The following is a 144,179-nucleotide window of genomic DNA, read 5'->3' on the forward strand; positions in this document are numbered from 1 at the left end:
TTTTTAAAAATGACCTTAGAAGCAAGCATATAAGTGAAATACCATTTGCCAATACTTCTAAAATCTTTCAGTAGCCAGTAATTTCTTGAATGGCTATAAAATATTGAGCACGGCCTTGTAGATAAGATAAAAATTGAGATTATACATATGGCAAAGTCCTTGGGAATACATGGAAGACACCCATGTTGGGCAAATGTCAGCCGAGAGGAGAAGAGGCAGAGATGGAGAGACAGGAAATGAGAAATAGACGGATGATTTTTTAAATGGATAAAAAGTGAAAGACAGAAAACAAAGAAAGGAGGAGCATGTGGCAAAAATAAGGACTCCTGAGAGTCTTGGTGTCTTGACCATGAATAATACCCAACAAATATTTACCGAAGAACTGACTTGTATACTGTGATTCCTTCTCAGTGAAAAGCCAAGAAGAGGTTAACGCTATTTAACATACATCTTAGACATGATTAAAGTCTAATTAAAATTTAACATTTTCTAGAATTTCATTTCATATTACAGGACTTTAATAATTTTTTACTAATTCGCAGTATCTACTGGTAAGGAATCTACCCAATCTTCAGAAAGCGATCAGATTCAGAATGTAAATAAATACTTCTAACAATTCTTTCATTCATTATATAAGACTTAGGGGCTTGTAACTGGAGAAAAAATAGAACTACCATATGATCCAGCATTCCACTTCCGAGTATATATCTTAAGGAAATGGAATCACTATCTTGAAGAGCTAATTGCACCCCCATGTTCACTGCAGCATTATATTTATGATAGCCAAGACATGGGAGCAACCTAAGAGTCCACTGAAGGATGAATGGATAAAGAAAATGTGGTATAAATATGTACAATGGAATATTATTCAGCCTACAAAAAAGAAGGAAATCCTGTTGTTTGTGACAACATGGATGCAGCTTTAGGACATTATGCTAAGTGAAATAAGTCAGACAGAGAAAGATAAATACTGTATGATCTCACATATGTAGAATCTGAAAACCTGAACTCATAGAAACAGAGGGCAGATTGGTGGTTGTGGGCAGGGGTCTAGGGGTTAAATGGGAATAAAGGAAGGCAGTCAAAGGGTACAAACTTCCAGTTATACAATGAATAAGTCCTGAGGATGTAATGTACAGAACGGCAACTAAAGTTAACAATACCGTGGGGCTGGGCCCACTATGTGTGGCATAGTGGTTAAGTTCAGCACGCTCCACTTTGGTGGCCCAGGTTGGCAGGTTTGGATCCCAGGTTCAGACCTATATCACTTGTCAGTTATGCTGTGGCAGCGCCCCACATGCAAAATAGAGGAAGATTGGCACAGTTGTTAGCTCAGGGCTAATCTTCCTCAAGCAAAAAGAAGAGGAAAGATTGGCAATGTATGTTAGCTCAAGGCAAATCTTCCTCAGCAAAATAAAATAAAATAAAGTTAACAACACTGTATTGTATATTTGAAAGTTGCTAAGAGAGTAGAACTTAAAAGTTCTCACCACACACACAAAAATTATAACTATGTGATCTGATGGATGTGTTAACTGATGTGTTATTGTGGTAATCATTTTGCAATGTATACATATATTAAATCATTATGTAATCACCTTAAACTTATACAATGTTTTAAGTCAATTATATTTCAATAAAGCTGGGGAAAAAAAAAAACGCAACCAATACTCATTCTGAACATTACTTGGTTGTCAGAAATACTGAGTCAGGGGGCCGGCCCCGTGGCTGAGTGGTTAAGTTCACGTGCTCTGCTTCAGCACTCCAGGGTTTCACCGGTTCAGATCCTGGGTGCAGCCCTAGCACCGCTCATCAGGCCATGCTGAGGCAGCATCCCACACAGCAGAACCGGAAGGACCTACAACTAGAATATACAGCTATGTACCGGGGGGCTTTGGGGAGAAGAAGAAGAAAAACAAAGATTGGCCACAGATGTTAGCTCAGGGCCAATCTTTAAAAAAAAAAAAAAAAAAGAAATACTGAATCAGGATTTATTTTATATGAAATTCAACCCTGATTTATGATTTATGATTAAGTCAGATTTTAAAGTCCTTCTCATCACTGTAGAAGATATAGACAATAGTCAGTCCAACATGTCAGAAATCTAACTTTCAGAAAAGTTGTCACCTTTTCTACTCACTCTCTGCCTTTTTTCAATGCAAATTACCAAGGAAGCGAAGAAGAGTAATCACAGGATGAGAGCTCTGCCACAGACCTGAGAGTAAGCTGAGTAACCTGAGAGATCAAGAGGATTGAAGGCCCCAGGAGGAAGGGCTCCAGGAAAAAGGAGATCTGATAGATAATATGATGAACATTTTGAAAGCATTAAGAACACTTGGACATCAAATTACACAGGTGAAACGACAAGGCAAATATCCAAAGACAAACAAGTGTTTAGAAAAGAAAATGCCACCATACTTCTCTATTTGATTCTATGGTAAATGATATTTACATCATCAACATGATATAAACATTCACTGTTGGTTTATCAAAAATGATGATGTTACCCAACTGGGAGGATGGAGAAAGTTGGCAGGCAGGTGTTTTATAGAGCCATATCTTTATCTATCAAATTGTAAGTCAGCAGATAATGTCTGTAGTTGAAAAAACAAGAAACGACAGTGTAGGCCCATTATTGAGAAAAATGAAGATAAATACTAAAAGAAACGGATACAAAAGCTAAAAACACTAGCCTTGGAGAGAGGGAGTTTCAGTATTATTTGATTTTTATTTGTCTGTGTCAGTTTGGTAATTATTTATTGTGGTAGGCTGAATAATGCTCCCACTCAAACATGCTCGTGTCCTAAATCCTGGGAACCTGTGAATATGCTACTTCACATGGCAAAAAAAGTTGGCAGATGTGATTAATTTAAGGATCTTGTTTTGGGTTTTTTGTGTGTGTGTGAGGAAGATTGGCCCTGAGCTAACAGCTGTGCCAACCTCCCTCTATTTTATGTGGGACACTGCTACAGCATGGCTTGATGAGTGGTGCTAGGTCCACACCCAGGATCCAAACCCACAAACCCTGGGCTGCCAAAGTGGAGGGCGCAAATTTAACAACTACACCACCAGGCCAGCCCCTAAAGATCTTGAGATTAGGAAATTATCCTGGATTTCCTGGTAAACCCAATGTAATCATAAAAGTCCTTGTAAGAGGGAAGCAGGAGGGGCAGAGCCAGAAAGATGTGATGATAGCAGTAGAGGCTGGAGTGATGTGATGGCTTGCTTTGAAGATGGAAGCAGGCCAGGAGCCAAGGAATGTGAGGAACCTCCAGAAGCTGGAAAAGGCAAAGAATAGGATTCTCCCCTGAAGCCTCCAGCAGGAACACAGCCCCGCCAACCCATGTTAGATTTCCAACCTCCAGAACCGTAAAATAATAAATTTGTTTTTGTTTTAAGCCACTAAATGTATGGTAATCTGCTTCAGCAGCAATAGGAAATTAGTACATTTATTTAGAAAAAAAGATGTAAGGTAAAACATGCTCAGACATGAATTATAGAGAACTTGCCATCTACTGACAAAGGTAGTTCAAAATGAAAGAATAAATTTATCGGAATTAAAAAAGAGTTGATAATTTTAATATACGATTATGTGATTACATTTTTTTTTAAAGATTGGCACCTGGGCTAACAACTGTTGCCAATCCGTTTTTTTTTCTTTTTTTCCTGCTTTATCTCCCCAAACCCCCCCGTACACGGTTGTATATCTTAGTTGCAGGTCCTTCCAGTTGTGGGATGTGGGACGCCGCCTCAACGTGGCCTGACGAGCAGTGCTATGTCCGCGCCCAGGATCCGAACCCTGGGCCGCCGCGGCAGAGCGCACAAACTTAACCACTCGGCCACGGAGCCAGCCCTGTGATTACTTCTTATGCATTAGGATGAGGTTAGGTAACTTAAGGCTAGTCATACGTGAGCCAATGCTTAGCCACATTCTAATATTCTCTACCATGTGTACTTTTCGTTATCCCTCCCACTTTTTCCTTCCCATTCCTCTGCTATCTTCTTTCTTCCTGTCACTGATACACCGTTGGGATAGCTGCCTGGCTCCCAGTCCAGTGATTCTATCATATCCTGGAATGCTCCCTGTATCAGTCAGGGTTCTCCAGAGAAACAGAGCCAATTAAGTACAGAGAGACTTATTTAAATGAATTGGCCTACATGACTGTGGGGGCTGCACGTCCAAAATCCATAGATTCCTCAGGCAGCCTGGAAACTCAGGCAGGAGTTGATGCCATAGTCTTGAGTTTGAAATCTGCAGGGCAGGCCAGCAGGCTGGAAACTTAGGAGTTGACATTGCAGTCTTGAGACAGAATTTCCTCTTTTCTAGGAAACCTCAGGTTTTGCTCTTCAGGCCTTTAACTGATTGGATGAAGCCCACCCACATTATTGAGAGTCACCTCTTTTACTTAAAATGAACTCATTGAAGATGTTAACCACATCTACAAAATGCCTTCACAGGCTTTAATTAAATAACTGGTTACTGTAACCTAGCCAAGTCGACGCATAAAATTAACCATCACAGCCCCCAATTCCTGAGCGGTAGGTGGCAGGCACCATGTTTGTGCTCTGTGACTTCTGCTCACAGACGCCTGGTTCAAGAGTGGACCCATGACTCCCACCAGACCATTCAGAGGCCTTACCCAGGACTTCCTAAGGAAACTGGAAAAACAACTTTTGCCCTCTCTGGCTTGGTGAGAGCCATGAGGTGTGAGGATTGGAAGATATCAGTGGCCTTATGAACAGTCAGTCTTTTGGTGCTGGAAGAGACTGAAGTCAACCAATGGAAAGAAATAGACAAGATCTGGACAAAGAGTTCCAATTGTCAATTTTTAGTGGTTGAATTTTTTTCAACTGTATGATCTACTCTCTTAGCATTCCCTTTTTTCCTGAGCTGGAGTGAGCTAGATTTATGTCACGTGCAACCAAGAGTCTTGATTAAGACAGAGGGTATGATGTCATTGGGCTGTACGCAAATGCTCATGTTTCCCTCTTCTCTGGGTGTATGGTGGGATTAACTGCTCTGAATAGGTGTGACTATGTGACTTCGTTTGTCAATGAATTATCAGCGGAAATATGTCATTTTCAGAGCCAGTGCAAGATTTGCCAGCTTCTCTGTGCCTGCAGTGACTGTGGAAACACATGTCACCAGCTGTATCCAACAGCTGAGTTCCTGAGTGACAGTGAGGAGCAGAGACTCCCAGCAAACTGGCACTGCACGTGGAGCATGAACAAGCAATAAGCCTTTGTGATGTTGTGCCACCGAGATTTTGAAGTTTTCTGTTACTGCAGTATAACCTAGCTTATCTTGATTAACACAGAAGGCACTCATCTTCATAATTTTTTCCGTGATTCATTCATTTAAAAAATTGCTATTGATCTAATATAGGGATATAACAGTACACGAAATAGACAGAATTCCTGCCTTATCTAGTGAATAAGAAAGACAAACAAGCAATTCCAATATTGTGTGGTATGTGCCAACTAACATGCAGGACACAAAGGGAGCACACGCCTGTGTAGTCAGGGAAGATGTGGAAAGGCTTCCTAGATGAGTGACACCTAGGGTGTGATGTCAAAGATTAGAAGCGAGTAGTGATGAGTGGTTGATGTGGAAGTTGTGATGCGACGTGAAAGATGTGTGAAGGGGAAGTAGGAGGTCGGAGGGGGAGGGGTGGAGAGATTTTCTCCAGGCACAGAAACAGCAGGGGTAAGAACACAGAGAGAGGCGGTATCCCGCTTTACACATTAACCCCCTCCACCCCACCCTCTACTCTTTCTAGGCTGAAGTGGGATCGCAACATACCCACTGATAAAAATGGGAAGCTGTTATGTAGTGGTGTTAATTGCCAACTCACTGCTTACCTTCAGAGTAATGCCATCTTTGTACAGCAGTGTTTGGGCAATTATTTGAATATTTTACCGCATTTGAACTTGATATTTTATAAAAATCAAGGAAAAAATGAAAGTGCGGCTGTTAACAACAGAATAATTGAGACAAAGGCCAAAACAATCATTAGATTTGCCTACAGTTGTGAATCTTTAGCCTAAATCAGATGCTCACTGGACTTGAAGTGGATTGTCTGTGAGTTCAAATGTGAAAGAAAAGAACTATATTATAGCACATTTAGGAAATACTGGAAATTTATCCTTGACAATTGTGTCTAAAACACAATTCAGTGACAAAGGAAATGGAGAGGCTGTTAATATTATGGATTGATAATTACCACCCATAAATATTCTAATGATTCAAAGAAAGAAAGAACATGGTATCAATGGGAATAGGGATGCAACTTGCTAAAGAATCTGTTAATAAGAGAAAGCTGGAATTCAAATTTCTCTCAGTAATTTTTCAAAGTTCATAAGACATTAACAAAAATGGCATCAATACTTCGCAAAATCTACATCATCAACTTCTTTCCAACATGAAAATAAATTTTGTCTACTAAATATCGCCACAAATGAGTGAGAGAATGAGAATGTGAGTTAAGAAATTAATTTATCATATTTAATGTTTAATCTATGTTTTAAATATATGTGTATACATACGGCAGGGGTTAAAAATGAAAACCTTTATACAATAATTGGGAATTTTACAATACTTATAATATTAAAAAACTGGTACATCCCATATCTTTTGCTCATTTACCTTTCATACTTTTTTTTGAACTGCAGTATGTACAAAACCAAGCAACTACTTATAATCTCGGAGCTAGATCTGTGTTTGTGTATCTGTAGCGAGGGAAACGGTAAGTAACTAGAGATGAGACTAGAGAGTTAAGCAGACATTAGATAGTGCAAGCCTGCATAAGATCCACAAAGGAGTTCAGACAATCCTGAGATTAATGGCAGTACCAAGGAGTTTAGGCAGAGGAGCTACAGTAGCCCCTTATCTGTGGTTTAGCTTTCCATGATGGCCATTACCCGTGGTCAACTGCAGTCCAAAAACACAGTATAATTAGATATTTTGAGGGACCACATTCACATAACTTTTATTATAGTATATTGTCATAATTGTCCTATTTTATTATTGTTGTTAATCTCTTATTGTGCCTAATTTATAACTTGGACTTTATCATAAGTATGTATGTATAGGAAATAACATAGTATATATAGGGTTCCATTCAGGCATCCACTGGGAGTTTTGGAGCATATCCCCCAAGATTAAAGGGGAGGGGCTACTGTACATGATCCTATCTGCCTTCAGAAGATCATGATGGTTGCAGTGTGAAGAGTGGATTTAGGGGAGGAAACAAGTAAACCTATTGAATTTATATTGTAGTAATAGTAAGCAGGTGATAAAGGCTTGGATTAGGGAGGTGGCAGTAGAAATGGAGTGGGATGGGTGATTTTGAAACATAGGAAGAAGGAAGGTTTAACAGAGCCTGGTGATAGAGTAGAAAATTCAAAGTAGACATTTAGATTTCTGGCTTTGGGCATTTCGGTGGCTGATGGCATCCATTCAGTTTGGACAGGCTGTGTGTGAGTCGGGCTCCTATAAAACACCTGAAAGATATCAAATAGGGAATTGAATATATGGGTTTCAAGCTTAGGAGTGAGCTCACGTCTAGAAGTCATCAACATATAGGAAGTAAAACCACGCACATGGATGAGATCATCCAAGAAGAATGTGTAGACTAGACTAGAGTGATCAAAACTTAGAATTCCTTGGAACGGCAATATTTAAGCAAAGACAGAAGTGTCCAAAGGACAATGATGAGTGTCCAGAAAGGAAACAAACAATGAAGTGTGGTATTAGAGAAGCTAAGAGATTGTTTCAAAAAGGAAGGAATGGTCAAGATCTTCAAATGCTGTTGAAACATTAGGAACTAAGAGATTTCATGTAATAGGGATGATATTGGTGACTTTATTTTAATTTTATTTTAATCAAGAGTATTTTCAGAGCAGCATTGGGAATGAAAGCCTGATTACAAATGATTGAGGAATAACTTGGAGGTGAGGAAGTAGAGACAGCAAGCACACAAAATTTTCTCAAAAATTTCCTTTAGTGAAAGGAAGGAGAATTTGGGTAGAAGCTAGAGGAAGACAGGATATGTATGAGGGAGACACTTTAAACAAATGAGAACGCTAATGGCAAGAAACCAGCAGAGTGAGAGGTTGAAGATACAACAAAAAGAGAATAATTGACGGAGAAGGGTCCTCAAGTAGACAGGAGGAGCTGAAATCCAGAATAGACAGAATGATGGCCCTGTATTGGGAAAAGAATAAAGAAAAGGATGGGTATAGTTCAGTTGCAGAAGTTGCAGGTTTGATTATAAGAACTAACATGCACTATCTCAGGAAATTTTTTAACTTTTTTCTTTTTCTTTTTTTCTTTCTTTTGAGGAAGATGAGCCCTGAGCTAACAACTGCCGCCAATCTTCCTCTTTTTGCTTAGGAAGACTGGCCCTAACATCTGTACCCATTTTCCTCTACTTTATATGTGGGATGTCAGCCACAACATGGCTTGACAAGTGGGGTGTAAGTCAGCACCCAGGATCCGAACTGGCAAACGCTTGGCTGCCGAAGCAGAACATGGAACTTAACTGCTGTACCACTGGGCTGGCTCCACATGTAATTTTTAATTCTTATAATAAACAGTAAAAGTATTAAAAAAGAGAGTAATAGAACTTGTTCAAATGTCCTGCTTATTAATACTATTTTCTCTGACCCCCAAGTCTTAAACCACTTAGATATATAGGACCAAACCAGACATTCCTTCTTTTGTAAGGTGCCTGATACAATCTCTGGAATATAGTAAATATTCAATAAATGCTAATTTAATTCCCTTTCCTTGGCAGACTCTGGACTCAAATAGGCAGCTGGTTCACGACTGAGGGCATCTAATTCTTCCTTCTGGCTTCTCAGATCTGTACCTTCTGGTGTAATCCTCTTTACCTACCAGATCCCTGCTGACTACAAATACCTTCTGTTCTGGTTTATCTGTACCTCTACCCTTTTCCAGGACAAATCAATTAGTTTATGATAGCATAATTCATTTTAATGAAGTATATTAAAGACTAAATTCCTATTTTGCATGAAGATATGAAGGTATTCTGTATATGGGCACACACACACACAAGAATATAGGAGCTACTAGAAACTGATGCTAGGTATGTGGTAATTCCTCTGAAAAATAATACAATTTACAAAACCGAACAAAAACTAAAATGGGTATCAATTTTCATAGTGACGGATGCCGAACAGAGGCATATTTTCAGACTTTGTCAAAATGTATCAAAGAGACCTTAAAAATATCACATTGGGGTCTTCATTTACTAGTGATGAAAATGCACAATTTCATTTATATTAACAAGTATTTATTTATTTATTTATTAGTAACAAGTATAAACACTTGCTCAAGGTTGAAACACTATGAAGAAACCTTTAGAGAAGTAGGGAAATTAAATGGAACCAAGCATATCTCTTATCTCGTTCCAGGGAAATATTTCTTTTAGAAAATCAATCCAGGCAGACAATAGCTTCTGAAACATGAATACTTGATTACCTAACAGGAAGAACCAATTTTGGAATTAGTTCAGTGATAGGAGGACAATGTAAAATATCTCATCCCATGTACCTTAACTATATCTTAAATAAAAGAATATAAAAAGACTACACAGCTGCAAATCCAAAACTTTATCTAATAAGTGTATTATTAACATTTCTCTTAATATATCAGAAAAGATTAAAAGAAACAATATAAAAGTATTTTCAGCTATACAATTTCAGGGATTCCATGACAAAAAGGATTTTTGCTGAAGATTCCATTGTTTACATACATTTTTTTCTATATAGAAAATGTTTATATCTACTACAATTTTACCTAATTTAACCCTGGGCTAAGTGAATCATGTAATTAGACAACAGACTTCTTCATTTAAGACTTACATGTACTTGCCACATGCCAGATACTGTTCTAGGCATGCTGCAGATATTAACTCATTTAATCTTAAAACTATGTAATAGAATATGGTAAAAGAATAATTAAAAAATTAAAATTGTTACTTTTCATCTTTCCATCCTACCCCATCATATGTAGTCAGTAAAAGAACAGTAAAGTCCAGTGAAAAGATATTTAACTTGGACTCCTAAGATCTGAGTTAGTTTCAGACTCTATTTAGGGTTCTGTGTGACCTTGGTTAAGTTACCGAAACCAGAACTTCCCAAACCTGCCTGATGATCCGAATTCGAAGGAGGGTGTTATAATTACAAATACAACTACTTATAGTTGTTCTATTTTTATATAACTATATATATAACTTTATATTTTTATATGACAATATATATAAGGTTTCACCCAAGACTTTCTAATTGACTTTGTTTAGAGTGGGTCTTGAGAATCTGAATTTCCTTTAAAGATATACAGGTGACAGGGCTGCCCTGTGGCCGAGTGGTTAAGTTCGCGCACTCCGCTTCGGCAGCCTGGGGTTTCACCAGTTCGGGTCCTGGGCGCGGACCTGGCACCACTCATCAAGCCATGCTGAGGTGGCATCCTACATGACAGAACCACAAGGACCTACAACTAGAATATACAACTATTTACTGGGAGGGCTTTGGGGAGAAAAAAAAAGAAAAAGAAGATTGGCAACAGATGTTAGCTCAGGTGCCCATCTTTAAATAAAAAAGAGAGATACAGGTGCTTCGGATGAGCAGTGACACTTGGGAACCATTGATCTAACAGTCTTATCCTCCAATTGCCTGACAGAAAAAGCATGCAAACACGTGGTCCACAAGGATGGACATGAAGGGGAGAATTATAAAGGCCTAAACTGTCAGACCTCCATTCTTTGTGCATTCTCACAATAGGGGCCACAGCCAAAATGACATCTAGAAGATCTAAGTCCAAACAGAACCATTAGGAAAGTTATCATACAAGTGACTGTCATCTACAGACCTACCCCTCCAAGGCCTGAGATGAATAAAAGTGAAGCAGGAAACTGAGGCAATGGTCTCACTAATTCAGATTATAAAACAAATGATCTTTACCTGAATTTGCAGAAAATGCGCACACACACCTAAAAGTTTCCGAGGTGATTATCTGGATTTTTTGCCTTAAAGGCATCAACTAGTCATCGTAATATACTTCTTATTTTCATCCCTAAAATATTTTGAGTACTCACGCCTGACACCATGAAGGATACAAAGATGAATAAAACAAAGTGCCTGTCTCCAAGGCGGTAAAGACATAGCCATAAACACAATTGCAGTTCAAGTTTGAAAAACTTAAGTTTGGCTGAATTTTAGAGATTCTGCAGGCAATCAATGATAAGCCAGAAATGTCCATATTATAAATATATTCTGGCGTAAGTGTCATATCAAGCTAGTAACCACGGGATAAAGTCTTACGAGGAACAGAGCATTTGAGAGTCTCAACATAAAGCTTGAGTTCAAGTTTGCCTCTGCTCCTTGACGATTCGTAGCAAGTCTTGAACTTCTCTGAGCTTATATTTTTGAACATCTCAAGTCTCACAAAGTTGCTGTGAAAACAAAGTGAAATAATACAAATGTTAAAGTGTCATGAGTATTACAGACAATGTTTCTAACTGTACTAATAACATGTATTTTGAGTTGTTTTTCCACCAATAGTGATAAATCGCTAATAACCAACTACTTTCTAATCTGACCCCCGATACACCTGAGACTTTTGTTGTCACCAGTCGTTACTATATGTAGTTAATGTACATTCATATTTTTATGAATTGGTGTATAATAAGCATGTGTATAAAATATGCATATTATATAGCCATGAATATAGTTAAATGTATGTGTTTATATGTGCATACATCTTTCAAAAAAGAAACATTGAAGCCACCAAGCTAACGGGCAAAATTTCATCTACTTTAGGAATAGACATTGGATAAAAACTCACAGGATTACATATTTTATTCTGTTTCTGATTAAACAATGATGGGAATGACAGAACATTCACAGGAATGCTCACTTTCATGTTTCAGACAAACATGTAATTGCAGGTAAAATTATTATTCTACAGACACATGAGTAATGCTTTAATAGAAAATTCCAGTTAAATGACTGCAGGAGACGAATCATTAATTCTAAAACATGATTTTGACAAAAGCATGCCTACCTCAGACTTGCCCTAAAAGCATCTATTAGCTTAAGTAGCAGCAGAGGTAAGAATTGTAGTTACTAAAACCTCTCTCCTTTTACTTTTTGCTCATACTATATTTGTTGATACATACAGTTGGATCATAAATAATAAAAATTAAACTCACAAGTCAAGAAACCTAAGCGTTATTTTAAAACAGAATCCTTCACGTTGCTCGAGTTCCCCAGGCAGCAAATTTACGAATGCTTACGAGTTCTACCGGATCTTAGTGCTAATTATTAATAATACGCACTTACCATTATGCCCTTTCATCCAAGTACCTCAAAGAGCTTTTAAAAGATTAATTTGCTATTTCTTAGAACATCTCTGAGGGGCGGCCTGGTAGAAAGTTATTATTATCTCTATTTTACAGGCAAAGAAACTAGGGCACGGAGAGGTTAAGTGACTTTGCCAGGGTCATACCGTGAATAAAGAACAAAACAGGGACTCAAGATCATTGTTCTCATTTCTAGTTCAGTATATTATTTATTATATGGTTGTTTAATACACTTCAATGTATTTCAATTCTAGGAAAATTGAGAATAATGTATTTGAATAATCTAAGAACTAAAGGCAAGTGGGAGTCCCTCATGTTTTGTGTTCAAAAACGCTGCTATACAGGAAGATAGAATAAAAACTAATAACTAGTCTTTGGTTGGCAGCTGTAGCTATTATTTATAGGGCTTTTGCTATTTGTGGCTTTCTGAAGCCTCTGCTCAAAATGATCCACTCTCTCTGACTGCTTTAAGCTAAGTTAGCATAGCTGTGAACCACCAAGCAGCAGACGAGACAGGCGGACTAAGGAGCTGAGGTTGTCTTTCATCGTGCTGGCATTGCTCACTTTTCTTGAAGTCATCCTCCTTCTAGTTCTCATTCAACAGATATTTGTGCAATTTATCATCCTCAGTCCTTCGTCTGTGGCCAGTTTAAACGAAGCTGTCTACTGTCAATGATTAAATTTTTAAATTAAAATAATATAATATTTCATTTTACAAGTTTATGATGCTCTACTAGTTACCACTGTCACATTCAGTTTCTTGTAAGCCTGACCTTTACAGCCCTTAGGCGGCCACTAGCATTTGAGTATTAGCCTGTAGATGGGCATATATCACCACATGGGAATTTTTAAAATTTAATATTTCGGCAATTTTCCCAAGAAAAGGGAGGGAGAAAGGAGAAGTGGTTTTGAAAATGTGCTCAATGAAGTGAGACTACCGTTGGCTTAGAGGCGGTAATACAAGCCCGCGGTGTTTCCAACTTCAGCCCAGATCCTCCCCAGAGCTCTAGACCCACCTAGCAACTGCCATTAGACAACACCACTGGTACTCCAAACTCACCAGGTCCAAAATTTTCTGCATCCCCTCCCCGATGCCATCCCAACCCTTCCTTCTCTCATTTGGTAAAATATACCTTTATCCTCCTCAAAAAGCAAAACAGAGCATCATTATTGCCATTTCCATTCTCCTCCCCAGTACCTGTTCCCAGTAATCAATTCTCACAATCAGCTGATTTGGCATCCTGAATACTTTAGGATTCTAGCTTCTTCGGATGCCCACTGCCAATCACATAAAGGTCCTTATCCTTTTCCTTCTGGCTTTCCGTAACGGCGGCCCGTTGTCTACAAGCTGAGGCCCTGCTCCTCCCCTTAACTAATCTGTCCTCCACCAACAGCTTAAATTGCAAACCCGCCCAGGGTCATTCCTCTAGTCACCGCCTCACCGACGCAGGAAAGATAGTTCATGACCTGGCTCCTGTCTGCTTCTCCAGATTCATCTTTTTCAGCAACCCAGAGTTGAAATTTTAAACCCTGTAATTACTATTCACAACTCCCAACACCCATTTTTCGTCCCTGTGCTGCATGTCCTTTTTGTTAGGGTCTGGATTTGCCATCCCACCTATTTTTCTGCCGAAAAAAATCCTTAATTTATCTTTAAAATCTAACGCAGTTTGTAAGGTCATCCGCTCTTTCCTCTGTATACCTTAATATACCATACTTCCAATCACTAGTATTTGCTTTCATGTCTGCCCATTAGGCTGGGCATTTCTTGAATGGGTTGTGCCAAGCACGGAGCTGGTACTCAACGGGGGGCGGCGGGGGGCGGGGGGGAATAGGGAATGAATAAATGTCAAGAGATAAAACTCTGTAGCTGCTATCGGACGGCAGGCAAACGATCTATTTCGAACCTGTGGATTCAATAAAGCAACCGATTTGTGGAACTACTTGTAATTTAAGCTATCAAATCAGAGGATGGGGCCGCAGGATGAGTTCAGCGCCACACGAGGCACCAGACCTGCCGTGTCGTAGGGCGCTGAGCCCCCTCGGAAAAGGACCCCACACCATCCGCGGAGGCCAGCCCTCCAGGGACCAGCAGTTAGAAACGAGGCCCAGGGCAGCCACCGAGACCCTCCAGCCAGGGCGGACGACTGACCCATCTCCGCGGATTCGGCCCGCGATCAGCCACGTCGCCGGCGCCACTCTGGAGAACCCCAGCCACAGGACGGAGCGGCCTCCATCCTAGGACGCCTGGGACAAGGGGCTGCCCCCTGGAAGCAAGATGGCGGCCTCCGCCCTCCCCTTCTTCTCCCAAGAACCCCCTCCCGGTCCCCAGAAGGGAGACAAGGACGTCGCGGCGCCGACGCCGAGATCCGGGATCCTCCGCGAAGCCCGCGGCCACTCCCGAGCCCCCGGGAGGTGACTTCACCTCGCCAGGCGCAGAGGGCCAGGGGTGGGGCCAGCCGCAAGGCAGCGCGGCCCGCCCTCGGCACGCAGAGGGCAGACGCCGGGAGCCCGCGCCCTCCCGGCCATTGTTCTCCAGCCCCGGCCCCCGGCGCCCTCCTCTCCGCCGCGGACAGGAAGTTGCTCCCCAGCCGGCCCCGCCCCGCTCGCAGCGCTCCGGAAGTGATCTGCGGCGGCTGCTGCAGAGCGGCCAGGAGGAGGGTGTATCTCCGGAGAGCCGAGCGTCCCTGGTCCTCCTCCTCCTGCCGCCCAGGCTCCGCCGCCGCCCGTCGGACTCCTCCTCCTGCCGCTCCGGCGCGGAGCCGCCCAGACAAGGGCCGAGCGCTCGCCGGCGGGAACCAGCTCAGCCGCGGCTTCCGGAGCCCGCGGGCGGCGGACCGGCTTGCGGTGCAGGTGAGCGATGCCCGGCCGGGCCGCCCCGCGGGGGGGGTTGGGGCCGCCCGGGCGGCGGCGGGGGTGTGTCCGGGCGGCGGCGGGCCGAGGCCCAGGCGCAGGGCCCGGACGCCGAGATTGCACATCCCGCGTTCGGCCCGGGAACGAGCCCGGGCTGGCATCCGGGGCGCCGTGCTCGCCGCTGTGCGGGCGAGTGCACCGCCGAGAGAGCGGGCGGCAGCGGCGAGGTCCCCCGCGCCGGGCACCCCCTCGAGTTGGCCTCGTCGGAAGGTCACCTCGCATCTCTGGCCCGCCGCGCCGAGGTCCCCGCCTGGGCGGTGCCCGCGACCTGGGGGGACCCGTCGCCGCAGTCCCCGCGCCTCACTGCGCCCCTCTCCCCTTCTTCCCTTTCCTCGAGTCCTTGCCTGTACTAGAGCAGTTGCTTTTTAAGCATCTCCTCCAGGGTGTTGTGCCAGTTAAAGGAATGGTTTTTTCGGACTCAAGTCATTTAGATGCTCCGCGCTGAATAGCTGGTCCTATGCTGTAGCACAGGTTTAGCCCATATTCGGGTAATCCAGCCACTAAAAGGAGGAAGAGAGTATATAGATATTTTGAGTGAGGGGGTTTTTCCTCCGTGGTTCGTTCCTAAAGGTTTTCCAGGTGTGGAAGATGTGATTGGTATGCTTTAGCCTGGGTATATGTAAGTGGGCAGGGGTGACGGCGCAGAGAGGTGGCAGTGTTGTTTCAAGGTTTGAGGAGAATTAGGGAGTTGACTGGCCTTTCCTGGAAACCTGAATGTCCAGACTTGTAAGAGCTCATCCAAGTGTCATTGAGATTGTGTGAGAACTCCCTTGCCACGCCCTAAGTGTCAAGCTGAAGAGCACCTAATTTACAAATTGTGATGGTGTGTGTGTGGGAAACCTTTGTAAAACGTGTGTCATAAGTTAATTCTTGTCTTGAAAGTAAATTACAACTTTAATCATGTTTCAAAAATCGGATAATCAATGTCATTAGTAAACTCACAGCCGAAGACATTCTTTTTAGCTGATGTTTATTAATATATTTAAATATATCTTACTGGTTTGCGTTTTTCTGTCTCCATTAATAAAATATTACTATAAAATTACTCTTGTGACTCTGAAAACATTATTTTTAGACTTTGAATTTCTTCAAGGCAGGAGCCATGTCTTACTCATGTCTGTGTTTCCATGTGGTGTGCCCAGAACATAGAAGTCATTCCTGCATTTCTTCTCTGATGAGTGAATGTGTAGGTGATTTCACCGTTCCCTTCCAGGAGTCATTTGTTTTGTTGGGCTAGGATTTTTTGCTTGTGTTTTTGTTCCAGTTTCTTGGCACATACATGCTGTGTCTTTCTGTTCTTTAGTGTGGTCAAAGGACAATTCAGAAAGAGTTCTTTGCCCTCCTTCCAAAATTCTGTTCTCCTCTGAAAAGGTTAAAATTATGTATGGGGTATTGTGATTGGGCGTTATATTTGTATTCCAGTGTTAGATGTTTTGCTTCCTGAACACGTTTGTCCAGGTTATCAAGAAGCGATTTCCTGGTGATGGTGAGTTTATGTTTGCAGTTGATAACCATAACCTATCTTAATCAAAAAGAGGAAATTGGGAGTTCCCATTGTTTGGAAGACATGGTACCTCACAGAATTGCGTATAGTTGGCTCATTTTTCCCAGGAGTGCATGAAGTGCTCTGACATCCTTAGATGACCTTGGCATCGTTTACCAGTGGCCACTTTCACATTTCTTTTCGGAGATCCAGATGCTGTTCTCTAGTGTGTCTGCTGAGTGTGCTGTTATCTGTATCATTTATTTTGAAGTAGTTCTTCATACAGCAGTTTCTTCACAGGGCTTTCAGGAAGAAAGGGGCTAATTATAGGAAAGAATCTCATCTACCATTTGTGTGGGGGGATAATTTGTGTCTATAGATTGTTGGGTTATCTTCACTTCAGGGAGGTCCACATAAAAAGCTGATATATTCTTTCCTCTCCAACTGTCTGGTGGTGGCCCTGCACTGCTTTTCCAAGCTCAGAACATAGATACATGTGCCAGTATCTCTTGTATATGTGTGGATCAGTGTAATGGTGCACCTGTAATCCTTAGTAGATGGGTGTCAAGGACAGTCACTTTTCAAATACCAGGAGCAGAGGCTGTGAATATTAATGAGGAAAAAGATTAGGATTTTTGAAGAAGTAGGGAGACAGTTTATGATTTTCATTGTTTTATAAAATATTTTAATTCTTAGACACTGAGGAAAGGGAAACCCGCAATTTCTTATTTAAGTGAAATTACCTCCGTACAGAGTTCTCTTTTTTAATTTAACAACTCTCTTGGTAATAACAGCCCTCATACATTGATTGCCTGCCAAGCACTGTGATAAGAGCTTTACGTATGTTATTTCTAATCTCCCCGATATCTCTGCAAGACAGGTAGGTTTTCCATACGTTAGTAAGCTTAAGTGGAGTGTAGTAGAGTCTGGATTTGAAAGTAATGATTTCTGAGAGCTTTGGGTATTGCACTTAATCCTAAAAGGCCGAAGAAAGTTGAGCTGAGCTTCGGGAAAATTAAGATACTGATCTCCTAGCACTCCTGGCCATCAAGTGGGGCGTGAAGTTACCAGCAACCCTGGCCAGATGGCCTTGGGCAATAGGCACTCTTCTGTTTATCTCCAGTATACCTACAAATACAGCGTTGTCACCTCCTATGTATGCCATGATGAGAAGGTGGTTGGACATGTACCTGTGAGTGTCCTGGAAGAGTAGAGCGTTAGGAACTCAACTCTGGTGTTTGATTACTGCTTTTTACCTCTGAAGTAATTGCGTTTTGAGAGGACTGTCGGAAACCTGTTTGTAGTGACCTTTCCTTGAAATCATATTGTTTTTTAGTTCTTTGTTTTACTAAGGAGATGGGGGAGAGGTTTTGGGGGAATGGGAACAATGGTAAAAGAAGCAAAGGTGTTCTGGGTCTGTTTTTAACCATTTTGGACCATATATCTTTTTCTCTTTGAGTTTAGTATGAAGGCTGAAAGGTGACAGAACTCTCATGAGGGTCTGATTGCCATTCAGTGCTAGTAGAATGCTCTTCACTGTTTCCGAGCCTGTGAAGTCTTTTAAAAAAAAAAGCACTTTTCAATGTGCTTACTTTGAAGGGTGTGTTGATCTCTTGGTTTAAAAAAAAAGCGTGTAGCTCTAAGTGAAAAACAGCTCATTCTCTAGCCCCCATTGGTAAGAAGTATTCTTTGTTTTTTGTTTAGCTCTAAGACACCTTCCTTTATGACCTTATTGCACTCATAAGCATTTGGTACAATATAGGAAAATATTAAATTGAAGCCCTGTGGGTTTTTAAAAGACATGTAAGTAAATTTTAGAAGAAAATTTGCATCTTAGATTTAACTATACCTGAAGGCAAAGGCTTAATTCCTCAACGTCAAGAATGTACAAGCGAAACAGCAGGCTTCCCTAAGATAGTATGATACTGTGCTTGAAGGCCTTCCCAGCCAGAGGTGTGTATTAGATGCAGTAGCCATGACGCTCAATACAATCTCCTTGAGGTCGGGGATCCAATTTCATTGCTGAATTCACTTGTTGAAACTAAATGTCAGGGTTTGACAATGTCATCTTGGAGACTAAAACACAGCAAGATTATGAAATGACTTCTACTCCCAGATGCTCTGTGAAGGTGGAGTGAAGTTCCCCACTTTCTACAGAGATCGTGACTGTGGTGGTCTAAGCTGCAGGGTCTCTCCTTTCTTATGCAGTTGAGTAGCTACATAGTAATCCACTGAAAATGGAGGTGCCAGCTACAGAGTGATTGCAGATGCTCAGTTCAGCTGCTCTGTCGGGGTCCGTTCTGGATGACTGCAGCAGCCTTTTACCTGTGGTTGGCCCCCCTCTAATCGTGTCTCCACACTTGATTAGGGCAGTCATGATGCTCCCCTCTTTAAAACCCTTTCTCTGCTCCTTCTTGCCCATTGATAAAATCCAAGCTCCTTTTATCCTTAATCTCATATACAGAACCTCAAGATCTACTCCTTACCTAACTCTCTAGCCTCATCTCTTTTCTTCCGTGGTACTCAGTCCCAGCAGTACCAAACTTCTGGAGTCCTAGCGTCTTCTCAGTCCCCCACTCCTTGTGGAATTCTAGCTGCCACTCCTTCCCCCAATCTAGTATACTCCTACGGGGTCCTTCAGAACTCAGCTTAGGTCATACCTCTCCAAAAATTGTGTCTTGATTAGATTCTTTCTCTGGACCCCATCCCTCAAAAAAAAGCCCAGAAAACTTTCAAGGCTGGGCTAGTTGCCTCTCTTCTATGCTGCCATAAAATCTGTCACAGCACTTACTACGCTATGGGCAGTGCCTTCCTTAGCCTTTTGTAAGTTTTGTTGCCCACAGTCCACAGTAACCTCATAACTACATGTACACATACACTCTTTTTTTTTTTTGAGGAAGATCAGCCCTAAGCTAACATCTGCCAATCCTCCTCTTTTTGCTGAGGAAGACTAGCCCTGAGCTGACATCCGTGCTCATCTTCCTTTACTTTATATGTGGGACGCCTGCCACAGCATGGCTTGATGAGCGGTGCCATGTCTGCACCCGGGATCCGAACTGGCGGAGCCCACGCTGCCCAAGCAGAACGTGTGGACTTAACCGCTGTGCCACCAGGCCGGCCCCCCACATACACTCTTAAAAGCCTTCACCGGCCTTAATCAAAAGTTCCCGAACTTTGTCGGTTAAAGGCAGCAGAGTACAGTGATAAGCATGGTGAGGACTGCTCTGTGGTTTCCCACTTCATACAGCCCATCCTGAGTTTTTTTCCTGCTTCTCCACGTAATTCTTCCCAGCGTCACTGTGGTCTTCACTCAGCCAGTCATGGATGCCACAGGGTGGCGTCTAGGCTAGAGCTGCCATACGTCTATGAAAATCCATGGCTTTCACAGTCTTAGTGGTTTCTGTGCTTTGCAGATGAATGAGGCTCACCTTGTATTGAAGGAGTTGTGGCCTGGGTCCTTGGGTTTGTAGGTCATGTAGTAAGGCAGGTTTGTAAGCAGCTGAGTTCATCCACGGCAGTGGCCTAGAGTACACAGGTGCGGGTGGTTCTAGACAAGTTTGTAAGGCCTGGATCATCTGCCTTTGAGGCAATTCTTTCTCCAGAATTCATTTATAAAGACCTAGTTATAGTCCTTTTTTTTAAAAAAAAATTATTATAGCCATTCTAGTGGGTATAAAATGGTATCTCATTGTGGTTTTAATTTGCATTTCCCTAATGGCTAGTGATGTTGAGCATCTTTTCATGTGCTTATTAGCCATTGATATATTTTCTTTGGTGAAATGCCTACTGAAATCTTTTGCTCTTTTTTTTTAATTGGGTTGTTTATCTTCTCATTATTGAGTTGTAAGAGTTCTTTGTGTGTTCCAGATATAAGTCCTTTATCGGATATGTGATTTGCAAAGATTTTCTCCCAGAGAGTGCTGGTTTTTGTAATGATGTTAACCATGAGCCTTAATTTCCTAATTTGCTGTGAGACTCTTTTTGGAGGGTTGGAATAAAAGCTACATCTTCTGTTGTTAGTTCTTCCACATGGCTAGTACTGAAGCAGAGTCGGTAATTAAAGACGGTGGTAGTCACGTTCATCTTCATGAGAAACTTCCTTCGGAACCACTAGAAGCAGATAGAGGTACTGTAGGGTAAGAGAGCTCTTTGAGTTGCAAGAGCCAGAAAGCCAGTTTAGGCTACCTTAAGCAAAATAGAGTTTTGTGTTTTTCTCTCCCTTCCTCGGTTCTGCTTCTTGTTTCATTCTACTAGCAGACTCTCTTCACGTGGTGGCCACCTTCACCTCTAGATTCACTTCCCAGCTCAGCCAAAAGAGCCAGTCTTCCTCACTAGCCCTACCAGAAAAGTCCAAGGACTGTCATTCTCTGACTGGTCTGGTCTCTTGTCCCGCTTGTGAGGGAGGTGGAGCGTCCTCATTTACAGCCCTGTTGTAATGCGTTAAGGAGAGGGGGGCTCCTGCTAGAGGAAGGGGTGCTGGGCAGACAGGTCATGTATCTGCCTCTTTAGGGGCTTCATGTCTTTTTTGTCCACTTTTATAAAATTAAATCAAAAGTAATGAATAGAAGGTTAATATCTAGAGTATTGGCAAAAATTACGCTTGTCACCTGATTAATTTTAGCTCTAAATTAGCCTTTACTGGTAGCACTTTTTCTTGTTTAAACCAACATGATATTTGGTTTCAGCCGAAGCATTCCACATACCTCTTCCCACCTCCCATGGAGGTGAGGAGACGACCTACCTTTAACAATGATGACAACTTGATAATTATGGCTGACGTTTCTGCGCTTCTCTTGAGCGTTCTTTTATGTAGTTTTCTTTAGCTCCCTGAGTGTGGGTTATATCCAACTGTCTTGGAATTCCTACATTCCTACAGATTGCTGAAATCAATTTTTTATAATTAGTTTCCTTCGTCTCCTCTTTCATTTACTTGGATTCTCAAGCTCTGTCAGTGTGCATATGTTACATGATTCATCTTTGAAGCGATTTTTTTTAAAAAGTAAGGTTAGTTCCCAGTTCTTTGTCATGACATCGGGTGTATGATGTGTGTGGTGATGGTGACGATGCTGTTGATGCAGTTGTGATTTTTCTCCCCAAAAAAGGGAATCATTCTTATCACTTGAAATGTTGATCATCTACACTCTTAAAGACAGAAATAACTGATATGTAAATATTATCATGAAGTTGAACAAATAACTTTGGATGCTGTGTGGCCCTTTTGCTTCTCTACTTTTCCATTAGTCCTCAGGATTTATTTTCAGTGTGAAAATTAAATGCAGAAATGAGAATTTATGGTTTCGGACATAAAATGTTAGAATGGGCCTTCAGAGGTCATCTAGTATATTCTTCCACCCTTTGTGAAAATACCCTCAAAACTACCTACCCTCTAGCCTTTGCTTAAACAGTTGTGGTGATATTGTGGAAATCTCCATCATTTTTGGGTATTTTAATTTAAAAGTCCGTTGTTGTTTTGAACTGAATTTGGTTATCCTGTGACTTGTCTTTGTTCCTGGCTTGCTCTCTGGAGAAGCAGTTAGTACACAAATATATTTTTGAGCCCTTGTTAAACAGTGTGTCCGTTGACAGAACTGAGAATAGTCATTTTACATATATCTTTCTTCAGTAATTGAAGATGGCAGTCATACAGCTCCCTTGCCAGCTGCCCAGGTCTCTGCCCGTTCAGGCCGTACATCCCTCATTTCTTGAGTTAGTTTCCAACCATCCTGAGCACAAGCTTCTAAAAATAATACAGTAACCTTCACTTATTTGGAGGCCAAATTTTTCAACTTAAAATAAGAAACACACTTAAAGAGGGAGGAGAATCTGTAGATTTCATTCTGTGGCCAGGCCTTGACCTAGGCAATTTCAGATTCATTATCTCTGTTTAATCACCCACATACAACCTTATGAGGTAGATGAGGAAACGTAAGGCTGCACCATTAAGAATTAGGAAGTAAAGTTTAAAAACAAACAAGAAAAAACAACATACCTTTGAGCGTCCAGAGTAGAAATGCAAGATCCTAGAGCTATTTTGCATCTGATGCTCAAGAGAATAATTAGGCCACGCTGCAGAACCTACTTACTCCTTATTTCTAATTACAATAAGCCTGGTAATTTGCTCCCGGACAGTTTTTTAGGGGTAAAGGGATGCTGCTGAGGGCCACACGTAGGCAGTGGTCATCAGTGAGGGACAACTGTGAAAGCAAGGCAAGAGACAGAAAGACTGTAAAAGGACAATAGAAGAATTCAGAGTTCCACATTCTAGGGCTGTTGAATCCAGGGGAAAGGGCCCTGACTTCATGATAGCCTCTGAGAATAGGATAATAGTTGATCCTCATGAGTCTGGATTATCAAGAAATTTTTAGAAAAATTATTCAGTTAAGTTGAGGAATTTGTGAGACCCTTAAAATTCTGAACTCAAAATCTTTGTTGAATACAACTTGAAAATTAAAATACTATCCTACCTGGATACTGCATCTGGTGGCTTGTTTCTCATTGATTATCGTCTTGTTGGAAGATTTCCATGATTATTTATTTTTTAATGTGTCTGTGTTACGCATTAAGTGTAATAAGGTACTCAGTAAATAATAGGTATTCACTCACTCATGATTGATTTTGGGAGGTAGTCTATGCAGTTAGAATTTATCATTTCTTCTAACCTTGGCTGAATCACCATGGTTTTCCCGTCTTGTATTTGTTAAGGTTTATCACAACTTGACTTCCCTTTGTCTTGTAGCACATTCTGCTCCGTGTCCGCTGCTATCAGTTGTTAAATATTTAGAGAATGCTGTTATTAGGCTAAGTGAAACATAGTTTAAATTTTCATATAACAAGGTATGTGAATACTTTTTAAATTATCTAGTTAACAGTTGCTTTCTTTTAGATTAGGAAATAAAAGAAGATTGTGTTATTCCAGAAATACTTTAGGTTTCATCCTTCATCTTAGTTTCCTCCAAACCCAGCCGTTCATTTGGTTGCTGTTCTGCTGTAAGTAGTCAAAGAGCAACTGCCCTTTATTCTTATGAGTTTAAACTGCATCTAATTTTATTACATCTTTAAATCTTTGATACAAATATTGACAATTTGTTTTTCAACCAAAAAAGATTAGTTAAAATGTAGTGCCAGAATATTTATGGAGTCTTTTTTTGGTTGTTTGAAACCTAGCAGTAGTCCTTGTCAGAGCATTATTGCCATTGAGAACTGTGAAATAGTAAGCTTATCTATATTTTCAGTGAAATTTTAGTAACTTCATATTAAGAACAGCTTTGTCATGCAGTATAGAATGCATGTTATCACCTAAGAGATTTGTGCAAAATACAGGAAACCCATTTTCTACTTATAAATTACTTTTTTGCTGTTTGCTTACATAGATAGATTAAGAAGTATTATACATCCAGACTTTTTGATGACTTTCCTAAACCTTAAAAATGTTGAGTGCTCTTTGGTTTAAAATATTGAGATTATAGTTGTAACATCATTTGAGTTCAGAACTCAGGGCTCTTTTTTTCAACTTTTAATGTCGGTGTAAAATATTATCACATACATCAAAATGCTTGGACCAAGGGTAAACAGCAGCAGATTTTCTTTTTGTAGCTTATTTTTGTTATATTAGCCAATAAACCTGTGTTTTAAATCTGTGTCACAGTGTGGTGGTGGGGCGGAAGGGGTCAGAAAGAGGCATTCCCTTTTAAGGGTGTCATATGAAAGCAATTTTGAGATCAAAGTTGTTACTAATGTGTGTTTTCTTCATTCCAAAACTGGGACGTGTTGGCAGTAACAATCTTGTAAATGAAATGAGAAAGGGAAGAATGATAGTAATTGATTGTTTTTTTTTTTTACCTTTAGAAATTATAGCTTGTTTTTTCTTTAATATTTGAAGCTGATAGACATCCATTTGTTGTCAGTAGGGTGTACAGCTTGGAATAAAAGTATAGAACATTGTGGGAGACAGTCTGGGGCGGTGAGATGAGCATAGATTCTGTTTAGTAAAATGTTTGTTGGGTGAATAAGCACCTGTTGTGTGCCAGGCACTGTGCTAGACACGTACAAGGGACAGGCATGTAACCTAGGCTAAAGGATCGGGAAGAGCTTTCCAGAAGTGCTCACAAGGTGGATAAGTAGGAGTTTGGTGAAGGAGATGCATCAGGTTGAGTTGTTCGTTGAGTGTTCAGGACCAGGGAACAAAGGTCATGCCCTGAATTCAGAGTGAGTGTGGTGTATTCCTGAGGGAAGGGGGCGGAAGGCGAGCAGAGCCTGCGAGGAAGTGGGGGGGCCGGCACATCCTGAAGCCCGTCATCTCAGGCCTTGGGGAGCCATCGAAAAAATTTAGGAGGCCTTCTGATCTGGTTGGCCTTTGACCCTTCTCTACAGCAGTGCTTCTGAAAGAATCTCTGGTGAAGGACTGTTTTTTAAATTTTCAATATTTAGCAGACTGATACTTTTGTAAAATACAATAAAAATGAATTACTAGAAAAAGGAAATTTTAAAAAGACAGAAAATAAGCCCACTTAAAAAATTAGATTGGACAGACTAAAGTGACTCTGTCAGATTCCTCTATAAGTTTCTCAACGTCTACTCTCAGATTTGCTCCTTCCCGGTCATGACCTGGCTAATGCTTTGAGTCCCTCAGCTGCAGGGGTGTCTTTTTGATCATGTTCCCCTCAGTACAGAATTCCAGAAACTCTCCTGTGTATATTTACTTTTCAATCATGCACATGTACTGCTGTGCGGGTAAACAGTGTCTGTTATAAGTCATAAAATATAAATTAGAAAATAATGAGAGGTTATGTAAGCTATTTTAAATTTTTAAATTTTATTTTTAATAGTATAAAAATACTTTGTTTGCACTAGGACATTGTTTAATGAGAGCAGTGTAGCTAAATGCACTTTATCCTAACTTTTGAAAGTCTTGGTTCATTCATACAACAAATAATTAGTATGTTAAATCATCACATTGTACACCTTAAATATATACAATTTCTCTTTGTCAGTTATATCCCAATAAAGCTGGAAAAAATAAATAATAGTTATCTAGGCCCTCTTCCAAGTGCTGGGGATACAGTAGACGAAACAGTACACAAAAGTTGCTGCTCACACGGAGCCGTCATTCTGGGGGCTGTTAGCAACGTTTTGTGATGTGGTGATTTGAAGCCCTGCTTGTAGGTTCGGTCTGTGCTGTGTCTGTCTTAATGGCTGTCATATGTGAATCAGGTGCCTCGTAAAGACACATAGATCAAGATGGGAGAGTTGCGTTGTTCGTTGTATTTCCTTAATAGTAGTGCTTAGTTTTTCCATTTTATCCAACAATTAAGGGCAGATTTTTAATGAAATTTGTCTTGCTAATTTTCGTTTTCCCTGATGTCAGTCATTTCTTGCAAACTCATCAAAATGTATTCCCTTTTTTGTGTTTTTAAGAAATGTTTTCAAAATCCACTGAAACTGTAGATTTAAACAGATTAGAAATTAATTTTCAAGTTGGTATTCCAGTGAGATTATCTTTTACAGTGAGCACATTTTACACATTTACATTTATAACAGTGAAAGCTTGCCATCTCCTGATCAATTCGTTTGCTAATAGCACACCATCTTAGTTACTGTAGCTTTATAAGAAGTCTTGATAGTCAATAGAATGGGAATCAGCAAACATTTTCTTAAAGGGACAAATATTAAATGTTGTTTTGCAGGCTTGGCAGGCCATATGGTCTCTGTTACTATTGCTTATCTCGGCTGTTCTAAGTAGAAAGCAGCCATAGGTAATAGGTAAACAAATGGGAGTGGCTGTGTCCCAATAAAACTTTATTTACAAAACGAGACATTTTGCTGTAAACCTAAAACTGCTTTACATAAAGTCTCTAGCATCTCTTTTGTGCTGTTCTTGCCAAAGATACATAATTTAAATCTAATCATCAGACAAAGCCCAATTAAGAGACTGTCTACAAAATAATTGCCAATAATCTTCAAAATTGTCAACTTCATGAAAGTCAAAGAAAGTGTGAGGACTTGTTTCAGACTGAAGGAGACCAAAGAGATGGGACAGCAAAATGCAACACATGATTCTAACTCAGTGCAGACTCTTGGAAAGGGTTTGAGGATTCCGTGGTAGGAATGTGTTAATGTTTATTTCTTGTTGGTGATAGCTGTATTATGGTCTGTAGGAGATTGTCTGTATTTGTTGAAAATAAACACAAAGGTATTCAGGTGAAGTGGAGCGTCATGTCAGTAACTTACTCTCAATGGCTCAGGGAAAAAGCTTTTTTGTATTGTACTTGCAACTTTTCTATAAATTTGAGATTGTTTCAACATTAAAAATAATGTATCGTTAAAAGTAGATAAAATCAATTTATTACAGGAAAAAAATCCAGGCAGCCTAGTTTTCCCAACCCCTGCCCTCTGATGCTGTGTTTCAAAATTGTCTTGAATGTTCTTGGCATTAGCATTTCCATACAAATTTTAAAATCAGTTTATCAATTTCCTCAAAAAGTCCTGCTGGGATTTTTACTGGGATTGCATTGACTCTATAGATAAATTTGGGGAGGATTGACATTTTTCCAGTAATGACTATTCCACTCTGTAAACATGACCTAAAACATTATTTAGATCGTCTTTAAATTTTCTCAGCAGTTTTGCAGTTTTCTATGTAAGCTTCTCTGTGGTCACCATGCTCCAAAATGCCCACCACAGGTCTTTGCTTCCTGGTCTTCAGACACTTGTATATGGTTCGGTTCCCTTACACATTGAATAGGGCTGATCTGGTGGCGTTGTGTGACTTCCAAGACTGGGTCATAAAAGACAGTGCAGCTTCTGCCTTGCTCTCTTGGATCACTCATCTGGGGGAAGCCCGGTGGAGAGGCCCATGCGGTGAGGAGCTCTGAGGCCTCCTGCCACCGCAGCCATGTGAGGGACTCTGAGGCCTCCTGCCACCGCAGCCACGTGAGGAGCTCTGAGGCCTCCTGCCACCGCAGCCACGTGAGGAGCTCTGAGGCCTCCTGCCACCGCAGCCACGTGAGGGACTCTGAGGCCTCCTGCCACCGCAGCCACGTGAGGAGCTCTGAGGCCTCCTGCCACCGCAGCCACGTGAGGAGCTCTGAGGCCTCCTGCCACCGCAGCCACGTGAGGAACTCTGAGGCCTCCTGCCACCGCAGCCACGTGAGGGAGCCATCTTGGAAGCAGATCCTCCAGTGCTGTGTAAGCCCTCAGATGGCTGCAGTCTGCCAGCATCTAGACCGCACCCTCAGGGGGGTCCCCGAGCTGGGGCCACCTCGCTGAGCTGCTCAAACTGAGATCGTGTTTGTTGTTTTAAGCCGATAAGTTTTAGGGTAATTTGTTATGTGGCAGTTAATGGCTAATACAGTCGTATGTATATTTCATTAAGTTTTTATTTTCTAATTCTACATAATTACTTTTTTTGTTTGTTTCTGCCTTTTTGGTAACATTTACCATTTTAACCATTTTTAAGTGTACAGTTTAGTAATATTAAATACATTCATGTTGTTGTGCAACCATCACCACCATCCTTCCCCGTAACTCTTTTCATCTTGTAAAACTGAAACTCTGTACTCATTAAACAATAATTCCCCATTCTCCCCGCCCTTTACCCCCTTGGTAACCACCATTATATTTTCTGTCTTTATGATTTATTCTGTCTTTATGATTGACTAAGTACCTCAAATAAGTGAAATCTTATAGTATTTTATCTCTTTGTGACTGGCTTATTTCACTTAGCATAGTGTGCTCAAGGTTCATCCCTGTTGTAGCACATTGCAGAATTTCCTTGCTTTTTAAGGCTAAATAATATTCTATTGTATGTATATTCCACATTTTGCTTACCCATTCATCCATCCACAGACGCTTTGGCCCCTTCCGTGCTATAACTATTGTGAACAATGCTGCTCGGAACGTGAGTGTACAAATCTCTCTTCTGGACCCTGCTTTCAGTTCTTTTGGCTGTGTACCTAGAAGTGGAATTGTTGGATCTTACGGTAATTCTATTTTTAATTTTTTGAGGAACGGTCATACTGTTTTCCACGGTAGTTGTACCATTTTACATTCCTTCCAAGTGTCACAAGGGTTCCAATCTCTCCGCATCCTTGCCAACACTTATTTTCTGTTTTTTTGATAGTAGCTATCCTAATGGGTGTGATGTGGTATCTCATTGTAGTTTTGGTTTGCATTTCCCTAATGGTTAGTGATGTTGAGCGGTTTTTCATGTGCTTGTCGGCCATTCAGTTATTTTCTTTGTAGAAGAGTCTATTCAAGTCCTTTGCCTATTTTTAAACTTGGTGGTTTTTTGTTGTTGAGTTTTAGTAGTTCTATATATATTCTGGATATTAATCCCTTATCAGATACATTATTTGAAAATATTTTCTTCCATTCTGCGGATTTCCTTTTTACTCTGTTGATAGTGTCTTTTGATACATGGAATTTTCTAATTTTCGTGAAGTCCAATTTCTCCATTTTTTTCTTTTATTACCTGGGCCTTGGGCGTCAGATCCAAGAGATTATTGCCAAATCCAGTGTCGTGAACTTCTGTCCTATGTTTTTTTCTGAGAGTTTTGTTGTTTTAGGTCTTACATTTAGGTTCTTGATTCAGTGATTCCTTTTTATATATAGAAATATAATGTTTTCAATTAGGACCTTATTTCTAGTAATTTTGCTAAATTCACTTGTTATTATTGATAATTTGATTCTTTTGGGATGTTGCCTGTGAGTAATCTCAGTTTTGCTGTTTCCTATCCGATATTTTACCTTTTATTTCTTGCTCTTGCTTTGTTGCACTGACTAGAACCTCTAGGACATTATTGACTGGAAGTGATGATAGTGAACATTCTTGTCTTAGCCCTTATCTTATGGGGAAAAATTTTACTATTTCATCAGTAAAGTTTTTGTAAATATTATTTAGCAATTTAAAAATAAATTGGAATAGAAGTTTCCTTCTATTTCTAGTTCCTGAGAATTTTCTCGTGAGTTAGTGTTAAATTTTATCAGATGCATTTTTTTACATCTCTTGAAATGATCATATGATTTCTCCCTTTTTGTGAATTACATTGACTTGTGAATGTGCAAACCAACCTGTATTCTTCAAATAAATCCAGTTGGATCACGATGTATTAACTTTTTTTAATAGATTATTGAGTGTGGTCTGCCGATATTTTAATGTTTTTACATCTATGTTCATTTGAGATTGGCCTGTAATTTTATTTCTTGGTGGTTTTCAGGTTTTCATATCAAGATTATGTTCTGTCACAAAATGAGTGGGGATGTGGTCCTTCTTTTGCTTCACTTCTGTATTTTAAAGGTCTTATTTTTATAGATTGAACCATAATGACATCATCATATTTTGTGTATTTCCGGTTTCAGTTTTGTCATGATAGCTGTGAATTATGCAGAGAATAAATTTCAAATGCGGTATGTCTCTATGTGCTTACCCTAGAGTCCTTCTTTTCTTCATTCAGATAGCTCCATCATTGATATATTTATGTAGTTTTTCCATGTAGCACATTGTTTTTATGAAAGAAGTAATTTACTTTGAAGAGTATCTTCTCTGGTACCTCTTTCTTTTCAATGAATAAAAAGCAATTCTTGTACATTATATTATTCTAGAATCCAGAGAATATTTTAGCTGACGCATGTTAGAAACATTTGTACTTTCATCTACCTGTATAAGAATCTTGTTCTTGTTGCTTAAAACCTATATGTACTGCACTTTAATTATGCCTTTATTTTCTGCATGTTATTTTAGCCATTTTTACCATGGCAGGAAGAGCAAATGTTAATGGAGTGTAATGTGCATTTTATTATTAAGTAAGAAGCCTCGGTAGGTGCTCCTGAACGCTTAGTAAGTTCAGAGAAATTGTATGAGGTTTTGATTCAGTATTCCATTAGTACTTTAAAGGTGACTAAAAACTGTCGACGTTTTCTTGTTCCGAATACTTAGTGTTTAAATACCTTAATAATTCTGATTGTTTCATACTGCAGTTCCATAATCCTTTATGTAAAGCCTCCTGGGCCTGATATATTTTAGGATTCAGAATTCTTAGAATTTAAGAAAGGTAATTTCATGCATACACTAAATATTACATAATTTAGTGCAGTACTCTTTAAGCAAATAATAGTATTTCTGCAGCAAAATATGTAACTGTTCATACTAAGTGGGATAAATAAATAATGCAAATAGTCTCCTGTCTACTCAGGTCAGGTTTTGCCTGAAATGTGTTTGCACCAAATTTACGTGGGAAAAACTTCAATTCGTAGCTTTTTGTATATTTTGATATTGTGATTCGCTATGGAGTAACAGTGTAAGGAACAGCAGTGAGATTTATTGTTTACGACATATGTTGGGGATGGCCGGTCCCAGTGTTCCCCTTCTTTTATAAAAGGAGCTCCCAGCTATTGGCAGGGCATCCGAGTGCTTAGGATAGAGACCGCATATCCCACTCTCCCTCACAGTTAACTCTGGCCAGGTGACTCGCTTCTGGCCAGTGAGATCAAGTAGAAATGATTTGTGGAGCTTCCAGAAAGGGCTCTTCAAGTAGAGGAGGGTTGCATACCTTGCCCATACTACCCCCTAAAGAACTGGAAGCATGCTGGGCACTTGATAATTTTGGAGCCACAGTATCAGCCCTGGATTGCCTGTCTCCATATACTTGTATCATTGGGGAAATTCACTTCTGGTTTTTTTTTTAAGATTTTATTTTTATTCCCTTTTCTCCCCAAAGCCCACCAGTACATAGTTGTATATTCTTCGTTGTGGGTCCTTCTAGTTGTGGCATGTGGGACGCTGCTTTAGCGTGGTTTGATGAGCAGTGCCATGTCCGTGCCCAGGATTTGAACCAACGAAACACTGGGCCGCCTACAGTGGAGCGCGCGAACTTAACCACTCGGCCACGGGGCCAGCCCCCTCACTTCTATTTTTTAACTGTTGTTTTGGGTTTTCTGTCATTAGCAGCCAGACCTAAACCTAACTAATACAGGATGAGATATGTAAATGCATATTACACACAGTCTTCCTTTTCAGTGTGGCCTGCTTCTCAGATCTGATTACTTTGCTTTGTTGAACTTAGTGAAAATAAGTTAAAGCTCTGCTGTTGCCTTGTTGCTCACCTGTGCTTTCATGAATCTCTTCAATTCATGATTTCTTTTCAGGAATCTTACTAAATTGTCTACTTTGTAGGATATTTTAGGTAAAACTTAGATAATATTTATAAGTCTACCTACCTGGATAATGTAAACTAAAATACGCTGTCTGTGCTGTGTGGGACACTGCCTCAGCATGACCTGATGAGCAGTGCCGTGTCCACGCCCAAGAACCGAACCTGCGAAACCCTGGGCTGCCAAAGTGAAGCGTGTGAACTTAACCACTCGGCCACGGAGCTGGCCCCCAAGAGCAGGTTGTTTTAATCATTTTGAGTTTGAGTTGTCTGAATATCCAGGTAGATCTGAGCAGTGGTTGGAAACAGATGGACTCTGTTCACATCTCCACTCAGCTGATTATTAATATTGAAGATGCATAATCCCTTGCACAGACCTATGGGTCTTTGTTTTTTCCATCTCTCTGATACTTGCCTTGTAGGGTCATTTTGATAAATAAATACTGTAAAAGATTAGAACACAGTAGGCATTCATCCACAAATTTCAGCTTCTTTTCTTTTAAAAATAAGCAGGACTATCTATTAGTTTGTATTAAGAAATATAACTGAGCTTATGAGCAGATTCTTTCTCGTAGGAAATCTACATAGCCTCTGTCCTTATGGGACTTATTCTGTGAATTCTGGAACTATCCTTCATAATGACCTGTGAGTCAGCTTTGAAGATGATTTTTGTAAATATACTAGACATAGAGTCTAGCTAGTTGTTTCTCTGATCAAAAGATTCCTTCCGTATCTGTGGCTGTCTCATATATGTTGTGTCCTTGTAACTAAAACTTCTGGCATAGAATACATTGGAAATAATGTAGGTTTGGAGTTTCATAGACCTGTATTTGAATTCCTGCTCAGCCTTTTATTAGCTGTATGACCTTGGACATGTTATATAACTTTTGCGAGCTCATTTACATGGTCTCTTAGAAAAATCTTGTTTGAAACAAAGAGTGAAAACTCCTACCTACCTTCCAGTGATTTTGTTGAAGACCAGAAGATAGTTTTTTCAATATCTAACATAAAGCTTTGGACATTCTAAGCCTTTAAATAAGTATCTGTTTCACTTCTGTGTCACCAGTTTGTCAGCTGGTATGACACTTCTCCTATACAGCATGATATTTTTTTCCAGGAAGTCAGACTTGTACTTCCCTATCAACACACCTTTATAAGGGCTGTGGTCAGATCCTTGTGGGTTTTGGGAGCATCTGTCATTGAGTAAGCCTCTGAAGCCATATGCAAAATTTTGGAAATTTGTAGATTTTAAAAGGGTCCAAGCCTGCTGGTTCAGTCCTCAGTTTACAGATATGAAAACCCTGGTCATTAGAGGTTGGTAAGTGTCAGAAAAACTAAAGTCCTTAGAGGCTAGTATGTGGCAGAAATTAGGTCCATTGACTCATACTCTAGTCTTCTGTCAGCTATAAATTATCAGGGGCTTTGATTATGTTTAAAAAACACTATGAAAATGGGAAATGAAGAAAGTTAATATACACGATTTGTTTTGCCAATAAATTTTCCATCAACTTAGTATTTTTTGTCTCTTTTCACAGTTAACTCATTCATTCAACAAATATTTCTTAAGGACCTACTATGTGTCGTGCACTATCTAAGATAATGGAGATATAACAGTAAACAAAGAAAAATTCCCTGCCCTCACGGATCTTATATTCTGTAGAGGGAAGTCCTAAAGGATGTGAGAGAGTGAGCCGTGTGTTAATCTTCCAGTAGAAGGAATGGCAAGATAATTTCGGACCTTATAGATCATTGTAAGGGTTTTATTCCAAGTAACATGAGAAATCTTCTTAGGAGTGGATATATTTTTAAAGTAGAGCTTACAAATTTGCTAGCAAATCAGAGGTGGGCTGTGAAAGAAGAATCAAGAACGACTGCAAGGGTTTTGGCCTGAGTGACTTGAGGGATGGGGTTGCCATTTACTGGTGAAGGGAAGGCTGAGAGAGAGGCAGGTTGAGATGGGTGAAAGTAGGAGTTGCGATCTGGACATTTTGGCGTTGGGAAAGTTAAGTTTGGAGTACCTACTAGATACCCAGTTGAAGATGTTGAGTAGGCCATTGGAATGTGAGTCTGGTGTTCAGGGGAGAGGTGAAATCTGGAGGTGTAAATTTTGGTGTCATCCCATATGGAAGTGTACTGAGTGAGATCATGAAGGGAATGAGTCTAGACAGAAAAAAAGAGGTCCAAGCTGAAGCCTGAGATCCACCAACACTTAAAATGAGACGGATGGAAAAGGAGCAGCCATAAAGATTTGAAGAAGACAAAGTGATTGTGGTATCCTGGAAATCAAGCAAAGAATGTACTTTAAGAAGCAAGGAGTGATCTGGGTCAGCTGCTGCTGCTAAGTGAAGTAGAATGCAGACTCAGAATTGGTGATTGGATTTAGAATCCAGTTGAGGAAGTGATGACTTGTGAAGATCTTTCACGACCTTAACAAAAGCCTGATAAGAGTGGATTCAGGAGAGGAAGAGAGGAGCAGAATTAGACAGTGAGTTCAAGAAATGGAAACAGGGCTGAGAGTTTTTGTTTTGTTTTTTAAGATAGAAGAAATAACATGTTTGCTTCCAGTAGAGAGGGACAAGTTGATGCAGCTGGGGGCAGGGCATTTCCAGAGCAGGATCTGTTGAGTTGGCGAGAGGGAACGGGATGTAGTGCTGAGTGGAAGCATTGGTCTTCCTAGGAGCTTGATCAGTCATTCATAGCAGGGGTTAGCAAGCCACAGTTCAGGGGCCAAATGCAGCCTGCCTCCTGTCTTTGAAATAAAGTTTTACTGGAATACAGCCACACCCATTTATTTAGATATCGTCTATGGCTGCTTTCAAACTGCAGCAGCAGACTTGAGTAGTTGCTACAGAGAAGCCTAAAATATTTACTGTCTGGCTCTTTACAGAAGGAGTTTGCCGACCCTACATTTGAAATATGAGTGGGAGAAGGCAAGAAGTAGAAGGCAAGTCTAGGAAACTGAACATTTTGGAAAGGTATTCAAATATCTTTTCTGGTTTGGGTCAGACCAGATAGGAAATCAGAACCTTGAATTTAGAGCAAATGATTCACAGCCTAAGTGCTTTTTCCTAAGGTGACTTCTTGGAAGAGCCCTAGTCTGCAAAGCTGTGAGTAAACTGTATTGTCAGCTGTTGCTGCATTACAGATTAGCCCCATCTTAGCGGTTTAAAACAACAGACGTTTATTGTCAGTTTCTGTGCATCAGGATTCGGAAGCAGCTTAGCCGTAGGGTTTTGGTGCAGTCTCTCGTGAGGCTGCCTCAGGGTGTCAGCCAGGACTGCCGTCGTCTGGGTCCAGAGGGTCTGCTTCCTATCGCTCACGTGGGTGTTGGCAGGAGGCTTCGGTTCCTTGCTGTGTGGGCTTCTCACGTAGGACTCCTCACAGCATGGTTTCCCCTGGAGAGAGTGATGAGCACGAGTGTTCAGCCCTTTATACCCTAATCCTGGAAGTGACATTCCTTCACTTCTGCTATGTTGTGTTGGTCCCACAGGTCGAGGCTGGCACGGACAGGAAGAGACTGCCTAAGGCTCCAAACAGCAGGAGGTGGGCTGTTGGGAGCCATCTCTGAGGCTGGCTACCACAGGCCTGCTTGACTGTCTACGAAATTCGGTGCATTACTTTTGTTGTGTACTTCCAGCTTTGCCCTGTGACCAGTGTTTTCATAATTGCTCCACAGCAACTACTTGTGACAGTTTGGTTATATTAAAGCCCAGCCACAAACACTGTTTTAAGTATTTTTTCCGTTTTCTAAGCTTTTTCTTCTGATTACAGAAGTGACATTCATGGTAGAAAACTGGAGTACAGATAGGCAAAAAACCCTGGCATCTGAACGTTCTTCATGTTCCTCTTTTTAGGTTATTCTTACTGAAATATTTTTTTGCTATCTAATGTTTTTCCTGTTTATTAACATATATCTGTGTAAAAAGTTCATACATAAATGCTATTTGTAAGCTGCTTTCACATATTTTATGAATATTTTTTACTGTCATTCAGTACTTGGTCTCGTTTTTTTTTTTTTAAAGATTTTATTTTTTCCTTTTTCTCCCCAAAGCCCCCCAGTACATAGTTGTATATTCTTCGTTGTGGATCCTTCTAGTTGTGGCATGTGGGACGCTGCCTCAGCGTGGTCTGATGAGCAGTGCCATGTCCGCACCCAGGATTCGAACCAACGAAACACTGGGCCGCCTGCAGCGGAGCGCACGAACTTAACCACTCGGCCACGGGGCCAGCCCCTTGGTCTCGTTTTTTTTAATAATTGTATTATAATTCCATGATATGGCTATCCATAATTTAATCCTTATTTTTTTATTATTATGAATAATGTTACAGTACATATCCTTGTCGTTAATTCTCTGATCACAACTATGATTATGATAGTCTTTTTTTTTTTACTAATATCAATTCTTACTAATAATTCACATACAGTTCAAGAAAAGCAATAACTATAAGTATGAATTTTGTAACATTTATGTTAGTTTTTAACTAGAACCATGGTGGGGCTTCTATGTTGAGGGTCCATTGACTTTATCGGGTTCTCAAAGGCGACTGGGATATTCATGTTCTCAGTTAATTGGCAAAAATATTTCAGTCACTATAAACATATCTTAAATAAAGCTCTTGGGTTGAATATAAGAAGATAGCACATCTAATGTCCCTCAATCTCCTAAACCTTATAATACATACATAAGGCAAGAAGAAGAAGAAGTTTTGCAGAGATTTGCCACTTGCTACAATGATTTTAGTAAATGACTTATTATCAGAAGATTGGATTTCTTTCTAGTCAAATGTCATATAACATTGACATGGTTGTATTAATTTATTAAGAAAATTGCGTGAAGTCATCAGCTCAGCTTAGCACAATTATCTCTGACAATTCCATTTTATTTTTTTCAGGGGGTTTTTTGAAGATTAGGCTTGTAAAAGCTAACTTAGCTTCTGAGACGAGTGTTCAATTTGTCCATAATGCCTAATGCATGGTAATTCCAGGCAATCATACAACATAGCGTTGTCAGACGTGGGAGCAGTCCCCCTGTCTCCTGTGCTGGTTCTCCATTCCCTGCCCATCCCTTCGATCAGCAGTTCTTATCTGGGGTTCCTATGCTTCCTGGGGGACTGTCTCGGAATTTTACCAATACTGATTACCTGTTCTCCAAAGTCATTTTGTGGAGTTTAATTTCTTTTTCAAATGTGTATGTACTAGTTATTTGCTAGATATTATACTAGATGCTGGGATTACGGAACTAAAAAAAGCTCGCTGTGTGTCAACCTACAAAAACAGAAACCAGTTTAAGAGGCAGAGTATTTATTTGGGATCAAAGAAAGAATTGCAGTTTGGGAAGCACAGATTCAGGTAGAAATCCGAACAGTGTCCCACTAGGGAGTAAAAGTCAGGGGCTTTTAAAGGCAAAGAGGGGAGGTTTATTACAAAGAATTTTCATTGCAGTTGGAGGCAGAGCTAGACTTGGCTAAACATTGATTGACTGTTGATTCTATCTTCAGAGAGTTCATAATCCTCAATGTTTGTGATCAGGATGTCAGTTCTCCTGCTGACCTCTCAAACAGTTGCTTATGAAACAGTTGCCATTTTGGCCCAGTTAAGATTCAAGACAGCAAGGCAGTTTCTCTGGAAAGGTAGCTCTGACTCTATTTCAAAATGGCTCCACTATAGTCAATTTTGACATTTCTCCATTTTGATCGAGATTGTTCTTTGAAAGCATCACTGATCAACCATTTGAAAGCATTGCTAATTGACTATTGGAAAGCATTGCTGATCAGCCATCAAAGCATTCTTGGTCCCTTGTGGCTAGGAATGCTCATTTCCAGTGTATCGTGTCCCATGTAGGAGGGAAAGTGGCTTTCTTAGGAGCCTTAGGCCACATTTGAGCAACAAGAGTGCCAGAGCAGAGCAAAGCCTGACTGTCAGATTCCTTTAAGGACAAACATTTTCTGTAGTACCTGGAAATTTCTCAGGTGAAGGCTCATAAGCCTTAGCAATCATTTAAAACTCTGAGCGACCATTATCCAAGTGGTGTTTTTAGAACATTGAGCCATGCAGAAGAGACAAAGTTTTACAACAGCAAGAATTCCTATAATAATGAATGAAACGCTAAGTCCGAATTGGACAATAGATCTGAACCAGGAGGCCATTCCTGAGGGTAGCCAGCTAAAGAGATCGGAGAATCATGGGCTGTCAGTGGGCACAGCAGTTGACCATTTGGCCTGTGCTCAGATTTTGTCTAGTTCCGTTTTTACTTTGCCAGCGGTGTTTACCCAAGTACAACAAGAGATGCTTATCACAGAACAAGCCCCACCTTGTTCAGCCAGGAGGTAATCAAGAGCAGTTCTGTTATCTAATATGACTCATGCAAGGGAATCCAAAGATTGATCTTGGGCAGCTATTGTTTCAGCGGCAGATTTAGCAATATTCCCCAGGGTTTTAGATAAATTTTTGATCATATATTCATTCCTGGCAGTGCCTACCCAAGGGAAAAGTTTTTTTCCAAAACTGGTAGCTTCGCTGGGGTTCATGCTGCCACCCTTTGAACACTTGACTATGTGTGCAACTAGTTTCACATTTTAGTCTGTGAGGTAGATTCAAAGGTGATGCCCAGTGCTGAGTTTCTGATTGATCATGTCACAAATAGGTGTAACCAATAATCCAATTGCATAGTGACCTCTAGTTTGATAGGGATTTAAACAGTGTGTTCCCCATAGGTCATTGTTCCAAGTACAAGTGACAATATACCCTAAGGGAGCACAAATCACGGAGTCATTATAATGAAATCGACTAAAGCAAGGATTTGATGTGTTAGCCAAGGAATTCTAGACACATAGCACAAGGATTTAAGGGAGAAATGGCAGAGATTAGTAATTAAATGTACTAAAGGATCTCTAGATTCACGTACAGAACAAGGCTTCTGATGACAAACCCAACAGTCAGAAAGATTTCCAAGGAAGAGGGGGAGAAAATAAGATGTAAGCAGCAGCAGCAAGTAAAACGTATACAGGCCTGGTCTGGCCATCTGGGAGAAGCTGGCTGTCTCCGGTGTTGGTTGGTTCTCGTCCTAGTTAATTTGCTTTGGAGGCCTCCAGCGTGTGTACAGGACCAGATGTCAGGTGGAGCCTTCTTTAGCTGTGAGATAGGTGTCCAAGATGAATTGCCTTCGAGTTGTGCAGCTGTGTCAATGGTTAGGAGCACTTGGTAAGATCCTTTCTGGTGGGGCTCGAGGGCTGTCTTCCTCTGATGATGCTTCCAGAATGCTCAGTCATCAGGCTCTAGACTGTGACCAGCAGGATCCTTTAAATTGGAAGCCAAGAACCCTTCCTTAGCCTGTTGATGATGGGCTTGAGTGTAAGACGTTAGAGACTCACAGTAGCCGGTCGTCAGCATAAGACTGGAATCCAATGTCTACAAAGGTGCAAACGTGATTTTTCTCTCCACAATTACCCTCAATTTTCTTTTCTTACCTAAGATAATCACAGGAAAACTAATTTGTTTATATTCAAAAACTTGGCCTGGTTAAATGAAAATTATGCTTAACGTTTCTGAATTCTACCTGAATTCTAGATCAGGTAGGGAGGAAAAAGTAAATCTTTCATCTTTGTTCACAAAGATATATCTTAGCAAATTGTTGCTAGCTTAAGAGAAAAGATTTCTTTAAATCTGGAAAAACAGCACATTAGAGCCTTCTCCTCGGTTCATGTCGTCCCACGTAATTAGTATTTGTTCCTGATCTTTTGTTAGCAGTTTTATGAAGCCATCAGCCTCCCTGTGAGAACTCTTTAATTTCTTACCCAGTTCAGTATTATGATCTGAAAGTTTATCAGAAGCCTGTATTCTAGAGTGTCAGAGTCCTTTCCATGAAACTCTCTGAGTATGAAGCATATTTGCGAAAGCATCAGAGTAGAACAATAACTGTCTGTAAATGACAAAAGACTTAAAGTTACATGGGTAAACATTTGATTACAATGCAGTTGACAAGGAAATTTGGTTATTTCTGTGACATATAACATTTTAAGGTAACTAGAACTATGACAAATAACATTACACAAGGACATATCATATTTTTAGGAATTTCATAGAATTTTTATAATATTAATATTAATAACATATATGCATACAAGGATATCCATAAAGGAGTCTTCACATCACTTATTTGATAATGCTTCTCATACAGTTTAACATCCCAAATAAGCCTAATTATTTTAATATTTCCCTTTTCATAGGAGGAGAGAACAAATTCTCTGGAAATTCTCAGTTACTTTCAGGTAAAAAAAATACTTTAGAATTTGAATTTTGGGAAGTTTGTTACAGATATCAAAAGGTTTTAAAATTGGTCAAATAGGATCATAGGTCACTGTGAAACAATACTTAGTTATCCATTTAACCAAAGTGACAACGGAAGATGTTAACGGCAAACACAGGAGTTAAACAGTTTAAAAGAAACAAACCCTTAGCTCTCTTAATAGAGAGACCTCAGCTTTTCGAACATAGGAAATTATTTTGACAACATGCGGAATCCCTGCCATTTAGGTAGACTTACTCAAAAGTAAAGAAAAATCTTTCATAATCTCTTTACCAAGAGCAGACTGAGAGTCCAAGAAAACTGTCCTTTCAGGAGAAAGAAAACCGAATTCTAACTTTCACCAGCTTACTTTTTGATGTTAAAACTCATTCACTTAGTTAAATTCATTTCAATTTTAGCCAACTTGCCCATGCACAAAACTCTTCTCAGGGTTCCTCTTGCACAAACCTTCTGTAATTTTCCTTTTTACATTCAAAATTTGTCCCATGCCTTCCCTCCTTCTTAGCCTCTTCTTAGAGCAAAAATTACTTTCCTCTTTCCCATGACCACTTATTCCTTAGGACAAATTTACTTTTTTAACAAAAGAAACAAAAATATCTCCATTCCTTGTACCTTCTTCACTGAACACATACATTTTCTGTAGCATAAAATTTTTTTTTAATGTGGCACAAGGCATGTCCATTAATAGACTTAAACATCTTTTAGTTTCTCTGTAATAAGCCCAAGGTAGATGAATCTAAATGAACCTATGTTTAGTAAATAATGTCTAATATTTTATCCTACTTGGAAATGATCTAGATACTCAATAAATTTTTATCATTTTACTTATTTGCAAAACTCTAAGGTTTCAAGTTGCCAAAAGGTCTTGGAGTTATTTTTTTAAAATACATTACCATAACACATAATTACTGTTAAAAAGTTCACCCAAAGACTTCTTGTCTTACTTACATCTATTTAGTTTACTCGTTCCCAGTAATTATATTTAGATTACCTACAGAAACTTCATGAGACATTAGACAAAGTAAGCCATCATTTTTTTTGCTGCCAACTTTTATAACAGAGATAACATGAAACTGTTTAACTTTTGGTAAACCTAGGTAGAACTAAAGTTTTATATTTAATTATGGTAACTCTAAAGACATGCCCATTTTAATTAACCCAACAAACTTAAAATAGCTTTTATTTTCCAAAGATTATTGTCTATCACGTTAACTTGAAAAGCATTTGGGTTACTTTCAGTCGTATTTCTTTTGAGAGTATGCCAATTTATATAGCGCTTGTTTGTTTTTAAGCCAGTTAAATAGAGCTCTCTTATAAACTAGTCTGTAATACCATCCAGAGGTAGAAAAAGATTACATATTTATAACATGCATATATAGGCACACCCATGCAGACAAATGTCTTATAACCTCTGTTTTTAGATTTTCCAGCAAGGGTGCCTCCATAGCAGTCTGCTATGTCCACAAAAGCTTCTTTACCCCCTTTTTTTTCCTTCAGTCTTAGTGATGCAGGGTCGGTGAGCCAAGGAGTCAAAAGAAAGATTTCTTGGACTCACAGAATCTGGTAGTAGTGCTCTTTTATTTAGAGAATAGTGTGGAAAAGCACGTGGACAGGACCCATGGGCAGGAGGAGGTGCTGCTGCTGGCATGGGAATAGGACCCACGGGCAGTCAGAGCTGTTGCTGGCATGGGGAGGTGCTGCTGCTGCTGCTGCCACTGCGCCGCTACTGCTGCCAACATGGGTGGAGAGTAAGGCTAAATTTAAGGCATAGGTATGTGAGCCATCTCTTTAGAAGACAAAGGAAAGAACATGTAAAAAATTTAAAATGGTATCAGTGCAGATGGGGTCTGGCCATTGGGTGGTCCCACAACTTTTAGATAAGAATCAAATCGGATTAAGTAAAGGCCAGAAGCCACCACCCTAAATCGGTTACCTGAGGTTGCCAGACAGTAACCAACTTAAGTTCTTGCCTTTGGCATTGATTAAGAGTTTCTAGAGATAAGGCCATCCCCCTTCTTTCTGGCACAGAGAGGAGGCATCTCTACAGATAGAGGTTTCCCTTACAAATGTAAATGTTTCCCAACAAAGGGCAAGCAAACTCTGCTCCTCGGAGCCTGCTTCTCATCTGCAGTTTTAAAATTAACCAGCCTAAAATCCTCATCACTAGGAGTTGACAGTGGTCTAGATAACAGCTCCCAGAGAGGTTACAAGCTTTTGGGCATAAACGGGAAGTTAGTTGCTTATCAAGGCCTGACATACCTGTCCAATTACATTATCCTTCATTTATTTCTTTCCCTCAAAGTACAAAATTTTATTTTAGCTTAGTGGTGGGGAAAGCCTGTCAGGCTCTCACTGTCAGCTTCCAATTTGGCTAAATTTCTGATTGTAAGTTACTAAATCCTTTCAAATATCTTGTCAGGTTTCAGCTGAGATGAACAGTAAATATTTCTAGCAGTATTAAACAACTCCATTAATTCTTCGTTTTAGTTTCCTCTTGGCTGCTTAAGGGAATAATGTAGCAGTTTACCAGAAAATCTCTCATTGTCTTGTTAACTCTGGAGGGACCCGTACAAGCCCTTCCTTTGAAGGTAGATATAAGGCTGTAAAGCCATTAACTGAGTGAACTTTTGTATAGTCTTTTAAGGTACCTCTCATATCTTTTTTTCATGAGCGTTTTTGCAATGAAACTTTCACTAAGGCTGTTTGGGAATTTGGAAGCCTTTGCTTTTAAGTGTCCTTCCTAAATGATCTTATCTAATTGGAACATTCCTTCTAATAACCGTTGTTATTTCCCCGAGGGTTGGTAGCAGTTTGGTAGCACCCTAGCCACGAATGTACCCTAACCCCCATTTCTGCCCAGCCGTATTTGGCCGCAAATGGGGTGCAACCCACATTTCTGTCTGTCCGTATTTTGGGCTCCCAACCTGACAGTTACCAAGCCAAGCTCTTAGGACAGGAAACAATCTCAGTAAGATTTTGCTGTTCTTCGTAAATATTTGTAGCTTCTGGGGCCATAGTTTTTAAGCAGGTATGCCAGAAGGGGGTGCATTTCATTCCTCAGGAATTAAAGATTGAATTCAATTTGTCTGGTCCTCAGTTCTCAAATCTAGTGTCCAAAAAGACCAGTTTTGTAAAGTGAGAAGAGCCCCAAAGTGCCCACTGTAATTTTAAGTCATCTTTGGCCTTATGGGTCCACTGAGATAGACATTTCCTTCCAAGAGGGAGGGCCATAATTCTTAAACGTAAAACCTGCTGGAGTTCCTGAGGGAGGAAGTTCTCGGGGAAACATTAGAAAATGAAAGTCCCATGGTAAAGAAAATCACCCATGGGGCCAGCCCCATGGTGCAGCGGCTAAGTGCGCACGTTCTGCTTCAGCAGTCCGGGATTGCCAGTTTGGATTCTGGGTGCGGACATGGCACTTCTTGGCAAGCCATGCTGTGGCAGGCATCCCACATATAAAGTAGAGGAAGATGGGCTTGGATGTTAGCTCAGGGCCAGTCTTCCTTAAAAAAAGAAAGAAAGAAAGAAAATCACCCACCTAGCATGACAATAGCATTTTTTTTGTATGCACGTTAACAGGGTTAGCTAAGCCCTGGTGTCTTCAAACCAAACTAATACCTAAGAGGGATGTGCCTGCGGTTGGGGACTGTGTGATGGTTTTACAGTGTATCTCCTTGCATGGCAGTTTTCTTGAGGTTGACAAGCGATCTAGTGTCAATGGAACCCATTCTCGTCTAAGCTTTTCCATGACCAACTCATCCTATCACAGGAGACTTCTTGAGGTCTTGAGCACCCTAATGGCTCTTAAATGCCCCACCCATGCCCATCAGTTTTATGGCCTTGGCTTCACAGATGTCCCTTAGCAGTAGCTTTTACCTCATGTGCATATTAACCCACAGCAGAGTTTGTCTAAGCAGAAATTTCTACCAAGAGATTCCCCTCAGCAACAGCCCTGTAGGTCGAGTAACCAGGGAATCCCCTGCCTGCTTGAGAGAAACCTCACCTGCGAGCATGAAAGCCGCCGCACCGATCCAAAGGAGGGCACTGGCTTCAACCAGAGGGAGGGACGTCTGAGCCGAAGAGGCCCCCCCCCCGCCGCCCCCCGATCAGAGGAGTCAGCTGTCCGCGCAAGCGGCTGAGCACACAAAGGGTTCATGTTGGATATGATCCTATTTCCGGGGGACACTGGTCCTCAAAGGTGAGATCGCTTCAGGTCCTGCTTTCTGACCCCATATGTCAACCTACAAAAACAGAAACCAGTGTAAGAGGCAAAATGTTTATTTGGAATCAAAGAATTGCAATTCAAGGAGCACAGATTCAGGTACAAATGCATATAATGTCCCACTAGGAAGTAAAAGTCAGGGGCTTTTAAAGGCAAAGAGGGGAGGTTTATTACAAAGACTTCATTGCAGCTGGAGGCAGAGAGCTAGACTTGCTAAACATTGACTGTTGATTCGACCTTCAGAGAGTCGTAATCCTCAGTCCTTGTGACCAGGATGTCCGTTCTCCTGCTGACTTCTCGAACAGTTGCTTATAAAACAGTTGCCGTTTTGGCTCAGTCCAAGGTTCGAGATAGCAAGGCAGTTTTTCTGGAAAGGCAGCTCTGACTCCATTTTAAAATGGCACCGCTATAGTCAGTTTTGACACTGTTGAAAATCTCCTAATAATTAATATGGTGAGAAGCACTGGGAGAAGTATGTCTAGAATGCTCTGGAACCACCAAGGAATTAGACACTCAGGCCTGGAGAGCATTCCGAAGGCTGGGAATGCTTCACAGAAGAGGTTCTGTTTAAACAGCTTTCTTTACCTTTCCGTACACATTCACATCACCCTATTAGGCAAAAATGTTTTAATTGAAAATGTTTTGATCAAGTTATATGGATCAGTAACTTCTTCCACCATTGATTTAATATGGTATCAAATATGCCTTGAATTGTTCATCTTAGAAATAGCTAAAATGTGTATTTATAGAGTAAGAAGGAATTTAAATTTAATCAGCTCAGTCTCCACCAGCTCCTTTTCGTTCTGTTTGAATTCTTTTTTTTTTTTTTTTTGAGGAAGATTAGCCCTGAGCTAACTGCTGCCAATCCTCCTCTTTTTGCTGAGGAAGACTGGCCCTGAGCTAACATCCATGCCCATCTTCTTCCACTTTATATGTGGGACGCCTGCCACAGCATGGCTTCCAAGCAGTGCCATGTCCGCACCCGGGATCCAAACTGGTGAACCCGGGGCCACCAAAGCAGAAAGTGGGAACTTAACCACTACGCCACCGTGCCAGCCCCCTGTTTGAATTCTTTGATGGAGCTTACAGATAGTTCATTCCATTTTTTACTATAATAACAGAAAGATCCTGCCGGTGAGCCAAAATCTGCCTTTCTTTCTCTTTTTCTCAGTAATTTTAGTTTTAAATTCCAAAAATTTTGTCCCAGTCTGTGGCTTATCCTTTCATTTTCCTTTTGACAGGGAATTTGTTTTTTATTATTAACTCAATCCATTTGATGTATTTCACAAGGTGCAATTCTTTTTTTCATTCAGGAGTGAAAGAAGTTAGAAATTTAAACTTTAAAAAAGTCAGCAAATGGCAAACAAATTTCCTTGAAAGTCACAGTCACATATAGAGTGCACCCTAGAATGGAGGAGGGACAAGTCAGGTTCCACCCACTTTCATCAAATAACGGACCTACTCAATGGTGCAGAGAAAAGGCAGCCTTCAAAAGGAGTGCGATGCTAGATGAGGCGTTTACTGTACTCCTTGAAGAGCACCGGCTAGGAACCTGTTTTCTAAACTCCATCTAGGAAGTGCAATATGGAATCAGTCTGTCCTCTTCCTCTTAAGGACTGTCTCCTGGCTAATGAACTGTTACAAAGACTAAATAAAAACAACCCCCCCCAAAAGAAACAAAAACCCACTAAGATGTCTCAGATTACTCATGAGCGCGGAAGAGCTTCAGCAATCTGAATTAATCTGTTACAGTCGTCACAAGCATGCGTTGCTTGTAAACAAACAGAAAAAATTTCTTGAAATGGAACAAAAGCTAGTACTAATCACTTTTCTGACAAACACAGTTACTCAAAATTAACTCGTATTGGGAGAGGGAAGGGGGCCCGTACCTGTGGACCTTGTCTCACATGAGTGCGAGTGGTAGGTGCAGGGCGTTTGTCATTGCAGTAGTCCCCACTTACTTGTGGTTTCGCTTTCCACCGTTTCATTACCCATTGCCAACCACGGTCTGAAACTGTTAAATGGAAAATTCTGGAAATAAACAATTCATAAGTTTTAAATTGCGCACCATTCTGAGTAGCGTGATGAAATGTGGAGCCACCTGCCCGTTGTTAGTCCTTTAGTAGCCGTCTTGGTTATCAGATCAACCGTCGTGGTATCGCAGTGCTTGTGTTCAAGTAGCCCTTTATTTTACTTAATAATGGCCCCAAAGCCAGGAGTAGTGATGCTGACAATTCGGATATGCCAGAGAGAAGCCGTAAAGTGCTTCCTTTAAGTGAAAAGGTGCAAGTTCTCTACTTAATAAGGAAAGAAAACATCATATGCTGAGGTTGCTAAGATGTATGGTAACTTTTTTTACAGTATATTTTATAATTGTTCTATTTTATTATTAGTTATTGTTGTTAATCTCTTAGTGTGCCTAGTTTATAAATTAAACGATCTTGGGTGTGTTTGTATAGGAAAAACCATAGTATATAGAGGGTTTGGTACTATCCACAGTTGCAGGCATCCACTGGGGGTCTTGCAAAGTATTCCCTGTGGATAAGGGGGGTGCTACTTTATTGCAAAAACAAATTTTAATTTTTAATCTTTAGTTTGATTTAGACATTGCTTGTAGTCTGATGCCGACACCAGCCGTGTAGAAAGGGCTCTGGAGAGACGTCCACCGGGCGCACACCTGCGCTCCTCCTCCGCTCTGGAGGCCGCAGAGCAGCCGATACCGCTTCATCAGACACACGTTTTAGTCCCTCTGTGAGTGCAGAGCACTCCACATGCTCGACAGCCTCCAGGCAGTCTGGTGGCTTCTCTTCATTCTTGGCAAGTTTCTCAGTAGTAGAGGAGTCATCTTTGGGACCAATTTGGGTCCCACAAGCGAGAAACGCTTGGCACAGTGGTGAGTTATCTCTGGTGGCTGCTTTTCTTTCGTGTTTTTGAATGAGGACAGACTGAACACTGACAAACAGTGGAAATACTTCTGTCTTTGGAAAACTCAGTGGTCATAATCTTCTTGCCCTGCAGTATCAAGAAGCCCAAGAGTCTGGCTCTCCACTGATCATAACTATGACTGCATAGTTGTTGAAGACAGTCGGTACGTCTTTGCGTGGAAATTTGTTGTGTAGGATATCAGGAGGCAGGTTTACCAACAGCACCATCTCCCACAGCAACATTATTACTTGTCTGTGTTACTGAGACAGTTTTGTATCCACCTTAAATATTTCAGGTTCGATGTTGACCTCAGCTCCTCCACCGGGGCATTTCTCTCCTTTCATTTTCTTAACTGTCTTTTAAAGAACAGAAAATTTTAATTTTGATGTAGTCCAATATATCAATTTGTTCTTTTATGGATTATGCTTTTGGTATTATGTCTAAGAAATCATTGCCTGACCCTCTGCTTTCTCCTAGAAGTTTTGTTGTTTTAGGTTTTACATTTAGGAATGGTCCATTTTGACTTAATTTTTGTCCATGGTGCAAGATATGAATCAAGTTCATTTTTTTGCAAGTGGATATCTAATTGTTCCAGTATCATTGTTGAAAATACTCTCCTTTCTTTACTGCATTGCCTTTTGCACCTTTGTCAACAGGTGTCAAAAACTGTAAACAACCTACATGGCCATCAGGAAGTGAATGGGTAAATGAATTGTATATCCATGCCATGGAATACCGTGCAGCAATAAAAAGAAATGAGCTATTGATACAAGCAGCAACCTGGATGCATCTCAGAATTACGCTGAGCAAAAGAAGTCAGAGTACATAGTGCATAATTTTAGAAACTCTGGAAAATGCAAACTGATCTATAGTTACAGAAAGCAGATCAATGTGTGGAAGGGGGGGATTACAATGGGGCAAACTTATAAATATATGCAGTTTATTATATTTCATATCTCAATAAAGCTGTTACAAATTAAATTCTAAAAAATTACATAGAATAACTCAGTGAACTTTTGATAGCCAGAAACTTTTTTCTTTTCCCACTCATTAATCTTTTCTTCATACTGTAACTCCATTTATTATTCCTATTAAAAAATGGTGTGTGGCTCTGAACGTAGCATTCGGAAAATGTGATCATAGTAACTCACTTCAAGTGTACCTTCTGTTTCTTTATTCAGGTCGTTCTGGCCTGCCAGTTCCTACACGGCCTCTTAACCTTCCTTGGTACCATTGTTCAGCTACCTGCAGATCTACTTGTAATCATTTAACCCAAACTTCCCTAAATTGTCTACCAATATTTCATTAGTGGAAGTTGAAAAATGCGTCTGGATCAAGGTTATAGGGATCAAGGATATAAGGTTTAAAGGGAGAAGAGTGAAAAAGGAAATGAGCAGGGGCAGATAACATAGGGAGACAGTGTTAAGGAATTTAGATTTTAACCTAAGAGCAATACAGCGTCTTTGAAGAATTTTCTGTAAGCCATGTCAAAGTGATTTCACTTTTTATGGTGATAGGTTGCACTTACGTAAAAGGGCAGGCAATAATAAGGGGCTTTCTATCAGACCCTTCAGTATTTTAGTTAATGTATAGTTTTTGGGGTGGCAGAGTCAAAAGCCCTATTCTGCTATCTTAAATTTGTTCACGTGCTTTGTACATTATAGTTGCATCTTGTCAGCTGAAATAAAACCAGCAATTCAAAATTGAGACCTACCTGAATTTACTTGCTTCTAACTGTTTCTTGGGTTTATGAGAATGACAGCTTTATTTAGGCCTAAGAATTTAGCCTTCTGGAATTAAATGCAGGCCTCATCTATTCATGCTTGCTGTTTCTCAATATGAAATCTTGTAAAATAGCTTGTAAGAGCTTTGATATTTTTTCTTCCTTTCAAACCCGTAGTCAAGGTTCACTAAATTGGGATTAGTTATGATTCTCTGTGAAGGCACTGCTGATGCTTGATGACAGCAAGAACCCAGAAAGGAAAAGAGGTGGTTTATGAGCGGCAGCCAATTATCTGGCAACCAGAATGTTTTGTTGTTACAAAGAATCTATTGTAACAAGTCTCTGTCTTCATACAGCACCTGGCACTGTGTAACTGAGACCGAACATGGCGCATAACATGAAACTGGTAGATTACGTTGAGGCCAGTCCCTCAGGAGGTTAGTTAAACTCAGTCCTCCAGTATGATGGATTGGTGAATGTAGAAGCCTGTAAGTGGGTACCAGTTACTGAGGAAAACAAACGTAGTCAGCCCGTCCCTTGAACTGAACCCTGGGTTTGGGGATAGAGCAAAAGAAGGATAAGGAATATTGGCTTCAAAAAGTCACTTGTGAATACACAGTGATTTCACATCTGATCTAACCACACTGGCACAGATACATAGAATCTGCTGGATCATAGCATCCTGGGTCAGATCCAGTTTTAACTCTACCACAACATTATCTGGAATTTCTTGCAAGTGACTTAACTATTCTCAGGCTCTTATTTGCTCATATGAAAAAATGAGAGGATTAGACTGTTTTAAGACTTCTTTCTGTGATTCTTCAGTTGCATTATATTTGCTGAAAAAACATCTTGCAGTGAAACGTCTAGGTAAAAATGAAAGTAACTTGTTAAAATCATATCACATGTAAAACTGGAAGAAGTAGACTAGTATACTGAAGGATATTGTATTGGGTGCGGTCCCCAGGAAAAATCTTGCTTTCCGTGAGGCCTGGACCTTCCCAGTGTTACCTCTTTGATCATCAGATTGTCCTCTACATTAGTTGAAGCCTGTAGGCCTTAAATGGTAATGAGATGCTACACTTTGCTTCTGACCACTAGTTTGAATTTAGCTGACCATGTTTAATGTTTTAATTTTAAATGTATGATTGACTTTTAGTGATACGGTCGGAACAGATTGGAGGTTGACTTGTATGTGGCCCTGCTGCCCAGCCTCTGATTCCCCACCATTCCTGAGGAGCCATGGCTGTGCCCAGGACGCCCCTTAGAGCACTCTCTTGATTGCTCCCCGCTCCTCACCACACGCATCCTCCTCCTCCTTTCTCTCCCTTAGAGTATAGGACATGCATTCTAGGCCATGTTCTTGCTGTTACACATGTTGAAAATGACTGAGGAGGGTTGTCCCTTCCTTGAGCACATAGACAGTTGCTAAGTGTGGGATTTGTTTTAAATTAACGTTCTGCGGTCTGTTCTTCTGCCACCGTCAATCCGTCTGTGACCCCAGTGGTCTTTATCCCAAACATCGCAATGATCTGCCCGTGGTATCGGCCCTGACTCAGGTCCTCTTTCTCAGCTGCCTCTCTGATCCTCTTATCTCCCCATAGAAAGTCTAGGTATACCTTTGCCCACCTCTTGCCTAATGTTATCAGACTTTTAACAATGAGTGTAAAGAACTTAGTGCCTGGTACAAAGTAGTATGTTTGGTAAATGTTAGCAGTTTTTAATCTTTGGCTGCTTTTTATTAGATGAATCATATGAAATTGCTGTTCTTATATGTAAAAAAAACTCATGTTGGCAATTCCATATGGTTCAACCTTATAGATGTATGGAGTGATGGCTCTTAACCAGAATGCAAATTAGAATTATCTAGGCAGCTTTTTATAAAAGATATATACACTGTCCCCGTCCTAGACCAGTGAATCAGGATCTTCATGCATGAGTCCTCGGTAAATGCACTTTGAAAAAGCTCCCCAGGTGGTTCTAATTCATACTCCTGCTTAAAAACACCTGAGGGGGGCCGGCCCCGTGGCTGAGTGGTTAAGTTTCACCAGTTCGAATCCTGGGTGCGGACATGGCACCACTCATCGGGCCATGCTGAGGCAGCGTCCCACATGCCACAAGTAGAAGGACCCACAATTAAAAATATACAACTATGTACTGGAGGGCTTTGGGAGAGAAAGGAAAAATAAACTCTTAAAAAAAACACCTGTGAAAGAATCTGCCCTTCAGGGTATTTTTCTTTTAATGTAAAAGTTCTTTTAGACCTGTATTTTTTTTTTTTTTTTGAGGAAGATTAGCCGTGAGCCAACATCTGCTGCCAATCCTCCTCTTTTTGCCGAGGAAGACTGGCGCTGAGCTAACATCCGTGCCCATCTTCCTCTACTTTATATGTGGGACAACTACCACAGCATGGCTGGACAAGCGGTACCATGTCCACACCCAGGATCCGAACTGGTGAACCCCGGGCCGCCAAAGCCGAACATGCGCACCTAACCGCTGCGCCACCGGGCTGGCCCCCCTGTATGTTTTTTAAATAGTCAGCTGTCTGGTCATGAACTGAAACTTTAGTTTTGTGACTCCACAAATTACTGTCATTTTCAACTTTAAGATGTGATCAAATCTCAAACTAAGATTTATCAGTAGCCAATGTTGGAAAGGAAAATCTAGGTGCTACAAGATGTTTTCATTATTTTCAAGGAATTTCCGAGTCTTTCTTTTCCCTATTTTGTAATTTCACGTTATCTCTCACATAACTTAAACTTAGGATTTTGCGCTTTTCGAATACACCTTTGCCTTTTCGTGAAAAAGAGAGTGAACAGTACTAAGCAGGCCACGGTTCACTATCAGTTCGCCATGGCTCGCAGTGCAGTTTGCCTTCATGAGTCATAATTTCAATGTAGCCAAGGGAAAGTGGAGGGAGTTTCTTTGAACAGTGGCTGTCTCCCTTCACTGGGGCTAATTTGTGTGTTGTGCTCTTATTATTAACCAATGTTTTTAAATCTCTGGGTAAGTGGGCTCTAGATAAGCACACAGTTATGAGCGAAGTTTTCTCTTGGTTCGTTGGCAACTGTAGAGAAGAACATTAAAACTCAGAAAAGAGTTTTCTGAACTTTTTCCTGACTCTCATTATCACGTTCTCTAATTTGCATTCCTTCAGAATGAAATGTGCTTGCTTTAGTGGCATATATACTTTTTTTAAAATAGAGAGTTTAGTGTGTCTCCTGTACAAAAATGACTCAAATATGTGAAGCATTTCTTTAGTAATACATATACACACTAACAATGGGCAGCTTTTGGTGTTTAATGCAGAAAAATTTTTATCAGGAAGGAATACTGAATTTCATCCAATGCCTTTTTTCTTTTCTCTTGTGTCAAATATGTGGCTTTTCTCATTGGGCTGATTTATGTGATTATATTATATTATAGCTTTCTTAACATTAAGCTATTATTGTATTTTATGAAATTTCTGTTTTAATAAATGAAATTGTAATATGGCTTTTTTTTTTTTTTGCTATGATTATTGCTATTTTGGTACCACTGACTTTATTACCCAAATGAAATGATTTGGGTAGCTTTTCTGTGCTACCCATGAGAATTATCTTTTTATGTTTATAAGAAATTGCCTCTAAAACTGTCTGGGCCTCAAGCCTTGTAGAAAGATCATTCTTACCAGTTTCTCTCATAGTGGTAGTAAAGTTTAGGTGGTAACCACTTGGGATCTGGATTTTTTTTTTAATCCTGGCTCCACACCAACAGTGATTTGGGGCATTTTTGTTAAATTTTTATTTATTTATTTTTATTTTTTTATTATGTTTTATTGAAGTTATGATAGTTTACAACATTGTGAAATTTCAGTTGTACATTACTATTTCAGTCATTTTTTTTTTTTTAAGATTTTATTTTTTCTTTTTCTCCCCAAAGCCCCCCGGTACATGGTTGTATATTCTTAGTTGTGGGTCCTTCTAGTTGTGGCATGTGGGACGACGCCTCAGCATGGCCTGACGAGCGGTGCCATGTCCGTGCCCAGGATTCGAACCGGTGAAACCCTGGGCCGCTGAAGTGGAGCATGCAAACTTAACCACTCGGCCGCGGGACCGGCCCCTGTCAGTCATCTTATAGGTGCATCCCTTCACCCTTTCTGCCCACCCTCCACCCTCCTTCCCCTTGGTAACAACTAACCTGCTATCTTTGTCCATGTGTTTGTTTATCTTCCACATAATAAGTGGAATAATACAGAGTTTGTCTTCTTCTATCTGGCTTATTTCGCTTAACATAGTACCCTCTAGGTCCATCCGTGCGTTGTGAGTGGGACGATTTTGTCATTTTTTTATGGCTGAGTAGTATTCCATTGTATATATACCACATCTTCTTTATCAGTCATCAGTCAGTGGACACTTAGGTTGCTTCCATGTCTTGGCTATTGTGAATAATGCTGCAATAACACATGGGTGCATAAGTCTCTTTGAATTGCTGATTTCACGTTCTTTGGATAGATACCCAGTAGTGGGATGGCTGGGTCATGTGGTATTTCTATTTTTAATTTTTTGAGAAATCTCCGTACTGTTGTCCATAGTGGCTGCACCAGTTTGCATTCCCACCAGCAGTGTATGAGGGTTCCTTTTTCTCCACAACTTCCGCAACATTTGTTATTTTTTGTCTTGGTTATTATAGCCATTCTAACAGGTGTAAGGTGATATCTTAGTGTAGTTTTGATTTGCATTTCCCTGATGATCAGTAATGTTGAGCATCTTTTCATATGCGTATTGGCCGTTTGTATGTCTTTGGAGAAATGTCTGTTCATATCCCCTGACCATTTTTTGATCAGGTTGTTTGATTTTTTGTCGTTAAGTTGTATGAGTTCTTTATACATTATGGAGAGTAACCCTTTGTCAGATATATGATTTGCAAATATTTTTTCCCAGTTGGTGGATTGTCTTTTCATTTCAATCCTGTTTTCCATTGCCTTGTAGAAGCTCCTTAGTCTGATGAAGTCCCACTTGTTTATTCTTTCTATTGTTTCCCTTGTCCGAGAAGACATGGTCTTGGAAAAGATCCTTTTAAGACTGATGTCAAAGAGTGTACTACCTGTATTTTCTTCTAGAAATCTTATGGTTTCAGGTCTTAACCTTTAAGTCTTTGGTCCATTTTGAGTTTATTTTTGTGAATGGCACAAGAGAATGGTCTACTTTCATTCTTTTGCATGTGACTGTTCAGTTTTCCCAACACCATTTGTTGAAGAGACTTTCTTTTCTCCATTGTATGTTCTCGGCTCCTTTGTCGAAGATTAGCTTTCTGTAGTTGTGTGGTTTTATTTCTGGGCTTTCGATTCTGTTCCATTGATCTCTGTGCCTGTTTTTGTACCAGTACCGTGCTGTTTTGATTACTATAGCTTTGTATAGTATATTTTGAAGTCAGGGATTGTGATGCCTCCAGCTTTGTTCTGTTTTCTCAAGATTGCTCAATTCGGGCTCTTTTGTTGCCCCATATGAATTTTAGGATTCTTTGTTCTATTTCCATGAAGAATGTCATTGGGATTCTGACTGGGATTGCATTGAATCTGTAGATTGCTTTAGGTGGTATGGACATTTTGACTATGTTATTCTTCCAATCCATGTGCATAGAATGTCTTTCTCTTTACGTCATCATCAGTTTCTTTCAGGAAAATCTTATAGTCTTCATTGTTTAGGTCTTTGACTTCCTTGGTTAAATTTATTCCAAGATATTTTATTGTTTTTGTTGTGATTGTGGATGGGATTGTGTTCCTGAGTTCTCTGTCTGTTAGAGTATAGAAATGCAGCTGATTTTTGTAAGTTGATTTTGTACCCTGCAACTTTGCTGTAATTGTTGATTATTTCTAGTAGCTTTCTGATGGATTTTTTAGGGTTCTCTGTGTATAAAATCATGTCATCTGCAAACAGCCAAAGATTCACTTCTTCATTGCCTATTTGGATTCCTTTTATTTCTTTTTCTTGCTTAATTTTTCTGGCCAAAACCTCCAGTACTGTGTTGAATAAGAGTGGCGAGAGTGGGCACCCTTGTCTTGTTCCTGTTCTCAGAGGGATTGCTTTCAGTTTTTCCCCGTTGAGTATAACGTTGGCTGTGGGTTTGTCATATATGGCCTTTATCATGTTAAGGTACTTTCCTTCTATGCCCATTTTATTGTGGAGCATTTTTTAAAAGCTGTGTATGGCTCAATTTCCTTACCTGTAAAATGTGGATAATAGTTAAAATGTCTTTTGAGAGTTTCATGAGATTATCAAGTACTAGTTGAGAAAATGTCTGACATACAGTAAATACTGAGTGAGACACTAAATGAAAATAATATTTATTTTCCTCCAATATTATTGTCCTATCTCCAAGTATTATGATTTTCATAATCACCTGCTTTTTTCTTGCTTTCCTTGGAATTCCTCTTCCAGCTTCTTGAGCCATATGATTGGTTGAATGCTTTGTATAAGACAGTTCTGGAAGAATACAGAAATTCAAAAATATTCACACTGGCTGATAGGACCACACAGGTCACTTTTCCCATCTGCCGTTTACTTTCCGAGTTATATATGATGAGCACACGTTACTTTTATAATCATGAAAATTGTGGAGGGAAGAAGGAGCTCAAGTCCTGTACGCACATGTGTGCGTGTGTGTGTAGGGAGGGGCGTGATTAACATTGACGATAAATTAAGAGTAATCAACGGCATTCAAGATAGCCCTTGGAAATGAGTCTGACGAACAAATTTGCAGTGGAGAATTTCATTAATAATACTCAAGTTGTCATTAAACGTAAGTTCAGATCCTGCATTTATTGTGTCAGAAGAAGTGTTTAATTAAAAACTGGTATTTCCAGGGTCAGCCCAGTGGCATAGTAAAGTTCGTGCACTCTGCTTCAGTGGCCCAGGGTTCAGGGGTGAGATCCTGGGCGTGGACCTGTGCACTGCTAATCAAGCCATCCTGAGGCAGCGTCCCACATACAAAACAGAGGAAGATTGGCATAGATGTTAGCTCAGGGACAGTCTTACTCAAGCAAAAAGAAGAAGATTGACAATAGATGTTGACTCAGGGCTAATCTTCCTCACCAAGGAAAAAAACAAAAGCAATATTTCCTGTACATTTGCTGTGTCCTATGTTGACTAAAATAATCCATAACCAATCTATAAATGAAAATTTGGGAGAGTTTATTCTGAGCTAAAATGTGAGGACCATGGCCCAGGGCCTTTCTTCCCGAAGGAAGAAAGGGCACCAAAGAAGTGGGGTGTACAGAGGGGTTATATACCCCCAAAGAGGATGTTTCATATATGATTGAAATGTCCCTTTTACGATAGTCTCGAGACTGCTCTGTTGGCACAGTGATTGATGGACACAGCAGTTAGGTCTGCTGTCTTGGTGGACACAGTAGGGTGGCAGGTCTGTTGTCTTGACCTGGGTGGTCACAGGTGAGCACAGCAATCAGTTCCTAGCCTGAGGAAAGATTCTTATCCTTAAGGAAATGCCGCTGTCTGGGGGAAGTTGCGCCTTTATCTTAAGGCCATTTGTTCTTGCCATCCTAAATGGTTAAAGCAGATATACAGTGCATCCTAGATGGCCATGTCAGGCCCTTTTGGAAAAACAAAGTCAGGCCGAATTAGGTTTACACCAAATGGCTTCCTCATATACTCCAATATATCCCATTGCTTGCCATTTCTATTTGTCACATACTAGACAGTAAGCATCTTATAGTACATAACAAGAGGTTAACCTGACTGGATGGATGCGTGATACCATGCATAGCAAGTCAGAATTTCAGAGGTTACTAGTTTAGATTTTCTTTTTTTCTGTTTTTTGAGCAGCTTCCTGTATTTCCTTAAAAAGAATTGTCTATTCAACCACAGTTCCACTAAGTAGACACCCAGCAGGTGGTCTGTAAAAGAGCTGTTAGTTGGCAAAAGGAATTTTCCTTTCTTGCTGTAGAGTTAATTTTTAGCTTTAAATTCCTGGTTTGTAAAAATATTTTCAGCACTTAATTTGCAGGGCTATGACTGATCAATATCTGGCCTTATAAATTTTTAATTTTACCTTACCTGTCCCAGTGCTGTAAAGAAAACATTAAAAAAAACCATTTCAACCCTTCTCTGTAGTGGTGAACACCACTGGCTCTCCTTTCTCCTCTCTCCCCTTTGTGCCCTGCCCTCTCCTTTTTATGCCAGATATTGCCTAATAGTTTTTTTCTTTATGATTCTTTGGTCACCCATATCAGAAAACTGATTTATTCTTAAAACTGATACTGAATAATTGTATTCTTTAAAAAACTCAGACTAGTATTAATTAGATGTCTTTAACTGAGATTTTCATAGTTTCTAAATTTGAAACATTTGGGGATTCCAAATCAAGTCAGCTCAGAATTTAAACTTATTTACAGTGAAAGCCAATAGACTAAATTCACGTGTCCTACTCCTCTGTAGCCCCAACTCCCTGTAAAATGACAGACAAAAAAAAAATTTACAGACAGAAATTTGTAAATCCATAACAGCACTAGGAGTGGGAACAGATGGAGTGACCATCAGCAAAGCAGAGACTTTCCAGGTTCCAGAAGACAGAAAACAGATGGCGTTGATGGATGAATTAGGGTGGAGGAAGCACGAACCCAGCATACCCCTGAGGGAAGCTGTAAGTAGAGTGTGTTCTTCCCTCCCAGAGTGCTGAAGACACTTCAGGCTGGAGTCCGTAGGAACAGAGAGCAGAAGAGGTAATAGGACGTGGTACTAATTAAAGGAAGATTTATTAAGAGCTAACTGGAAGCCCACCCACACACCTGATGCGGGGTTGGTGAGCCGAGAAGTCGAAAGAAAGATTTCTTGGACTCTCAAGCTCTGGCAATAGTGCTCTTTTATTTAGAGAATAGTGTGGAATAGCATGGGACAGGACCCATGGGCAGGCAGAGCTGGTGCTGCCGCTGCTGCTGCTGCGCACATGGGTGGAGAGTAAGGCTAAATTTAAGGCATAGGTATGTGAGTTATCTTTTTACAAGACAAAGGAAAGAATATGTAAAAAGAGTTGTTAAAATGGTATCAGTGCCGGTAGGGTCTGGTTATTGGGTAGTCCTATAACTTTTAGATAAGAATCAAACCAGATTAAGTAAATGGCAGAAGCCACCACCTTAAATATTATCTTCTGCTAAAAACAAAGGAAGATGTTGGGGGGTCAGTTACATGAGGTTGCCGGACAGTAAACAACTTAAGTTCTTGCCTTCCCCCTTAAGAGTTTCCAGAGATAAGGCCATCCCCCCTTCCTCCTGGTGCAGAGAGAAACAGCCCCCACAGATGGAGACTTCCTTCACAAATGCAAATGTCTCTCATCAAAGGGCAAGCAAATTCCACTCCTGGGAGCCTCCTTCTCATCTGCAGTTTTTAAAAGTAACCAGCCTAAAATCCTCATCAACACCCACCCCATACAGAGTTTGCACCAGCCTTGGTTCCCATGCTAGTTTTAGAAATCTACTTACAAAAGAATTTTCTTTTTAAACTCTCAGCCTAAGGAGGACCAGGAGTTCTAATGAAAGGGTGACCCAGGGTAAACTCTCCTTGTTTTGATATTTGGAGAAAGATCCAACCTGTCAACCTATTTTTTGGCCTTGAACCCTGACGTGAAGCATGTCCGTGAAAATGCCAATGACCAGAGAGTCTGCTGCCTCTCCTGATCTGTTAGGGGAGGCAGGGCCACCCAGCAACAGGGCAAACCTGCTACAGTGGATGGGGGATGTAAGAGGAAAGGAAGCCTTGCCATGGTGACATGCAATTATGTAAAATGTAATACAAGATACTATTGCCAGATTAATAAAGGCTATGAATTAATTCACAAAATAAATTAATACATGGGAAAAATGTTCACCCTCTTCATGTAATAAAGATGTAATTAGAAATAATGAGATCTTTTCCCCCAGTATATAATTAGCAGATTTTTTGAAAGAATACCCATTGCTAAGAGCAATGCTGCGAATAGCTGTGTAGCACTTTTGAAAATCACTTGGACAATATGCCTAATGAACCTTAAACAATCCTTTCATTCGTTTCCATTTCTCAGAACCTACCTCATGAAAAGCATTTTAAATGTAGAAATAGATGGTCATCCATTATAATAGTGAATAATTCTAAATAGCTGTAATGTCTTGTAGTATTCGGTAAGTAAACTGCTCTACATCTACAGGAAGAAATAGCAGATAGCCGTTAAAAATTGCAGCTGTGAAGTCAACAGCATAGAAAAGCAGGTGTGACTTAAGTGGAAATGGATGTGGAAGACAAACTTGAGTATTACAAGTTAATAATCCTCTCGCCCCACATCTCTGTACTTGACTGTAAGATCCTTGAAATCAGGGACTCTGGCTTGCTCATCTGTGTTCCCACCCACCACCCCCTCCCAATGCCTAGCACAGTATCTGACTCTCAGTAAATATATGTTGACTCAAATATATGGGCATAGGAAAAGGAAACAAAGGAAATCCAAAAAGCAAGTCCAAAGCTCAGAGAAGCCACTGTGCATAGAAAGAGCTAACTTAATAACAAAACATATATTGAAAAGTGGGATTTAACAGATGTCTCCGTGTAAACCAGAGACTATACTTAGATTCTTTTAAAATATTTCGTTTGCTAATGACTGTTTCCTGTTAAACTTTTTGTCAATATTTCTTCTAATAGGTGGTTTGATCTAAGTCGTACTCAGTTAACCAAATGCCCTATTCATTTTAGCTTGGATCACTAAGGCATGGTTAATTCAACTATTTTTTCTGGTTGCATTTTTTAAATTATCAAAGCTTTCGTAGACAATATCAAGTTCATAAATACATCAATAAGAGAAACTCTCTCACCATTACCCCAGGTTCGCTTGGGAGAGGACTTTATGCCTTTGTGCTGCTGCTAATAGTTTTACTCTGACTGGGGGCTGAATACATGCTACATATAGAGGTAGGGACTTCTAGAAAGATGCCTAAATGTTTGCATGACCATTCTTACTATGTGTATTAGACATTTTACGTATCCTGTTTTATTCAGGATATTTATTCAGGATACTGTTAGATGGAATACTATCTAACAGTAAAAAAGGTGCATGCATGGATGTATCTCAAAAGCCTTAGTTAAGTAAAAGAAACCAGGCACAGAAGGCTGCATACATTATGATCCATTTAGATAACATTCTGGAAAAGGCAAAACAATAGGAATTAAAATCAGCTCGGTGGCTTCAAGGGAGTGGAGTGGTGGAAGGAGGCTGACCACAGAGGGGCAAGAGGAAACCTTGAGGGGCGATGGAAATCGTTCTGTATCTTGATTATGTGCTTACATGACTGTGTACATTTATCAAAACTCATTAAAAGGAGGATTTTATTGTATATAAATCCACCTACCTTTAAAGAAAAGGTTAAAGCCAATTTTCAGCACCAGAAATTATTTCACAAATTTAAGGGTAAATAAAACTCGGAGAGAGAGATCAGATGACCCCTAAGTCAGGTCCTTTGTCTTCTAACTCCATGGCATTTTTTTTTGTCATAAAGAAATTTTATATATTAAAAATTTATAATCTTTTTATTATTAGGGTTTTGTGTCTTTACCAGTATACAATCTTATCGTCCCAAGAACAAGATCTGTCTTCATTTATTCAAGTCACCCTTTATGTTACCTGAGTATCGTTATTAAATTGTCTTCATTTATATTTTATACAGTTTGTATTAATTTTATTCTTAGTTGTGTGCTCTTTGTGAGTGCTGTTGTAAATTGTGTCTTTTCTTCCATTGTATATTCCAACTGATTGTTTTAAAAAGAAATTTATTTTTTATCTAATACATCGATCATATAACAATTTACCTTTGAAATCTCTTGTTTATGGCAATTTTTCAGTTGATTCCTTTGGCCGAAGTATGCAGTCATATTATCAGTTAATAATGATCATTTGCCTTCTTCTCTCTCTTTCTCATGTCCTCAGATACTACTTCCAGAACATGTAAGAGTGATGATAGTGGGCATTCTTATCTTATTCCTGACATTAATGGAAATGCTTTTATTTTATCCTTAAGCATGATGATATTTTTATGGTTTTGGCTTTAAGATAGCCAGTTTCTGTATAAAGGGAACACCAGTAAATTTCTACTTTATTAAGGGTTTGTGTAAGCAGTGAACTTCAAATTTTATCAAATATCGTTCCAGGTCCTGTAGAGATAATCATATGATTTTTCTCATCTGTTAATATGGAATTATATTTACGTCCTAAAATATAAAGCTATTCTTGCATATCTGGTTGAATTCCACCTGGTCATTCTGGTTTATTCTTTTACGGTGCTGGATTCTATCTGGTAATATTTGCTATTTAGAATTTTTACACCATATTCACACAATAGGTCAGTCCGTCTACCTTTCCTTTAGTCTCTTTCTTGGGACTTTGCATCAATGTTAGACCAGCTCTCTAAAAAGAATTAGGAAGCTTTGTCTATGCTCTAGAACATGAAATAGTATTGATAATATCCGTTCTTTAAATAGTTGGAAAAATACACAAGTGATATTATCTGTGCCTGGTAATAAACCTAAATAGTTTTAAATCCCTTTCAAAATAAAATTGTATATCTTGTTTGCTTGGTTGAGTATCTTCTAACTCTTCTAAAATTGTTCGTTTTATCCTGAATTCCTGGGTTTTTGCATTGAGCACATGTTCTTAAGTGCACAGGGAGTGTCATGTGTGAGTTGTTTGTGTGAAATACTTGCATTTTGCGAGGGAGTCACTGATTTGGCCTCTGCCTACTTGTGATGAGTAATGGTTTGTGCTGACTGGATAGGAACTCAGCTTTAGTAATGGTAAGACTCTAACGCACTCTTCAGATTAGTAAGGAGGGAAATGCTTCCTTTGATCTCTTTATTAACAAGAATCTCTCAGCAAGGACTTTTACCAGCTAATATTTTTGTTAGACTAAAGCCTAATAATAAGCATCTTTATTGTGAAAATCTAAAAAGAGAAAATGAACACTGGAAATATAAAAATCATTGTTTTTTTTATTTTGGTGGGCAAGGAGTGTTTGAAATCTTACTTAGTAAAGTATTCCTTATTGGGTATTGAGAACTAGATTGATTGTTAGAAAACTTATTAAAGTTTGAAATGGAGAGCTTATTTAGAATTTGGATTGGAGATTTGTGTTCTGAAGTGCCTTTACCCACTTCCCGTGTGTGGTACTCTGAACGAGATGTCTCCGACCAGATCCTCTTGTCCTGATCCCCAGAATCTGTGACTGTTGCCTTCTGTGGAAAGGGACTTTGCAGGTGCGGCGAAGTTAAGTATCTTGAGTTGGGAAGATTATTCTGGACTATCCTGGTGGGCCTTGAATATAATCACAAGTGTCCTCATAAGAGAGAGGTAGAGGGAGCTTTTTTTTTTTTTCCTGCTTTATGTCCCCAAACCCCCCAGTAAATAGTTGTGTATCTTAGTTACAGGTCCTTCTAGTTGTGGCGCATGGGACACCGCCTGAACGTGGCCTGACAAGCGGTGCCATGTCCACGCCCAGGATCTGAACCCTGGGCCGCCGCAGCGGAGCACGCCAACTTAACCACTTGGCCACGGAGCCGGCCCCTATCTTTTTTTTTTTTTTTTTCCTGATAGAGGGAGCTTTGACTACAGCAGAGAAAGCAATAGACTGCAGAAGCACAGATTGTAAGGATGCAGCCAGAGGCCAAGGAAAGCCAGTCTGTAGAGTGGAAGAGGCAAGGCACAGATTCTCCCCCAGAGCCTCCAGAGGGAACCCACCCTGCCGACACCTTGATTTTAGCCCCTTAAGGCTCATTTTGGACTTCTGGCAACCAGAACTAGAAGATGATAAATTTGTGGTGTTTTAAGCCACTATAAATTTGTGATAATTTCTTACAGAGGCAACGTGAAACTAATACAGTATGGGTACCCATTAACTAAATATGAGGGCAGGGACCTAGGCCTCTGGAGTTCAGCGCCGTGTCCACAGCACCTAGAACAGGGCCTTTCATAACAAGGTAGGCACTCAATGTGTTTTTTGAAGGTGGGAGAGAAAGAAGAGGAAGGGAGGGAGAAAAAAATCAGGTCGTTCATAATTTAAATGAACATTGCCAGCATGGTGTAGGTGTCTAGTCTCTGGATGAAGCAGAGAAAAACAGTAAGGTTGAAAACTTGAAGCCCACCCATAACCAGATCGATTCTGTAGTATTATTGTAGGACATCACTTTAAAAAATTGAACCATAAAAGTTAGAAAATAATGAAGGAACCAAATAAACCAAACAATTTGAAATTCAAGGATCCCTATCACATTACTTGACGGGGGAAAACATGAATTTGTGCACACACATGGAGAAGTTATATTTTAATTAAAGTTCAGATTCATTCCTCCAAATCCTAGTTTGTAGAGAGTGCCAAGAAGGTAGTTAATTTCACATTTTGCCAAGTGAGTACAAGAAATAAACAATTTAGGGGCCGGCCAGGTGGCACAGTTGTTAAGTGCGCACATTCTGCTTCGGCGGCCCGGGGTTCTCTGGTGCATATGCTTCTTGGTTTTGTTTGCAACCCTTAAGAGACCGAAGACCATTCTTAGCTCACAGGCCACACATAAAGCAGACCAGGGGCTGTAGTTTGCTGACCATCGCAAACATAGTGTTATCAATCTGATGGGTACCACAGTGGTGTCCCAATATAATATTTTTTGTATTTCTCTTATCAGCAAGGTTGAGCATATTAGAACTATTTATATTTCCTTTTCTGTGACTATTCATATTTTTTGCCCATTTTCTTATGGTTGTTGATCTTGTTTATAGTAACTTTTTATAGAGAGAAATTATCTCTTATCTTTGACATGAATTGCAAATATTTTCCTCAGTTTTGTCTTTATCTTTTTACTTTGCTTATAGGTGATTGTGTCCTGTAGAAAGTGTTTTGAGCAGTAAAATTTATCAGAGTTATTTTATGGCTTCAATTTTATTTAATACTTTATGCCTTTTTTTATTCTAAAATTATAAAACAATTTTTTGTGAGTTTTTTTTTCCTAGTGCTTTCATGATTTCATTTTATCATTTAAATGTTTGACCCACTTAAAATTTATATTGGTGTGAGGAGAATGGAGCCAACTTAATTTTTTCCCAGATGGCCAGTTGTCCCAATAGCATTTATTAAATTACCCTCCATGGCCCCCCATTTAAAATGCCACCTTTATTACACACTAAACTATAGTATGTATTTGGATCTGTTTCTGTTCTGTATGTTCCCGTATGTTCTGTATATTCTGTCCCGTTGATCTATCTAGACAGGCTTGCTTCTGAATTCCAGCTCCCTCACTGAATTGCTGAGTGATGGTACTTCATTGAGGAAATATAGATTCAGTTAAATAAGCAATAGCCCATCTGTCTGCAGCCTGCACCTGTACCCCTGTTCTTTGGTTTACCTCACCTCCTATTACGAAGAAAGAGACGTCCTCATTCCTGTGTGCCCTGGTCTCAACTCCTCTGCTCTACTCCTGGAAGTGCCCTCTCTTCATCGTTAATTTCTGCTGTTAGACGATTATTGTATAAACACCCCTTCATAATAACTAAAAAGCAACCAAACAAAAAGCCTTGTCCATCTGTGGCCCCATTTCTCCACTCGTCTTCAGAGTAAAAGTCCTTTTCTGTACCTCCTGTGTTCTCCTTGACCCACCCATCCAGGCTGTGGTTCCTACCTCACTGGTGAGATGTCTTCCCAAGATCGCTAGCAGCCTCCGTCTTGCCAAATCTAGCAATCAGTTCTCTCTTGGTCTCTTATCATGTCTCATCTCGGTCTTTCAGCAGGATTTGACAGTTAACTAGCTTCTGTGACTGTACAGTCACTGGATTTCCTCCTAAGTGGCCACGCCTCCTCCTTAACTAGACTGTTGAGTTGTCTGGGGATCTGTCCTCTGCTGCCTTCTCTTATCCATCCCCATCTTATCTCCAAGTGAGCTCATCCAGTTTTGTGACTTTAAATACATCTGTAAACTGACATTCAAATTTTTGTCTCCATCTCTCCCCTCACCCCAGAGCTCTAGACTAGAACATCCACTTTCCTCTTCCGCAACTCCCATTGCTCAGTTACCCAACACCCAGGCAGCGCTTAGGGGTTCTTTCCCAGACCCCTGCCTGCTCGTCGCTCTCCATTGTAGGTAGTGGGACCACCACACATTCAGATATTTTTTAGAAGTTACCCTGGTTTTCTCCCATCCAGTCGATCAGAGAGTCCTGTCAGCTGTTTGTCCAAAAGTATCCCAAGTAGCATGTAGTTGGTTAGGAGAGCTGGGCTGCCTCAGTTTGAGTCCTGGCTCAGCCTTGAGCAAGTCAATTTCTGTGACCCAGATTTCTCATTGTTTAAATGAAGTTAGGATAGTACATACCTCATAGGATTGTTCGAACATGAAATGTGGATCCCAACTAAGTTAATATGCATAGGTGCTCCGTGAGTGCTCAGTAAAGCTTTGTTGTTGTTGTCCCTGGGATGGGTGGTATTAGTAGTGACACCAGTACTGGTTATAGTGGGCGATCTGGTATTCTTGCCATGTGTGCTGCTGCTCTGTAGCCCAAGCCTCTGTCCTCCCTTCATAGACTGTGGAATAGACTCCTTTCAACCATTGCACCTCTAACTGTCCATTCTTCACACACCAGCCAGGGGAATCTTTTCAAAGACATAAATGGCATTATGTCACCATGCTGCTTAAAAACTCTCCAGAGGCTTCCCATTACAGTTATACTAAAATTCAGACCCCTTTCCTGGCCTTCCATACTTTTTGTGCTTTGGCCTCTCCTGCCTCAGTCTCACCTTCTGTACGCTCCCTGTTCCTCGCTAGGCTCCACCCACTCGGGCCTTCTTTGGTCCCTAGAAGGTGCCAGACCCTCTCCCATCTTAGGTCTCTGTACTTGTTGCCTGTGTGTGGAATGCTCTTCCCTCAGAGCTGTCTGGTTCCTTCATAAAATCCCAGTCTCAGCCCTAATGCTGCCTCCCCAAAGGAGTCATCCTCAGCCGTCCTGCTAAAGGAGCCCCTCCCCCCACTGTCTATCTCAGTGCCCCTTATTGTCTTCATTGTCCTGAGTGCCGATGGAATTTTCTTTACGTATGTGTGTGTCTGAAGGTCCAACGTCTAGACCAGGAATTGGGAGCTAAGTTGTGGAATGCCCAATTTTTTAAATGGGGGCAGAAGAGTGTCTTCTTGGTGGGAGCCTCTTTTCCTGGATAGCCCCCTCGAAGTATGGATGTGCAGCCCATATTTATTAGGGAATGTTTGCAGTTTGGAAAAATGTCTTTGGGAATCTCTGCCTTTTCCATTTCTAAGTCACTGACTACATTTTAAGCTGTTCTGGAAGAAAGAGTGTTTTAACCCAGTCAGTGTAACTGCTAAATGTCTTGCTTTAAAAACATGCACACAGCTCTTAGGGTATTAATTGATCTGGTAACACCCTGAGTTCATGTGGTGCTGACTGTTTTAAAAATAAAACAGTAGTTATGTAGCCGTGAAATGATTACAACTGCCGGCAAGTAAGGATCATAATAGTGAGAAAGAAGCCATTTCCTGATTTATTTATGAACACCAGCAACAGCATGCTCCATAAACTTGCTTAGACTTGGTATCTTTCAGACTTTTAGTTACTTATCTGAAGTATACTATTAATTTTCGCTTTTGCTGGAGCAGTGATAGTCATTCAGAATCTAACGATCATCTCCTTGGTACCCAGGAAAAAGAAGGACTCAATCCTTGATATTAAGTTGAATTGAACTTCCAGCCTCCAAGTGTGGATTCTTTACCATACGCTTCACAGTCCAAGCTGCTTCTGCGAAAATGTTTATGATATCAAATAAGAACAGGATCAGAAATCGCATGTAGGGTCTGACCTCAGTTACACTCCATGTTGATTGAAAGCAGTCTTAAAGGAAGTTTAACGTGTTCGTGCTGTTAAATGGATAGCGAGAGTATTGGATTTTACTTTCTGAAGACTTTTCTGTATTGGGCAAACAGGCACATGGGCATGATTTCTGGGGGTGGCCTGGGCAGTGCCCAGCTCTTGGGTGGCCTGTACAGCCAGTGTGTGAGGCACAGATGCACGGCAGACTGTCCTTCCCAGACTTGTGATCGAATCTCTAATAGCAACAGCTACTTTATGTCAGTACAGCCTAAGGCACCCCCCAAGGTTAAGTCAGACTGCAAACATTTGTTTCTTTGTGCATTCAACACATAGGTACCTAATGGCTGATTTTACCAAGCCAGGTTAGTGACGTGAAGTGTAAAGTAAACCAAATAGACATGGCCCCTGCACTCGAGTTGCTTCTGGTGTAACAGGGAAGAAGACCCATATTAAACAATTAACATACTCAGGCAACTTCAACTGTGATAACGGTTATGAAGGAAAAGAATCAGATCCTATGTGAGAGCACAGAGCAGGGGAGAGCCTTAGTTTAGGTTGAGAGTTTCAGGTAAGGCTGAGACCCAAAAACTGAGAAGATTTAGCCAGATAGGAGAAGAAGATGCCAAACGGAGGAAACTGCATGGCCAAGGCCAAGGCAGAGAAGAGTGTGGGAAGCGCTGAAGGAGACCAGTGCGGGTCTGATGTAGCTGCACTGTGGGAGGTTGGCACAAGACTGACAGGTGGGCAGGATGGCGTGTGGTCCTGTGAGCTGCACCTTGGGGAAGCCTTACTGTGACTGGAATGAGTCAGAGATGCTGAGGAGGAGGGATGCAACCCCTTCGAGCCTCTAGTGACACAGTCTCCTTGCTGGGGCTTCCACACAGACTCCTTGTTTGTTGTGACCTCACCACCTCTTTTTCTAAGGCCTGGGACCAGGGCCAAAGGTAACTGGTGCCATTAGTGGACATCACCAGTACAGCTTCTGGAGGAATCTGGTGTTTCCACGCTGAGCACATAAATGTAGTAAACAAAGGCACGTTCTGAAGAAGGTCAGGGCACGCTAGATCCAGGTGTTGAAGTTAGAATGGCCATCCACCCCAGGATCCACACACAGTCGGCTAACATGCTGTTTGGAAGCTGGGGTATACAGTATTGGATTCTGTTTACAATTCTGCTCCCAGATTGTTGGGATGAGGTTTCTTTTGTAAACCGGCAGTAAGTACACCTTTTAATTGGCAGTGTTTCTTTTGGTCAGTTGTTTATTACTAGAATTAGAAAAAACATCTCTTTGATTATTGCTAATATAGGTTAATATGAAAACAAAGTGATGATTTAGCCTGTTTTCATAATCTGCGTGATTGTATTCTGATACAGCTAATACTCCATTATTGTCAGCATGTGGTTGCACTGGGAAATTTTCACTCGTAGTCACAGCTCATTACTGAAAACTAACTTTTATAAGAGAAAATGTCCTCAGCCCTTTGCTCAAACTTCCAGTTATAAAATAAATAAGTCATGGGAATGTAGTGAACAGCATGAGAAATACAGTCAATAACATTGTAATAACTTTGTATGGTGACACACGGTCACCAAACTTACCATGGTGATCATTTTGTGATGTATACAAATATCAAATCACTATGATATACACCTGACACTCTAGGAAATTGTATGTCAATTATACTTCAATTAAAAAGAGAGAAGAAAGAGGTATGCCCTTGAGTCATATACTTGTTTTATTGCCATGATGTTCTCTGATAAGTGGTTCTTCCTCGAAAGGAGCACACTCATTTGCCATCTGTTTAAAATCTCCAAAGAATGAAAACTAGTATCTTGAAGCCTAAGGACATCTATCTCTTTCCTACACTGGAATTCTGAAGAAGAACGTACTGAACATTACTTATGTTTTCATTCTTCTCAGATTCTTCTTAACCTTTGGTGAAAACTCTGTGACACAAGATGGCCGCAAATAAGCCCAAGGGTCAGAATTCTTTGGCCTTACACAAAGTCATCATGGTGGGCAGTGGTGGTGTGGGCAAGTCGGCCCTGACTCTTCAGTTCATGTATGATGAGGTAAGTGCTGATTTTGGATATGGCTATCCATTTTGATGATGGATATCAAAGTTTGGGCTTTCAGAGAGTATTTCTCTAGCTTAGTTTTGGTGCTATTTTGGATGGATTCCTTGAAAGCTAATAATCTTTTTTTTTTCCATTTTTAAATTTAGAGCCAACATTTGTACATAATTCAATTTAACAAGGAAGAACTCAAGGTTCTTAAAAACCTTATGCTTTAAAAAACAGAGCAAGACTGGAAACAGTACCTATTTTTGAGCAATCTAACTTTGGCTTTTTTATTTTTAGTGTTTAGTAGAGATTCCCACCTTAAATTAATAGAACCTAATTGGTGGATATATTACCTATTTGAGACCTGAGGTTAACATACATAAGATGTCCTTTAATAACTTCAGTGAAAAAGTCAGTCAGTTATTGTGTGCTTGGCGTGTCGCCGCAGTCCCCATTAAATAAGGAAAGGCTGTGTCCCTAAATATAATTACTAGACAGGATACAGATTTGTGTGCACGTAATTATATTAGACTTGACTGCCCAGAGTTAAGGTCTCAGGCTATTTACAGCAATATGTTCTTTCCCTGGAGGACTATTAGCAAGTCTAAGTGATTTAAGAGTTGGTAATCCAGTTTAAGCATTTCTCCTCAATTCTTCTTCCTCCCAATAGGAGCATGGTTTTATGGTTACTCTTTCTTTTAATCCTCAGTAACAGTCCTGCATGGTAGGTGATGATATCCTCATTTTACACAGGAGAAAACAAACAGAACCTCAGAGAGGTTAACCAACCCGCCCAAGAGGAGTGATCTCTGTTGAGCAACCAAGTGTTAAGCCTGGTCTCTGACAAAAAATACTGCAGATTTTTACCACTCCATGTCTCTTTCTGTTGCCTGCTCATCAGCATTTCTTTCACACACAAAAAACTCTTAAATCCATCAGTTGTCCTGTTGATGAGTGTGATAAAAAATTTGTGGCAAGAGGAGATGAAATGGTGCTTTAAATGATATTACTCATTTATCTATTCAATTCTGTTTTCCATACTCATTTCCATATTGATTTTACTGGCTAGTCTTCTTCCAAACTAATCCTTAAATCAGTCCCTTTCTTGACAATAAGGAGGTCAAAAGTAAGAATATTCACATGCCTGACATTTGATGAATTGTTAAGCTTTCATTTAATATTCATAAATATGCACTATTCATTTAATATTCATATTATCTGATATATCTGAATATTTATATTTATCATAAATATTTATAAAATATTAGCATGTAAATATCATAGAATGTTCTGTAGCTTTTACAGTTACAGATACACCATGTTTATTTTTAAAAATAATTATTTATTGAGCATCTACCATGTACCCAGCGCTGTCCTGCACTTTGGAGATACAGTAATGAGTAGGAGAGTCAGGGTCCCAGCTCCCAGGAGTTAAATTCTAGGAGGGGGATATAGACATTGAGCACATATATAAGAAAATATCAGATAATGAAAATACTTTTAGAAACTAATTTAAAAAAGACATAAAATGTATGTGTATGATACACTGAGCAAAAATATCAAGGTCAGATTTATGGTATTCAAGATAGAAGTGGCAATGTAAAGTTATTTAATTGTACTATTTAAAAAAAGTCAGAAGTTTGGGGAGAAATCTCAAAGTTCAAGATTTAACATTTACTGAGTAGTATAAGCCACTGCATTGACTTGGTTCATTTTGGAGAAAGAAAAAATTGAACAGCACTTTCAATGCTTACCTAAACATTGACTGACTTTCAAGTTTTTTCCACAATTCTGACGTGAAAATTTATGCTTAGAGTCATGTAGACAGGAGTTCTTGTACGTTCAATAAAATGTATGTGTAACAGTTTTTGCAGGTATACTGTTTTAAGGAAGAAAAAAGGCACAGTTTTCAAGTCGTAGACACCCCAGAGCTAATAATTCAACCCTCGCTTTTGGCCAATGAGGAAGCTGCTAAATTTCCCAAAATGAAAGTTTCAATTAATGTAGTTTCTACCACTGGGGAGGACTGCCTGAAGAGTAGTACAGGGGACTTCTCTGTACGCTTTTGGCGACTTTATTTGAATCTGTATTTCGAAGTAGGAAGTTTTGAAAAGTACAGATGATTTAAAAATGGCCGCGTTCTTGCTCTCTCCCAGTTTGTGGAAGACTACGAGCCCACCAAGGCGGACAGCTATCGGAAGAAGGTGGTGCTGGACGGCGAGGAGGTGCAGATTGACATCTTGGACACCGCCGGGCAGGAGGACTACGCGGCCATCAGAGACAACTACTTCCGGAGCGGGGAGGGCTTCCTCTGCGTCTTCTCCATCACAGAAATGGAATCCTTCGCAGCCACGGCTGACTTCAGGTGCGTCAGGGAGTCGTGCTGCTGCTTCGACATGCTGCATAACCCTTTATTCCCCAGAGACCAGGGGACCACTAGAGGTTCTTCTGTGCTGGTCTTTCACTCTGTCTAATTGTGTGGATTCCCTCTTGGATGGCAGTAGATAGCTCTGTCCCCTGTGTGCTGACACTCAGATACTCAGCACACCTTGCATCATCTTAGCCATCCCAGTGCCAGCTGGATCGGAGCCTCAGTACCCAGAGTCTGTGCATTACTGAAGCATTTCTATTTGGAGTACTGTACTACTGCTGCCACGATAGTTGACACTTGATCACAACCTGTGGCTCTGACCCAGATTTTAAGTCTTTCTCTGTTCGTCACTGGTTTCTCAGCACCTCTGTGATGCTTAGCAGGCGCATTGGCATCCTCCTCACATTATAGATGCCCTGACAGCATGGACTGAAGTTTTTTAATAGAAATAATACCACACATTGGCACACTACGTTGTGTTACACAGTATTTTTACATCTTATTTACTGTTTGCTTAATCAAAAAGTTTTTGCAAAACCAAAACCATTGTGTTTGAGCAGGGAGGTTATGGTGAGGAGGAGAGGGATTCTCTCCATTTGTCAGAGAAATATGGCTCACGTAAGTTCTTGAGTCGTTCTTAAATACTACACGCATAATCAAAAATATTCTTGATATGTTCTTTTATTTCTCTGTTATTTGCTTTGGTATCGGGGACATGAAAGAGGCATGTAATGTGTACCCTGTATTTTCAAGATTCACACAGCCTGGTTGAATAAGGCTTGAAACTAAGAGCAAGCCAGTGACAAAGTAGGAGACATGGACAGTGACCATTACAGGGGATCCAGGAGGGGAGAAAAGCTGGGAGGTCTTCAGGAAACGGATGAGCCGGAAGGATTTCCACAAGTGAGGAAAGAAGTCAGTCCAGGTGGTTAAGCGAAAAACTCAAGCTTATATACAAAGCATTCTTTTTTATATACACTTGAAAGTCTCAAGAACTTAAAGGATTCTAAGAGAACATTCTTTGCAGAAAAGCATGTCATTGAGAAACTGTTAAAATATAGATTTATTTGTAAAATTAGGTTTGTTGGTTTCTTTAAGGAAGGAGATTTGTATGTGCTAAAGTGCAAAGGGCGGCAGATGCTGGTGGTTTGTAATCCTGGGAGACATGTTGAAGTTACGTAAACGTCAGTGCTTATTCATTCATTCAGCAAATCTTTGAGTGCTTATTAGGTAGCAGGACCTGTTCTGGGTGATGGAATAAATTTTGTCACCATAGTCACCAAAGCCAAAGTGGTATCTCGAGGGAATAAGGTATTTTATGCCAAGAGAAAGAATCTGGGGCTCGTGCTGTTACAGAAAATAAGTGAATCATTCATTACTCGTCTGTTTTACATCCAATGTGTTGCCTCTCCCATCAATAAAAATGGTTCTTGTGCCTGACCAGCAGTAGGAAAGGCATTTTGAGACAGTCTGAATGGTTACAGTAGGCACTCCCTGTTAGACCATGTGGTCTAACCTGCAAAGTGTAGCACGAATGTCAGCTCCTCTTCAGTCTTCCTGGTCCACCCCTCACCAAGGCAGACTCCGTGCTTTCCTCCTCTGTGTGTGCAATGTACTTGCGCCAGCTCCAGTAGCACACTTACCACACTTTTACACTGAGCGTGATTTATATGTGCTTTTCCTGATAAGGTAGAAATTCCTGAGAGCAAGTCCCACTTCTTATCCACCTCAGTATCCATAGTGCTCGTACTTGTCACAGTTGCTACCGTATAATATATAGGACATGCTTATTAGTAAATGTTTGATAGAAGTGTTAGAAAACTCTTTTAGCTTTTTTGGTTGTCACTTTCCTTATGTCAAAAATGAAGAAGTTGGACCAGTTTCCTATTCTAAAATTCTATAATAGCCTCTAAAACTCTGTTTAAAGGGAGCTTCATATTAAGCAAAGCGTGTCTGAAGGCTATAGACAGCATTCTCTTTCTCTGACATCCAGGAAAGTAGCTAATAAAACCAACTTATTAACTCTAAAGAACATCTTCTTCTCACCTCTGAACCCAGTAGGTCCAAGTTTCCATGGCCATGTTTCTGATAGCCTTAATCACACTGCAATTTCAGTATCGGTCTTCCTGAAGCATGTGACTCAGAGTGGCTGAATAGGTGTTTATCAAGAAGTAAATTAATGACTATACGTACGTATGACCAGAAGTTCTGAGGTCACAAACACCTGAGTCAGTCTGGCATTCCTGGTGGTTAGTGAGACTGAGTGGTAAGTTAGTTGTTATTAACATCTTAGTTCAGGCTATTGATCACAAAGGAAGTAGGCTAAGAAAGTAACAGCAAATTTGTTGTTATCAGCACTGGGAAAAGATTGCGATGGGCCAAAATCCTATTCACAAATACATCGTAAATTTAATAGCAATAACGGTGAGTGTTGGCAAGCTTTTTGCGAGATCGTGTGAGTGGTAGGAAACACGTGGGCACTCGGCAGTGCTGTACAGCTCAGCACGTGTCACCCAGGTCCGGGCTCGAGGAACACTTCTGCTTTCCAAGAGGATGTTTAAGGCCAGTACAAATCAGTGAAGGATGGAAGTGACTGTAGAGTGGGCCATAGCTTATTCATGTTAGAAAAATGAACAATTCAGGTCTAGAGAACTTCCTGCAAGCACTGAGTCTGTTGGACTGTTGGCTGCTGGGCTGCTGCATCAGTAATCAGGGGAATGAAGTAATAGGACAAATACCACCACCACCTAATGCTCACGCAGTACTTAACACATACCACACACTGTTCTAAGCATTAACACAGACGAGGTAGATGCTACCGTATTTCATAGATTCGAAGACAAATTGTTTTACATTTTGTCATCTCTTAAAATCAGAGCTGTGTCTTACAGTATGACATGTTACAGTTAAAATTGGCAGCACTTTTTCTTAGTGATGCATAAAATAATGCTCACAGTTAGTGACTTCTTCCTAAATGTGATTTTTTTTAAAAAAGTACCAAATTGATAAATGACGAAGCTGAAGCACGGGGGGGTTCCGTGACCTGCCCCTGGCCATGCAGTTGGGGATGGCAGAGAGTGGGAATCCAGGAGCTCTGCCTCCATCTTCTTCCTTCAACAGCCCTGCTGCACTGGCTCTCGTTAAACGAGTCATGGCTCTTTTATAACAACATATGGCCACCACGTTTCATGTTGTTAAACGAAATTCATGTTAAATATGGTAAATTTCCTTTTTAATATAGCCCTTTTCCCTACCGTATATTTGTTTTAATGTATTAAGCATGTTTACTTAGGGCATTGTTTTAAAATTATGTAATTATTCTGTGACATCACATTATAATATCACTGTTACTTTTTTTTTTTTTTCTTTATTCTTTTTCTTTCTCTCCCCAAAGCCCCCCGGTACATAGTTGTATATTTTAGTTGTGGGTCCTTCTAGTTGTGACATGTGGGACGCCACCTCAGCGTGGCCTGATGAGTGGTGCCATGTCCGCGCCCAGGATCAGAACCGGTGAAACCCCGGGCCACCAAAGCGGAGTGCATAAACTTAACCGCTCGGCCACAGGGCTGGCCCCCACTAGTTACTTTGTTAGTATCAATTTTAACCCTCAAATGAAACAACTAATTGAATACATTTTTCCAGAAAAGTAAAATAGTTTTTATATGATCCACTCCTTCCTTCCACCTTTCTTGTACCCCATCTTCTCCCACAGGTTTGATCCGATCGCTAGACATAAGAACGAAGTTTCCCTCTGTCAGTCTGTAACTTTGCCATGCAGGGGAAACGTCATGTAACGTGGAGAACCTCACCCTGTCGCCCGGTAGACACCTTGTGTTCACTCCATTCGGAGGTAGGGGTCTCTCGTGATGAAGAAGTTGGGGGAACGAAACCTTCTGGGACAGTTTGTTCCCTTAGATATTCCGTTATGGGGAGTCCCCATGCTAGTTAGTGTCGAGGTTGTTCTGTGCTCTCGAGTTAGATTTCTCACATTCACATCTCAGTTCCACTTAACTGTGACTCGGAATGAGTTATGTCAGTTCTCTGTGCCTCAGTTTCCTTATCTGTAGTAAGGAATGAGGGTTAAAATAACGTATGTAAAACACTTAAAACAGTGCATGGCACGTTGTGAGCACTCAGTAAGGTGTTAGCAGGAATGAAGGTGAGGTGGTATTCTGGAGACGTTGTCTAAGAAGCACAAAATAGACTCATCTGAAAATAAGCCATCACAGAGATTTACACGCAGTCTCAAACCTCCCTCTGAGAACCCTGCAAATCAGTGTGCTTTGCTCATCTATCATTCTAATAGTCCCTTCGATTTTCTCATTTTCTCATAGTCTAAAATATTTATGTTCCTCTAGTTTCAACATCTCTTAATAATTTCAGAGCTGAGGCATCTGTAAGATAGCAAGATAGTAAACCTTAGTCTTACAGATTTCTTTTGTCTGTTGATTTTACAAGAGAACTTCTTTCTCCAGTAGATTAATAATAGTCGTGAAGAACAGCTAACATTTAGTGCATATTTACTATGTGCACAATGCTAAGCACTTTACCTTTAATCCTCATAGCAGCCATATAAGAAGGGTATTATTGTTCGCTCCATTTTACAGATGAGGAAACTGAGGCAGAGAAGTACTTTGCTCAGTCACATGAGGAGGAGGGGCAGAGTCAAGATGCCTTTACTACTGGTGACACTTTCACATTGTATGACTTTTCTCTAAATGCAAAATCTCTACTCAAGAGCTGACTTCAGATATTTCTGGCATGTGTGGGGCTGTAACAACATTTAGTGGGACTCTTGATATAATATGATAAAAATGGCACTCTCTCCTTCTGTGAGCCTCCTCCCAAAACCCATGACCCCAATTTAATTGTGAGAAGAACATCAGACAAATCCCAATTGAGGGATGTCCTACAGATTACCTGACCAGCGCTCTTCAAACTGTCAAGGTCGTCAGAAACAAGGAAGGTCTGAGAACTGTCACAGCCACGTGGACTCTCAGGAGATATGATGACGAAATGTCACGTGGTGTCCTGGATGGGACGCTGGAACAGAAAAAGGAAGAACATCTGAATAAAGTTTGGACTTAGCTAACAATGATGTGTCAGTATTCATTCGTTCGTTGTGATAAACATCCCACACTAACGAAAGATGTTAACAGTGGGGGGAGCTGGGTGCAGGGTATACGGGAACTCTGTACTGTCTACAGCTTTTATACAAACCTGAAACCCTTCTAATGTAAAAAATTTAAGAAAACTGTTTAGGGGGAAGTTGCATTTGGCACTGATTTCGTGCCTGTACAGCCGTGTTTATACTCTGCGTCGGGGTATTTTTCCTTCATCAGTGAAGTGGACGTGTAGCTCGAATGATGTGAAACAGGGAGGAAGCTGCTTCTTTCCAACCGTGTAAGGACTCAGCTCATTGTCACTGTGTAGAAACCTATAAATAAGTGCTGATGTCAGGTGGTATTTGTTATTTTAGCATCTAGAGGTAATGTTAGTGTTTCTTTCTCATTTTCTGTTATGCAGGGAGCAGATTTTAAGAGTAAAAGAAGATGAGAATGTTCCGTTTCTGCTGGTTGGTAACAAATCAGACTTAGAAGATAAAAGGCAGGTTTCTGTGGAAGAGGCAAAGGCCAGAGCCGATCAGTGGAACGTCAACTACGTGGAGACATCGGCTAAGACGCGAGCCAACGTGGACAAGGTGAGGAGGCCGGCGGCACTCGGCTCTCCCTCGGCCGTCTTGTCGAAATCCTGAGACTCTCAGATAGAGATTCATGCGTGTTGATCCCACCAGCCCCGTGTGCTCTAGTACAGGGTGTTGGGAATTTCTCATTTGACTGTGTCCCTAGGTTCCTGAGTGAGACGGTGACACAGGAGATGCCGTCGCTCAATGCACTTTTTTTTTTGTTAGCACTGACAGGACTCTTGACCTGAATCCTGCCTCTTTTTTTTCCATATCCTGATTGGCTGGATAATTTAGGAGGAATTTAAGTCCTCCGACCTGACACCTGCCCAGCCCATTTAAGTTCTCAAAAGTGAAAGTGCTTCCCACAATGAAGGAGCCCGCACATAAGAGGATTTTAAAACCTCCATTCCCACAACCACATTCCCCCCAGCCTCTGCTTTTCCCTCGGTGGAAAGGGAATCCTCTGCCCTCTTCCCGTCTTCCCACTATTTTCAGATCAGCGCTTCAGAGACCAGGCGAGGAGCACCTTACCTGGTTTGGAGGAGCCTTCCCACGGCGCTTCGTCTGCCACCCGCCCGAGGGTTTGGGCAGGCTGCCTGGGGCTCAGGCGAGTCTTCGAGCCTCCAGGTCGGCCCTTTTTCAGCCCCAAGTATCGGCTCTAGGAAGTGCCTCTCAGAGTCTGACCTGCAGAAGACTTGCCTGTGGAGTCTGATAAACACAGATTCCTGGATCTTACGCCCAGAGTTTTTGATTCATTTGGTCTAGGGTGGGACCTGAGAATTTGCGTTTGTAGCAAGCTCCCAGGGGGTGCAGACGGTGGATGGGTGGAATGCACTTTGAGCAACACTGCTCCAGGCGGCGTCAAGTTTCAGTGACCTGGTCTGCTTGTGCCTGTAGATTTATAACTCTGATCCAGAAATCATTAGGTTAAAAAAAAAATTAGAGATTTTTTTCAGTGTCATTACTATCTTAAGCTGATTAATTTTTTTTTTAGTCACATGGCCAGATTCCTCTAAGTCCAAGATACCTGAACGATATGAATGCTACAAGATTTGTACTCAGTATAGCAGTTTCCTCTAAAGTTATGGCAAACGTTTTTTAAAGTACTAATGAAAATGTTTGAAGGTTCGTTGTGTTGGAAAGTTTTGAAAGGCAACATTGAACTTTGTCACAGCATATATATCCTTTGTTTCTTCCTGTTTGATGTCTTGAGCAGCTTGTGGAACACACACTAAACTCTGCTCCAGCTGAGGGGGGTGGGGAGGAGAGGCGGACAGGAACCGTCCAAGCTATGAAGCTGCTGTTGTGACAGTCCTGTGGTGTCTTCTGCTGGCGTCAGAGGCCCTGGGACAGTGGTAGTGTGCGTTATCAGAGCTGTCACAGGACAGTGAGAGGCAGACCAACAACCCAAGGAAAAAGGTGAAAAACCGCAAAAGGCGTGTCACAGAAAAGAAATGCAAATCGCTTTTAAACTTGAAAAGAGGGTTAGTCTCACTTATAAAAAGGGAAGTGCAATTGAAAAATATAATGACATAGAGTTTTTTACCTGTCACATTGGAAAAAAGCAACAAGGTTGATACTATACTGTTGACAGGAGTGTAGAAAAACAGGAACACTCGTATGTTCTTGCAAGGGCAGTTTGACAGTTTTCTATCAAAATTGTGACCCCAACAATTCAAGTTTTAAAAATATGTTATACAGATAAGAATCATGCATCCTCGCATAAATGTCTCTTCAGTGGTAGTCACTGAAGCATGGTTTGTAGAATCAAAAGTCTGCAAGTGGCCGAGTGTCCAGTAACGGACTCGGGTAGATTATGGTGCGTCCCGTAACGGAGGGCTCTGCGACCTTAGCCAGAAAGGAAGATGGAGCTCAGTGTGCTGATGTGGAAGGATCTTCTACATAAAGTCAGTGAAAACACAGTGCAGAACCGTGTCTCCAGTTTGCTGCCATCTGTGTGTTAAATACTCACTCATACACACACGTGTGTGCGCTTCAGAGGGTGTGTGGAATCTAGTACCCGTGGTGCCACCAGAGAGCTCAGTCACAGGTATGTGCTTTTTTCACTGTAAATACCTGTTAGGACTTCTGTTTGAATTTTTTGCTATGGGCATGTATTACTTTTCAAAAGAGAAAAGTAAAAGATATAGAGCTATTTTGGTTTCTGCGGCTGTATATCAAATGCTCCAGAAGTTTAAAGGGTGAAACAGTTCTTTATTGCGCTCATGGAGTCTGTGGGCCGAGAACTGGACAGCGCACAGGGGACGCGGCTTATCTCTGCTCCAGTGTCGGATGTCTCGGCTGAAAAGCTTGAAGTCTGGGCACTGGCAGCATCTGAACTTAAGGTCTAAAGGCTCGTCCCCACAGGGCTGCGTCAGCCAGGTGACGATGGCTCTTGTCCAGGAATGCCTCTGTCCCTCTCCATGGGACCTTTTCCGTGTGCGCTGGTTTAGACTTTCTCACAGCAGGGTGGCAGAGTTCCAAGGGCAAGTGTCACAAGAGAACAAGAACCCGGCAGATGCCATATTGCCTTTTATGACACCCAGCCTGGGAAGTTACCCGGCATTATTTCCACCTCGTTTTATCGGTCAAGGTAGTCACAAAGTCCCCCCAGGTTCAGGAGGGAGGGGAGTAGACTCCACCTCTTGATGGACAGTGGAAGATTCTGGAAAAGCACGGAGGAAGTACTGCTGTGGTCACTTTTGGAAAATACAGTCTGCAGTCACTGGTCTCGTCCCCAAAGCAGAATTACATTAAGTGCCACTGCTGTAAACTGAGGTACAAGCTCATACTGAGAACTATGATTTCACGTCCCGCTGCATCCTGAAGACCGGCCACGAGATAAAGCACCTCAGGGGCTGAATAAAAGGAACTTGCAGCAACTATTCAGTTTCTAGAATTAGGTTATATTTGGTTTTTTGCTGAGCAAATAATGTAATGGTTACAAGAGCTCATACTCATTTGTGCTTATGAGAACCGGGCGCTGTGGCGGGCACTAACCATGTCATCAGGCTCGCTTTTTTAGATGAGGACACTGAGGTGTGGGGAGATTCCAGGCTTGACTCAAGTTCACAGGGTTGGTGGTGGCGTCTGCTGCCTCTGGGTCTGGCCAACTGCTACCCTGGTCTTTCCTCACTGTTTTTCTCAAAACAATGGTTGGAATACGTGTGGTATCTCCCATCTTGTATGTCGTCCGCTACTAGAAGCGTGATACAGATTTTCTGGGGTAGCAAGTGTTCATTTGTCTCCTTCTGTTAAATTGGAAAGTACCATGAGTTCTCACAGAAAACAAATAGCAGGTCCCTACAAGATCTTACGGGCTCATCCTTCTCTGGATTCCAAATAGATCATTGGGTAGAAGTTCCAAAGAGGCAGACTTTAAGTCTACCCGTGAAGAAGCTTCCTGGCCGTCAGAATGTGGAACTGGGGCCTAGCCTGTCTCAGGAGGCCAGGCCTGCCGCACAGGCATCGCCCAGAGGCTGGAGGACCATCAGGCACGCCTGCGCGTGTGCTCACTGGGGGCCCGGTGCATCTGCCCTGTTAGGACCCTTCTAGCTGAGTGCTCTGGCCCTTTAAATCGTTAGCTCCAAGCTTCCTCTTAATTTTAAGGAACGTCTTGGAGGAATGGGAAGCAGTTGAACGAGTAGATATCAAAAAGGGGAGTTTGATTTCTTATGTCAAGAGAGCCACTGTTTTGTTGGGGAAAGAATTTTAGTAGAAACGTACTGCATTTACTTATTATTTGGGGGTTTTTTTTTTTTTTTTGTATAGCTAATCCATGAACACTTGCATGTTGTGTAAAAAAAATTTCATGATACAAAGGAAAAACTATAAGGAGGAAAGATTGAGTCCCCTCACCCAAATCCCACTCCCCTGCTGTAGGTAGCGTGCTGACTCGAGGGGTCTTTCCAGACGTTCACCTGCATTTACGGGCGGGGGAAGCTTGTGTCTGCTTGCTGTTCCCGTGCAAATAGGACTTTATAGTGTATATGCATGTCCTATATATGTAGTGTTTCTGTGTAGATAGATAGATAGACAATTTCTGTGGTTTGCTTTTTAAATTTTATAACAAATAGATCTTGTAGTTCTTTCCATGTCATTGCATAGAGATGTACCACGTTCTTTTTAAAATCTGCAAAGTGTTCCATAGTCAGGCTTTTTCATAATTCAGCCACTTTCCTAGTATTGGCATTTAGATTGTCTGCAGTTTTGTCTATTACGCACAGCACTGCGGAGAACTTTCTGTCTGTGCGCCCGTGCAAGGGTAAAGCAGGGGCGTGTTTACATTGTGGTGACAAGTGTCCTGCGGAGGGCTGTCCTTGGTCTCTCCAGCAGCATGAGGACCCTCTCCACTGCCTGCCAGCGCTGCTTAAAGCAGCCTTTGGAAGTCGCCAGCAAGATGGGTACATCACTGTTCTAATCTGTGTTTCCTGACACTAATGAGGCCGGGCATCTTGCAGGTGACTCATGGGCCAGTTGTCTATCTTCTGTGAACTCTGAGATTATTTTTCTTCTGCTCATTGATCTAATGGGTTGTTTCTCTGTGTGATTCGTCAGCCCACTTTATATTAAGGACACTCGCCCTTTGTCCATTGACAGCTGTTCTGAGTGTTGTCTCCTAATCTGTACCATGTCTTTAATTTTGCTTCTTTTTGTCTTTTGCTGTGGAAAGACATTCGAGATGATGCTGCCAGATTTGTCAGTGTTTTCCTTTGGGGCTTCTGGGTTTTGTGGCTTCCTTTGAAAAGCTCTCTCCCATCCTGAACTTAAAAAAACTTTTCTATAATTTTGTGCTTTCTTTTTGTGTTGGCTTTCATAGTAGATCCCTAATCCATTTGAAATTTTGATATTGTCTGTGATGTGAGCTAGGGGCTGCTAAGTACTTAAAATGAAGAAACTGGTGAAGGCAAAGGTTTAGATTTAAGCCAGTGGCCCCGTGATGCTTTTAAGAGAGATGTTGGTCATGTCTAAGAATTGTTATATGTTTTTAACTGTAAATGTTCTAAGCTAAGCATTCTGAGGCTGTGTGTGTGTTTGTTTAGTTTTGTCTTACCTCGATTTTTGTGAGAAGAAGAGGGATTTACCGTGATCTCTAGTCTAAAATTAGAAGAGCCAAATTTTGTACATACCGGGTTGTCCTCAAATGGGAAAAAAGAAAGAGGGAGACAGGAGGAGAAGAAGAAGGTGGGAGGAAATGAGGGAGAAAAGTAATTTTGAAAGTGTCTGTATTAAAAGAGGTTTGAAGAAGCCCTGTGCTTTGGGCATTCTCATTTGTCTGAGTTCATCAAAACCGGTTCTTTATTTGTATCCCTCCTTGCTCATTTCCTTCCACTTGGCACTTGAAACAGGGCTTCCTTCAGCGTTAATTCATTGCATTAGCTGGTGCAGACTTTACAAGTTTGCCACTGCGTTTGCTAGTTAAGATGACCTTGGCGGTTTCTAATAGGGATTTATTTGAAGTTTATTGCAGGTACTCATCTAAAATTAGACATTAAGCCTTCTGGTGTCCATTCTGTAGTGGTGCATCTGCGTCAGAAGGCAGTGCTAGGGGTACCCTAATAATCCCACGTGGGCAGCTCGAAGCTTCCTGCCCGGCTGGTCAGCTGTGGACTTGAGGCAGAGGCGTTCCGGGATCTCCACTCTCTGGGGAGTCAGACTGCAGCAGGAGGGCAGGAACTCGGGGCTTTATGAGCCGTGTGTTCCCGTCTGTTGAATTCTCTGCGGGGTTTCTCTGCTCAGTTTTTTCCTTCTTTAACCGTTCATTCCCCTTTGTGTTGGCCCTCTGTCCACTTGACTCAGCCCTTTAAGCTCTGATCACTTCCTTGCTTTCTGCCTTACTATTTCTTGCTCCAGACCAGGAATCAGCCATTCTTCTAGGGATCCCTGGTTCCACTGGGAGCAATGGTATTTAGCAGCCACAACCTGGGGACTAATTTGCTTGTTGCTAGTGAGTTGTCATTGTTTCATGGCCTTTCAGTGAATAGTGCCAGGAAATATGTATTATTAAAAGAAAAAAAATCATGAGATTATACTGTTCTTTCCAGTTTAGTTTTAGCATTCAGAACTTTTATCTCTTTGGTTCTGTATTTATATCTTCTCTCTTACACTGAAAGTCTTGGTTCCTAACCTACTTGAACATAATTACTTACTTGCATTACCCTGCTATATATATATATATATATACCCTGCTATATATATAGATTTATATATATATATAAATCATTCCAAAAGCGCATACCACTGTTACCACTAACACTTAAACTACAGAGTGAAGTTTAAGATTTGTTGTGTTTTGTTTTTAATTTGTTGAGGTTTTGTTTTTATTTTTATTCTTAGCGTCTATTGTAAGATATACCATATCTGTGTTTTAAAGTCTCTTGAAATAATTCTTTTCTCTGTATGATTATGTTATCAACTTGACATATAGTTAGTCATACTTGTTTTAATTTGCTTTTCAGTTTTTAGCAACTGCTTTTGTGTAATTTTTTAATTTCCTTTTTGAATATGTAAAACATTTACATTTCCAAAGTAGAAATTATATAGTAAGGTATATTCAGAGATGCCTCACTATTCCCTCTACCCTTTTCCCTTCCTCCTGAAAAGAAAATTGTTTATTAGTGTTTGGTTTATCATTGCATTGTTTCTGTTTCAAATGCAAGCAAATACCTGTAACTCCCGTCCTGCGCACACGCAGGGGCTCTGCCTGCGTCATGCATGTCATGTCATTACATGGCATACGTTTATTTACTTACAGCCTTCTTTAGCTCCTTTATATTTGTTTTTAATCTTAGTGAGTTTTTTTATTACAAAAATAATAACTGAAATTTTCTTTAATCCCAAATGCAAGAGTGTGAGCCATAACAGTGATTCCTCTCTTTATCATATACTCACCCATAACTGTTTGTGTACAGGGCGGGTCCCCTCCTTCACGCCCTTCTCTGCGTGCACCCACGCATTTATTACTGATATTTAACTTTGGAATTGTTACGCAAGTAGTTTTTAAATTATTGTGCTAATATTTCTCATTACTTGCCACTTTCTAGACATCAGACAAAAATTGATAAATTCTCAAATATGGTGCAAGAAACAAAATTGTTTTTTAATGCCTGGTATGAAAACGGTAAAGGAAGTACTCATTTTCCTCAGCTCTCTTTCTGAAATGGAGCTGAAGAAAAATGAGTTATTAAATATAAATTTTATTAAACATTAACTACTTTAAAGTATGAATTGACAAAATACATTTACTAATAATAAATTACTCAAATGTAATCCATTGTTTTATCTTTGGAGCTGTCATCACTTGTGCTTTTTTCATTTTTATCTTGAAAATTGGGACAGAAAGATCAGGTTTATTATGTGAACATCTTTACCAAAAAGTCAAATCAGAAAATTTCCCCATTTTCCCACTTTCTCAGTATACTTGGAGAAGCAGACTTTAGTTTTGAGCTTTCCTCCCCTTATAATCCCCAAATAAGAGCTCTTTCTTTTTTTAAAGATTTTATTTTTTTCCTTTTTCTCCCCAAAGCCCCCCAGTACATAGTTGTATATTCTTCATTGTGGGTCCTTCTAGTTGTGGCATGTGGGGTGCTGCCTCAGCGTGGTTTGATGAGCAGTGCCATGTCCGCGCCCAGGATTCGAACCAACGAAACACTGGGCCGCCTGCAGCAGAGCGTGCGAACTTAACCACTCGGCCACGGGGCCAGCCCCCCAAATAAGAGCTCTTAAATGTTTATTACTACATGATTCCCAAGATTTATGCTGTGATTCAGAGAAGTACCAAGCTCATATTATGTATTTGTTTTATTTACCCTATTTTCTTTTTTCTAGGTATTTTTTGATTTAATGAGGGAAATTCGAGCCAGAAAGATGGAAGACAGCAAAGAAAAGAATGGAAAAAAGAAGAGGAAAAGTTTAGCCAAGAGAATCAGAGAAAGATGTTGCATTTTATAATCAAAGCCCAAACTCCTTTCTTATCTTGACCATACTAATAAATATAATTTATAAGCATCGCCACTGAAGGCTCAATTGACTGAAATTACTTTAACATTTTGGAAATTGTTATGTATCTCTAAAAGCATGAATTGGAACTGCGCTGAAAGTCAAATTCACTTAAAAAAGAAATTAATGTGGCTTCATCGAGAAGCAAAGTTCACCTTATTTCATAATTGCCTACATTTATTCCGGTCCTGGATGTCGTGTGTGAGCTCGTGTGTCGTGGGCGGTCCTTCTTGAACTGATGAAGAGGCGAGATGGTGGGGGGGAGGGGGGGAGGCTGCTTCCTCCAGTTGATTATAAAGCTTAAATTTCTATCATTTTAAAATGTCGGGGTCTTCTCTTGCCTTGGAAAATGACAATTGTGAACATGATAGTTAAACTGTACCACTTTTTTTAACCATTGTTATGCAAAATGTAGAAGAAAAAGTTATTGGCATGATTGTTGCATATAGTTAAATTGAGAGTGATTCATCTGTGAACCTGCATTAATTACCTGGTGATCAATTAGAAAAGTGGTGTAACTTGTACATGGAAACTTTTGACTATGCCTTAATTTAGAAACTGAAAAATACCTGGTTACATCGTTCTGGGTGTGTCCTCACTGGCGCTGTGGGCCCCTTGTCCCATGTGTCCTGGTGAGACAATATATGCCTAGTATGGAGTACAACTTTTGTATAGAAGGTTCTTGAGAAATAACTGTCTGCTGGGAGTGTATCAAATTTAAAATGTGTGCCATACTCTGGTTCTTGCAAGTAAGGTTCCAGAGCTCCGTGATTGCTTCTAGTTAACTGTACGGTAGTTTAAAGCGAGGGGCCAGCATCTCTCTGTAAGCTAATTCTTGACTGTGAGCATTCAGCACCAGTTATGTTTCAGGAACCCTCTGTTTCTTTAAGATGCTGGTCCCTGGAAATCCTTTCTGCAAGTGGTGAGCCTGTGTTAAGTTTTTGATCTCTTCGGAGCAGGGCCCAGGAAAGATGTCAACAGTGCTAATGCATTTTGCACTAGAACACTTCAGGAAAATATCCATGCTTTCCACCTGTTCATTTCTAAATCTGTATTCATGAGTCGGCTCTATGGGAGGTCTTAGGAGTATCTGTAGTCTGTCTGTGTTCACAGTAAAGAACACTGCAGCTACATTTTCCTAAAGTCAGCATCAAGCAATCAAACCCAAGTAGAGTCAGGAAGCGTGTTTGGCGTGCACAGACCGAAGATTAGGCCTGTGGCGCCGCTGTGTGGTGTGCACGCTATTTGGAACATAATTTCGATGGGAAATATACCACTGTCAGATTTTTCTTTTCTCCTTTGGAATGGGGCTGGGGCAGTTGATTCAACAAAGTTTTCCTTTCTTTTCACCCAGTCCTAATTTCAACAAGTCAAAGATGTGTTCAGGCTTTCCAGGTAACAGATGTGTATGTAAAGTTGACAAAAATAGGCTTTTTAGGAACTCAACTCTTTAGATATTACATCTGGCTTGTCACGTTAAATATTTGTCCTTAAAGGGTTTGAGGTGTACATCTTTCATTCTGTATTTTCATAGGCTACGCCATGTGCGGAATTAAAGTTCCCGATGTCCCGCGGGCCCGCGCCCTCCGTGTGTGCTCGCTGCAGTCTTACTGAACCAGGGGGCCTAACCACTGACATTGTGACTTTGCTGTAGACCTTTCCTCTCCTGGGTACTGAGGTGCTATGAAGCCAGCTGACAACGATGCATCACATGTCTTTGGCTGATGCCACTACCCGATTGGTTTATTTGCAATTTGAGCCATTTAAAGACCAATAAACTTCCTTTTTTAAAATGTTTGTGGTGTTACTTGATGTTTACAATAGAACATGTAAAATTCAGATTTATCAACCTGGCATCTTAACCAGAGATTTAAAAACAGCTGACACTTGGGGACTTCTTTTGCGTAATGCCAGATTTCCTAAGTAACAGTATTGTCAGGCCCAGGTTTAATCAAGGCTCAGAAATGGAAGAGTGCTGTATGCACGGTTACATAAAAGATACTCTTAAGCTGTCATGACAGTCACAAATGTGTACTCTACTTTTAGAATACTACTAAACTCTAGAATGAATAGGTGACAGCTTTATATTCATCTAACCAGAATGATCCCCAGAGACGATTTAATTTCCAAATTGTGGCAGGAGTAACCACCCAGATAGCATTTCACCAAGCTGCAGGCCATTCTCTTTCACCTTTGGTGTCTGGTGGGAAAGAATGGCCTATTAAACTGGCAGACAGCCTGGGGGGCAGGAACAGTCTGTCCCAACATTGAGCATAACCTTTCAAAATCGAGTGTATTTTAATTTTTTACTCAGCGGTGCCCAAATTCACACGTTTAGGTTATAATTGGCAAAATTTTAACCTCAATGTATGGACCATTTTTAACACCAATGGAGTATGATGTGAAAAATTATGTACCAAGTGGAAGTTAGGTGAAGTTCTAGTTTTCCAGTGGAGCAGAATGTCATGTCTCAAAACTTTGTGACAAGTATGTAGAACTTAAAATTTGGCAACCTTATATTCCTACCTTCAGAGTAAAACTACAAGCATTTACCAAAAGTTCCCGTCAAGTTTTCAAAGGAGTACATTTTATTTAATCCAGTGTTAGAAGTCTCCCTTCAGCAAATTACTTTGGAAGTCGAGAGTGGCAGGTCCATAGAGGTCTTCATTCACGCTTTTGGCTTCAGATGTTTCCGGACTGCCCACCGTGGGCCCTGCTGGGAATGCCCCAGGGGAAGGACCTGTGTGAGTGAGGGCGGTTCGGAGATGCGCCCTGAGGCAAGGATGTCTGTGTTCCACGCGAAAGGAGGAAAGGTGGTTTTAAAAAGAGTCGAGATTAAGTCCAGGTCTCCTTACTCTGGGTAGGGCCCCTATTTCTTTTTCTTTTCTTTTCTTTTTTGAGGAAGATTAGCCCTGAGCTAACTGCTGCCAATCCTCCTCTTTTTGCTGAGGAAGACTGGCCCTGAGCTGACATCCGTGCCCATCTTCCTCTACTTTATACGTGGGATGCCTACCACAGCATGGCTCGTCAAGCAGTGCCATGTCTGCACCCGGGATCCAAACTGGCAGAGCCCAGGCTGCCAAAGCAGAGCATGTGCACTTAACCGCTGCGCCACCAGGCCGGCCCAGGCCCCCCTATTTCTTATGCTTGTCAATTTTTATAACAATCCTTATAATAATAATAGCAGCAAACACATAGTGTATCCTGTATGCAAGATACTCTATCCATATATGTATTTCAATTAATATTAACCCTATGAGGTAGGTGCACTCATTAACCCCTGTTTTGCAGATGGAGAAACAGGCACAGAGCAGTTGAATAACTTGCCCAGGGCCACCAGGCTATTAATTATTTACTTGGATTGGAAGCACTGTAGTCTGGCTCCCAAGGCCACGCTGTTGGTCATTGCGCAGTGAAGGAGAAGCGGAGTGGAGACTCGAATTAATCATGCAGTAGCCTGGACTAAGGTGGGGAGCTTCCCCACAGTTGCACCACCTAGTCGATGTTTGTCCTGAGATGGCTCCCAGGGGTGCTGTGGATGGAGATGAGGCCTTGTGCTTACAGCGTGGTTGCCAAGAGGAAGTGCAAGTGCAGAGAGGGAAAACTGCAGAGCTCAGCTGTGGGCTCCGGCCTCAGTGCTTTCTCCATCACACCGGTGAAGAGGCAGCATTCCTCTGGCAAGCCAGAAGCCCTCTTCCCTATTTTTTTAACTGGACTGATTCCCCAGCCCTTTGCTCTAGCAGCCCTGCGGAACGACTGCCTAGAGAGGCCTGGAGAGGGCAAGGCAGAAGGTTTGGCCTTCTGTGTTCTCAGTCCTTACAGAAGCACCATTTCTGGGGATGGGGGGGGTGGGGGGGTGGGGCCATTTAACATCTGTTCCCAAGGGCTCTGAGAGCTGTGAAAACCCGCAGGGCTAATCTGAAAGGACAAGATTGCTTTCATCAAAAGCCTGAGGAAAACAGCCAGAGTGTGGAGGTGCCTGCAGGCGCCTAGCAGTGAGAAGATGCTCCTCAGGGCAGAGTGTTTCAAACAGCCAAAAAATCGGAGTCAAGCCTGGTTGAATCAGGAGAGAAAGGAGCAGGTCTGAGAGCCAGCTTCTCCTGGGCCTCAGCGGAACGGGACTCACGTGGAGAAAGTGCAAGGAATTCCAGGCTGCAGCCCCTGGAATTGCTTCATTACTTGCCAACTGTTTGCCTGTTTATGGACTGGTCTTTGTAAGGGATGACAGATTTGGTAGAAAGATATTAGATGGCTTTCCTGTAATCCTGGATGTTGCCTTAGAAGGGACCTTAGAAGCTGTTCCCTTCGTTTTCAGGCCAGAAGAGAGAAATAGCTTGCACGAGACACACGAGTAATGAACGAACCAGAATTAGAATGCAGGTCTTCCGTCTTCTAATTCCAGCTCTTCCCATTCACCCTTCCGAGTTCCGAGGCGGGGCTGGGGGCTGGGGGCTGGGGGCTGGGGGGCGGGGCTTTGAATGGAGACAGCACAATAGAGACAGGATTCCCAGAGCCTGAATCAAATTCGGCCTCCATCCCTTCTCACTGGCCTTGGGGAACTTCCCCAAACCTCAGGTGCTTGACTGAAAAGCACGCATTCCTGTCTACCTCCCAGGATTATTGTGAGGATCGCACAGAGATTAAGCTAGTTTATTACAGGGCGTATATTTTCTAAATGCAGAGAAAAGTTTTAACCACGCCTAGCCCCCTGTTCTCAATAAAAAGTTTCTGTGTGACATTCTGTTTGGCATTGAGCAAACCATGCAGATACCTCCTGAGTCCATATATTTTATGTCGGCATGTGAGGAAAAGGAACCAGGAGACTCTGGTTAAAGGAGCTCGAGATACAGGTCCCCTCACCTCTGTACGCACTGAAGCTTAGCACTGAAAGGACCCTCAGATGACAAGTCACAGGGACAGGAAGTGACGTCTGCAGAGATCAGGTGGCCTGTGCAAGGTCACAGCTGGAGGGGCAGCATCAGGACTTAATCCAGCACTGCTGGCTGAGTCCCGCTTCATGTTCTTTCTATCCTACTGTAGCAGCTCATGAAAATCAGGAATTCCTGCCAGTGAGGAAAGGGGGACCCTTCAAAGGTGGAGGACCCTGGAGGGAAGGCGAGGTCAGAGGCACAGCTACAGGGTCCTCCCAGCCTCCCTGGAGGCCTGCAGCACACAGGGAGGGGCCAACCCGGGGATCCTTAATGTGGGCATGAAGACTCTCTGGTTCCTGATAGGAATGCTTCATCCTCTAGGAGGCCTTCCATACACTGTCCTCATTGACTGGGAGACAGGAGTGATCCAGTCACTCAGTGCTTTGACTCGTGGTTTGCAGGGAGCACATGGTTGAGAAGTGCCGAAGAATTTCATTCCCAAACAATATTTTTAGAGCAACCCAAGGTACCAGGTCTAAGAGCTTGTGGGGCTTGACTAACCTACCTCATCACACAGGACGTGAGTGAAGTCTCATTTGGGGAGCTATGGGGTATTTTGCTGACTGAAACCACAAAAGTAGACCAGCCTGCCTTCTTCTTTTTGGGGGTGACTTGCATCAAAAAGGCAACCTTCTTGAGTGGCCAATAGGACGAGTGCAGTGTGGGGGTGGAATGGCACGTACACCTACGTACACGCATCATATCTTGCCTGTCTCTTATCCTGCATCCAGCATATAATGCTCCTGAAATCCCACCAGGAAAATATGATAAGTCTCAGAAAAGGGATAGTAAATGAAAATGATACATGATGAAATCATCTAATTGTGAGACCTCAATGGCAGTTGTATTTATTCTGAGACAGAGTAACATTCATGAGCTTGTATCAACACAGGATTAAAAAAAAAAAAAGAAAGCAAAACAGGAAAATGATGCGCTGGCCTTTGTGGAAAGGCCTGCCCCAGCCAGCAGCACATTCAGGTTCTCTCCCTGACCCCCTGCCCCACCGTGTACCTGCCAGGTGGAGACGGAAACATTCAGTTCAAGACAATCAGCAATTGCTTTGTGAGTTTGCTCCTCTGCTGGGAAAGGCTTCAGCTGTGGCACTGTCCTGATGTCCAAGACAACCATGTCCTAGGAGAGAAGGCAGGGACCTTCTGAGAGGTCGCCATACCAAGTGGGCCCTGGGAGCCCAGCCTGTGATGGTCAGGGTCTGAGCTCCTCAGCAGGGCGGTGGCGCACATGCTTCTAGAGTGGAAATGGCTAAGCTGGGGAGCAAGTTCCTTCACTCATTCATTCATTCATCAAACTTAATTCTTAATTTTTCTCCATCTTTACTACCTCCGTTCTGATCCAAGCTGACTGACCTCACCTGAGCGGCTCCCGTGGCCTCCTGGTTTCTCACACCACACCCACGCTTGCACCTGTTCTCCACACCCAATCCATCCTGATACAGCAGCCAGAGCGAACTGCAGACCTGACCATGTCCTCCTTTTGCTTAAACCATCTCAATAACTTCCCATGCTTTTTAGGATAAACACAGGACTCCAAAAATGCTGTGGTAGGCTGGAAAATGCCCCTTCAAAGATGTCTATGTCCTAACCCCAGAACCTGTGAATGCATTATTACCTGACATGGCAAAAGAGACTTTGCAGATGTGATAAAATTGGGGATCATCCCAGCTTATCTTAGTGGACCCAATGTAATCACAACAGCCCTGAAAAAGGGAAGCAGAAAGGTGAGATTAGAGCCAGAGGAGGAGACAGGACAACAGAAACAGAGGGCTAAGTGACGCAGTGCCACGCCCCCAGGAATGCAGGCAGCCTCTAGACGTGGGAAAACACAAAGAGCGGATTCTCTCCTAGGGCCCAAAGGAACCCAGCTCTGCTGACACCTTGATTTTAGCCCCAAAAAACCCATTTGGACTCTGACCTCCAGAACTGTAATATAATAAATTTGTATTAAGAGACTAAATCTGTGGTAATGTGTTAGAGCAGCAAAAGGGAACGAATGCACCAAGCTTACTAAGTCCCACGGGGTCCAGTCCCGACAAGTCTCCCCATCGTACGCCGTGCTCCTTCCCCCTGGCACTCCACGTTTCAGCCACACTGGTGTCTTTTAGCCTTTCCTACTTCAGGGCCTTTGCACGTGCTTGTCCCGCTGCCATGAGAGCTCCTCCTCTTTGCTCTTTGGCTACACAGCAAACACCATTGGTTTCCTATCCCAGTCCAACCCTCCACCACCCCTCTTTCTTTCTGGCAGAGCCCAGTTTGGTTCAGGAATCCACTCTCTTGTCTCAATCCTAGCTCCAGGGAGTGAATCTTTTGATTGGCCCTAGCAAACAGTATGTGTGGTTCCATTCCCCTTGTCATTGACTGGATTAGGCACCGTGCGATTCTAGCCACTGAGGCTTGAAGAGATGCCCACTTCAAGACTTCAGGGAAAAGTTTTCTGCCAAAAATAGATGCACAGGGAGTAATGGCTCCTTTCTGTTGGCCGTGTTTGTATCTGCACATAACATCTGGAACTGTGACAGCCATCTCACAATGAGGGGAGACAAGCTGACACACCGATGACAGCAAGGAGGAAAACGAAGGGAACCTGGGCTCTTGACGGCATTGTTGAGATGCTGAGTCGATCAATATGGAAGTTTCCTTATTTCTGGGCATCTTACATGGCATGATACATTTTCCTTATATTGAGTCCCTTGAATTCGGGTTTCCGTTATTTGTAGCCAAAAGCATCCTAACTGATACACATGGTTAATTCCCTCTCATCCTTCAGACTGAAGCTTAAATGCTACTTTCTTGGGGAGGCCTGCCTGAGCTTCCCCACAGATCAAATCCCTGTCTATTATCTGCGTGTATCTCTCCTACATAACACTGAGTAGCACCTGTACGCTTACTGCCACAGTTACTTAATATTTTTGGCCCCCTGGACTATAAGTTCAATGAGTTAGCAACCATGTCTGCTTTTACTCATCATCATGTCCCCCCAGCAGCACAGGGCCTGATACAAATTGTTGCTCAACAAATATTTGTTGGAGTGAATAGGGTTGATACAGAGATAAAACAGCCGCAAGGAGCCTTCAGACCAGAAAGAAGAGAGAAAAGTTCTGCGAGCAGTGTCAAATAAGCTAGGAAGTGCTATCAAGGTGTGAAAAAGTCCTGTGAGAAGAAAGAAGTGGAATGTAGATTAGTGGTTGCCTAGGGCTAGGGTTTGGGAGAAATAGGGAGTGACTGGCTGCTAACAGGTATAAGGTTTCTTCCTGGTTTATTTATTTATTTTTTTTTGGTGAGGAAGACTAGCCCTGAGCTAAAATCTGTTGCCAATCTTCCTCTTTTTGCTTGAGGAAGATTGTCCTTGAGCTAACATCTGTGCCAATCTTCCTCTATTTTGTATGCAGGACACCGCCACAGCATGGCTTGATGAGCAGTGTATATGTCCATGCCTGGGATCCGAACCTGTGAACCCCAGGCCACCAAAGCGGAGTGTGCGAACTTAATCACTATGACACCGGGCCGGCCCCATGAGGTTTCTTTTCAGAGTGATGAAATGGTTCTAAAATTGACTACGGTAATAGCTGCACAACTCTTTTAATATATTAAAAACCAGTGAACCGTACACTTTAAATGGCTGGGTTGTATGGTAAATGAATTATATATGAATCAAGCTATTATATTTAAAATGAAGATTCCCTACTATATAATTCCATTTATACAACATTCTCTAAGTAGAGATGAAGAACAGATTAGTGGTTTCCAGAGAGGGGAGGGGTACGAAGAGGTGGGTGTGAATACAAAGAGAGAACAGAAGAGCTCTTTTTCAGTGATGAAGCAGTCCTGTGTCTTAATTGAAGTGGTGGTTACAGGAATTTCTACACGGGATCACGTTTCACAGAATATACAGACACACAAATGAAGGCAGGTTTTTTTTAAAAGGGGTGAAAACTGAATGAGGCCTGTATGTCTGGAACATGAACGTGCCAAGGTCAGTTCCCTGGTTTGGATATTGTACTGCACCCATATGAGATGTCACTATTGCAGGAAGGTAGGCAAAGGTTATACGCGACTTCTTGCATTAGTTTTGTAGTTTCCTGTGAGCCTGTGATTATTTCAAAAGAAAACTTTTCGGGTAAAATAAGATTGGAATTGCCCAAAATTAGAACGCCCTCTCCCATGAAATGATGGTTTCTCCACTGTTGGAGTTTAAAATAAAGCCTGGGTGACTATATCTGGGATGCTGAAAAACAAATGTGGTTAGAGGGCTGGTCCCTGGAAGGCTTTTCTGGGGCAAAATCTGGACTTGCTGCTGTACAAGCCGGAGGACCCCTCCTGTATCTCCTAGACCTGAGAGTGTGGTCTGGAATGTGGGGTCTCCCAGAAGTGCCTGGAAGGGCCAGCCTGCCCTCAGGGCTCCAGGTGACTCAAAGCTCTTTATCTTCTAAGGCTGACTCGATAAACTCAGTTCACCTCTCTCTGGGCAAACCTAGCCCCAGCCCCCGCAGGTACACAATGAAGCTGGGGTGGGAGCCGGGGAAGAAAGAGGTTCTTTCGGGACAAATCTTTGATAAGAAATAGAGCAACTTCCAGCTGCAGGAGCCATCTGAAGAGAGAGACTGAGTCTTACTCACTTTTGAATTTCCCGCCTAGCACCTTGCCCAACATAAGGGAAAGGGCTCTTGAAGGAGGACCTCCTGGAGATCCCTCTCAATCCCAGTGGGTTTCAACTCTGGTTGCACATCAGAGCTTTAAAAAATTTGGTCGATCCAGTTCCACACCAAAGCAGTCAAATCAGTTTTTTGTTTTTGTCTTCGTTGCTTCCCTATTTATGGCATCCTCAATGTCATTCTTACATCAGGCGCAATGATGAGTTTCTGAGGGATATTTCCTATGATAACCCTCAGTAGAGGGTGGCAGCTATCATTCCTAAATAGGCTTCAGTTAAAAGTGATGTCAACCGGATATCCAGCTTTGGGCTCACTCAGGCTTCCACCAATTTATTGCATCTATTTTAAGACATGCACATAGTAAACAAAAGCCCAAAATACCAAAAGTTGTACAGTGTAAAGGAAATCTACGTCCCACCCACCTCCCCAGACGCCACCATTTGTGCCAGTTCATGCTTCCTCCTGGACGCCATCTCTGCAACAACACATACGTGTATACTCATGCAGAGGCATTTTAGAACACAGAACCCTCATGTGCTTTGGTTTGTAAATGGTTCTTGGGAGAAAAATTAATTTAGGATATACTGCACTCTATCTACTCACAGTGCACATTAGCATAGTCAAAGCCCTGAATGCTGCTCAAACTTGCTTGAACAGAGAACACTTCTTTTGGGGGAGATTCTTAAAGACTTCTTCTAATAGCGGCATTTTCTGATACTACATCTAGGTGAATGCTCATGTGGCAGGGTCGTACCTGACAAATTAGCCAACATGTCTTCATTCCTGATCATTCCTGGTCCCTTGTGACCTTTCCCTTATTCAGGCATCGGCCATGGCATTCTGGGCTCACAGCCCCAGAGAACAGGGAGCACAGAAAGACGAAAGTGTCCATTCTGGATTTCTGACTCTCAAACTCCATCTCTGAGACAACAGAATGAGAGATCAAGGTTTTGAGTTTCAAAACTCAAAGCCCCAAGGAACTCAGGGCAGGTGGTTTATGGCAGAAATCACAGATTTGGATGAAGGTAAGAGAATAATTTTTTTCATGCCTTAGGAGAGATTGAGACCTTCTGAATTGAGGAAGGGAGAAAAAAGTCAGAGGAGAAGAGAGAGATTAGGCCCTGGTGAGTGTCCCTGAGAAGGAGAGTCAATGACAGAATCCCCAAATTAGTGTGAAGATCTAAAAGCACGAGGACACCTGCTCGCTTCCCCTTGACGACTCCAAGGAGAAACGGAACCTCGTGGAGAAGCCTCAAGTCGAGGACGGCACAAAATGCACTGGTTACAACTGCAAGTGATAGAAACTCTACAATAAGCAATTGATACACTTAGAAATGCATTTCTCTTTAAAGTAAAAGTCCAGCTTGGCTGTCCAGGGCTGGAAATGGTCTCCACACTGTGAAAAACCCAGGCTCCTCTATATGGTTTTGTTACCTCGTGTGGCCTCAACCTCAGAGTTCCAGTTCTGGGCAGCAGGATGGAGGAAAGGACAGAGAAAGAGCAAAGCAAACCCACATGTGGTTCCCTGAGAAAGGTCTATGGAAGCCCCCGCATATTTCCATCACATTCGTTTACCCAGAAGTTGGTCATCTGGTATCAGGGGTTCCATTGTGTCTCTCAGTAAGACATGTTGGAGTCCTAATCCCCATCCATGTGAATGTGACCTGATTGGGAAATAAGATCTTTGCAGATGTAATCAGGTTAAGGTGAGGTCATTAAGGGTGGGCCCCAATCCAATATGACAAGTGCCCTTGTAAGAAGAGAAGAGACACAGGCACTGAGAGGGAGAAGACAGCCATGTGGCAGGGGAGGCAGAGACTGGAGCGACACCCCTCCAAGCCAAGGGACTCAAGGATTGTCTGCAAACATCAGAAGCCAGAAGATGCAAGACAGGATTCCTCCCCTCGAGCCTTAAGAGAGAATAGTCCTGAGACCCCTTGATCTCAGACTTCTAACCTCCAGAACTGCAAGACAACAAATTCCTGTTGTATTCAGCTCCCCAGTTTGTGGGACAAAGTGAACCATAGGGAGCCATTAAGGTTTTCAAGTGGGATAACGACATAAGGAAAGTTGTCCTCTAAGGAGACTGTCCACCCATTACGCCATTACAACACTGAGCACGGGGACAGGAGCCAGCAGGGGCCAGATCCTGAAGGACACTGAATGGCAGGCTTAGGGGTCCTCTGAGGGTGGAAATGACCCGTAATGAGATGCCCTCGGAGAGGACCCTGGGTCGAGTTCACGCCTGGAGAGAAGGCCAGCAGCAGAACTTTCTATCCTCCTTCAGTTCACATGTTACATAAATGAGCCAAAATAGCCTCTCTGTATTGGTCCCTCAGTTATTTCTTTCTTCACTGTGGGCTGAGACCCATTAGTGCAAAAGCCCACCAGCAAGAAACTCAAATTTTTACACTTCCAATTATTTTAAAGATAGCCCAAATGAGCAGATGTTTGGCCATTTAGAGCCTGCCTGCTCTCCAGACCCTGTGAGAAGCGGCTCACCTCCCATCTGCCGGCCACCAGTGAGACAGAACCTGGTAGTTACAAGACCCCAAGCTGCCCTTTAACCCAGACACCCCCCGCCGCCCCGCTCTGCTGAGCACCACCACCTAGAGTGTGGGAGCCACCTCTCAGAGTCCCACATCCCCCAGGATTTCCCTTGCCCTCCTCCCCTTCTAGAGGGTGGCCAACTCTCTGATGGTCTTCTGCTATAAGGGACTTCCCCTCCCGTGCAATCTTGTTCAAGCACAACCTTGCTAGGTTTGTGTGCTACCAGCTCTTGTGGTCATATCTTTTTCCTTGACCAGCCCTCAGATCCTGGGAACCTGGATACCACGTCCCTGTCCCACGCCCCACTTACTCCTGCCTGGGGCCCAAGCTGAGGAACCCCTTTGAACCCAGCCCTGCTGTTCCTGGGCGAAACCTCTGATGGAGAGCGAAGGAGAGAGAACACACTGAGAGAAGGGGTGGGACAGGCACCACCGGGGACCTGGCGAGGCAGCCCTGGGGCTCAGCCCTCACACTGAGGAAGGGCAGTGTTCAGGATACGGTCAGGTGGCATCAAGAAAGGATACCCTCTTAGTGAAATAAGCCAGACGGAGAAAGAAAACTACTGTATTATATCACTTATATGTAGAAGCTTTAAAAAAAAAAAAAGTCAAACTCATAGAAGCAGAGAGTAGAAAAGTGGTTGCCAGGGCCTGGGGAGTGGAGGAATAGGGAGAGGTTGGTAAAAGGGTACAAACGTTCAGCTATAAGATGAATAATGTCTGAGTTTCTAATGTAAAACATGGTGACTAGAGCTGATCATACTGTATCGTATAAGTGAAATTTGCTGAGAGAGTAGAACTTAAATGTCCTTACCAAAAAAAAATAAATAAATAGGTGAGGTGATGGATGTGTTACCCCGATAGGGGGAATCCTTTCACATGTATACATATATCAAATCATCACGATAGACGCTTTAAATATAATACAATTTTATATGTCGATTACGCCTCAATAAAGCTGAATTTTTTTTTAAGAAAAGGATAACCTTCTTTTAGGGCCATGTCTGGTCGTGATCTGTTCAGTGCGATCAGCAGAACTCAGCACATGCAAAGCAGAGGCTGGGGTGCAGAGTCTAGAATTCGGGTTCGACTCCTTCCTAGACCACAATCGCCTTGAGGGCTGGAACCTTGTCTTATTCTGTACCGTATCCCCAGCGCTCCGAACAGGGCCTGGCTCAGAGTCAGCCCTTAATACGTACTGGGAAAGGAAAGGAAAGGAAAGGAAAGGGAAGGAAAGGAAGGAGGAATGACTTCCTCCCAGGGAGCCTCCCCAAGCGGAGCTGAGAGCCTGAGCCAGGTTCTATCGCTGTCCGAGCAAAAACACTTGGGCCATCTGGGCCCAAAGAATCCTTGACAAAGACACTCCCCATCCACAAACGCCAGCGAGCAGATGCCTGCCAGGTAGGAACGTCCAGCCTGGCCTCTGTTGCTGGCCATCTCCAGCAGGAGGAAGTGGAGTCGGGCTGGAGTCAGGCTCCCTACGCCTGGGCTCTAACCAGCCTGCCCTCCCCGACGCACACCTCAGTGGAGTACACTCCAGGGTGTCATTTCTCTCCCCCTCCCCGCTCCATCAGGAAAAGTCCTCTCGCCCTTACCTCCCATCGCTGCCCGAACCCCTCAGCCTCTCCAAGCAGAATCAAAAGTCAGCGCCAGGCTCCTGGCGAGGCCTCCCTGACAGCCCGCTCCCTTTCCGCCCTCCCCCACCCAACGGGCCCACTCCCGGGGCAGACGCTGCTGCTGGCGTTGAATCCGAATTCAGGAGAAGCAGGTGGGGGTCGGGGGAGAGGTGAATTTGGGGAGAACATGAGACGGAGTGCCTGTGGGGTACCCAGGAGGGGAGGAAGCTGTGTCTCCGGTCCCCAGCTTGCTCCCCTCCCGGCACCCTGCTTCCCAGCCCAGGCCCGGAGGCTCCTGGCGTGGCTCCCCGCTCTCTGCCACGTCCTCGAGCCCCGCCCAGATACTGTCGACGTCACGGGATTCCCGCTATCTCATTGGTGGGCATTTGCTCCCGCCCTTGCGTAGGAAGAAGGGAGAGCTGCGGTCCCTGGAGACCAGGGAGGCGGTTTCCTTGGCGACTGCAAGCTAGCTGAAGTGGGGGCGCCCGTGGGCCTCCTCCGGCCTGCTCTAGGAGAGGGGATCCCCCAGGGCACAGGCGGCTGCATCCGTTGTGCCTGGAAACCGGAAACCGGGTTGTCTCTGCTCCCGACTCGCCCCACAGCAGCGGCCAGAGGGGAGGCCGGCGCTCAGCCTCCATCAGAACTGCGAATCTGGTGGCATCTAGCTTTGTTTTTTGCATCATGGACTTGGATTAGTCTCTCCTCTGCGGGTCTTTTTGTTTTTTTCCTTTTGTTTTTAATGTAGAACTGGAGAGAAAGCGCTGTCCGCGATACTCCGCAAGCAGCTTAGCTTCAGAATGAGACGTTTGAAACTGGCAGTTAGCCGGTGATGATTAAGTAATTAGGAACTAAAGGTTTTTCCTTTTTGCAGTTACTGATTATAGCTTTTAGCTGTTTACCCACCCATTGTTAACTGTGCTGTTTAGCCCACTAGGCTCCTGTAGATAACTTCTCCCTGGAGCCTGGGTCATCATGGTAACGGGTGTGTGAGCTGTTCTTCAGGAGTTAGAACCCCTTGTGCACTTTAGGCCGGTGGAGACCACCGGCCCATCAACTGGGCCCACGCAGATGTCGGATAAGTGACCTTTTGATGTCAAGAAGCTAAAAACTCCACCCTCAGATCATGCTAACACGCCATCTTGTGAACGTGCATCCTTTGAAGAGGCGTGGACTCTGACTAGGCTTGGGCAGATCAGTTACCTCACCTCCAATCATCTATCTCCGCATTTCAGACCGTCTTGCCCCTCTACCCCATAAATATCCCTGAGTCCCTGTTTTCGGGGAAGTGGATTTGAGACACTCTCTCACTTCCTCGCTTGGCTGCCTTGTGATTAAACCCTCTCTCTGCTGCAGTCTCGCCGTCTTGCTGTTTGGCTTTCGCCGTCTTTCTGTTCAGTGGGCAAAAATGAACCTAGGGTTCGGTAACAGGTTCTTAACCAGGAGCCTGGATTCTAGATATGGCCTTGCCTCTGGCCTCAGTTTCCTGAACTGTAAAATATGGATGTTGAGACTTGGAACGCGGGAGCAGGATTCCAGGGGCATTAGAGCTCCTTTGGGCCTGTGGTTCCAAGCCTAGGGTCTCTCAACTGCCAGGTGTCTTTGAGGGACTCAAGATGAAGGGAGCTGCCCCAGGTCCCACAGTTAGGAAGTGGCCAAGTCAGAACATAGATCACTTCCAGCACGTCTAACCAGCAAGACATCAAGTGCTCTTTCAGAGCCTCAATTTCCTCATTTGTAGACGGAACACTCTGGACCCCTCTTCAGTGGGGTGTCCCTAGGTGAAAAAACAGCAAGGGTTCCAACTGCCTAGCACTTAATAAAAGATCATTATAATGTCTTTAATTAATTTTTGATAAAGAAAATGAATTCTTATTAAATGTGTGTTCTGTGTTGGGTCCCCATGCTTGTTCTGTTTCCCCCTTTGGCCTGTCTGGCTTCCTCTGCACTTCTCCCCTTCCCTTCCCCCTTTCTGTAATTCCCAGGGACTCACCTAGCTTCTCTCTCATCATTGTTACTTCACTATCCCCTCCTTGAGCTCTGTACCCCAACCTGCTCTAGAATGGGACCTTCTCTCCTAGTTTCCTCCTGTCCTCACTATCCGCCAAGACAAGGGCACAAAACTTTGCCAGAATTAAGACTTTAGTAGTTTTTACTATAGGAACACAGTTTAGTGCAAAAAAAACCTAATAAGGACCCAGGGGCAATTATGGAGCTTAGGGAAATAATATCAAGATGCAACATGACTCCTCTGCCAGGCACTTAAATCTTGGCATCCCTTTGGGTACTGGCTCACTTCTCACCTCAAGTGCCATCTCTGCAGATCGTTCCCAAATCTCTGTTGCCAGCTCAGATCTCTCCTGACCTGTGCATTCAGCTGTGTATTGTGTAATGTCTTCATCTTTCATTCAAGAATGTGGATCTCTCCACTTCTCTGAGTAGGTCTCAGAAGGAATAAACCAGTGAAAGACAAGCTCCTGCTTCTGATCTAACAGCCTGGGGGTGGAGGGGCTGGACCAGGCAGGAACCAGCCTACCCCTGCCAGCAGGAATGGAGGTTGCTCTGCGAGAGAACCCAGCCCCTGAAATATACATTTTGCTTGTTCTGATGAGACCTTGAGACCCACTAGACTCTATGTTCCACCTCAGGGAAGAACTGAAAGTGAACCCCAGAGCAGTGAAGGCTTGGTCCAAGAGGAGTCCACATGGGTGGGCTAGAGAAAGTTTTTGATATGCTGTTTTCTCCTTTCTCACTTCTCTAGTTAATTTAGGTCTTCTGGAACTCCAGGCTCACAAAAGCTTTTATGAAAGGGCCGCAGGTTGTGTCTTCCCACTCCTCTCTCATGGATAGCTTTCTCCTCAAAATGTACCTTGAAGCCTTTGCACATGCTCTTCCCTCTGTCTAGAACATGCCCTGCTCCTGTTCCAACCCTGCTGCTGATGTTTTCACCAGGTTATTTGCTGTCCGTCCTTCTGATCTCAGCTTAGACATCGCTTCCTCTAGGAAATCTTCCTGAACCTCAAGAACTGGCTAAGTGTTATTTACAGATGCATATCAAAGGATGTAGGAGTGAAGCAACACAATGTCTAAGATTTGTTTTAAAATACTTGAAAGAGGGACCAGCCCCGTGACGCAGCAGTTCAGTGCGCACATTCTGCTTTGGTGGCCCAGGGTTCACTGGTTCAGATCCTCGGTGTGGACATGGCACTGCTTGGCAAACCATGCTGTGGTAGGCGTCCCACAAATAAAGTAGAGGAGGATGGGCACAGATGTTAGCTCAGGGCCAGTCTTCCTCAGCAAAAAGAGGAGGATTGGCAGCAGACGTTAGCTCAGGGCTAATCTTCCTCAAAAAAATAAAATAAAAATAAAAAAATAAAACAAAATACTTGAAAGAAAAAAAGAAAAGAAGGATAGGGGCTGGCCCCGTGTCCGAGCGGTTAAGTTCGCGCGCTCTGCGGCAGGCAGCGCAGTGTTTCGTTGGTTCAGTTCCTGGGTGCAGACATGGCACTGCTCATCAAACCACACTGAGGCAGCATCCCACATGCCACAACTAGAAGAACCCACAACGAAGAATATACAACTATGTACCAGGGGGGTTTGGGGAGAAAAAGGAAAAAATAAAATCTTTAAAAAAAAAAAAAAAGAAAAGAAGGGTAAATTGTCAACTGGCCAAATTTTGATACTATTTAAATTGGAGGATTGTTGTATGAGGATTCATTATACTATTCTCTCTACTTTTGCATATATTTGAAATTTTACCCATTTATTTTTTATTTCATTTTATTATTATTATATTTTTGGTGAAAAAGATTGGCCCTGAGCTAACATCTGTTGTCAATCTTTCTCTTTTTGCTCGAGGAAGATTGTCCCTGAGCTAACATTTGTGCCAATCTTCCTCTATTTTGTATGTGGGATGCCAACATAGCATGGCTTTATGGTGAGTAGTGTGTAGGTCCACACCCAGGATCTAAACCTTCGAACCCCAGGCTGCTGAATTAGAGTGTGTGAACTTAATCAACATGGTGGGCCTCCAAATTTTAGAAATTTAAAATAGAAAGGGAAAGCACTTGTACATATACACAAAATCTTGCTGAGGAGTGACAAGCCAGACACAGACCCTTCCACTCTGGCTAAAGCCCTGTTCTTTGTCTCGTGAGTGATTAGCTAAGATTAGGACTGTTCATACCCTTGAAACTACCTAGACACAGAGATAAACATTTCCTGTTCAGCTGACTGACTGAGACTTCTCTGGTTGAAAAACAATCCCAAATGTAGATCTCCCACACCTGTAGCCTATCTACTCCTCCCTATAAATGCCTAAAGCAAAACCGCCATGCCCAGACAGTCCAATCTTCAGATCCGAGAGGCTTTCCCTAGTGCAATAGACTGAATAAAATTAGTCTCCTTACTTGTCCAGATTTTGTCTTTGGCAAGAATTGCTTCTATGGTTTCCACAGAATTCCTCTCCATCATAGAAATCATGCTGAACTATAACTGTCTGTCTGTCTGTCTTCCCCAGTATCAAGTATAGAATAGATGCTCAATAAATATTTGTTAAATAAAAAGTAGTCAATCTGTGACTGCTCTTTCTGGTAATGACTACCTAGCAGACAGCATTATCTTTTATTCAGGCCCTCCTAGTTTGAAGGAGTAACGCAAACCATATGTTTATTACAGAATGCTTGTCTTTCTGATCTCTGTAACAAGAAAATAGAATCCAGTCCATTTAGAAGTTTTAGACTTTTAATTAACAAACTGAAAGGAAGTAAGGCCAGATCATAGCCCGGTGTTGGGTTTGCTAACTGTTCAGTTTAAAGACTGTTTCCATGAAGACCCCATTTCCAATGACAGACAGCTAAGAGTGGTTCTCAACCTTACCTCAGCTGGGAGTTTTAAAAATACTGATGCCTGGGCCCCACCCCCAGAGATTCTGATGCAATTGGTCCAGGGTGTGGCCTTGGCAATGGAGTCTTATAAGTTCCCGAGGTGAAAGTGACATCAGTATCGTGGTGGACTGAATCATTCCCTCTGTCTCTCCCCTTTAAGTTATAACTAAATGGACATACATTAACCAGCAGAGGATTCCCTGCACAGTGTAACAGGACTTCTGAGAGATCCACACAGCTATACATCAAAAGGCAGGTGGACTGGATCCCCAGGAGGCAGTGGAACTAAGCAAGCACACCCTTCTCTCTCCCTGGCAGTAGTGAGCCAGTTCAGGGATCCTCACACAGCAGCCATGCATGACTGTAAGAGGAGGTGGGGACAGCCCGGCCTGCGTGAATGCTTTCGGAGTTGCAGTCTGGCCTACAGAAGCACTCAAATTGCCACCAAGGCCCCACCTATGGAAATGCACTACACCAAATGACAGTGGCTCAGCCCCTGTGTGGGCACCCCCACCTTAGCACAGCACAGTTGAGAAGGGACCCTACCCACTTAGAAGGTGCCCCTGCCACAGAGCACAGCAGCCCACGGGACCCACCAAGTAGCAGTTGGGTCAGCCTTTGCATAGGCACCCCTCCCACCTAGCACACAGCAGCTAAGCAGGTCCCCTGCTGAACACAGAGACTCAACCTCTGGTGCCCAAGCCACCTGCCCACTCAGCACAGAGGCCCTGCACATGTGAGTGCAGAGTGCAGAGTGGCTGTGGCTAGCCTGGGCAAATTCAGAGCAGCCCCACCTGCGCAACTTCCAGCAGATGGGGTGGGATCAGAAAACACAGCTCCTGCCCATCCCCCAGTGCTAGCAGGTGGGCTCTGTGACCTGATACTCCCACAAATGTGCCAGCAAAGGATGGATTCATCAATCACCATGAAGAACTACATTAACACTTCAGAGAAGAAGGAGAATGACAAGTCTCCGAAACCAATCCTGAAGTCACAGAAATTTGCAATCTAAATGACAGAGAATTCAAAATAGTTGTCATAAAGAAACTCAACAAATTACAAGGAAACTCAGAAAGACAGTTCAATGAGCTCAGGAATAAAGAGAATGGACAGAAGGAATACTTCACCAAAGAGATTGAAATTCTGAAAAGAAAAACCAAACAGAAATCTGGATATGAAGAACACAATTAATGAGATAAAAGGATAATGTAGAATCCATAAAAAATAGAGCTGACATTATAGAGGACAGAATTAGTGATTTAGAGGATAGACATATAGACATGCTTAAGATGGAGGAGGATAGAGAACTAAGATTTTTTTAAAAATGAAGAAATTCTTCAAGAAATATCTGACTCAATTAGGAAAAGCAACAGAAGGATTATAGGTACTCAAGAGGGAGAAGAGAAGGAGAAAGGAGTAGAGAGCTTGTTCAAAGAAATAATAGCTGACAACTTCCTAAACCTCAGGCAAGAACTGGACTTACAAGTACATGAAGCCAATAGAACTAATTATATCAACACAAAAAGACCCTCTCCAAGGCATATACTACTAAAACTGGCAAAAGTCAATGACAAAGAAAATTAAATAGTATCCACTGAGCAAGGCAGAAGAAAATAATCTACAAAGGAGGTCCTACAAAGCTTTCAGTGGATTTCTCAGCACAAACCTTACAGACTAGGAGAGAATAGAATGATATACTCAAAATACTGAAAGACAAAAAATTCCAGCCAAGAATACTCTAACCGGCAAAGCTATCCTTCAGATACAATGGAGAAATAAAAGCTTTCCCAGATAAACAAAAGCTGAGGGAGTTTGTCACCACTAGACTGGCCCTACAAGAAACATTGAAAGGAGCCCTCCCATCTGAAATGAAAATGCAAAGGTTCACAAAACCTTGAGCAAGGACATAAACAGACAGACAGAATCAGAAAATTGCAGCTCTTTATCAGAATAGGTCAGTAAATGCTTAATTATAAGATAAAAGACAAAGGAAAGAAAAGCATCAAAAATAACTATAAACACTTCAATTTAGTCACAACACAGAAAAGAACAATTTGTGACAACAATAACTCAGAAGGGGAAAAGGAAAGACATAGAACCTACTTATGCTAATGGAAATAAGAGGCTATCAGAAAATGGACTATATTATCTATGAGACCTTTTATACAAACCTTATGGTAACCACTAAACAAAAAATCAGAGCAGATGATTAAAACAAGAGATAAAATGGCAGCATTAAGCCCTCATATATCAATAATCACTCTAAATGTAAATGGATTGAATTCTCCAATCAAAAGACACACAGTGTCTGGCAGGGTTTAAAAACGAGACCCCACAATATGCTGCCTCCAGGAAACACATCTCAGCTCTAAAGACAAACACAGGCTGGGAGTGAAGGGATGGAATACAATACTCCACACAAATGGCAAGCAAAATAAAGCAGGAGTTGCCTTACTTATATCAGACAAAGTAGACTTCAAGATAAAAAAAGCAATGAGAGACAAATAGGGTCAGTATATAATGATAAAAAGGATATTCCACCAAGAGGATATAACACTTATAAATATATATGCACCTAACACAGGAGCACCAAAGTACATAAAGCAACTATTAACAGACCTAAACGGAGAAACTGACAGCAACACAATAATAGTAGATGACCTCAACACCCCACTCATATCAATGGATAGATCATCCAGAGAGAAAGTCAAAAGGAAATAGTGGAATTAAGTGAAAAACTAGGCCAGATGAACTTAATAGATATATATAGAACACTCCATCCCAAAACAGCAGAATACGCATTCTTCTCAAGTACACGTGGAACATTCTCAAAGACAGAGCATATGTTGGGAAACAATGCAAGCCTGGATAAGTTTAGGAAGATTGAAATCGTATAAAGCATCTTTTCTGACCATAACACCATGAAACTAGAAACCAACTCCAGGAAAATAGCTGGAAGACTAAACAATATGCTACTGAACAACCATTGAATCAATGAAGAAATTAAAGGAGAAAGCAATAAATATCTGGAGACAAATGAAAATGAAAATACATTGTACCAACTCCCATGGGATGCAGCAAAAGCTATCCTAAGAGGGAAATTCATAGCAATACAGGACCACCTTAACAAACAAGAAAAATCTCAAAGAGCAATCTTAAACTACACCTAACAGGACTAGAAAAAGAAGAACAAACAAAGCCCAAAGTCAGCAGAAGGAGGGAGATAATAAAAATTAGAGCAGAAATAAATGAAATAGAAAACAAACAAACCAAAAAACAGTAGAAATGATCAATGAAACTAAGAGCCGGTTCTTTGAGAAGATAAACAAATTGACAAATCCTTAGCCAAACTCACTACAAAAAAAGAGAGAGGGGCCTCAAATAAATAAAATTAAAAATGAAAGAGGAGCAATTACAATGAATACCACAGAAATACAAAGAATTATAAGAGAATACTATGAAAAACCATACGCCAACAAATTGGATAACCTGGAAGGAACGGATAAATCCTTAGACTCATATAACCTCCCAAAACTGAATCAAGAAGCAGCAGAGAATCTGAATAGACCAATTACAAGTAAAGAGATTGAAACAGTAATCAAAACCTCCTAAAAATCAAAAGTCTGGGACCAGATGACTTCTCTGGAGAATTCTACCAAACATTCAATGAAGATTTAATACCTATCCTTCTCACAGTATTCAACATGACAAGTGCTAGTTTAAACTGCCACGTCTTGCCGACGTTCCAAAGGAGGAAAATGCCAGAAGTTTGCCAGAAAGTGAGCACGTTAGTACATGAGAACTACATAACTTACGAAACAGAAGTTCATTTGTCTTGTGACAGTGTAAACATTGCAATTTTTTAAATTAAGATAGGAACTAAAAGTAAACTGTGAACACTTTCATATGAAGAGGCCACACCACACTGGCAGGAGAAGATGTGTATGCAAACTCTTGCTATTTTATCCACTGAAACAGCCACCCCATTTCCTCTCCTCTCCAAGCAACAACAGTAACTGCTAACATATACCACTTAGTAACCCTTCATATACAGTAACTCCCATCACTCCTTATGAGGCTGGTAGTATTTTTATCACCGATTTTCAGGTAAGGAAACTGAGGGTGCAAGGCAAAGTAAATCATAAACAAAACAAAAAGACAACTCACCAACTGGGAGAAAACATTTACATATCATATATCCGACAATGGATTAATCTCCAAAATATATAGAGAACTTATACAACTCAACAACAAAATGACAAACAGCCCGATCAAAACATGGGCAGAGGATATGAACAGATTTTTTTCCAAAGAAGATATACAGATGGCCAACAGGCATAAGAAAAAATGTTCAGCGTCACTAATAACAGTGAAATGCACATCAAGACTACAATGAGGTGTCACCTCACACTCCTCAGAATGGCTTTAATTAACAAGATGAGAGATAATAAGTGTTGGAGAAGATGTGGAGAAAAGGGAATGTTCATACACTGTTGATGAGAATGCTGACTGGTGCAGCCACTATGGAGAGCAGCATGGAGATTTCTCAAAAAGTTAAAAATAGAAATACCATATACTCCAGCTATTCCACTACTAGATATTTATCCAAAGAACATGAAATCAATAATACAAAGAGATCTACATACCCGTATGTTCACTGCAGCATTATTCACAATAGCCAAGACATGGAAGCAACCCAAGTGCCCATCAACAGAGGAATGGACAAAGAAGATGTGATATATACACACAACGGAATACTACTCAGCCATAAAAAAGATAAAATCGTCCCATTTGCAACATGGATGGACCTTGAGGGTATTGAGTTAAGCAAAATAAGCCAGAGAGAGAAAGACAAATGCTGTATGATTTCACTCATATGTGGAAGATAAATAAACACACAGATGAAGAGAAGAGACTAGTGGTTACCAGAGGGGAAGGGGAGAGTGCGCCAAAGGGGTAAAGGGGCACATATATATGGTGAGAGATAAAAACTAGACTATTGGTGGTGAGCATGAGGAAATCCATAAGACACTTATATTAATGTACACCTGAAATTACACAATGTTATAAACTGATACGACATCAATAAAATAAATAACATAAAATAAAGTTCCCCAAGGATGCCAACTGCAGCCAAAGTTGAGAATCATTGTTAGATCTGAAGTCGAGCATCATCAGTGTCGCCTCCTAGCAGGCTGGCGGGAGTAGCCTCAGGGCACAATGAAGTGAGTCTCCACCTGGGTCGCACATCACCTGGATTGGCAATCTGACTGGCAGTGTTGACAGCAATCTCAGTGACAGCAGCCCTAGACAACTACAGATACCCCAACACCACCAATCTCGACTGGTGGCAGGAAGCCGTCTCTGGGGTGGATCAAAGTCTGGCAGCCCTGATCTCATCACCAAGAGGCCTGCACAGGGGAGACTGGTCCTTCGGCAGACCACAAAAGCCACTGAAAGAGCCGGATGATGACGAAGAGGACCAGCAATGCTTGCGCTGCCCAGTCTGATTGGTTGGCAACCTCAGTTTCCTCATCTGAAAATTGGTGATAAAAATGCTACCAGCCCCATAAGGAGTGATGGGAGTTACTGTGTGCGAAGGGTGACTAAGTGCTGTGTCTTAGCAGTTACTGCTGTTGCTTGGAGAGGAGAGGAAGTGGGGTGGCTGTTTCAGTGGATAAAATAGCAAGAGTTTTCACACACATCTTCTCCCGCCAGTGTGGTCTCTTCATATGAAGGTGTTCACAGTTTACTTTGTTTTTAGTTCCTATCTTAATTTAAAAAATTGCAGCGTTTACACTGTCACAGGACAAGTGAACTTCTGTTTCGTAAGTTATGTAGTTCTCATGTGCTAACGTGCTCACGTTCTGTCAAACTTCTGATCATTGCATTTTCCTCCTTTGGAACGTCAGCAAGACATGGCGGTTTGAACTAGCACTTGTCATGTTGGGGAAGGCACGTCTTAACATGTTGGGGCATAGAGTGACGTTTAGGGGGACCCCAGGTCTCTCTGTACCAACCAAATGCTGTGCTTATACTTATGGCCCATCCTCCTGGTTTAGCTCATTGGAAAAAGGACACTTCGGAGGCTGAAACTTAGGACAGGGGCAGTTGGGCGTGGCCTGCCCTGTCTGTGTGAGGTTATCTATCCTGAATAGAAGACAGCAAAGACGCCCTCCTGCTGCTCTCCAGGGATTCTGGAGTCAGGGCTGCTGTATCACCAGAGCGTCTCCTGAGCCCCTTGGCATGTGGACCCTTCAGACGTCAAACTCGGAGCACAAGTGCACCTGCTCCACCTGCTGACAGGGTTAGACGAGAATCTTCTGCTCTCCCCCAGCAATGCCATTTCTTTTGTCCCCCGGAAGGAAAAAGGCCTAGGAACTGTCAAGAATTTTGGTCAAAAGCAACTGACACAAGGAAAAACAAATATTTCATGAGAACAAGAGAGACTGTAGGCTATTTTCTAATCCTCTGGAACACTGGGCATCTTTTGCAAGGATTTGTTATATCTGAAATCCAAATTCTGAAATTAAGTTCCCTGAACATATCAAAAGCTGAGCAGTGACATTTATTGGTGTTTTTTGTGTGTTAGTCAATGATCAATGCTTTACATATGTTGAATCATTTAAATCCTCTAAATGTTAATTATCTTCATTTTTTTGGTCTGGAAAAGGAAGCTCTTAAATTGAGGTAACACCTCCAGAGTAACATGGCTGCTGTGTCATGGGGGCTGGAACAGCATTCTGGGTCTGTCCACAGAGTATAAGTTCTTAGGAGAGGCAATTCTTCTGTTTCCCAATAGCTGGGCTGTCTTAATGGGAATAAAATGACTAAATGTAGGGAAAGATATGGGTTTTATAGACAAGTTGGAAAATATATAGAAGCAAAGAGAAAAACAATCATATGGAATCTCCCATCCAAAGTTACTATAGAAAACATGTTGGTGTTATATTTGAAAACATCAATGTATTTAACCTTCTTTTGTCCTCTGAGCCTTCCAGGTCCGTAAATCTAGATGGATTTATGATCGAGATCATCCACAGTTGGCTGGATGGTGTCTCAGTGTATGTTCGTCTCCTAAGTTATTCATCTGTTCCCCTATCATTAGACACTTAGGTTATTTCTTTTTTTTTTATTGAGTTATTGATAGGTTACAATCTTGTGAAATTTCAATTGTACATTAATGTTTGTCAGTCATGTTGTGGGTGCACCACTTCACCCTTTGTGCCCACCCCCCACCCCACCTTTCCCCTGGTATCCACTAAACTGCTCTTGGTCCATAGTTTTAAATTCCTCATATGAGTGGAGTCATACACAGATTATCTTTCTCTTGCTGGCTTATTTCACTTAACATAATTCTCTCAAGGTCCATCCATGTTATTGCAAATGAAATGATTTTGTTTTGTTTTGCAGCTGAGTAGTATTCCATTGTATATATGTACCACATCTTCTTTATCCATTCGTCTGTTGCTGGACACTTAGGTTGCTTCCACGTCTTGGCTATTGTAAACAGTGCTGCAATAAACATTGGGGTGCATAGGACTTTTGGGATTGCTGACTTCAAGCTCTTTGGATAAATACCCAGTAGTGGGATGGCTGGATCGTATGGTAGTTCTATTTTTAATCTTTTGAGGAATCTCCATACTGTTTTCCATAGTGGCTGCACCAGTTTGCATTCCCACCAGCAGTGTATGAGGGTTCCTTTTTCTCCGCAACCTCTCCATAGACACTTAGGTTATTTCTAATTTTTATTTATTATAAACAGCGCTTCAGTACGTCGTTGGGTGCTTTTATTATTGTTTCCTTAGAAAAAAAAAAATCCTAAAAGTGAAACTACAAAGTTAAAGGGAATGCATGTATTTTTTTAAAGAACAGACTTTTAGATTAAAGTATATCTTATACACAGAAAGCGCGCAAATTATGAGTGGACAGTTTGACCAACTATCACAAAGGGAGCCCACTTGTGTAAATACCATGAGGATCACAAAATAGAAAAATAGGAACACCCAGAACCGCTCTCATGCCTCCTCCCAACCTCACTGCTGTCACCTTTCCTGACATGGCCACTCTTCTGACATTTGACCTCATAGGTTGATTTTGACTGTCTCTTAGCATTACATAAAAGGAATCAATCATACAGCGGGCACTCATTTGTGTTTGATTTCTTTCACTCAGTACTATCTTTGTGAACGTATTCATGCTGCTGAGTATAGCGATAGCTCATTCATTTTCATTGGTGCATTTTTAGGCAATTCTAATAGGTATTGAATTTTTAAAAAGTGAACATTCACATGTAACCAACACACCAGAAGCCTCTTGTGTGTGCCCACCGGTCATTACTTCACCCAAAGGTAGCCTCTCTTCCGGTTTCCATCTTCCTTGATTTTTTTTGCCTGTTTTTGAATTTTGTATGTAAATAGGTCATATAGTATGCACTCTTTGATGACTGGCTTATTTCACTCATTGTTTTATCTATTGGAGTTCATTCTTTATTGCTGTATAGATCATTTTATGAATATACAACAATTTATTTATCCATTCTATAGTTGATGGGCATTTAGATTTTACCTAATTTTTGGCTATAATCAACAATCCTACAATGACCATTCTTGTGCATGTCTTTTAATGTTTGGAGGGGGCATGTCCCCCCTTTATTATTTCTCCTTTTCAGAATCTTTGGGCTATCTTTACATGTTATTCTTATGTATAGATGTACTTCAGTATCATTTGGTAAAAATCTCAGAAAAGTTAATGTTAGTGTTTTGATTAGGATAGTGCAAAACATGTAGGTTAATTTAATATCTTAATTTTGAGAATTCTCATTCAGTATTTATTACAATCTTTATGTTTCTTGGCAAAGTTTTATAGTTTTCTTCATATCATTTTTGCACATTTATTTTTAAGTTTCTTCCTCGGTAGTTTAGATCTTCAGTTCCTTTTGTGAATAGGATCTTCTCCCAGGAAGTCTTTAAATGACACTGTGCAAAAGAAATAAATGAGCTGTTTGGAAAGTCAGTATCTTGCAGAAATTATACTTGTCTCTTTTGTTTGTAAACAATTGTTTGGAATGTTCTTCGTTGCTTAGTAACGTGTACCCTTGGCTTTTGATTTCATGGTGGTACAAAGATGACAGAATTCTGGAGAAATCCCAGATTGCATGGTGGTGTTGGAAGCTTTCCCAGTCCAGGAGTCGCTGCAGAAGTTTCTCTGCGGGCTGACAGGGAAGAGCACCTCAAGGCTGGCTCATTTCATAGGTACCACTAAGCGCTGAGGAGAGTCGTAAGCCAGGCAGATAATCTTAAAAAGCGTGTGTGTGTATATATATATATATATATATATATACACAGAGAGAGTGAGCAGATAATCCAGCAAGAGCAAGAACTTCTGGGGCTGCGGAACCACTTGGGGAAAGGCTCTGCGGTGGGAAGGCGCTTAGCGCATTCAGAGAAGGGAAAGATGCGCGGGCCCGATGTAGTGAGTGAGGGGCGTGCCCTGAGATGAGCCTCCAGTCGTGCGTGGGGAAGTGCCTGCAGGATCACCTGCTGAGAGAGTGCTCTTCCCGCTCTGGCTGCAGTGGCCGTGGCTATGATGGGCTGGAGGCTGGAGGTGGGTGGTCGGGCAGCCCTAGCTGAAAGACCCCGTGGGCCTGGGGAGACTGAGTGGGACCCCAGGTCTGCCTCCTTCTAGCTGTGTGAACGAGGGCCAGTCCCCTGACTCTCCCTGGGTCCAATATTAAGCTGGGCATCTGGCGTTTTAGCTTCCTACCTAGTAAAGTCAAACACATTACCGGTGAAATGGCCTTTTAAAGATAAACATATGAAATGCAACACATGAAAATACTTTTTTTTAGCATCATAACTGCAGATTAACTTTATCTTAATTTTTAATTAGATCTAATAAGCAGCAAGTTGGAACACTTCAGCTTTTGGTTTCTGCCTCTGTTAAGCATTTCACTGTCTGTAAGTATACACATGGGAACCTGCTTCTTAAAAGAACCCTTTTGAAATATGGGGAATCCTTTTGTCGTGGGAATAACTTGACCCTTTAGTTTGATGCAGCTGGATAGTAAATGATGAGCATTCTGCTTATCACGTGCAAGACCGCCCAGTGGGGGAGAGGGTATGTTTATACACACAGAATTCCTTTATTCACACTCTGCTGTGTCCTGTGTTCCTGTGACAGACACCCGGTCATTCCAAGAGCTCCCCTCCCAGAAGGCCATTGTGTGGCCCAAAAGAGATAAGCATGTGAAAATGCTTTTCAACTGAAGAGTTAGTCAGGGTGGGGGTTATAATTAGGTCAGGGGACATCCTGGGGTCCCCGAGCATCTGGGGAAACAGGAGATAAGGGGCGCTGAGGAGTGGCCCATTGAGAAAGTAGAGGCCGCTGGAGTCAAACAAGACCTTTGAAATTTAATTTTTTTCAAAGCCGAGCTGCCCACAGTTCAAAATTCGGCACTAGTTTCCATGGGAAAATACTGTCTGCCTCCACATGAGGCCCCTTTCCCCACCCCCAGTCCAGCTTCCACCTGGGCCCAGCCTGGCCAACCCAGTGCCTGAGCGCGAGTGGCCCAGCCAAGCATGGGGCTCAGAGACAGGTGACTGCACTCTCCATTTATGCCCAGTATCAAGGTGTCATTGCTAATACTGCCCCTTTCACTCTGCAGCGTGCCGCAATGTGGGGAATAAATGATGTGTTCTCCTTATTGAGAACCTGCCTGGCGTCAGCTACCTCAACAGTGGGCAAGGCTTGCAAGCCTAGAGTTGGAGAGCAAGGGTCCAGGGATGCTGTGATGGTCCCCAAAGGGAAAAGGAGTAGAGAGCGAAGGGTCTAAACTGTTCAGCCTAATACAGGAGGGACCCAGGAGGTGAGCATCTGTGCTCTGTTCACCCCCATGTCTCCGCCACCCTCGTTCTTTGAGTGCCCACATTACTGTTCCACCTCGGAGGTGCCCAGATGCCTGAAGCACGGAACACGGGTGGCAGCCTGTGGTGAGGAGGAAATCAAACAACTCGCTCCATCTACAGAACGTTTACTGATGCCCTCCTTTGGGCCAGAAACAGACACAGACACTGGGAATCCAGAAAAGATTTCAAGACAGTAAACAGATCTGTAATACAGTGAGGAAAAGCCCTTGAGGGAAGTTCAAGGTGCCCGGAGCAAGAGCTGGCTCACTTTCCCTGGAAAGGGGGTGGGGTGGGTACTGGGAGAGCCGTCACAAAGGAGCTATTTGAGCCTGGCTCAGCAGGCAAGACAAGGTGTCAGATATCTCCATGTTTGGAGGGGATGGGGTGGGCAGGGAGTTCTCAGCTTTCAAGAGCCAAGATTAGAAGTCTGCAGGAGCCAGCAGCAGGACCCAGGCAAGACAAAGAGGATGTAGTTGCTGGAGTGGGGGCTGGTGCTCCTTCCAGCCTTCTGGGTGAGGCCTGGCTTGTGCCAGGACCTGAGCTGAAGCTGGGGCTGAAGGTCAGCGGCATCCAGATGGCCTGCGGGAGGGATGGGGTGGGGCTGAGAACCAGGCAGCCTCTGATGAGCTTTATCAGATAAACTTCCTGGGAAGAAGGGTGGAAATATGGACAGAGGGTGGCCACGAGGAGAAGCGGAAAAAACAGGCAGGCCCCGAGGCACTGGTTTATGTTTGACTAGAGGAAAAGGTTTGGAAACAGGCCTGCCCTTGCCCGCCCCCCACCCAACTCCAGCCTCCAGGATTTCTCCAACTTCTGGCTGCTCAGCGGGGTAGAGATCTGGACACTGAGGACGCCAGTAGCTTTTAGGGTCTGGCTGAGGAAACCCAGTGGTTCTCAAGCTTCAGCATCGCCTGGGGAGGCCTGCTAAACACAGATTCTTGGGCCCCACTCCAGAATCTCTGAGTCCAGAGGTGTGTGGTGGGGCTTCCAAATTGCACTTGTAACGCTTCCCCGGTGATCTGATTCTCACGTTCTGAGAACCACTAAGGAACCCGTGCCGGGTCTCGCTTTGCCCTGGGGCCCTGGAGAGGATGCAAGGGCTGAGCAAAGGGCATGGGATTGGAAGCAGGATGCTCTGGTTGCAGGCTGGCCTGACTCCTCAGTTTCCAACTCTACAAAGGGGTAATTCCGAGTCTCAAATAAGACCTTAGATGCGAAAGCCCTTTGTAAACTGAGAGGTGAGAGTCAACGTCAGTTATTATTGTGCTCAAACCTAGAGTTGCAAAATGTGCTGGCGTCGCCTAGAATAATCATGGCTGTGACAGAACCACATCACTTCAGGATCCCCTGGAATGCTTCTTATAAAGCAGACTGTAGATCTGAATTTTGGGTTGGAGCCCGTCGTCACATTTACATTTTCAGCACCTCTGGGGTGACTCTGGTGCACCCCAAGGAGTTTGAGAACCACTAAATTATGTCGAGGAGTGAATGGGGAGATGGAAAAAAGTCATTCTTCAGTTTTCTGGTTTGCTGTTGGGCCACTAAGACCTCCCCCCTTCCCCTCGGCCCTCGGTCTCCGCTGCCAGCATCGTGGGGGAAACCTCACTTCTCCGAAAGGCCACGTCTCACCAGCCTTGCTTTTCCAGAAGACTACTTCTGGGTTGCTAGGTTCCCAGCTGCGCGCCAGGCGCCACCTCCTGGCAACACAGTTTCGTCACTCTTTTTCTCCCGTTGTGTTAATCAGATCCTCCCACGTAAGTGTTCTGAATCTTTGCAATGGCAGGAGGAAATGCGATTCTCTTGAATTTGAGAAGCTTTAATGTCTTTGTAAATGTCTTAACTATCTGTGACTTTGCTCTTCCAGTGTTTTGGAACGAGCCACCCAAAAAAGCGGCTCAGGCATTTAGTTTGCAAAAGTGAGATGCAGATTGGGTGGAGCTCTTCTTCCTGGAGTGGAATCGTTTCTTTAAAAGTGTCGCATCTCCTGCAGGGATGTGGCTCCTGACACGGCAATCAGCCGTGGTCCCTGGAGGAGGTTTGAGGTGCGTACCTGTGTGAGGTTTGTGGATCCCTTCCATGGCTCAGTTTAGCAGGGTGCCGTTTTCTGAGTTCACTCAGCATTTCCTGCCAAAGAAATCACTCATGAGCAAATGTGAAACTCCCATTATGCTCAGAGCGGTCTTTAATGTGTCAATTGCACTGGAACAAATTCACATTATTTATAGCAAACTAACTGTACCGCTATAAGACTGTAATGCAGTCATTAAGAATGTGCTGATATGGAAATCTCTCTAAAATAAATTGTAAAGTGAAGAAAAGAAGACCAAGTGCAAAAAAAAAAAAAAAAAAGTGCCACCTCTCAGTGGGCTGGCTGAGAAAGTGTTTGTGGGCTCAGGATACCTAATTAACAACCTGGGACTTCTTCTGAGCCTTCTGTTGATTGTCTGGTCACTTTCCTCACAGCATCCTGGAACTGGAGGATGTCTTAGAGCTGTACCTCCCAACTGTGATGTGCGCACCCAGCACAGGGTGATTGTTAAAAGCCAAAGAAAGGCATGTTAAAATTTTGAAGGGTTTATTTGAGCAAACATCAGTTTGCATTGGGCAGTACCAAAGCAAAAGTACTTCGCAGCCTCCACCAACAGGAGCTGGGGGAAAGTTTTCCTAGAGATGAAGCAGAAGCAAAGCAAAGCAATTATTTGATTGGCTTCAGCTTGAGCGGTTGCCTTATTTGGCATGGCCTGATTGGCTGTTTGTTCTTCAATTTCATTTCTGGGGTTCCAGTGCATTGACTCTGGTTTCGGTTAGTTTAATAGGTTACCAGGGCGTTTGACCCACCTAGTCCATACTTACAGTAGGGTTCGCTCTTGGTGTTGCACATTCTATGAGTTTGGGCAAATTTATAATGATGTGTATCCACCATTCCATCATCATACAGAGCAGCCTCATAGCCCTAAAAATCCTTTGTGCTTCACCCATTCATCTCTCTCTCCTCCCTAACCCCTGGCAACCTCTGATCTTTATAATGTCTCCATAGTTTTGCCTTTTGCAGAATGTCATATTGTTGGACTTATCGAGTATGTCGCCTTTTCAGATTGGCTTCTTTCACTCAGTAATATGCATTTAAGCTTCCTTCATGTCCTTTCATGGCTTGATAGCTCATTTCTCTTCAGTGCTGAATAATATTCCATTGTCTGGATGGACCACAGTTTATTTATCCATTCACCTACTGAAGATTCCAGAACTTTATCATCTCCTCAAAAGGAAACCTTGTACCCATTAAGTGCTCACTCCCCATTCTCTTCTCTCCCCAACCCCTGACAAATACTAATCTACTTTTGGTCTGTACGGATTTGCCTACTCTGGACATTTAATATAAATGGAATCTTATTCATTCTTTTACCTTCTTATCCTTCAGTCTTCAATGCATTTGTTCCTCCTTTTCAACTTCTCCTCGCCCCTAGATCCTCAACACTCTCCTGCTACAAAGTATGACGCTGTGTTAACTTTCCTTGGAGTGTTTGCTTGTTAAACCCACAGGAATGAAGCAGGTATAAGGCAAAAGAGAAACATTTTGAGTCACATTTCTGGACCTGGCTGTGACAGACTTCCTTCCCCCCTCACCTGGTTCCTCCTCAGCGTCAGCTGGAGTGTCATGAAACGCAGATTCTGTGTGCCCACCAGGGAAGCCTCATCTGGGGCATCTTTGGCATGGTTTCCAAATACGTCTTTTTGTTTGGGCACACTTGTGAGCACCCTGGGGCAGGTGTGCACTCAGGCCAAGCCCTGGGCACAGCATTCAGGGAAGCACTCACGCTGCCCCCGTCACCTCATCCCAGTCAGGGCGCACTCTGGGGCCTCCTGATATTGTGTGGGGAGAATGGCTCTCTCCAGGGGGTGGCAGCCCATGGCCTGGGTCAGAAAACACAGCTTATACCTATGAGCCCTCCCTGACTTAAGTGGCATGGGTTTTCACTGTTATCTTTTTAAAACGGACACCTTTAATTAATGGTCACTGCCACAGGGCCGTGTTTCCAGCCAACACACACCCTCAGGCCTAGAGATATCTAAGAGCTATTCAGAATTAGTGTCACTGGCTTTTCTCCAATGGAAGCTTTTTCAAGATGCTGTGTTAGTTTTCTAGGGCTACAGTAACAAAGTGCCATAAACCAGATGGCTTAGAACAACGGTTTATTCTCTTCCAGTTCTGGAGGCACAAGTCTGGAATCAAGACGTCGGCAGGGCCAGCTCCCTCTGAAACCTGTCCGGGAGAACACTTCCTTCTTCTGGCTTCTGCTGGTTGCTGGCAATCCCTGGCCTTCCTCACTTGCAGCTACACCACTGCCACCTCCCCTCCAAGGTCACATGCCCTTCTTGTCTCTGTGTCAGTGTCTCGTATCTCTGTCTCCAAATTTCCCTCTCCTTATAAGGACGCCAATAGTTGAATCTAGGGCCCACCCTAATCCAATATGACTTTGTCTTAACCTGATTACATCTGCAAAAACCCTATTTTCAAATAAGGTCACATTCGTGGCTTCTGGATGGACATGAATTGTATTTGAAATATAAAAGAGCTATTAGTGACTTCTTTTCTTTTTACCAATATCAATATCTACAGAACTTAAGACGGGCATAACCTATCATTAACAGAACTGGACTGAATTCATGTCTTGTGGGAAAATATTGTATACAGAATCTCAGAATGACTAAACTTGAATGTGAAAAAAATAAACACAAGTCTCATTGCTCACAGATACCCTTAACATAGACATATGGCATATACACCATACTTCATCTGTGCTTTTCGTCCAGAGAAACACGTTATCATCTCCGTTTATGTAGTCAATTTTCAGGTACTTCTATAAGCAGGGCCATGATACAGGGACACTATATAGTTAACAAAACTCCTTAATGTCTTAAAATAAAAATAAAGTGTATAGTCTGGTCTATAAGGATTAATTTCTTTGACAACAGTGTTAATGATTGATTATTTGATTATAAAACTCCATAATAGAAACATATGTATAAAATTACTACATAGGAAAAAAGTGTATATTTGCTGGCAAGTAACAATGAATATAAGAGGAGAAAATGATGAGAAAATATAAAATAATATTGACTTTAAATTTAACTTCTATTTTAACAGAGTGGTTTTTTTACTTTTCTAATCCTGTAAATAATAAATGTGCACTATAAAAATATAGTAAAATATATGGTGCTTGAAGAGAAAAAAAAATATGCTGGGGGCCAGCCCCATGGACAAGTGGTTAAAGTTCTGTGCACTCTGCTTTGGTGGCCCGGGGTCTGTGGGTTCGGATCCTGGGTGTGGACCTGCTCCACTCATCAGCCGTGCTGTGGAGGCATCCTGCATACAAAATAGAGGAAGATTGACACAGATGTTAGCTCAGGCCTAATCTTCCTCAAGCAAAAAAAGAGGAGGATTGGCAATGGATGTTAACTCTGGGCAAAATCTTCCTCATGAAAAAGAAAAAATATATATATATGTATGTGTATACGTGCTGTCTGATCACCCATGGGGAAACAATTGCTACCTTTTGATATCTTCCTTTATAAAAAAAATATGTCTCTAATTTATAACATTATTTTTAACGTTCTTTGTGAGAAAAACGAGTTTGTTAAGGAAACAACAGTCCATCTCAGGCTTAATTAATTTGTGGTCAGCAAAGGACAGCGAGCCCAGCAGATGTAGAACATGCAGTGATTAATTCAGTCACAGACATCTGTGTTTGGTGCTGACCGTGTTTATGGACTTCTGCAAGGTCATAGTCAACTTAGAATTACAATAATTATTTTGCATTTCATTGAGTGAATGTTTGACACCCTTTCCATTGGTTGGACTGGGAGCAGGTGAGAAAGGAGATTTTAGGGGAGAGAAAAGTATTTTAGGGAACCAAGGGCAGAGAGATAATGATTGCATGATTTTTCATAGAAAGCACAATGCTGGCATTTTGTTTCAGATTTGTTTTATTCACCAACTGTAAAGGTCGGTCGTGTTTCCCATTGTGTTCTGATGACAATATGGACTCTGTCCAAGCACAATTTCATCCAAAGCGTGTTTATAGAACGTGTATGTGTATAATGTTTCGAGGAAACAATTTGGTATACTTTTCAATTTCTAAACTTCCTCAGGTAAAGAGTAAGTTCATAAATTTTCAGAACATAAAAACTTACACAGTATATAAAATATTGAAATGAGGGAGACATATCATTTTACTCATTATCTAAATTGGACTACCTTTCTCCTGAAACAAACCAATGGAATAAACCATGTTGTTTTCTTTTTTTTTTTTAAAGATTTTATTTTTTCCTTTTTCTCCCCAAAGCCCCCCAGTACATAGTTGTATATTCTTCGTTGTGGGTCCTTCTAGTTGTGGCATGTGGGATGCTGCCTCAGCGTGGTCTGACGAGCAGTGCCATGTCCACGCCCAGGATTCGAACCAACGAAACACTGGGCCGCTTGCAGCAGAGCGCGCGAACTTAACCACTCGGCCACGGGGCCAGCCCCTGTTTTCTTTTTTTTTTTAAGATTTTTTTTCCCTTTTTCTCCCCAAAGCCCCCCGGTACATAGTCGTATATTCTTCGTTGTGGGTCCTTCTAGTTGTGGCATGTGGGACGCTGCCTCAGCGTGGTTTGAGGAGCAGTCCCAGCTCCGCGCCCAGGATTTGAACCAACGAAACACTGGGCTGCCTGCAGTGGAGCGTGAGAACTTAACCACTTGCCACGGGGCCAGCCTCACTATGTTGTTTTCATATTATCTCCTAACAAGAATAAAAACATTCGAGCAGAAAGGAAAATGTGGAGCAGAGCATCACGGTAATACTTAGAAAGAGGAAGAAAGCCGTTGGGTTACTGACTGCTCATTCGCATCTTCTTCTAGCGCCGCTGTGGGCCCTTGGGCCAGGTGATTCACACTTCCAGCCACACCCATTTGCATGTTTGTGGGAGTGGCGCCTCAGCTCCGTCTGTACTTATTTGAACAGAGGGAGGATAACAGAGGTAAGTCTAACAATTTTCCATTCTTAGTTTTGATGTCAGTGTCAAAGATTTCTTAAAACTGTATTTTAGAGTAAAAACTTGGAAATATCATCAACAGCCATAAAAAAGTTTTAAGACTTTTAAACACAAAATATTTACACTTGATTCCTTCCTGCCAAGTTACTTAATGTATAGACTTTTGCCTTCAACTCAATATATGTATATATTTCTGAATGGAAAAGTTGCAAAATATAAGGGAAAGAAAAATGATGTAATTTCATAATTACTTGGAATGTAAGATATTCATAATATTGCTCCAAATTATAGAAATATTGCAGTATAAACTCACTTTCTCAAATCTATTTTAAGTAATCTCTTATTAATCTTTCAAATTTGGTAAACTTTTATGAGATACATCCCATAGGAGATGTATGAAGCAGGATGCCAAGTGCCTTTGCTGAAAAGAATTTTATGTAATTAATAAATCACAGTTTCATTTTAGACCAACATCAGTCTACACTAGGTTGTTCTGGCCTTATTCCTACATTGGTTAAAATGATTTGGGGTTCTGTGAACAAAAGCATTTGCTAAAGACTAAATGTATAGTGAACATACAGTTAAATATAAGGCTGTGAGTCACCTGTATGATATTTAAGACTGTGTTTATCCCAGTTCACAATTATTGACTAAGGAAGCTATGCATTAGACCAAAAGAGCTTTTCCTCATTCTTTTAGTCAAACGTTGTTTTACTTAAATAAGTATTTTAAAAACCGAATTCTTTCAAATTGTCTTGCTTTGGTTTCATTATGCAACTTAAATCTAGAAAGTCTAATTCTTTTTTTTTTTATTGAGTTAATGATAGGTTACAATCTTGTGAAATTTCAGTTGTACATTAATGTTTGTCATTCGTGTTGTAGGTGCACCATTTCACCCTTTGTGCCCACCCCCGACCCCACCTTTCCCCTGGTAGCCACTAATCTGTTCTCTTTGTCCACATTTTTAAATTCCTCATATGAGTGGAGTCATACAGAGATTATCCTTCTCTAACTGGCTTATTTCACTTAACATAATTCCCTCAAGGTCCATCCATGTTATTGCAAATGGAATGATTTTGTTCTGTTTTACAGCTGAGTAGTATTCCATTGTATATATATACCACATCTTCTTTATCCATTCATCTGTTGATGGGCACTTAGGTTGCTTCCATGTCTTGGCTATTGTAAATAATGCTGCAATGAACATAGGGGTGCATAGGACTTTTGGAATTGCTGGCTTCAAGCTCTTTGGATAGATACCCAGTAGTGGAATGGCTGGATTGTATGGTAATTCTATTTTTAATTTTTTGTGCATACTCCATACTGTTTTCCATAGTGGCTGCACCAGTTTGCATTCCCACCAGCAGTGTATGAAGGTTCCTTTTTCTCCACAACCTCTCCAACATTTGTTACTATTAGTTTTAGATATTTTTGTCATTCTAATGGGTGTAAGGTGATATCTTAGTGTAGTTTTGATTTGCATTTCCCTGATGATCAGCGATGATGAACATCTTTTCATGTGCCTATTGGCCATCCATATATCTTCTTTGGAGAAATGTCTGTTCATGTCTCCAGCCCATTTTTTGATCGGGTTGTTTGATTTTTTGTTGTTGAGTTGTGAGAGTTCTTTATATATTATGGATATTAAGCCTTTGTCAGATATATGACTTGCAAATATTTTTTCCCAGTTAGTGGGTTGTTTTTTTGTTTCAATCCTGTTTTCATTTGCCTTGAAGAAGCTCTTTAGTCTGATGAAGTCCCATTTGTTTATTCTTTCTATTGTTTTCCTTTGTTTGAGAAGACATGGTGTCTGAAAAGATCCTTTTAATACTGATGTCAAAGAGTGTACTGCCTATGTTTTCTTCTAGAAGCCTTATGGTTTCAGGTCTCACCTTTAGGTCTTTGATCCATTTTGAGTTTATTTTGGTGAATGGTGAAAAAGAATGGTCAATTTTCACTCTTTTACATATGACTTCCCAGTTTTCCCAGCACCATTTGTTGAAGAGACTTTCTTTTCTCCATTGTATGCCCTCAGCTCCTTTGTTGAAGATAAGCTGTCCATAGATGTGTGGTTTTATTTCTGGGCTTTCAATTCTGTTCCATTGATCTATGCACCTGTTTTTGTACCAGTGCCATGCTGTTGTGATTACTGTAGCTTTGTAGTATGTTTTGAAGTCAGGGATTGTGATGCCTCCCGTTTTGTTCTTTTTTCTCAGGATTGCTTTAGCAATTCGGGGTCTTTTGTTGCCCCATATGAATTTTAGGATTCTTTGTTCTATTTCTGTAAAGAATGTCATTGGGATTCTGATTGGAATGGCATTGAATCTGTAGATTGCTTTAGGTAGAATGGACATTTTAACTATGTTTATTCTTCCAATCCATGTGCATGGAATGTCCATCTCCTTATGTCATCATCCAATTCTCTCAGAAAGGCCTTGTAATTTTCATGGTATAGGTCCTTCACTTCCTTAGTTAAATTCACCCCGAGGTATTTTATTCTTTTTGTTGCGATTGTGAATGGTATTGTGTTCTTGAGTTCTTTTTCTGTTAGTTCGTTATTAGAATATAGAAATGCTACTGATTTATGCAAATTGATTTTATACCCTGCAACTTTGCTGTAGTTGTTGATTACTTCTAAGTGTTTTCCAATGGATTCTTTGGGGTTTGGAAAGTCCAATTCTTAAATAATGTCTTAATTCAACTTTAGAGATTAGAATTGTAAAAAAGATTAAATATTGCTCCTGATATATCTTAGTAATTTTATTTTTCTTTTACAAGGATTAGTCCACTTTAGAACCAATATAATTGAACAGTGATTCTCTCCATATTCCTTTATTATTAATTTTTTTCAGACACGTAATTTACACATAGCTATCTTTTGGTGAATAAAAAGTCATTTAAAAATAACTGAGTAGTTATAATTTGACTCCAAATTGAGGCATTTCCAAGTCGTTCAAGATGATATGAAATATTAAAATTCTTACAGAAAGTGAAGCTGTGCTCCATGGTAGAGTGCAGTTGGCTACGTTGAGCTTGTTGTTAGAACCACATGCCTGTGATCAACTGATTAAATAAACTACTGCATCGACGTCTGTCAGACACTCTGCTGAAGGCCGTGCCGTCACTATACAGGCCAACACTAGCATAGCCATTTTCAGAGCACGGATTTCACATGGCATGATTTCCCCATGTACAAATTGCCCACCATGTACTTCAAGGCTTAATTGGAAAGTTGGTCCAAAAATAATCTCCTCTGGAAAACCAGCGTGGAATAAATTTGAATCACATTACTAAATATCAACTACTTTAGTCTCAGTTCGAAAGATATGTTTCAAAGGGGAAGCATTTTCATCAATTAATCTCTTTAAATAATATGTGAACATGTTAAGAGCCAATTTAAGTATGGAAAGGGTTATGAAGTTTAAGTTTTACTGTTTTCCTTGGTAGTCAAAGGGTTTCCCCATAACGCTGTTTTTATATATGTATAGTATATAGATAATAATGTAAATACAGAACGCACAGTTTTATCAAACATGTAATATTTATTTTCTTTAGTTTAGATAAAAGATTCCCTAGTATAAGTGACCTCACGATGCAGAAAGTTGTATTTTGAGAGAATTCTCCTTATTCATCACTAACTGTGTTTTGTAATGACCAGCAGTAGTACTTATGCTAGCACGCCGTGTTAGTACTAACATATGGCATGTTTCATATATTTGAAGCCAGTTTGAAAGTGAGCCCGCTTAGGGTGGCACACTCATTAATTATTCAGTTTTATTTCTGAGACGCTATCCACCACCTTTTATCCACCTGTCAAATAGCAATTCATTGGTTCTCAGAGAATGTTTTATGAGCCTGCTTTACATTTGGAGCATACACCCTTTCAGTATACCCTGTGACTCTTCCACTGTCTTGTGAGACCGATTCAGAGCTTTCCTAGAGCATTTCAACAGTGCCCATCCAGAGAGCCCACAATCCTCGCTACATCAATTCTTGACCACAGTGCTTCTCGTCTATCCACTATCTTCACTCTCTGTCTTCTCTTTCTGGAAAAAGGTAAAGCAACACAAGTAAATAATGACTTCAAGTTATGAATAAAACGATGATTAAAAACAATTATGTTTAATTTTGCTGCACATTCTTGGAATATTACCATGTCTCATCTCTGGTTGATTTTATCAAATGTCTCCATCACATCAGTTCCAACAGTTGAATACCATTTACGCCCCTGACCTGCCACTCATCAAGCAGGTACCCTTACCTTTGACTGACCAAGAATATCACAGATGGCCGAGAATATCACAGGCATCCAAATTATTCCCTGTGCTTTTTGAAGCGAATTCATCACTAAACTTTTCTGTTTATGCATCTTTTTGTAGCTTTCCTCTTATAGTTTCCTTTCTTCCTCTTGTCAGAAGAAAAGTTGTACATTTTCCTTGTCAATAAAAGTCTTTGATCAATAACCTTCATCACTGTGTTTTATGTCTTCATATCCTTTCCCCTGCATTTACTTATTTTTCCTGTTTAAAAATAGGATCGTATTTCCTTTTCGCGATCTGTGACTTCTTTTAACTCTACTCTTTTCTTTTTCTTTTACTTCATCACAAAACCTCTCAGACCAGAAGGCTCTATTTTCAGCTTTTGTATTCCTGTTTTCTGTGTCTTAATTAAAACATTCTAATTTGGCTTTCATTCCCACAAATTAACTAAACTATTTCCTAATACCAAGATTCCTCAATGACCAAATTGACTGTCCTAATTAGCATCCTTTGCCCTAGACTAATCTATAACGTGTCGGTCATGCCCTTCATTTTTCAGTGCCTTTGTTGACATCTATAACCATGGGACATTTTGCTATGCCTTCTTTCCTAGTTTTTCACCACCGGCTCTCTTTCCGGTTCTGTTATTTTCTCTCATTGATTCAATCCACAAATGTATATTTATTTAATGAGAATAATGGCAGAAACGAAATCATGTCAGAACTTGTAAGCTACCTTTAAGATTTTGGTCTTTCTCCTGTGTCAAAGGAGAAGCAGTTGGAATGATCTTTAACAGAAAATGGCATGAACAGAATTGTGTTGTCACTGTGTGTTATGTTACAAATGATTTAGGGTGGGAGGGAGCTGGGAGGGCTGTGGTGATGAGAGTTAGAGAGTTGGTATAGTAGGTGAATAGTGTACAGTGGTGTCAATGAAGACAGAGAAATAGGCACAAAATGTAGAATAAAATAGGCTATATGGGTGGATTTGGCTATGGGAAAAGGAAATACATAGTAATATAGAAGTTGAAACGTTGTTTGTTTGGTTTTTGTTTGTTATTTTTGGCATTTTTAATTATATATTTGCCATGAACTGAGATGAGAAATAATGAAGACAACCATGTTTGTGGTTAATATTATGAGCCTGGGTTTGATTCTGTTGAGTCTGAGATGCTGTTAAAATATTCAAGTGAAAATATCAAATGGGCAGTTGAATAAAAGTTGACTATATAAATGGTTGAGTCATTATTTTATAAGAGTAATTGAAGCCCAAGAGAAGTGTGGGTTTAATCATGCAGAGAGAGTATAGTGTGAAAAGAGAGGAATGACTCTGGTTGAGACTTGAGGATCTCCTAACTTTCACGGCCAGAGGGAGGAAAAAGGATCTTCAAACAAGATGAAAAGGAAACAACCAGAGAAGGAGGGGAAAGAAACAACAGTGTGTTGGCTCTGGGAATAAAAATAAATCACATAAGAAAAGATAGAAGTGGGCAACAACCTTGGATACCATTGAGAATCCAAGTAAGATGAGGTCTGAAAAATAAGCACTGAATTGTGTAGCATGCTTGTCATTAAGGATCTTATTGAAAAGGGCTTCCATAGAACTATTGAGGTTGGTTGCCCAATTGAAATGAACTAAGAAGAAAGTGAGAAGTCAGGAAATGGTGAGAAGTGTATGTAATTTTTTAAGAAATGTGGTTCTCAAGGAGAGTGACGTGTAGGAGCTGAAGGGGTTGTTTAAGTGATGATGTGAAGGATCCAGTTAATAAGATCAAAGAAGGGAAGAGATAATGGAAAGTATAAGGTGCCTAAGAAGACTGGATAAGGTGAGATCCAAAGCACTGGGGGGAGGATTGGCCTCAAAGTAAGAGAAATGGTTCCACTCGCGTACTAGTGGATGTATTTGTGGACATATATTTTTGTGTTTGGTAGTGAGAAGTTGAAGATGTCTCACTGAAGGGTTTTACTCTCAGCAACATAGTTGTCAATCATATGAGCTGAGAATAAGTTAGAAGAGTTGACTATAGTGACAATGGTTTCAAAATGGAAGAAGTGGTTGACCAAAGTTTCGTTGAAAGGTTGCTGAGCAGTATAAATGCTCTGTTTGGGGTTGGTGATCACAAATCTATAATACGTTGAATTTTCTTTGTTGGATCTCCTTCTGCAAAATGCTTGAAAGTTTGGAGGCAAGTATGGAGAATGTGGACAGACCTGTCCTCCCAGGATGTGGATGCAATGAAAAAGAATCACAGATTCGAGGAACTTAACATTTTTGCAAAAAACTATTGAAATGAAAAAGCATGGGATCTAAACTGATTAAGAAAAAAAACCAAGAAGTGAAGGCTGATGAACTGGAAAAAAAATTGAGGTTTCCTGGTGGATGAGTTTGAAGAATTGTTGTTGGGTGCTTGACTTAGTGATTATTCAGGTGGACCACATCCCTTGCTGGTGATGACAAGGTCAAAATTACAACTACGTGAGTACAAGGATGCTGTGCAATAGACAAGTAGGTCGGTGGAAGTCATATGGTACCTAAGCAATCTCCTTGGTTCCTGCAGCACCCTGTAGATTTTAGTCAAATCTATGTATGTCTCTGGCTAAAGAATCACAACCAGCCTTACTACATTTTCTTGGTTTTCCTCAAGTTTATCACTATTTATTTATTTTAGTCATTAGGTAAATGATGACCTTTTGGAAAGCAGATGCAGCTAGGAGTCAGGAGACTAAATTTTAATTTTGCTTTTGTCACCTTTTAGCTACACGATCTTGGGCAAGTTGTATTTTCCTCATCTATGGAGTTAATTCATTGAAGAGGATCGTGCCATAGAACATTTCCAGGTTGGAGGCTCATTATTCTTTTTAACCTCTAGGATTCCCTCTTGCCTCAGGGATGTCCTGCCAACACATCAAACTCAATATAACAAAAATGAACCAGATTTATTTTCTTTAAGGAGTCAAAGTTTCAGTATCATCTTTGTTTTCTTCATCTTTCTGAACTACATCCAATTTGTAATTGATGGCCAAGCTCTGATTATTTTCACTTTACAAATTCTCTCGCACCTTTACTGCTCTTCCCATGACCACTGAGATCCTGACACGTCAGACTATTATTACCTAATTCCTGGACTATTGCAATTGAAAACAAATCTATTTTCTTGAATCCAGTGTTTGTTTTCACGACTGCCATTCTCAGTATTCTTAAAGCACAAGGAAAGGCCCGATCTTCTCAAAAGGATTTTGATCCTTTCATTTTCTTACTCAAAAATATTGAACCGGCATTTCTTTCAGGATAATTTTGAAAAACCTTTACTTGATAGTTAAGGTCTTCCATCATCGAATGCAACCTACAAAAGTGATAATTTTTTCTTTGAATTTTAGTCATAGCTTTTACTAACGATATAAGAAAAAAGTAAAAATACGAACAAAATGTTTCCTTTTAGTGAGGCCATGCTGATCATTATATTTCAAATTGAACCCATTGCTCCCAATCCATGGGTGTCCCTAGTCCCATTCCATGCTTGATTTCTCTTCTATGCACTGAGCACCACCTAGCACACTCTATATTTTACGCATTCATTCTCTTTATAGTCTATATTTATGTATTTATGTTCTCCATCATTAGATTACACATCACTTGAGGGTAAAGAGTTTTGTCTATTTTGTATACTGTATCCCCAATGTTTTATCAGTGCCTGGCACATAGTAGATGCACAATACATTTTTGTTAAATAAATGAATGAGTAAATGAAGCGTTTTTATCTAAGTTATGAATTATTTTGTTGAATCTATTGTACTACTTTATGTAACAAAATTAAGTGATAACATAAAATTTTATATTTAAAAAATTTCTTGATTATTTTGGAAATATTGTAATCCTTATACACATTGTCCCTCTGTGGACAATTTTCTTCTTTTGGCGAACGTCCGGCATATCTAGTGCAGGTTCACAATGATCTTTGATGTCCGAGTGATTTTTGCTAATGTTTATTTGCAGAGAACTTGTTGGATCAGCATTATGGGGAGTGTAATAGAATGAGAACTCGACCTGCTGAGGTTAGATTGTAATTTACAGATGGATTCTTCACACAGGCCAGGAAAGGGCTAATGTAGTAACTTGGGAAGGCTTAGCAACCAAGTAGAAAGCATATGATTTATGATGATGCTTTATTTTACTAAAGAACAATTGGCTTAGTAAATATAATGTTATTTATTGTTACTACATTTTCAATTTTATCTATAATAAAGGACCAGGGTTTCATGATTGACTCCAAGTGTGAATCTGGAAAAGGGCACTGCTCTTTCAACCCCAATATGAGCACAGAGTCTATTATGATCAGTAAGTGGAAAATAAAAGAGGGAGGGGGAAAGATAAAGTAAAAAGGAAATTAAGGAAAACAAATTCTGACATGGTGACCCATTTTGGATAGTTGCATGGATGATAGATAGTACATGAGTAAAATAATAGGAAGAAAGTCGGGAGCTGAGAAATAGATATTTTAATTCCTCATTTTCAAGAATATTCCTCATTAAGTGATAAGCATGTATTTTTTCCTCTAGTATGACAGGGTTGTCATTTCTAGGGCAAGTCAACCATTTACCAAAAAAGTGTATATTTACATATATTAATATATCGTAAAGTAATTTTCAATGTTTTCTGTAGTTGTTTTCCTGATATTAAGTATAACCACTTTTTGTCATGCATTAGTAATCTTTTACAAATGATTAAAAATGGTGTTTCTTTCAAATGGGAGACAACAAAGTGCATGTGTTAGCCAATTACATCCTCTGTCATGGTCTAGAAGTTGCTATACTAAAAAAGAGATGGTGGTAAAGTCACTTTTTCATTTTCTCATTTTCCGTAAAATATATCAGTCATGAAGCCGGCCCAATTGCTTGCTGCTACACACACTGACACATCGATGTCTTTGAGTCTCACTCATTGGATGCCTTTCTAGAACTCCCTTAAAAGACATTCTCTAGAATGCATGTGAGTTAACATGAGTTGACTGTGGGGATAATCTTGGCTTTCAGTCTGTCGGATATACAGTAGACGCTTTTCCCTCTTTGCTTTCTCTATGTATTGCCAGTGGTAAAATTGTGTCATTTGACAACAGAACAGGTGGAAAAATAATTATGATGTTCAAAACACTTTGCTTTGATTGACTTAAAGAGGCAACCCATCTTTCTTTCTCCTATCTCGTATCTCATATCTGGAAACTAAATTAAGACAGGTGCATCCAGCATTGACTAAAATATGAGCTGGGAGGTTATCCAGAGGTTTACATATGATCATTCAAATTGTCAGTGGAAGTACAATTGGAAAGCAAAATATTTTTGGATTAAAGTTAAAAGGCACAAGTTTCTCTTTGTATAAAGCCTACATAGAAATTCTGAAAAAAATTTCTCTTCTCTCACACAAAATTCTTTCCAAGGGACAGTAATTAAATATTTCTTATACAAAATGAGTAGAACCTTTATTCCTAACTTGCTGTTAAAGTTGCTGAGAATTTAAGACACAAAATGAAGCCAATTAGACATGAAGACTTTTGTAAAGTTTGGCATAACTAATAAAGGTATACAATAAGATGAGAATCAGCCTTCTCCACTGGACACCATTCTCTGAGAGTCCTTTTTTTTTTTCCTTCCTGGAAACAGATATGATCACTGATAGCTGCGCCACTCAATCTATTGAAGAGCAGGAATTTATAACCCACTGTTTTGGGGGTAATCCAGTGTAACAAAAATGTGAAATAATTAATTACAAAGTTAACTCAGTTTAAGAACCATTGTGTCTACAGAACACTTGCGTAGATGCTTCACAAATGTGTACAGAACTTTAACAAAGCTTAATTGCTCAAAATGCTTTCACGCACATTTTTGTCATCTCCCTATAATCTGTCCCCGTGGGCTTGGGACCTCTCTAATAGGAAGCCAAACCGGGTGTCACAATGCTCACCTACCTACTTGTGAACTAGCAGGGGTCCAGTTCATGACCTTGTGAGAACGTACTAAAAATGTTTCATTCTCCATTCTATCCTGGGCCAATTAGTATTGTTTATTACTAAACAGTGAGCCTAGAGTGCTTCCGAAGGTTCTGGTCCTGCCAAAATGACCACAATCTGAAGTAGCCAAGGGAGTAATTCCAGAACATCAGCCAAAGAAAACAGCTGAATGGTGGTTCGGTGAGTCAGACTTGATAGATTTTGTTCTTTTTAAATGATATTCAACTACTGTTTTATACTCAAGGGTCACATACCAATTCAATGCTTACTCTCCTTACTAGGATAGAAGTTAATACAGATCTTAACAAGAAAGCTGAATGTTGTGTATACACGGATTAAAATATTTCATTTTGCCATTAATAATGATAATTTAATTTAACTTAAAATATCTTTTCTTTCTTGTCTCTACACTCTATTTTTTATGGCTTAATATGTTCAGTCATATGTGGCTTATTAACATAATATTATATTATTAATGTAATGTTAATATGTTATGTATTGCAATTGAAAAGTATCACTTTGATTACCTTATAGAAACTTAGAGCTAAGATCAAAACATATACTTTTACTGATGAAATCATTTTATCAGTAATAGTATTTTGACAATTTTAATGTGGCTGCCATATCATGAAATACTAATAACGAGAATTATTTTCAATTCATTTAGTAAAACCGTAGAATTTTTAATATGTGATGAGAACTTTTGAGATCATAATCCAATTCCTACATTTTACAAATGAGAAGATTGAGATTCAGCATGCTAAATGATTTAGCCCTAATTCCTAATTTGTTACTTATTGCCAAAATTAGAAACCAAGCTTTCTGACTCTTATAGCATATTTTACTTATTTAAAGAAAATAATAATTAATTAAGCCATTTTGTTATCTTTTATACCTATATTATTTTTGCCATTTCTGATACATACTATCTAAACATAAGTATTTAATATAATTAAGCACAGGAAGAGGACTTTTTATTTCTATGTAGAATAAAGTTGTAATCATACAGGCAATAATGAGATTAGATTAAACTTTATCCAACTTTTTCATATGGTGGACAACGGAAACCGATTAACAATTATAAACACTCTCTAATACGTGTGATGGTCTAATGAGCACGTTCTCCTTGATTAAAAATAAACTTAAAAACATTTAAAATTGTGCTGATATTTTCTTCCTTTTTCATAGATGAAGAGCTTTTCTCTGGAATGTATAAGGATTTCACGGGGTCAGATGTTGCTATTTTTCGCAGTTTGACCACAAAGAATGCAGGCAGACCTGATGGACACAATTCCAAATGGCTAAGTGGTCAGAACACATTTTATGTATTTTTTGAGAACCATGCTTTAAAATACGTTGTTTAATTCCTTAGTGAAAATTAGGTTAAAATGGTTAAAAAATTAAAATATCAGGCCATAATATCAGTAATGATGATTGTGTACTCTATGATTTTAAATATTTAGGATAAATAAATAATTGAAATAGTCCATAGGTCATATTCCAACTCTTCATTTACCATCGCTCAATTATCGTAGGATATATGAGTAAATAAAAATGACAGTGATATTCATCATAATGCCCGTATGCAAGAATCTTGTCCAGTTGTTTAATTGTAACATATTACAATTAAATATGCTATTTATTGATTTAGTCTGCTTGTATATTTTAATAATAGCAAATTGAAAATTTTCCTAGATTTATGACAGTTAGATATAATGAATAGGGTATATTCAGGAACTCCTCCTCTTTGTTTTTTACACAGATTCTAAAATTACAAAGTTGGTATATATTCTGTCTTCATAATTTGACTATTGCTTAGTAGAAATCATGGGTATGATAATTTTATGATTATCAGTATTCAACTGTTTCCAGTTCTTGAAGTCACCTCATGAATGGTGCTCATTTGACTTGAACGTATGATTCCAGTCAGTTGCTGTTGTTTAGAGTTATTTAGAGGAGGAAGAAACCACTAAGAGCCTTGTCATCTCACCCTGGGGAAAATTTCTAGCTGAACCTACATTCGGCAATTCGCTCGACATTGCGAAGGTGAGCCTGACCCCCGCAGCTGAGCATCTTCTTTCACAGATAGGCCAGCGCGAGAAAGCATGGATTGTCCGCTGGCTTCTTCAGATTGGTCCTCCAGCACGTCTGGAAATGGAGAATTCTAAAAGCTCTTGTGTTCTTGAAATAAGGAATCCTTCTATGTCTCCAAATGACTGCATTTTTCCTTGGAAAGTTTCCCCTTCATCTCATATTCTGCATTTTAAGAAAAACGTGTTTTTCGGATCTCGGACTCCTGACTCTTCATTCTGCTTCAACGAATTTGAGTCTACATGCACAGGTTGAAAACCACACTTTGAAAAGCAAACGTTTTTTTCTATAAAACGCCCATCAGATTCCATGGGAAATAACTGGTAGAAAAGCTTTTCCGTGTTTAAAAACTCATCAGGGAACATAGAACTTTTGCATTTGCTGCACTTCCAGAATATATTGCAGACAGAGAAAAATGCTTTAAGCTCTCATATTATAGCTATACTCTGTGGCACTTGACATTCCAAATGTGACATGTTGAGTGAATACAATTACTGCTCTGAGACTTTCTGCCTGTGAAGATCGAATTGTTCTTCTATACTGAAGCTGGAGAAGGCACGTGCCTGTGGGTTACTTGGAGGGACGGTAGATGGATTTTCATCACGATTTTCATCATTTCATATGTATATGTACATAGTCGTTGTATTTTTTCCAGAACCTACGTTTGTGGATGCTCACGTCATCCCAGATGGCACTGGTCCTAGTGATGCTAAGGTGTACTGCTTCTTCAAAGAGAAACGGAGCGACACCAGCAGAAGCACAGAACAGATCCATTCCATGATCGCTAGAGTCTGTCCCGTAAGTGTTAATGTTGTTCTAATCTGAAGAAAGACTACGAAATTGAAATTAAATAAATGTTTTCTTTTCCAATAGTTTCTTTTCCTACTTTTATTATCTGCTGTTAAAATTAACAAAATATCGAAAAGAGACGTTTTAATTTAATGTTTATTCACGTCAGCCATACGAGATAAACACTCTATTTCAGCAAAAAAATTAGTTCAAGGAAATATTGTGGTTTTACACAGATAAACAGTTTTGATTACTTTTTGCTTTTTCATTTAGCACATTCGTATTAAGCACAAATAGCTAAATTGGATACTACAGAAAGAAACGGAACATTTCTTGTTAAGTACACGAATAAAATATAGCAAAACCTCAGTAGAAGACTATTTGGGAACTGTCTACAACAGTGAAAATTCAGAAACGCTTTGGTGAAATGCAGTTCTAATTATAAACAGTAACCAAAATGTTCTCGTGTATAAACGGTAAGTATACACAGCAACTCAAAAAAACTCACGATGTCCTCTCATGTAGGAGTTTTACAGGCTTGTCCTGACTTCTTTCTGGTTAGCATCCTTTGTGCGAAAGTACTTCTTAAAGGATTTAGTGTTTTAAACAGTTTATTTTTAAATATTACAGTATTCCATTGATCGTGGGGATCATCTTCTTCTTAATCATTTGCAACAGGGCAGTAAGGCCAGCAGAAGAGGTGAAAGGCTTCTGGGTGTACAGAAAAAAACCGTCATCAATAGAGACTATTTGTGAGTGACCCAAATGCCATTTTCCCTGCCCCAGCTGGAGAAATATGTATACTAACGCATCCAATTAGAAATACTAAGGGTTAAATGATAACGTGAAGAAATGAAGGAGAGAAAACAGAACTATTGGGGACCATTGGGGCAAGTGTAAACCCACTCTCCCGACCACAGTCGAGTCTGCAGGCTTCCCTGTGTGCGAGAATTTATGTCCACGTTGAAGACAGCTTTATCAAGAAAAGGCAAATTAAATCATGTAGTCTCCATAACATTTTACGAATGTTTCCATCGTACATTGTTCAATTTAGAAACTTTAGGGCATACATTTATTAAGTTCATTTTTTTAAACATTTTCAGGTGATGCCATACTATAGCATATCTATGGCTATTTTATAAAATACTATATCTCTGAAATATTCCTTTTGAACTATTGATATGCAGATGTGGTTAACAGTTCCATCCTTCAGATTATGACTAATTCCTATGCAATAAACATCCAAGTTGAGTTTTTAATACATTTCAATATTTGTTTAAGCAATCTGAAATATGTTTACAGAATGGTTTCAGAATGACACTGGTGGACTGCGTCATCTTGTCAACAAGTGGGCCAGCTTCGTAAAAGTGAGGCTGGTATGCTCAGAGACTGGTAAAGATGGCCCGGAAACTCACTTTGATGAATTAGGTACGTAGATATGAGACTGAAAAATATTTTTGGAAGAGATTTTGTAAATTTTATAGATTTTAGTAACCTCTCAGAAGGGATATATTTTCCATGGGTGTTTTCAGCATAAATACTATGCCAGTTTGAATTAATGGTTGGATACTGTTCATAAATTTCCTCAAGTATTTTTCAAATCTGTTTTGCCCCTGAGTGCCCTGCTGAAATGTCTGGTTCACTGAATTCACCATGATACATCAATGAATGTGTGTGTGTGAGAGAGAGAAGTACTTGTATAATTTATACGTAAGTAATGGTATGTTTGCGCTCTTTGAAAATGAATGTGTATTTCATGTTTATCTAGGTTCTCATTTGAACTCAGTTTGTGTGAGAATACAGCTGTATGTTTTTACCATTACAGTAAGTAGACAGAATAGATATAACATGGAAACGTCAGAGTAGAAATTAGACTGAGGCTCCAGGCTCTGTTCTTGGTGACCCCGGGACTAAGAGATCTCAGCATGTGTGACATGAGGAGGGTTATACTTTCCTGGTCAGATAAGGACTAACAATCTGATTCCTTTCTGCCAATCAACAGTTCTCTTTTTAATCAGAATAACTTGGTATATATCATAGTGTCATGATTACTAACTGCCATTTAGAAACGACATTTCTTTTGCTTTAATCCATTAAAATGTAAAATGCTGGTTATTCTCGAATGGATTAGGTTATTTTGAGACAGGTGATGAGGTTAGCAACAAAAATCTGTTACAATATGGAAAAATTTGCTAGTTCTAACAGTTATAAAAACTGAAATAGATAATTGGTTTCCTCAAAAGTCATTACCTTGATGATAAAAACAAGACTTTCTGTGCCAGCATTTCTAGAAAATAATTCTAAGTACGATTTTATGTTATAACCTAGTCACTTATTATTTTCCCCCAAATTCTTTGCAAGTATGTTTGTGTTTCCGTGACTTAGGATGTTTCAGCCTTTCTTGTTTTTTAGGGAGAGTTAAACAGTGTCAGACTTTGTTCACATATGGAAGGCCTAGTGGTTATAATTTCTTGCTTAAAAGGCTATAATTCACTGTGAGTTTAAACCAAATACGTCTTTCTTTGTATTCCTCAGCAAGACTTATTTGCAAAGATGTCGCTAAATCCAGACCTTTCTTGTAATCATGACAATTATTAATTGGGGTTTCCTCTCAGAAATCTACTTCCAGGTTCTGTTATGTATTAGTGCACCTTACTGTCTATCCCTTTGTGTTTGCCGTAATATACTTTAAACTTCTTGTTGTTAGAAAAATTATTGATTAAATAAAATATCACTAGCAATTTTGACTATAAGCCAAAAAAGTCTTATTTTATGTAAAGCAAAACAGTGACTATGGAAAAGTTTTCTTCCATGTTCCATCTTCTAACCTTAAGTCAAAAAGAAATTGAGAGTTGTCATACCTTTTAAATTAAAAAAAATAATATATTATCATTAAAGGGTATTTAGAAAATGCAGAAAAAAAGAAGAAACAGGAAAATTTCTATAGCTCTGCTAACCAGAGACCCTCACTGGTAATCTCCTTGTTGTCTTCGGGCGTATAGTTTTAAGGTTTACAAGGTTCTAGTCCGTATTTTATACCATGGGGTCTTTTCCACTTACAACGATTTCTTTAGCACGTTTTCTGTCAGGTCACAGCCATTGTAAATCCCTTTAGTGTTTGTACAGCATTTCATTTACTTTACCACGTGCCTGTCATTAATTGACTTAGTTGTTTCCAGATTACAATGATGCTGCAGGAATATTCTTCTGAATGATACTCTTCATGGTTGAAATTATTTTCTTAGGGGTAAATTTTTTTAAATACGGTTAATATTTGGGAACTTTGAAAGAATGACGTTTCCCTTTTACAGAGGATGTGTTTCTGCTGGAAACTGAAAACCCAAGGAGAACTCTAGTGTATGGCATTTTTACAACAACAAGGTAGGGATTAAACAATTACATTTTACGAGTTAAACAATAAACTTTATTGAGTAGTAGTAATTATTTAAAAAGTATTCTTTTGGGGCCGGCCCGGTGGTGCAGCGGTTAAGTTCTCACGTTCTGCTTCGGTGGCCCGGGTTCGCTGGTTCGGATCCCGGGTGCGGACATGGCACCGCTTGGCAAGCCATGCCGTGGTAGGGGTCCCACATAGAAAGTAGAGGAAGATGGGCATGATGTTAGCTCAGGGCCAGTCTTCCTCAGCCAAAAGAGGAGGATTGGCAGCAGTTAGCTCAGGGCTAATCTTCCTCAAAAAAAAAAAAAAAAAGTATTCTTTTTAAGTTTTACTTTTACATAGCGTTTAAGATGTCACCCTCCTTTTCACTTTTGCCTGATAACCAAAATATATTTAAGCTGAACTAACGCTTTCAAAATAGTGTTGTACAGAGTATTTATAATGATTAAATGCTATTTTTCTCAAAGAAAGGAAAACATGAATTACAATGCAGGAACAAAGTATACAAGATATTTTATTTTAAGGAAATACTTTGAAGACTCATAATTCAAATAAAACTTTTGACATTGCTATTAAAATATTACTTCTGGAGCAATCTAACTTGACTGTATAGGAGCTAAGAAGGCACTGAACCAGTTTTCACATTCCATATGACAGTATTTCATATGTTTGAAAATAAGTTTAATGTTTTCTAATTGATGTGGGATGCCCAATCCCAATTATCATATATTTCAAGACAGTTCACCATATTCTCACTCTTTCCTGCACGTCTTTCTGCTTACACATTTTATACTAAGGATATTACTCAGAATTCAGCACAGCTCTCCACCTGTGACACGGCCAATACAGAATGTAATGGGTCCCTTTCATTAGACAATCAACCACACAACAAAAATCTAAAGATTTTAACATTTTTTTTCTAGTGGGGGAAAAACGGTATAGTTGTAAACTATAATGAGCCATTCAAAGTAAAAGAAAATGCCAGAGATATTGATTATAAATCATATTTACATTTTCCTTATAAGATACTTAAAAAGATGTCCTTCAGGATGAGTTTAACTCCTGTTTAACAAAGAAAGTCATCTTGATTTAACTCACCAAGAACTGAACAAAGAAAAAAGAACCAAATTCTTAAGGAGAAAATGTTTGTTTCAAAAAAACTTTCCTAGTTTCTCTTTTTCTTAACACCAATAGCTTTAATATTGAAAAATTCAAAATTGTCATTTCTGAGTGTTACTGCTAGTGATTAAAATATATCTCATTTTCAAGGGGCTTCTAAGTTTTCCATTAGGTTTTAAGAGAAATTTAAGAGAAATACGTGAGGCAGAGAAATGTTTGTTTCAATCAATCTGCCTTAGTTAAAATGGAAACAGTTTTTAGTAAGGATCCAAGTAAATTTGATGAGATTTGGGGCTGGCCTGGTGGCAGAGTGGTTAAGTTCGCACGCTCTGCTTCAGCAGCCCGGGGTTCGCAGATTTGGATCCTGGGCGCAGACCTACACACCTCTCATCAGGCCATGCTGTGGAGGCATCCCACAGACAAAATAGAGGAAGATTGGCGCAGATGTTAGCTCAGGGACAATCTTCCCAGGTAATTTAATGAATCTTTTTTGGACCCTATTGTTTTTTCTGTTACTAATAGAGAAAGTACATAAACAACAACAATTTTGACTCCTCCAACTACTATTTAGGATAAATAGTAAAATAATCTTAAGGCAAAGAGATATGGTGTTCTCTTATTAATGAGGTTTATTTCTAGGAGTTAAATTATAATAGATTGTACTGATAGTGATTTAAAAATTCAAATTTATTTACTTATTTGTTTCTTGTGAGGAAGATGGGCTCTGAGCTAACATCTGTGACAATCTTCCTCTATTTTGTATGTGGGTTGCCACTACGGTGTGAGTTGATGAGCAGTGTACAGGTCCGCACCTGGGATCCAAACTCACGAACCCTGGGCCACCAAAGCAAATCCCACAAACTTAACCACTAAGCCACCAGGCTGGCCCCAAATTCATTTTTTTTAAAAATAAATCATCAATTCATTTTTTGTTGCTAAGATAAAATAGAAACTTCTTTGACTTGTCCTATATTTTGGAAACTGAGAATTTTCTATAACTTACTATTGTTTACTACCTTCATGGATGAATTAAATGTTTTAATGCTTTATGTATCAATGGCTTATTTCAAAACAGCGGAAGTTTTTAGCTTTTCAAGTGTAACATAACATTCAACCCTTCCATGAATTATATCAAATTTTTATCACAAACTTTGCCATCTATTTTTTTAACCATATTTAAATTTAAAAACAAAACAAGAATAAAATGGATCCTCTTGTATTTTCCTAGCTCAGTTTTTAAGGGATCAGCAGTGTGTGTGTATCATTTATCTGATATGCAGACTGTATTTAATGGGATTTTTGCCCACAAAGATTGGACTTTTGTCCAATCATCATCTGATTTCTTATCAGTGGAGAATTTCATGTTTCTCTGTTATTTTGCTTTTTTAAAAAATGTAACTTAACGAGAAATGAATATCATGTTGATGTTTATTAAATACAACCATAAGCCTACTGGCACACTCATTCTAATTTCTCAGCTCGTGGGTTCCCATATTTGGGATTTTGCAAATATGTCATAGCACTCTACAATTTTTTCTAAGAGGTATTGCCAATAAAATCTCATTTAGATTTCAAGACAACTGGGTATGTTAGCCAGGACAGAGAGATTTTCCTAATTTTATTGGCATAAAAAACAAAACTTGGAAAGTCTTAACATTTCAGTGGCAGCCTAGGAATTTGAATGCTAGTTGCTTTTCACCACTCTTCCTTATATTAAGGAATCTCATCTATTTGAATGGAGGAATACCGTGAAAGAATTAATTCAGAGATAAATCATGTGGAGATATTTCAATTTTCAGGGGTAAACTTAGTTAAAAATTGTGTGTTGTGTATTTCTCAAAGAAAGAAAATGGTGTGTGTGAGCAAATAATTACAGTGAAAGTGATGTTATAATTCAAATGAAATGTTTACAAAATCTAAAGTTCTGAGGCAAACAGATATAGCCATGTCTTACGGTATTAGTAGCATTAAGGGGTACGTTGAAAACTAACTTTTCCAGCTGGAGTTACAGACAGTGGACTGACAGGTTGGAATTGAAATTTTTCTGGGACTACAATGATCACAGTCCCAGATCTGTGGCCCATAATAATGTTGCATTGCATTCTAGAATATTGATTAGTTTCTGTCTCTGTAAAATGTTAGACAGTATGGTGATTGAGAGGAGATGTTATACGATTAATCGATTGTATATCAAATTATATCAAGAGGATATAATTTTCTTACATCTTTGCATTCACAGAATAAGGTTATAATTATAAAATGGGGTGGGTATAAGTAAAGAAGAACGATTTTATGCAAAAAACCAAAAGGTAGTTGTTAAAATAATATTTAAACAAAGTGTTTCTTTTTCCCTTTTACTTGAATATGAAATTCCTTTTGTCAATATGCTTTCAGAAATTCATTCCAAATAATTTTTACTAATTGTTGATGCATTTTATTTTTGTGATATTATTAGAGTTTATTCACAATGTATTACTTACTCCTTTATTTTCTCATCATCTTAAACTATCCTGCTGTCAAATTTTTTTTAAATAGGAAAAATAGTTTGCTAAGCCTTTAAAGAACCAATTTATCTATTCAAAATTAAAAGGGCTCAGGTTTGGTTCCCTGGCTAGGAAGCTCAAAGATTAATCATTGATATGTATTTTATTGAACAATTAACTTTTAATTAACTTTGGAAAAACTATCAGCATTGCTACTTATCCATAAAAGAATTAAATTTTAAAAAGCCATATTTGGGGCTGGCCTGGTGGTGCAACAAAGTTCACACATTCTGCTTCAGTGGCCAGGGGTTCGCCGGTTTGGATCCCGGGTGTGGACCTAGGCACTGCTTGGCAAGCCATGCTGTGGCAGGCGTCCCACAAATAAAGTAGAGGAAGATGGGCATGGATGTTAGCTCAGGGCCAGTCTTCCTCAGGAAAAAGAGGAGGGTTGGCAGCAGATGTTAGCTCAGGGCTAATCTTCCTCAAAAAAAAAAAGCCATATGTAATTATGACTGACAATAAAGTCCCATCATAGAATTCACAGTCTCCTTTTAAATGATCTCTCTTTGATGCTCTTAGGTCAACAGAAGATGGAAGAAACATTTATCTATTTTGTATAACACAGGGAATAGAGGTCAACAGAGATGTCCATCTTAGGGTACCTCAAGTTGGTGTGCACTGGGTAAAAAGCAGGGATTACATAAGAGAAGGGAAAGCGAAGGGGGAGGCTGAGCAACTTTCAAATGCCGTTATAGCTCCAGACTCATCATTTCAGTCGGTGTGTTCCATGCGTTTCCAGATAACTCACTGATAACATGTTCAAGGATCAATCATAAATTCTGAGACTTATTTGCTGTTTGAAGTTGACCAAGTCATTCTTTCATCTTAATACGGAGAATTAAGAGGTGGTTGTGATTGCCTATGTTTTCATCAGTTATTCTTTTGGACAACATAGATCCGGGGTTAGTGCAGGAGCAGTTGGTTTGTAAACTCAACAAAATTCTATCATTCCCTCAAATAGTACCTTAAGAGAGACCTCTGAGATAAACAAATAAAACAGGTGAAAGAGAGAAACGCTGACTGAATCGAGGTCTGAGGCCTCAGAGCCTCAGCGAGCGTGTGCGGGAGCAGCTTATACCTCTCTCCGCAAGAGTGGGTTCTGTGCACCTCGTCTCAAGTGAGGACATCACAGTGGGGGGCACTTGAAATCAGCATGGTGGGAGATGTACACTATGGAAATTGACAACACCAATCAGGGATTTTTCCTGAAGAAAAGCCACTCTGGTCCCAACTGTCATTAAATTCTTTACCCAGATGGCAGCTCAAAGGACCATGAGAATCACAGTGAGAAAATCACTCATGTCAAGTAGCAATCATTCTACAAAGAATGTGGGAATAGTTAAACCCTTTTTAGTGAAACAAAATAAACCAAGGCTAAACCAGAAAATTCTGCTAACAGTCCTACTTTTCACTATTTCCAAGCTCCAAAGCACAGCATTTTTTTCCTGTTCTAAGGCAGTGTGGAATCAGCCAGGCCTTAGCGACTCACCGTTGGAGCAGGCTCCGTGAAAAAAGAGCGAGGTCAGTACTGGAGACATATTTCTATAATGTGGTTTCTTACATCTGGTGCTGAGACCAGAGCAGTTCCTTTAATAAGAAAATTGTCAGTTGAGTGATCCTTGGGGAGTAAAGGAGGCAGCATGGGGGACTAACGTCTGGAACTCCTCCTGGGAAAGCACCCCTCCCTGAAGATTTGGTCCCTCCGCCCTGCGCTGAGCAGTACCCCATGCAGTCAGCTCTCTGACTCAGAGTGGCCAGCACGTGTCTCCTTCCTGGGCTTCCAGGGTTTAACATCCCGCCTATGTAGCCAGAAGCCCTATAGCCAAGTGACCCAAAGCATTCTCTTCTCTAGGGTTAACGATGTTGCCTCTGAAGTCCTCCCAACGAAGGATTAACTGTGATAGCTGTGCTTTATTCCTCTACACAGTAGAGAAATTGTCAGGTCCAGTTTATATGACACAGTAGTCCAGTTGCCAGGTCAACCTCATAAATACGCGAAATGTATGACTGGATTCTTAAAGCAATGACATTAGCATCAATCTTACACCCTTGTTCTAATGTAGGTGCTTCTTTTAAAGCAGGGATGATGACCTTATCAGCAAACTGCCCCAAGCAGCAAGCCCAAGTTGGCAGGAAGAAGCCTGCCAATTGTGTCATCATGTTTTCCCATAAGTAACTCAAGTTTGTGGAAGAAATGAGACACCTTTGGCATGTTGCAAAGGGCAGCCAGAGACTGCAGGTTCTCTCTGTGGCTGAGCTAACACGTGACATTATTCTACAAAGTTTCTGTAGGGGTTGTGTTTGCTTATACTCT

The 144,179-nt window shown here is 40.9% G+C and overlaps 1 protein-coding gene, 1 non-coding gene and 2 pseudogenes across 2 annotated transcripts; 2 read left to right on the forward strand and 2 right to left on the reverse strand.

Annotated features, from left to right (window-relative positions):
- Positions 1-10,964: 10,964 nt before the first annotated feature.
- On the reverse strand, positions 10,965-14,679 carry LOC106783038 (uncharacterized). Its single transcript, XR_011437724.1, has 2 exons — positions 14,539-14,679; positions 10,965-11,477 (listed from the first exon to the last, which is right to left on the reverse strand). It is a non-coding gene; the product is annotated as an uncharacterized protein (transcript).
- On the forward strand, positions 14,190-86,878 carry RALA (RAS like proto-oncogene A). The gene is made up of 5 exons (XM_023638944.2): positions 14,190-15,239; positions 68,888-69,039; positions 71,187-71,395; positions 76,928-77,102; positions 84,915-86,878. The coding sequence occupies exons 2-5, from the start codon at positions 68,926-68,928 to the stop codon at positions 85,035-85,037; spliced, it is 621 nt and encodes a 206-aa protein (XP_023494712.1). The 5' UTR covers positions 14,190-15,239; positions 68,888-68,925; the 3' UTR covers positions 85,038-86,878.
- Positions 47,057-49,491, reverse strand: LOC100063016 (cell division control protein 42 homolog; annotated as a pseudogene).
- Positions 86,879-119,409: 32,531 nt separating the features above from the next.
- LOC111773307 (semaphorin-3C-like) lies at positions 119,410-140,711 on the forward strand (annotated as a pseudogene).
- The last annotated feature ends 3,468 nt before the right edge of the window (positions 140,712-144,179 follow it).

Source organism: Equus caballus, chromosome 4 (assembly GCF_041296265.1).
Source record: "Equus caballus isolate H_3958 breed thoroughbred chromosome 4, TB-T2T, whole genome shotgun sequence".
NCBI lineage: Eukaryota > Metazoa > Chordata > Mammalia > Perissodactyla > Equidae > Equus > Equus caballus.

Bases quoted from the DNA above. Each gene is read 5' to 3' on its own strand.
- RALA (XM_023638944.2), top strand. From the start codon at position 68,926: ATGGCCGCAAATAAGCCCAAGGGTCAGAATTCTTTGGCCTTACACAAA. The intron at 69,040-71,186 runs GTAAGTGCTGAT...GCTCTCTCCCAG, and splicing joins TTCAGTTCATGTATGATGAG to TTTGTGGAAGACTACGAGCC. The intron at 71,396-76,927 runs GTGCGTCAGGGA...TCTGTTATGCAG, and splicing joins GCAGCCACGGCTGACTTCAG to GGAGCAGATTTTAAGAGTAA.